At 48.9% G+C, this 139,224-nt stretch overlaps 6 protein-coding genes and 1 long non-coding RNA gene across 26 annotated transcripts in view; 3 read left to right on the forward strand and 4 right to left on the reverse strand.

Moving 5' to 3' along the window:
• Positions 1 to 14,704: 14,704 nt before the first annotated feature.
• On the reverse strand, positions 14,705 to 26,754 carry ABHD15 (abhydrolase domain containing 15). Its single transcript, XM_007520444.3, has 2 exons — positions 25,866 to 26,754; positions 14,705 to 22,018 (listed from the first exon to the last, which is right to left on the reverse strand). The coding sequence occupies exons 1-2, from the start codon at positions 26,750 to 26,752 to the stop codon at positions 21,493 to 21,495; spliced, it is 1,413 nt and encodes a 470-aa protein (XP_007520506.1). The 5' UTR covers positions 26,753 to 26,754; the 3' UTR covers positions 14,705 to 21,492.
• A 406-nt stretch (positions 26,755 to 27,160) lies between these two features.
• Positions 27,161 to 33,357, forward strand: TP53I13 (tumor protein p53 inducible protein 13). Of its 6 annotated transcripts, none has more exons than XM_060204064.1 (7): positions 27,161 to 27,648; positions 28,673 to 28,741; positions 28,980 to 29,024; positions 31,862 to 31,990; positions 32,123 to 32,317; positions 32,406 to 32,964; positions 33,047 to 33,357. In XM_060204064.1, exons 1-7 carry the CDS (start codon positions 27,571 to 27,573, stop codon positions 33,157 to 33,159), a joined length of 1,188 nt encoding a protein of 395 aa, XP_060060047.1. In that variant the 5' UTR covers positions 27,161 to 27,570; the 3' UTR covers positions 33,160 to 33,357. The 6 variants fall into 6 exon arrangements, with proteins under 6 accessions (XP_060060047.1, XP_060060049.1, XP_060060050.1 ...); XM_060204067.1 differs by having other exon boundaries at positions 27,180 to 27,637; XM_007520443.3 differs by lacking the exon at positions 27,161 to 27,648 and adding an exon at positions 28,346 to 28,540.
• A 1,536-nt stretch (positions 33,358 to 34,893) lies between these two features.
• GIT1 (GIT ArfGAP 1) lies at positions 34,894 to 59,147 on the reverse strand. 2 transcript variants are annotated; one of them, XM_060204075.1, is made up of 21 exons: positions 58,816 to 59,147; positions 45,574 to 45,707; positions 44,965 to 45,077; positions 44,745 to 44,850; positions 44,056 to 44,273; positions 43,876 to 43,970; positions 43,522 to 43,564; positions 40,201 to 40,227; positions 39,948 to 39,996; positions 39,443 to 39,515; positions 38,815 to 38,912; positions 38,335 to 38,446; positions 38,092 to 38,225; positions 37,802 to 37,954; positions 37,468 to 37,698; positions 37,330 to 37,383; positions 37,079 to 37,165; positions 36,901 to 36,974; positions 36,606 to 36,788; positions 36,443 to 36,506; positions 34,894 to 36,284 (listed from the first exon to the last, which is right to left on the reverse strand). In XM_060204075.1, exons 1-21 carry the CDS (start codon positions 58,865 to 58,867, stop codon positions 36,072 to 36,074), a joined length of 2,313 nt encoding a protein of 770 aa, XP_060060058.1. In that variant the 5' UTR covers positions 58,868 to 59,147; the 3' UTR covers positions 34,894 to 36,071. The 2 variants fall into 2 exon arrangements, with proteins under 2 accessions (XP_060060058.1, XP_060060057.1); XM_060204074.1 differs by lacking the exon at positions 40,201 to 40,227 and having other exon boundaries at positions 58,816 to 59,146.
• A 146-nt stretch (positions 59,148 to 59,293) lies between these two features.
• Positions 59,294 to 59,812, forward strand: LOC107522364 (uncharacterized). The gene is made up of 2 exons (XR_001601451.2): positions 59,294 to 59,588; positions 59,729 to 59,812. It is a non-coding gene; the product is annotated as an uncharacterized LOC107522364 (long non-coding RNA).
• Positions 59,813 to 62,612: 2,800 nt separating this feature from the next.
• On the forward strand, positions 62,613 to 104,759 carry ANKRD13B (ankyrin repeat domain 13B). 4 transcript variants are annotated; one of them, XM_007520440.2, is made up of 15 exons: positions 62,613 to 63,202; positions 96,958 to 97,093; positions 97,226 to 97,350; positions 97,428 to 97,473; positions 98,079 to 98,222; positions 98,320 to 98,509; positions 98,587 to 98,653; positions 100,317 to 100,398; positions 101,343 to 101,407; positions 101,625 to 101,755; positions 101,892 to 102,049; positions 102,171 to 102,323; positions 102,445 to 102,608; positions 102,708 to 102,784; positions 103,381 to 104,759. In XM_007520440.2, the coding sequence occupies exons 1-15, from the start codon at positions 62,663 to 62,665 to the stop codon at positions 103,619 to 103,621; spliced, it is 2,319 nt and encodes a 772-aa protein (XP_007520502.2). In that variant the 5' UTR covers positions 62,613 to 62,662; the 3' UTR covers positions 103,622 to 104,759. The 4 variants fall into 4 exon arrangements, 2 of the variants coding, with proteins under 2 accessions (XP_007520502.2, XP_060060056.1); XR_009553147.1 differs by having other exon boundaries at positions 62,640 to 63,202; positions 101,947 to 102,049; positions 103,381 to 103,426; XR_009553148.1 differs by having other exon boundaries at positions 62,640 to 63,202; positions 101,947 to 102,049; positions 103,341 to 103,386.
• On the reverse strand, positions 104,760 to 112,599 carry CORO6 (coronin 6). Of its 6 annotated transcripts, none has more exons than XM_060204077.1 (12): positions 112,393 to 112,599; positions 111,092 to 111,351; positions 109,207 to 109,329; positions 108,625 to 108,754; positions 108,348 to 108,529; positions 107,809 to 107,928; positions 107,106 to 107,408; positions 106,767 to 106,871; positions 106,540 to 106,685; positions 106,138 to 106,195; positions 105,815 to 106,045; positions 104,760 to 105,726 (listed from the first exon to the last, which is right to left on the reverse strand). In XM_060204077.1, the coding sequence occupies exons 2-12, from the start codon at positions 111,287 to 111,289 to the stop codon at positions 105,604 to 105,606; spliced, it is 1,719 nt and encodes a 572-aa protein (XP_060060060.1). In that variant the 5' UTR covers positions 111,290 to 111,351; positions 112,393 to 112,599; the 3' UTR covers positions 104,760 to 105,603. The 6 variants fall into 6 exon arrangements, with proteins under 6 accessions (XP_060060060.1, XP_060060059.1, XP_060060062.1 ...); XM_060204076.1 differs by having other exon boundaries at positions 104,760 to 105,729; positions 112,393 to 112,598; XM_060204079.1 differs by having other exon boundaries at positions 104,760 to 105,729; positions 107,289 to 107,408; positions 112,393 to 112,596.
• A 7,058-nt stretch (positions 112,600 to 119,657) lies between these two features.
• Positions 119,658 to 139,224, reverse strand: part of SSH2 (slingshot protein phosphatase 2) — a 186,401-nt gene continuing 166,834 nt past the window's right edge. For all 6 annotated transcript variants that reach the window (XM_060204071.1, XM_060204072.1, XM_060204068.1 and 3 more), the window contains 2 exons: positions 130,332 to 131,166; positions 119,658 to 126,489 (listed from right to left, as the gene is read on the reverse strand). In XM_060204071.1, the coding sequence (XP_060060054.1) occupies positions 124,450 to 126,489; positions 130,332 to 131,166 (2,875 nt within the window). In that variant the 3' untranslated portion in view covers positions 119,658 to 124,449. The remainder of the gene's footprint in view (positions 126,490 to 130,331; positions 131,167 to 139,224) is intronic.

Below are 139,224 nucleotides of genomic sequence, written 5' to 3' on the forward strand. Positions count from 1 at the left end.
GTACACAGTTCTTTTTTTTTTTTTTAAAGTTACCTTTATTTACTTATTGGATAGAGACAGCCAGAAACTGAGAAGGAAAGGGGTGATAGGGAGATGAGACAGAGAGACACTTGCAGCCCTGCTTCACCACTCGCGAAGCTTTTCCTCGGCAGGTGGCGACAGAGGCTTGAACCTCGCTCCTTGCGCCCTGTAACATTTGCTTAGCCAGGTGCACCACCGCCCGGGACCCAGATGTACACAGTTCTTAGGCCTTGTATTGAACTTCAAAAGATAGTTTCAGGTGTTGGGCGGTAGCGCAGCGGGTTAAGCGCACGTGGCGCAAAACACAAGAACCTGCATAAGGATCCCGATTGGAGACCCTGGCTCCCCACCTGCAGGGGAGTCCCTTCACAGGCAGTGAAGCAGGTCTGCAGATGTCTGTCTTCCTCTCTCCCTCTCTGTCTTCCCCTCCTCTCTCCATTTCTTTCTGTCCTGTCCAACAATGATGACATCAATAACAACAATAAAACATGGGCAACAAAAGGGAATTTTTTTTTAAAAAAGTAGTTTCATGTGGATTTATCTTCCCAGATTAAAAAAAAAATTACTCTATTTTAGCCCTCTATGGGGCAGACCTATTGTTTAAAGTTTAAAACACTTGTTAAAATGACTTTTTTTGTTTTTCAGACACTAAGGAAATTTCATAGACCTTATGTTTACTATAATAAAAAAATAGCTTTAAATGTCATCTTAATACCATTTTGGGCAAGGGAGATAGCTCGCTATATTAGAGCACCAACTCGCATGTCAGAAGCCACAGGTTCAATCCCCAGCACCACTTTTTTTTTCTGAAATTTTTTTAATCTTTATTTATTGGATAGAGACTGCCAGAAATAGAGAGGAAAGGGGGTGATAAAGAAGGCAAGAGACAGAGACACGTGCAGCCCTGCTTCACCACCCCCAAAGCTTTCCCCATGCAAGTGGTGACTGGGGGCTCGAACCCGGGTCCTTGTGCATTGCAACATGTGTGCTCAACCAGGTATGCAACTGCCCAGCCCCAGCTTTTCTTATTTATTTTATTTTATTTTTTGCCTCCAGGGTTATAGCTGCGGCTCAGTGCCTGCACTATGAATCCACTGCTCCTGGAGGCCATTTTTTTCCCATTTTGTTGCCCTTGTTATTGTTATTGTTGCCATTGCTGTTTTTGGATAGGACAGAAAGAAATTGAGAGAGGAGGGAAAGACAGGAGAGAGAAAGACACATGCAGACCTGCTTCTCCACTGGTGAAGCAACCCAACCCCCCTGCAGGTGGGGAGCCAGGGGCTCAAACCGAGATGTTTATGCCAGTCCTTGCGCTTCACACCATGTATGCTTAATCAGCTGCACTACCATCTGCCCCATCCGCCGCCCCCCACCACACATACCTCTTTATGACAGAGTTAAGTCGTGTTCTGATAATTTCTCCCTCCTCTCACATTGTCTCATAATTAAAATATGTATGATTTCCATTTCCTCTTTACTAAATATAAAATTGTCAAAAAGTGGAACTTTCAGCTTTCTTTTTAAAAATTTTTTAAAATATTTTATTTTCTCTTTTATTGTCCTTGTTTTTCATTATTGTTGTAGTTATTGATGTTGTCATTGTTAGATAGGACAGAGAGAAATGGAGAGAGGAGGGGGAGAGAAAGACAGACACCTGCAGTTCTGCTTCACCACCTGTGAAGCGACCCCTCTGCAGGTGGGGAACCAGAGGCTCGAACCGGGGTCCTTGCTGGTCGTTGCGCTTTGCACCACATGCACTTATCACACTGCACTACCACCCGACTCACTACATCATCATTCTTAGCAGCTGAGTAGCATTCCATTATATATATATATAATATATATATTATATATATAACAACTTTCTTAGCCACTCATCTGTTATTGGCACCTGAGTAAAAAGGCAAGATTTATCTGTTATTGGCACCTGAGTAAAAAGGCAAGAATTGTTTTTCCAGTTTTTTGTTTGATAATATATACATTTGTTTTTATTTAATAAGAGAGAGCGAGATTAAAGCACTTTTCAGCTTTGGTTTATGATAGTAACAAGGAATTGAACCTGGGACCTTGGAACCTAGGGCTTCTTTTTTTTTAATTGAAAAAAATTTAATTGTCTTTATTTATTGGATAGTCAGTCAAATCAAGAGGGAAGAGGGAGATAGATAAACAGAAAGACACCAGGAGTCGGGCTGTAGCGCAGTGGGTTAAGCGCAGGTGGCGCATGCACAAGGACCGGCATAAGGATCCCGGTTCGAACCCCGGCTCCCCACCTGCAGGGGAGTCGCTTCACAGGTGGTGAAGCAGGTCTGCAGGTGTCTATCTTTCTCTCCTCCTCTCTGTCTTTCCCTCCTCTCTCCATTTCTCTCTGTCCTATCCAACAACGACAACAACAATAATAGCTACAACAATAAAACAACAAGGGCAACAAAAGGGAATAAATAAATAAAATAAATATTAAAAAAAACAGAAAGACACCTACAGACCTGCTTCACCACTCGTGAAACTTTCTTCCTGTAGGTGGGACTGAGGGCTTGAACCCGGGTCCTTGTGCATTGTAATGTGTGCTGAACCAGGTTCTCCACCACCCACCCTGAGCCTAGGGCTTCTTAAACATCTTCATGAGTGGGGAAAATAGAACAATTGTTAGGCAAAAAGCCTTTCATGCTTGAAATTCCAAAGTCCCAGGTTCAGTCTCCCATACCTCATAAGCCAGAATTGATCAGTGCTCTGGTTAAAAAATAAATAAGAACTGGGGCTCAGGTGGTGGTGCAGCTGGTTGAGCACACACATTACAGTGCACAAGAACCTGGGTTGAAGCCGCTGGCCCCCACCTGCAAGGGGTAAGTCTGTCTTCCTATCTCCTTGCTTCTCAACTTTTTAAAAAATATTTTATTATTTATTTATTAGATGGAGACAGAAACTGAGGAGAGAGGGGAGAGAAAGATGGAAGGAGACAGAGACACCTGTAGCCCTGCTTCACCACTCGGGAAGCTTTACCCCTGCAGGTGGGGACCAGGGGCTTGAACCCCGGATCCGTGTGCACTGTAATGTATGCACTTGACCAGATACATCACTGCCTGGCCTCCCCTCTCAACTTATATATCTCCCACCCCACCCCCAAAATTTTTAAGTGTAAAATGAATAAAATTGTAGTTTTTTTAGAAAGTCTTTTTGTATAACCATTATGCTATATCCCCTGCCTGGTTTCCTTCCTGTTTACCGCCACAGTTGAGCTCTTCAAACCAGTTGGAGAATAGTATTACATCCCCACTTGAGAAGCTTTACAAGTGGTAAAGCAGGGATGCAGGTGTCTCTCTCTGTCTCTTTCCCTCTATCTCCTCCTTCCCTCTTGATTTCTGACTGTCTCTATGCACTAAATAAATAAAAATAATTTTATTTTAATTTAGGGAGTCGGGTGGTAGCGCAGCAGGTTAAGCACACGTGGCGCAAAGCACAAGGACCTGAGGAAAGATCCCAGTTCAAGCCCTGGGCTCCGCACCTGCAGGGGAGTCACTTCACAGGCGGTGAAGCAGGTCTTCGGGGGTCTATCTTTCTCTCCTCCTCTCTTTCTGTCTTCCCCTCCTCTCTCCATTTCTCTCTGTCCTATCCGACAACGACATCAATAGCTACAACAATAAAAAAGGGCAATAAAAGGGAAAATAAATTTAAAAATAAAATTTAAAAAAAAAGTTAAAGGGGCTGGGTGGTGACACACCTGGTTAAGTGTACGTCGCAGTGTGCAAGGACCCAGGTTCGAGACCCCAACCCCTACCTGCAGGGGGATAGCTTTCATGAGTGGTAAAGCAGTGCTGCACGTTCTTCTCTGTCTCTCTTCCTCTATCTCCCCTCCCTTCTTAATTCCTGGCTGTGTCTATCCAATAAATAAATAAAGATAACTATTTAAAATTTTTTTTAAAAGAATAGTGTCACCAATTATGTGCTGCTATCCTGTATCCTATGTCAACAACCCAAAGCAAGTGCCATTGTTTAAACACACCAAAGGCTCTTTACTTAGACTATAAAACCTATCCTGACTGTAAAATAAATTTAAACATAAGAATTTGCCAGAATAGGTGGGTGACTCCACAGTCCCCATTGCTGTAAGGGAGTGCTCTCATTACAGTTCAACCATGTCAGCTGTAGAAACAGGTTTTCTCACAAGTCGAACCTGAAATGGAATTGGAGTATTACACCAAAGTAAAAGACTCTGGGTTGGGTGGGTGGGTGGGGAGAATACAGGTCCATGAAAGATGATGAATGACATAATGGGGAAAAAAAAAAAAGAAACAGGTTTTCTGTATATGTCCTGGGGACAATTAGTGATTGACTTGAATTGCTACTATATTTTCAGACAATCTTTTTAAATTTTTTTAAATATTTATTCTCTTTTGTTGCCCTTGTTTTATTGTTGTAGCTATTATTGTTGTTGTCGTTGTTGGATAGGACAGAGAGAAATGGAGAGAGGAGGGGAAGACAGAGAGGAGGAGAGAAAGATACACACCTGCAGACCTGCTTCACCGCCTGTGAAGCGACTCCCCTGCAGGTGGGGAGCCTGGGGCTAGACCCGGGATTCTTACACCAGGCCTTGCGCTTTGCAACACGTGCGCTTAACCCGCTGTACCGCCCCACTCCCCCAATCTTTCTTAATGGATAGAGGGAATCAAGACGGCATATATGCAATAAATAAGTATAAAGAGTTCCATCTATGATGTGTATGACTCACACATGGAGTTGTGCACTCCAGCAGCTCCGAAGAATTCTTTCCCCTTTTGCTAATACTTTTAGTATTACGGAGTCGGAAGCAGGTATTGTTTAGTCTCAGCTCACTCAGTCATTGACTCGGAAGAGGTAGATCGTCTCGGAATAAAGAGTACCTATTTTGCTTATGGTCTATAGCCCTATTACTGCTAATTGTGACATCTCTAAAATTACTTACTTGGGGGTTAGCGCAGTAGCACAGCCGATTAAGTACAAGTGGCACGAAGGACAAGGACCAGCGTGAGGATCCTGGTTCCAGTCCCGGCCCCCCATCTGCAGGAGAGTAGCCTCACAGGCGGTGAAGCAGGTCTGCGGGTGTGTTTCTCTCCCCCTCTCTGTCTTCCCCTCCTCTTTCCATTTCTCTCTGTCCTATCCAACAACGACAACATCATCGACAACAATAAAACAAGGGCAACAAAAGGGAAAATAATTTTTTTAATTTCTGGTTTTCTTTTTTGTAATATCTATTCCCTTTTCTTGCGCTTGTTTTTTATTATTGTTGTTATAGATGTCGTTGTTGTTGGATAGGACAGAGAGAAATGCAGAGGAGGGGAAGCGGGGCGGGGGGGGGGGGAGATAGATACCTGCAGACCTGCTTCACCGCTTGTGAAGTGACTCCCCTACAGGTGGGGAGCCAGGGCTTGAACCAGATCCTAACGCCGGTCCTTGCGCTTTGCGCCACCCAACTTGCACTACTTCCCAACTCCCCCTCTGGTATTCATCTATAAGAAATGGTGGCCTGGGGGAGTCGGGCGGTAGCGCAGAGGGTTAAGTACACATAGCGTGAAGCGCAAGGAGCGGCATCAGGATCCCCGGTTCGAGCCCCCTGGTTTCCCCACCTGCAGGGGAGTCGCTTCACAGGCAGTGAAGCAGGTCTGCAGATATCTATCTTTCTCTCTCCCTCTCTGTCGTCCCCTCCTCTCTCCATTTCTTTCTGTCCTATCTAACAATGACGGCATCAATAACAACAATAATAATAACTAAACAATAAAACAACAAGGGCAACAAAAGGGAAAATAAATAAAATATATATATATATATATTTTCCTCCTCCAGGGTTATTGCTGGGCTCGGTGCCTGCACCATGAATCCACTGCTCCTGGAGGCCATTTTCCCCCACTTTTGTTGCCCTTGTTGTAGCTTCGTTGTGGCTATTCTTATTGCCCTTGTTGACACAATTAGTTGTTGGATAGGAGGGGAAGACAGAGAAGGGGAGAGAAAGACAGACACCTGCAGACCTGCTTCGCCGCCTGTGAAGTGACTCCCCTGCAGGTGGGGAGCCGGGGCCTCGAACCCAGATCCTACGCCTGTCTTTGGACTTTGTGCCACCTGCACTTAACCTGCTGCGCTACCACCCAACTCCCTCCATTTTAAATTTTATTAACATACCTTATGAAGGAAAAGCATTTTTTAATGGAGATACAGATAGTTTGGGATTGAGCAAGTTAATTTAAGACCTATTAACTGACGTGCTTATCAGAGAGAGAGTGTATGTGTGTGTGTTTAGACAATAGACAACTCAGCATCCAGCCTGTGAACCTCAAAGGTGCTGTTTGTCAAGGCTCTTCCCAGTTTGACAGTGGGAGTAGTTAGTGGAACTTTTTGGCCTTGGAAGAATTGGAGAAATGGTGGCCAGGTGGTGGTGCACTTGGTTATGCACACACATTACAGTGTGCACGGACCCAGCTTCAAGCCCTTGATCCCCACCTTCAGGGGGAAAAGCTTTACAAGTATGAGGCATTGCTGCAGATGTCTTTCTGCCTCTCTATATCTTCCCCTCCCTTCTCAATTTCTGCTTATATACAAAAATAAATAAATTAGAGAAACACACTTTACAACATACAAGGACCCAGATGCAAATCCCTGGTCCCTACCTGTGGGGCAGGGTCATTCATTATTGGTGGATCAGTGATGCAGATGTCTCTCTTTCCTCTCTGTCTCTCAACCTTTACAAAAAAAAAAAAAAAAAAGCAAGGCCAGGTGGGGGCACACCTGGTTGAGTGCACATGTTACAACGTGCAAGGATCCAGGTTCAAACCCCCTGTCCCTACCTGCAGGGGGAAAGCTTTGCAAGTGGTGAAGCAGTGTTGTGGGTGTCTCTCTGTTTCCTTCCCTCTCTGCCACTTCCCTCTCAGTTTCTGGCTGTCTCTATCCTATAAATAAGTAAAGATTAAAAAAAATTGAAGGGAGTTGGGCGGTAGCACAGCAGGTTAAGCGCAGGTGGTGCAAAGCACAAGGACTGGCATAAAGATCCTGGTTCGAGTCCCCAGCTCCCCACTTGCAGGGGAGTCGCTTCATAGGTGGTGAAGCAGGTCTGCAGGTGTCTATCTTTCTCTCCCCCTCTCTGTCTTCCCCTCCTCTCTCCATTTCTCTCTGTCCTATCCAACAACAATGACATCAATAACTACAACAATAATAACTACAACAATAAAACAACAAGAGCAACAAAAGGGAATAAATAAATATAAAAAACTAAAAAAATTAAAAATCAAGTAAGAATAAAGGAAAAATAATGGCTGCCAGGAATGGTGTTAGAATCATGCAAGCACTGACCTCCCCCCTTGACAAACTTGGTGGGGAAAAAAAATGGAGAATAGGTTCTAGTATGAAAGTAGATGCCAGGAGTTGGTGGTAGCACAGCAGGTTAAGTGTACATAGCGCCAAATGTAAGTACCTATGTGCCAAACATAAGGACCAATGTAGGATCCCTGTTTGAGCTCCAGCTCCCTACCTGCAAGGGGGATTGCTTCACAAACGGTGAAGCAGGTCTGCAGGTGTCTACATCTCTCCCCGACTCTGTCTTCCTCTCCTCTCTCGATTTCTCTCTGTCTTATCCAACAACAACAACAGCTATAACAACAATAATAATAAGGGCAACAAAAATGGGGACAATGGCCTCCAGGAGCAGTGGATTCATAGTCCAGGTACCAAGCCCCAGCAATAATCCTGGAGGCAAGAAGGAAGGAGGGAAGGTAGGAAGGAAGGAAGGAAGGAAGGGAGAAAGGAAGGAAGGAAGGAAAGAAGGAAGGAAGGAAGGAAGGAAGGAAGGAAGGAAGGAAAGAAGGAAATAAGGAAGGGAGAGAGAGGAAGAAAGAAAGAAAGAAAGAAAAGAAAAGAAAGAAAGAAAGAAAGAAAGAAAGAAAGAAAGAAAGAAAGAAAGAAAAGGAAGGAGAAAGGAGAAAGGAAGTAGATGCCACCTTACCAGAGAAGTCTTGGTCTTTGAGCTCTGGTTGAGGAATAACATAGACTTGGAAAATTAGATATACCTGCTTTTACAATCTCATTATATCCTAAGAGACCTCACAAGTTAAGACCTACACACAGTTAGAGACTTTTCTTATGAAACAACTCATAAAATAACTTTATCATGGTCCGGGAGGTGGCTCAGTGATAAAGCTGTGGACTCTCAAGCATGAGGTCCCCAGTTCAATACCTGGCAGCACATGTCCTAGAGTGATGTCTGGTTCTTTCTCTCTTCTCCTGTTTTTCTCATAAATAAATAAAATAATATGAAAACTGAGAAATTAAAAAAAAACTTTATCAAGGTGAGATGAGTCCTAGATGAAGTAGCCTAGAATCCACATTCCAAACTACTTCCTCAGTACTCTATCCAAGACAAATCCACTAATTGCCCAATGGAAAATATCTCTATATTAGTACCATTGATGATCAGGAAGTTTTGAGCTCTCTGGGAAATTATTAGCCCAGAGCAGGAGGCCTGGTTGTTGATTAAACAGAGCTGCCATTGGTTAGTATTAGAGGGCACAAGGGTAGCTCTACAAAAGTGAAGCAACATCCAGTGACGAGAGGATGTTCAGGGTGCCTATTAACTGCACAGGTAAGTACACAGAGGGCTTTGAAAACAAACAGCACATATTTGTTTCTGGAAATTTAGAAAATAATGGCATTCCAGTCTTGCAGAGAGACTAGAATGTGTTTGCTATCAGAGACAAACAAGTTGGAGTGAAAATTCTGTTCACACCACTAGTGATAAACACTAGGATAAGGTGTTGCCTTAATACACGGGAAGCCTGGAGGAGCTAGAGACATTTTTTTTTTTTTTTGGTGTGTTAGTGTATTCTACTTGTTTTAATTAAATTATACTTTTCCTTCAAACTTTTAGCTCTTCATGGACACTAATAAGTATTAGGTATGATTATCTCTAAAAACATCCTCAAGAGATGGCACAGTGGATAATGTTGGACTCTCAGGCATGAGGTCATGAGTTTGATCCCTGGTATCATATGTGCCAGAATGATGCTCTCATTCTTCGTCTCAGTTGGTCTTGGTCTCTCTCTATCCTTATCTTGAATAAATACTTTTAAATTTTTTCAGGGGCCAGAAGGTAGTGCAGTGGGTAAGTGCACATGGTGCAAAGCCTAAGGACCTGCGTAAGGATCCTGGTTTGAACCCCAGGCTCCCCATCTTCAGGGCGGGTTGATTCACAAGTGGTGAAGCAGGTCTACAGGTGTCTGTCTTTCTCTCCCCCTCTCTGTCTTCCCCTCCTCTCTTAATTTCACTCGGCCCTGTCCAACAACAACAATGGCAACAATAATAACAGCAACAAGGGGAGCAAAAATAGGAAAAATGACTCCTGGAGTAGTGGATTCATAGTGCAGGCACCGAGTCCCAGTGATAACCCTAGAGGCAAAAGAAAAAACAATTCTCAGGGCTAAAAAACTGCTCACCCAATAGGGTATGCACTTTGCCATACACAAAGCCCTGGGTTTGACCCTGTGCATCACACAGGAACATAATGCACCAGCCACAGATGGTGGAGTAGTTCTTTGGCATCTCTCTCTGTCCTCTTGCTGTCTGTTTTTCTGTTTCTCTGTTTCTCTCTCTATATATATATATATATATATGTGTGTGTGTGTGTGTGTGTGTGTGTGTGTGTGTGTGTGTATGTGTAATATTACTATTAAAATATGTAGTTGAAGGGGAAAAATGTTTACCTAGGGGGCCAGATGGTGGCACACCTGGTTAAGCACACATAGTAAATACTAAGTGCAAGGACCCACACAATGATCTGGATTTGAACCCTCGGCTCCCCATTCTGGTCATTAAAATTTTTTTTATAATTTTAAAAATATTTATTTATTTTCCCTTTTGTTGCCCAATGTTGTTTAACATTGTTGGGGTTATTATTGTTATTGATGTCATTGTTGTTGGATATGACAGAGAGAAATGGAGAGAGGAGGGGAAGACAGAGAGGGGAAGAGAAAGATAGACACCTGCAGACCTGCTTCACCGCCTGTGAAGCGACTCCCTTGCAGGTGGGGAGCTGGGAGCTCAAACCGGGATCCTTAAGACGGTCCTTGCACTTTGCGTCATGTGCGCTTAACCCACTGCACCACCACCCGACTCCCGGTCATTAAAATCTTTATGTCATCTCCCCAGCTTCTTGAATCTGGGTCAGGAGTACTGTATCCTGATTTTTAAAATTGTTTTATTTATAAAAAGGAAACATTAACAAAACCATAGGATAAGAGGGGTACAGCTTCACACAATTCCCACCACCAGAACTCTGTATCCCATGCCCTCCCCTGATAGCTTTCCTATTGTTTTTTAAAATTTTTTAAATATTTATTTATTTTTCCTTTTGTTGCCCTTTTTAAAAATTGTTGTTGTAGGTATTATTATTGTTGCGGTTGATGTTGTTGTTGGATAGGACAGAGAGAAATGGAGAGAAAAGGGGAAGTCTAAGAGGGGGAGAGAAAAATAGACACCTGAGGACCTGCTTCACTGCTTGTGAAGCGACTCCCCTGCAGGTGGGGAGCCAGGGACTCCAGATAGCTTTCCTATTCTTTAACCCTCTGGGAATATGAACCCAAGGTCATTCTGGGATACAGAAGGTAGAAGGTCTAGCTTCTGTAATTGCTTCCCTGATGAACATGGGCGTTGACAGGTCGATCCATACTCCCAGCCTGTCTCTCTCTTTCCCTAGTGGGGAAGGGCTCTGGGGAAGCAGAGCTCCAGAACACATTGGTCTGATGTTCAAGCCCATATACCAACCAGAAGTCTTTGCAACCCACTGACTTCACTAGCATTACTTCAGTTTACTGACTCTCTAATGAGAAGAGATCTCATATCTAATCTAGGCCACCCTAATTTCTCAACACATGTCCCCATTACAATGTGTGCGAAGTGTCAGTCTAGTTTGCATATCTCACTGGTGACATGGCCCTGACTGCACCCTGAGGCACCCAGTCCCATTTTGGGGTCACTGGACAGGGCACTCTCTAGACACATCTCAAGCCCCTTCCTCAAAGCAATCTTCTCTCTGCAAATTGTGATAGTGAGAATAAATTCTGCTACCATAATTTATAGCTAGACTATAGAATCACAGACACTTCTTACTGGCATTGTTAACCCAGTGTGCTAAAGTAACTAAATGCATCTACTTACTTGAGCAAGGAGAGAAATTCATGCTAAAGTTTATTTCTAAAAGAATATGCCTTGGCATTACTAAAGGTAATGCTGACTGACAGGATCTTGTGGTCTGTGTGGAAGGTGAGCACAGAGGAGCTTCTGTCGCTGGGGTGGTTTTGAGTTTAGATTGAAAACCAAGAAGATGCTCCCTCTGTCAAGACCTCTTTTCTTTATTTTTTTTAAAGAATTTATTTATTTATTAATGAGAAAGATAGGAGGAGAGAGAAAGAACCAGACATCACTCTGGTACATGTGCTGCTAGGGATTCAACTGGGGACCTCATGCTTGAGAATCTGATGCTTTATCCACTGCACCACCTCCCGGACCACAGTATTCAAAGACCTCTTTTCTAACACTATTCAAATCTTGGAAACGTTATCTTGACTCAAAACAGAAGTCAATCTTTTCAAAGTGAGGGTTTGTTATACATAGATAGACATATGTACATACAGATATACAGCCAAGTCACTCTGGAAAGTTTTTTTTTATAAATACAGTAACTACTATATATAGGAAATCAGCTATCATGAGCAGTGAAGCAGTGCTGCAGGTGTATTCTGATACAGTGGTAGGAAACAAGAGGACTCAGTCTCTGCTGCTGAGATAATGATTCCTTTAAGTCAATAGATGTGTTTTTCTTTTACCAAGAAACTGGGGCCGGGTTGTGGCATACCTGGTTGAATGCAAATGTTGCCATGCATAAGGACCCAGGTTCTAGCCCCCAATCCCCACCTGCAGGGGGGTCAGTTCACAAGTGGTGAAGCAGGTCTGCAGGTGTCTTTCTTTCTCTTCTCCTCTCTGTCTTCCTCTCCTCTCTTGATTTCTCCCTGTCCTATCCAACAACAATAGCAATATCTGCAATAACAAAATAACAACAATAATGACAAGAAGGGCAACAAAATGGTAAAAAATGGCCTCCAGGAGGAGTGGACTCGTAGTTGAGGCACTGAACCCCAGCAATAACTCTGGAAGCAAAATAAAAAATAAATTAAATTAAAATAAATAAAAAATAATGAAGAAACCAAAAGGGGAAACAAGCCAGTCTAAGTCCAAAACAAATGCTAAAGACCTGGTATCAGGTTCTTTGTTCTTTTTCCTTTCTCTTTCTTTCTTTTTTTTTGTGGGGAGAGCATTATTTTTTTATTGTTGTAGTTATTATTTTTTTAATTTTATTTCTTTATTTTCCCTTTTGTTGACCTCGTTGTCTTTTTATTGTTGTTATAGTTACTATTGTTGTTACTGATGTCATTGTTGCTGGATAGGACAGAAAGAAATGGAGAGAGGAGGGGAAGAGAGAGAGAGGGAGAGAAAGATAGACACCTGCAGACCTGCTTCACCGCCTGTGAAGCGACTACCCTGCAGGTGAGGAGCGGGGGACTGTTGTAGTTACTATTGTTATTGATGTCGTCATTGTTGGATAGGACAGAGAGAAATGGAGAAAGGAGAGGAAGACAGAGAGGGAGAAAGACAGACACCTACAGACCTGCTTCACCACTTGAGAAGCGACTCCCCTGCAGGTGAGGAGCCGGGGGCTGGAACAGGGATCCTTGTGCTTCCTGCCATGTGCGCTTAACCCGCTGCGCTACCACTGGACTCCCTGTATTTTGTTTCTTTCTTGCTTCCTCAAACTTGTGACTTGGCATTTTGTTCAAGAGCCATAGTCTCAGAATAGTCTGCCTGGGGTTTCCTACAGCTGGTTTCACATCATTTATATTGAACAAAGCACCGTCAGTTTGGGTGATCCTTTGTCATTAGGCTGAATAGGAACTACATTTTCTTTGCAAAAATGGACTTCCCAGCTCTAGTCATCAAAAAGAGATGGGGAGAAGCGAAAGAGGTTGCTTCTTGAAGTAGGAAATGAGCACATCTGGCACAGGGGGATGGAGGAGAAATACTTTGGGAGATTAACTCATTAGGATTGTGAGTCCAAAGCAATTAATGGAGCCTGGACTGTTGGTATGCTTCTAAATTCTGCTTCTAAGACTCCTTCTGTTTCATTGGTTTAATGCCCCCTGCTTAACACTGTATTCTATTTACATAACCACTGTTAACTAAGCACCGCCCTGCCTCCAGGGCATTGGTTCAATCCTCACTGTTTTGCACACTTTTTCCTTCTCCCCACCCCCTATCCTACGTACATCCTGTTCAGACCTGACTCTGGATAGATAAAGACAAGATTGTGATTAGAGATAGCTTAGATGATCTCACTCTCAGGCAGAAGTTGAAAAACAAGATCAGAAAAGAAAACACAAGTAGAACCTGAAATGGAATTGACATATTGCACCCAAGTAAAAGACTCTGGGGTGGGTGGGTGGGGAGAATACAGGTCCATGAAGGATGATAAATGATATAGTGGGGGTTGTATTGTTAAATGGGAAACTGGGGAATGTTATGCATGTACAAACTATTGTATTTACTGTTGAATGTAAAACATTAATTCCCCAATAAAGAAATAAATTTAAAAAAAAACTCTGGGGTGGGTGGGGAGAATACAGGTCCATGAAGGATGATGAATGACATAGTGGGGGTTGTATTGTTAAATGGGAATCTGGGGAATGTTATGCATGTACAAACTATTGTATTTACTGTTGAATGTAAAACATTAATTCCCCAATAAAGAAATTAAAAATAAAAAGAGATAGCTTAGATTGCGCTACATTCTACATGAATAAAGACTGAACTGCGTACCACTCAGCCATGAGTCTCTGGTCGCCTCTCTCTCCCGCCCGTGAAACTAGCCCAACACTGGACTCTGGTAAGTCAGCCACTATGAATAGAGCTTTAAGACTGCAGCTGATATGTGGATATTAACTACCCTTCCAACCCCCAATGCTTCTTTCCTATAAGAAAGGAAAAGAAAAACAAGTCTTATTTCTTTTTCTAATTTTTAAGATTTTATTTATTCATTAATGAGAAAGATAAGAGAAGAGAGAGTGAGAACAAACCAGATACCACTCTGGTACATGTGCTGCTGGGTATTAAACTTGGGGCCTCATGCTTGAGAGTCCTGAGCTTTATCCACTGCACCATTTCCTGGACCACATATTATTTTTTAGAATTTATTATCTGAAGAATTATCAATTTCTGGCTGTCTCTATTCAATAAATAAAGATAATAAGATTAAAATAAATAAGTAAAATAATAGTTTAAAAAGAGAGGGAGAGAGGTTAGAGGGAAGTGAGATGTTTCACTGGCCCCAGAAGTTATTATCTTAAATATCCAGAAGCCCGAACCCCGGCTCCCCACCTGCAGGGGAGTCGCTTCACAGGCGGTGAAGCAGGTCTGCAGGTGTCTATCTTTCTCTCCTCCTCTCTGTCTTCCCCTCCTCTCTCCATTTCTCTCTGTCCTATCCAACAACAATAATAACTACAACAATAAAACAACAAGGGCAACAAAAGGGAATAAATAAATTAAATAAATATTAAAAAAAAAAAAAAATATCCAGAAGCCCATGGAATCTGACCTAGAGAAACAATCCAAATTTTAGCCTCCCTTTTTCTTTGTCATCTACAGAGCCTTGGGTGGAATTTCCCAGATAGAGACAACAACTGGGAGATATATCACCGTGCCTAAGCTTCCCCCAGTGACACAGTGTTCCTGTGTGGTGCACTGGGGGCTCAGAACCTGGGCTGGGCCTTGGGCATGTGGCAAGGCAAGTGCCTTTCCAAATGAGTTTTCTCATTAGTTTCCCCTCTCAATTTCTTTCTTTTCTTTTTTTTTTTTTAATGCTTTCAGGGTTATCAGTTGGGCTTGGTGCCTGCACTATGAATCCATTGCTCCTGGTGGCCATCTTTTTTTTTTTTTTCATTGTTGTTATAACTGTTGTCATTACTGGATAGGACAGAGAAACTGAGAGAGGAAGACAGAAAGGGGGAGAGAAAGATAAAGGATATCTACAGACCTGCTTCACTGCTTGTGAAACGACGCCCCCTGCAGGCGGGGAGCTGGGGCGTCAAACCTGGGTCCCCCGGCTGGTCCCTGGCCTTCACACTATGTGCACTCAACTCAGTGCGCCACCACCCGGCCCCCTTTCCTCATCAATTATCTTCAGGGGTACTCTAAGACATGAGGTTCATTTATTCTTCATTACTATACTTTTGAAAGACACTCTTTTAAAAATATTTATTTTTTGAACAGAGAGAGAGAAATTGAGAGGAAAGAGGGGAGACAGGGAGAGAGGAAGAAAGGCACCTGCAGCACTGCTTCAACACTTGTGAAACTTTCTACCTACAGGTGGGGACGGGGACTTGAATATGGGTCCTTGTACACTGCAACATGTACAGTATCCTGGGTACACCACCACCTAGACCCCAAGACATAGAGTTTAAAAGACACTGGTCTGCTTTTGATTTTGTGGGCAGTTCTGCGTGATCCTGAAGGACCTTAACTAACTGAAATCCTCACTGTACCAGATACAGGGGAGGAGGCTGGTCAGATGTCAATAATGCTCCATCACCAAGCTTTATAATGAAGCCATTAGCCTGGCAGTGGAAGCTTTAGATTTCAGTTCCTTTTTGTTTTTCCTGTTCAGAAAAAGTAGAAAGAATGCCAGAGGAAAATATGTAGAGGTAAGAAGTGGGGGAAGAGAAAGATAATAAAATATATCTGATTTCAAGCTTTACTTAAAAAAAAATTATTAGAGAATCAGAATATCGCTGTGGCACATGTGATGCAAGGGATCAAACCTGGGACCTTATATTTGCCTTCCCTCTCCCCGCCCTCCCCCCCATCCTCCCAGAGTACTACTTAGCTCTGTGGTGGTGCTGGGGATTGAATCTGGGAACTTTGGTGCCTCAGACATTAAAGTCTTTTTGCATAACAATTATGCTATCTCCCCAGTCCAGACATTATTCTTTTAAGTTCAATGCTTTACCTACTACACCACTTCTCAGGCCACTCAAGATTTACTTTTTTTTCTTCACTTTTTATTAGTGATTTAATATTGATCCACAAAATTACAACAGGGGTATAATTTCACATCTTTCCCACAACTATAGTTCTGTATCCCTACTCCCCCTACTGCAAACTGTATTAGTTCTCCCAAGATCACAGACTATTATTTCTCTATTTATGTATCTATATATGTGTATTTGCCCATTTTTTTCTATGATCCTGCCTTTTTTTTTACTTTTAAAAAATTTTTTTAAAAATATTTATTTACTCCCTTTTGTTGCCCTTGTTTTTTATTGTTGTAGTTATTATTGTTGTTGTTATTGATGTTGTTTTTGGATAGGACAGAGAGAAATGGAGAGAGGAGGGGAAGACAGAGAGGGGGGAGAGAAAGACAGACACCTGCAGACCTGCTTCACCGCCTGTGAAGCGACTCCCCTGCAGGTGGGGAGCTGGGGGCTCAAACCGGGATCCTTATACCGGTTCTTATGCTTTGCGCCATGTGTGCTTAACCTGCTGCACTACCACCCAACCCCCCTTTTTTTACTTTTTAAGTCACACTATTTCTAAGTGTCCTTCCTTTCCCCTTACCCTCTTCTTTCTCCGGGTCCTGATGGAATTGGAGTTCAGATACCTCTGAACTCTGATCATCTTCCCCTAACATTTACCCCTCTGGCAGTAGGGACCAGAATTCTTCATGGGGTGCAGAAGGTGGGAGGTCTGACTTCTATAATTGCTTCTCCACTGGACATGGAGTTGGCAGATCAATCTATACTCCTAGCCTATTTCTATCTTTTCCTATTGAAGATTTACTTTTTTTTTTTTTTGCCTCCAGAGTTATCATCGTGGCTCAGTGCCTGCACTATGAATCCACTGCTCCTGGAGGCCATTTTTTCTATTTTGTTCCTGTTGTTGTTATTGTTGTTGGACAGGAAAGAAATCAAGAGAAAGGAAGACAGAGAGGGGGAGAGAAAGATACCTACAGACCTGCTTCACCACTTGTGAAGCAACCTCCCTGCAGGCGGGGAGCCAGGGGCTCAAACTGGGATCCTTGCGCTGGTCTTTGTGCCATGTGTGCTTAACCCAGTGCATTCCCATCCACCTCTGAAGATTTACATTTTAAAGATTTCATTTACATGGGCCAGGCAGTGGAGCACCCAGTTAAGTACACACATTACCATGAACGAGCATCTGGGTTGGAACCTCCTCTCCTCTCACAGGGGGGATGCTTCACAAGTGGTGAAGAAGGTCTGAAGAAGTCTTTTTTTAAAATATTTATTTATTCCCTTTTTGTTCCCCTTGTTGTTTTATTGTAGTTATTATTGTTGTCATTATTGATGTCATCATTGTTGGACAGGACAGAGAGAGAAATGGAGAGAGGAGGGGAAGACAGAGAGGAGGAGAGAAAGACAGACACCTAGAGACCTGCTTTACTACCTGTGAATCGACTCCCCTGCAGGTGGGGAGCTGGGGGCTCGAACTGGGATCCTTACGCCAGTCCTTGCGCTTTGCACCACCTGCACTCCCTTTTTAAAAATTTTTAAAATTTATTTATTAATGAGAGGGATAGGAGGAGAGAGAAAGAACCAGAAATCATTCTGGTACATGTGCTGCGGGGATTGAACTCAGGACCTCATGCTTGAGAGTCTAACAGTTTATCCATTGCACCACCTCCCAGAGCACCAGGTGTATTTTTTAATTTTGTTTATTTATTTTTACTAATAGGGACAGAGAAATCAAGATCAAAGGGGGAGATAGAGGGAGAAAGACTCACACACACACATCTGCAGCACTGCTTTATCACTTGTGAAACTTTTACCCTGTAGGTGGGGACTGGGGCCTTGAACCTGGGTCCTTGTGCATGGTAATAAGTGCACTTAATCAGGTGTGCCACCACCTGGCCCCTGTAGGTGTCTATCTTTCTCTCTCCTCCTCCTCCTCCTTTCTCAGTTTCTTTCTGTTCTATCCAATAAAATAGAAGAAAGAAAGAAAGAAAGAAAGAAAGAAAGAAAGAAAGAAAGAAAGAAAGAAAGGGGGAGGGAGGGAGGGAGGGAAGAAGGAAGGAAGGGGACAGTGGTCACCAGGAGCAGTGAATTTGTAGCGCCATAGTACTAGCACAGAGCCCCAGTGATAACCTTAGTGGTGGCAGCGGGGGGTGGGGTGGGTTGAGAGAGAGAAAAAATAGTGGCCAGGCAAGTGGCGCAGCTGGTTAAATGCACACATGATAGTGTGCAAGGACCTGGGTTCAAACCCCTGGTTCCTGGTTCCTACCTACAGGGGAAAAGCTTCACAAGTGGTGAAACAAGGATGCAGGTGTCTCTTTGTCTCTATCCAATAATAAAAATATTAAGAAGAGAGTAAAAGGATTTATTTATTTATTAATAAGAGAAAAAAAACCAAAGCCTTTCTCTGGTATATGCAGTACCAGGGATCAAACTTGGCGTCTCAGGCATGCAAGTCTGGCATCCTCACAGCCATGCCACCTTCCTAACCACAGTGAGTTTCTTCTCTTTTTATCTGAAAGAACTAGGTTGGGGAATACAGAAAATGGTATCTAGGAAGTGCATGGTTTGCATGCTTAAAGCCCTAGCTTTGATTCCCAGCACCACATGAGAGCAACAAAAGCAAAATAAATGGAACCCCACAGGTAGGGGAGCAGTGCTTTGGTCTCTCTTTCTAATAAAATAGTAATACTCATAGTTGGGGGCTAGGAGATCACTCACTCTGGAGAGCACACACATGCGCAAGGACCTGACCGTCATGTGGAAGCACCTCCATGGGGGACCCTCATAAGTACTGAGATGTCCCTCTTCTGTGTGCGTGTCTCCCCTCTGTCTCTCACCTCCTATCTAAAATAAAATAAAAATTGGGCCAGTGAGGTGGCTGAGCAGTGAGTGCGTGGATGAGTTCCCTGCTAACATATGAAGTGTCTGGGGCCAAGTATGTGGCTCACTGGTGGAGCACATGCCTTGCATGTATGAGACTTCAAGTGTCCTCTCTCTCCCATACAATTTAAAAGCAAAATTGTTTTGCTCAGCCAGAGAGATAACTCACCTTACCATGCATTTGACCCATGCTTGAGCCCCAGCACCACATGTGAGATGGTGTGACCCTGGGAGAAGTACTGGCACTGATGTGTCTCTCTCTGTCTGAATTAAAAAGTGGACTGGGGGGGGCTGGGTGGTGGCGCACAGACAGGCTTAAGGATCCCGGTTCAAGACCCCCACTCCCCACGTGCAGGGGGTTTGCTTCATGGGTGGTGAAGCAGGTCTGCAGGTGCCTATCTTTCTCTCCCCCTGTCTTCCCCTCCTCTCTCGATTTCTCTCTATCCTATCCAACAATGACAGCAATAACAACAATGATAAACAACAGGGCAACAAAAGGGAAAAAAAATGGCCTCCAGGAGCAGTGGATTCATAGTGCAGGCAACGAGCCCCAGCAATAACCCTATAGACAAAAAAAAAAAAAAAAAAAAAAGAAAGAAAAGAAAAGAAAAAGAAAAAAAAGAAAGGAAAAAGGGGGGAAAAAGTGAACTAGAAATGATGAAATTGTGCATGCACAGGTAACACACACACACACACACACATTGATTGTAAAGCCAGGATGGAACTTCCTGTCAAAACAGTTGTCTGTTTTTTCAATGACAAATTAAATAAAATCTCAGGGCAAAGCTCTTAGCAACACATGAAACCGGATGTTCTATTGCATTGCTTAATGGCCTAATCCAAACCAGGATTTGTAGATCAATCTGTACACTGTCTTATTTGACTTTGGCCTTCAGCACTATTTCTCATAAAACCAAACACCATTCAGTCACTGTGTGTCCAGATCCAGAAAGAAGCTTTTCTGCATCTCCATGGATACGATACCCTTTTGAATAAGTGAGCAGGAAAAGCATGACATGGAACACTCATAAGTCAATGAATCAGCTCTAGCCAACCTCCTGGGACTTTTGTTTTCTCTGGTTCTAAATGTCTCCCCTGGCTCCACAGAAGAAGAGATTGTAATAGTGTCAGAAAACAGGGCAACTAGCCAGAACATACCTAAGACACGAGGCTTAAGCTTATCACTACTTAGAGAAAGTGTATCTCTTAGGAGAAAAAACAGTTCCAGTTAGGGTTCTCTTGTGTAACTCCCTGAAATGATAATGTGCCTGAGTGGGATTCTTTATTTATTTTATATTACCAGAGCACTGCTCAAGCTCTGGATTATGGTGGTGCCTCAGGCATGAAAGACTTTTTGTGTAACTGTCACGCTATCTCCCAGCCTGAAAGGGATTCTCTAAACCACAACCTGGCAGGGAACCTTAGATCCTTACACGAGAAGACTTTCTTTTCCTAAAGTCATTCTTGGGATCTCTCCAGCAAGGCCTGAGGTTCTAGGCTAAAGTCCCAGTTCAACCCCATCCCTGAGACTTGCAGGGTGCGAGACCTCAGTCTCTAGACACAGGAATTCATGCTTGAGAGTCCAGTGCTTTATCTACTGGGCCACCTTCTGGACTTAGACACAGGAATTCATACTCTATACCTGACTACCCTCACTTCCTGCCTCTGCTGCCCTTTTCAGTCCTATGCAGCTCTGTGAACTGGCCTCCACAGTAGCCTGTCAAGTCAGCAAAGCAGAATGAGGGAAGTGGGACTGAGACACAAACATCCTGTCCTTACTACATCAAGTGGCTCCAGCTAGAGAATCAGTGTCAAAGAGCTGATGTGACTTATGTGGGACAGAGCTGCTCAGTGACATGCAAATATCCATCTTCCTTGGAGTTAATACTCGTGAGAGAGCATTTTCTCCTGAGTCCATGGAATTAAACGGTGCCATTCTTCGGCTGATGAAGTCAGTGAAGGAGGCAATGACTGAGACTGTCCACCACTGACCAAGATGAACAGGAAGGTGTTGGCAAAAACTGGGGCAGGGATTCTGCTCAGGAGAAAAAGAAAGTCTCTTTCCACAGAGCAGTTTAAGTTTAAATGTGTCTCAATCAGTGGCAAAGGTCTAGAGCTGCTTGCCTCTTTCAATTCTCACCGCCTTCTTTTTTTTTTTTTGGCCTCCAAGTTTAGCGCTGGGCCTCACTGCCTGCACTATGAATCCACTACTCCTGTGGCCTTTTTTTTTCTCTCTCTCTCTCTTTTTCTTCTTCTTCCTTTTTTTGATAATACAGAGAGAAACTAAGAGGGGAGGGGAAGAAAAAGAGGGAGAGAGAAAGACAGACACCTGCAGACCTTCTTCACTGCTTATGAAGCGACCCCCCTGCAGGTGGGGAGCCAGGGGCTTGAACCGGGATCCTTGCACATGTCCTTGTGCTGGCCCCTTCACTGCCTTTTCACGACTTGTCCACCTGATTCTGTTCTTCTTTGCAGGATGTGGGGAGAGAGATTCTTGGGCCAGGTCTCACCTTGTATAAGATCGCTTCCAACTAAACATCTCCTCAAAATTGGAAGAGGGAGAAACCTCCCGCTTATGCAGGGCTCCCCAGCGACGCCGGCCCCCTAGGAATGAGGCTCGGCGCCTGCTTAGCCCTTTCATTCTCTCTTCTGTTCGGAAGAACTCAGTCAAGGCCCGGTAGTACTCCAAGATGACCTCATGGCTCCAAGCTGGCAAGGACTCCTGGCGCAGGAAGCCACAATGGCCTCCGTGGCGACTGAGCAAGAGGAAGAAGTAAGGGTTGCTATGAAAGAGTTCAGTTGGCAGAAAGTGGTCTGGGGGTCCGCACACAGGGTCGTCAGCACTGCAAACACACAGCACTGGAACAGCTGCCTCATCCACATCCCGGAGGGGGTCATTGCGGTCCCAGTAGGTATCCCAGCTGATGGGGAAATTCTTGGTGTGGCAGAAGAGAGTTTCTTCAAACTCTCTCAGGGAGCGGCTCCTGAACAGTCTGCTGGTATCCACTGTGTCCTCCAGGGCTGTGATGTACCTGGGGACAAGAAATAGGATGGACCACAATGAAGGTCTGTCTCCCTCCTTGTGTGTGTCACAGTCCCTGTCAGGCCTGCCATTCATGGCATTGCCTATCCATCCCTGGGATGGCATTTAATTTTCAGGCTATCAGGTTACAGAGAGTCCTTTTGCTGACTGAAAAAACTACTTCAGCCTACTCAAGCAGCCCTCATCATCATAAACATTTTCCTTTGGTTGTTTTCTCTTTCTTTTCTTTCCTTTTTCTTTTAATTTTTTATTTATAAAAAGAAACATTGACAAAACCATAGGATAACTTTCCTTTCCTTTTTTTTGCTTGTTTGTTTTTTGTAATAGTAACAGAGACAGAAGGAGAAAGAGACTACAGCACTGAGGCTTCCTTTTTTTTTTTTTTATTGACACCAGGGTTATCACTGGAGCTCAGTGCCTGCACATGAATCCACTGCAACCATTTCTCTCTTTTAAAGATTTTATTTATTTATTAATAAGAAACAAAGGAGGAGAGAGAAAGAGCCAGACAACACTCTGGTACATGTGCTGCCAGGGATTGAACTCAGGACCTCATGGTTGACAGTCTGCTGCTTTATCCACTGCACCACCTCCTGGACCACATTTTTTCTTTATTTTTTAAAAATATTTTATTTATTTTAGTTTAATGGGAGAGATACAGAGAGGGACACAGCACTGCTCAACTCTGGCTTATGGTGATGCTAGGGACTCAGTCTGGGAGCTTGGAGCCTCAGGCTTGAAAGTTTTCTGCAGTGGCCCGGGAGGTGGCGCAGTGATAAAGCTTTGGACTCTTGAGCATGAGGTCCTGAGTTCGATCCCCAGCAGCACATGTGCCAGAGTGATGTCTGGTTCTTTCTCTCTCCTTCTATCTTTCTCATAAATAAATAAAATCTAAAAAAAAAAAAAAAAAAGAAAGTCTTCTGTATAGGGAGTCGGGCGGTAGCACAGTGAGTTAAGCGCAGGTGGCGCAAAGCACAAGGACCGGCCTAAGGATCCCGGTTTGAGCCCCACCTGCAAGGGAGTCGCTTCACAAGCAGTGAAGCATGTCTGCAGGTGTCTATCTTTTTCTTCCCTCTCTATCTCCCCTCCTCTCTCCACTTCTCTCTGTCCTACCCAACAATGATGACATCAATAACCAACAGTAATAACTACAACAACAACAACAAAAAAGCAAGGGCAAAAACAAAGGGAAAATGAATAAATAAATATTTTAAAAAATGAAAAAAAATACATATAAAAAAGAAAGTCTTCTGCATAACCATTATTCTGTTTCCCCAGCCCACTATTTTTTCCCTTTATTTGATAAGACAGAGAGAAACAGAGAGGGGAGGGGATTGTAGAGAGGTATTATAGAGACATCTGCAATACTTGCTTCACTTGTGAAACTTCCCTCCTGTAGAAGGGGAGTGGGGGCTTGAACCTTGGTCCTTACTAATGGTAACAGTGCACTTAGTCAGGTGTGCCACTGCCCAGTCCCCCGAAGATTTCTTGTGTTTCGTACTATGTGCACTTAACCCGGTGTGCCGCCACTCAGCTCCTCTGCCCCCTGAAGCTTCCTTCAATACAGTGAGGGCCAGACTCAAACCTATGTCATGGCATGTATTAGTTTTCTTAAAACCTAGTATGCTGTCAGATGATAATAAATGACAGCAGGGCAGGTTTTCTTTGAGGAAGTGATTCATTTACAAAGTGAGTTCCTAGACAGAAGCCTGAGAGGAACTGCTTTGAGGAAGAGGGACCCTTTGCTGATTCCACCTCTGTGGAGAGAGTCTTGGCACCTTGACATGGTGGCCAGAATGGGAAGTTCGGTTCTTTGAGTGGATCAATCCAGACTTAACTGAATTTGGATGTACACAAGCAAGTTACTCACCTCAAGTTTTCAATCCCAGTTTACTCTGGGTTAGTCAGTACCAAAAAGTTCACATTTCTTCTCTATTTCCCTCACCTTATCTTTGAGCCAGTGCCCAGGGTCAGTACTGTCATCAGGGATGGGAACTATGACAATTAAGCCATAAGAGAGCACCTTGTCCCTGCACTGTTCTGGCAGCTCTGAGTTGCCATGGCAGCACTTGGGCCTGCTGTTGAGCTCTGTGTTTGACCTTCTCAGAACAGGAGGCAAAACAGATTAGGGGGGTGGGGGTGGAGAGAGGGCTAGGGAATAGAAGCACATGATACACATATATAAGACCCTGGGCTCTATCCCTGACACTGCATATGATGGAGTGGTATGCTATCTACCCCCACCCTACTTTTACCATTTTAACCAGAGCACTGCTCAGTTCAGGCTTATGGTGGTGCTGGGGATTACTGATCTTGGGACCTAGAAGCCTCAGGCATGAAAGTCTTTTGCATGACTATTATGCTATCTTCCCAGCTCAAATTTTAAAAGTTAAGCTTTTTCTTTTAATATGGGCAAGGGTTAGTGAAAAGGCCAGTATAGTGCTGGACATAGTGAAACAGTACTGGATAGCACTGCTTCAGCACGTCCACAGGCCAGGCTGAAGCCCAGCAACTGCCACACTGAAGGAAGCTCCAATACTGTGGTCTCTCTGCCCTGGTCTAAAGGAAAAATAAGGAATAAGGGGTGGTGGTGGCACACCTTGCTGAGCACACGTTACAGTGCACAAGGACCCGAGTTCGAGCTCCCGTCCCCACCTGCAGGGGGAAAGCTTTGAGTGATGAATCAGGGCTGCAGGTGTCTCTCTCCCTGTCACTCCCTTCCCTCTCGATTTCTAGCTGTCTCTATCCAATAGATAAATAAAGATAATGATATTAATAATAATAAAAGAAAAACGAGGGAGTAAAGGAGGAGGAGAAGAAAAGGAATCACAGTTGCTGCCATTTATTCCACTTGCCAGGCACTTCACTTTTGCTATTTCACTTAATGCTTAACCACCTGGGGAAGTGGTTATTATTACCTCTTAATTAACTGAAGAGGGAAGTGAGCACTAAAGGGATTAGCTAACTTGCTAGAAATTTGGGATTTCAGTTCAAATAGGCCTGGCCCAAGGTCTTTCTGCCAGACTGTCTTTCACCTCATTCTGCCAAACCCTAGGAGAGCAACAGTGTACACTGAGGCCTACTGATTCTGTAAATGTCCCTCAGGCCTTCTCATCCAAGAAGTCTGACCTCTCACTCTAGTAGTGGACTGGGAGATCTAAACAAAATTATAAAGCTTGTATATTTGTACTTAGTTTTATTGCCAGGGTTTCACTGCTCTGGGTTGGCTTCTTTTTTTTTTTTCAGCTAGAGACAAGACTTCCTCCAGTACAGAGGGGGAGTTCAAACCTGGGTCACACACCTGACAATGCAGATGTCATCCAGATGGCTCCTTTGCCAGTCTTGCCTGAATATTGCATTAAGTATAGAACACATATCTAGGTACATAGAACATTTGTCAAATCTATAGAATTTTAATAATTTTTATGGGCTCAGAGGCTATAAGGAAACTTTCTGGACTGGTAATTAGCTGCAATGACTTCCAGAGCCTCTTCTGACCTGACATGCTGTGGTGCTAAGTGGCAAATGTCAGCCAGTACCTCTGCTGCTGGGTGTGGGGGCAGATGCTGCGGTGACTAGGGCGTGGTGGGGCTGGGCTGAGAACAAGGGGCCTAAGGGTCCCCGCTCCAAACTTAAAGAAGCTGACTGTGGGCCATGGCTTGTAAACCTGCCCCCCTTGTTCTGGCTAGAGTATTTGGACGATTTCAAAGAGTGTATGAGAACTTTGCCCAATTGTCCTGAACCTGCGCGATCCAACGCCAGGCAGAGCTGTTCCTCGGCGGGCCCGAGACCTCTTCCCCCCCCCCCCTCGAGGGTCTGCGGCCTCTGGGACCCACCTGCTGAGCGCGATCTTCTGGTGGAGCAGGAAGCCCCGCTCGTAGGGCCAGGGCAGGCCGGCTTCAAACCACTCGCGGCAGCGCAGCACCGGGGAGATGCAGGCGGCGCCGGTCACGTAGCTGGAGGAGCCGCACTCGCCCAGGTAGGACAGCAGCAGCGCCGAGCCCGAGCTCTCGCTCACCGCGAACAGAGGCGCTGCCGGGTGTCGGAAGCGGATGTAAGTGACAGCCTCCTTGAGGTCGGACGGGTCCCCGAAAGGCTGCAGGCGGGGGCTGGCCAGCGGGCAGCCGTGGTGGCCGCGGCGGTGGAAGATGACCGGGTAGTAGCCGCGTTCCAGGGCGAGCAGGCAGAGACCGAGTACGTTGCGGGTGAGGCGCCCCCACGCATTGGGGATCACCAGCAGCACCGCCGGGAGGCTCCCGGCGTTGGTGACCCGGCGACCCCGGGCGCAAGGTCCCACCACCCAGTCCAGGGCGATCAGCCCGTCGTCCGCCAGCTGCAGATACTCGCGGGCCAATTCTGGCCCGGGCCCCGCGGGCAGCACGAAGTGGCAGAGGGTCTGCAGGTGGGGCCCAGACAACCAGGAGCGCGGGCCGGGCTCCATCGCCGCCGAGCGCCGCAGGGCGCGCACCAGGCACCGCGCCAGCGCCGACGGCTTGCAGATGAGGCTGCACCCGCCGGGCAGCGACTCACGCCGGTCGCTGAACTCGTCCGCCCGAGTTCCGTTGTCCCCCGTCTCCTCCTTCTTTTCCTCATCCTCGTGGCCCCCGTCCCGCGCCCCGGGCGGGACCCCTGCTCCGACGGGGCGCCGCAGCCGCAGGGCGAGCAGGCTAGCTAGGGCGAGCGCGGCCAGGAGCAGGCCGAGGGCGGCGGCCCACGGAAGCATGGCGTAGCCGAGAGCCCCGGCGGGCGCGGGTGTCCCCTCGGTGAGCGCCCCGCTCTGCCCGCGCCTCTGCCGGCAGCTGGAGGCCGTCCAGGGCCCTCCCGCGCGGGGGGTGGGGGGCGCGCTCCGGATTGGCCGCGGCCCCGCAGAGGCAGCCAGTTCGGGCCCGGCTCCCCTCGCCCGCCCCTCGCTCCCACCCCCTTCCCCGGCCCTTTGTACAGAGATTGCGACAAGCCCGGAGCGGAGGGTGCAAGGAGCCGAGGCCGCCGAGAGGGAGCGAGGACATGCCAGCCAGCCGGAAGAGCGGGGAGGGCGGCGAGCCGAGGGGAGAGGTGTTGGTGGCAGGGGGACGGGGGCGCCTCTGAGACCGAGGTTGGGGGACCAGGCTGAGCATCAGCGCCCCCTGTCCCCGCCCCTCTGCCCTGCAGGGTGGGGGCCGCGGAGACCCCGCGCCACTGCGCCCTCCGGGGCGGCTCTGCAGAAGGAGCGGAAGGGAGAAGCGGAGGAACCGCAGCCTCTGCCGCGCCCCGGGCTCGTCCAGGCGCCGACCTCGGGCTTCCTCTCGCTCTACCTGGCGCCCGCAACTGCACAGTAACCCGGCGAGGCCGGGGTCCGGGGTCGGGCTCGGCTCAGCAGCCCGGTTCCGGCGGGGGCCCAGAGCATCCCGGGCGGCTCATTCCCGCGCAGCATCAGCGCGCTGACCCGGCCCGGGCGGAAGAAATCCCACCCTCCTCTCCACCAGGACTCCCCTGCGGGAAGCGCCCCGAGTCTCTGGGGATGAGCTGGGCAGAGGGCGCGCTCAGGGCTGCCTGATACCTGCGATGGGACCGCGGTCCCTTCGTCAATTCAGTAACCGGCAGCTACTCTGGGGACAGGGCAAACCCGTTTGTAAGTCAAAGGTCTGTCTCTGCTCTTGCTGCGTTTCAAAAAAGCACGTTCTGGCTCTACTTTGAGGCTGTGGGCGGGCTTCTCCACGCTCACCCTCCACCCACATCCCCGTCTTTCTTGAGAAGTCTGAGTCAGGTTGTGCAGAAGGGCGCGGGGTGCGGGGGGAGCTCACGGGCACCTTAGTCTCCCGGGGCACAGCCGGAGCGGAGCAGGGGCGGAGACCCAGGGCAAAGGCCCCCCGGGCTCCCGCCTCCCCGGGACTCCTGGGACCCGGCAGGGTGGAGACCTGAGACCCGCCCCCGGTCACGCCCAGGGTTCTGGTCCCATCTGCGAGAGCGGGATGGGTTGAAGCGAAGTTCCAGGACAGGGACCGCGTCCCCTCCCACAGCTTGGATCCCGCGATTCCGCGCAGCTTCTAGCAGCGGGTCACACTGCGGAATCTCGAAACGAGTTGGGCAGGGAGCCGCCGGGTCCACAGGGACCCTGCCCCACACCCTTCACGTCGCTCCGAGGTCCCACTCGGCCGCCGCAGTTGTACTCTGCAGGCCACCGAGACCCACTGGGACTCACGCCCGACCCAGGGAGGTGTTCCCGGCCCGCCACAGCTCGCAGTGCCTGGGCGGGGCCTGCAAACTAAACTTTTCCGGCTCTGGGCAGAGGACGCTTGCGCGCGCGGTGGGCGACCGGGGGCGGGGCGGGGGCGGGGCCGGAGGCGGTGGGCGGGGCCGGGGCGGCGCGCGCGAGCCCGGGGTCGACGTGGTCGCGCGGACGGCGCGGGGCAAGGGGCAGGGCGGGGCGGCGCGCGCTCCCCGGCGGGCCAGGAGGGCTGGGATGGCGCCTCCCCGGCCCCGGCTCCGGCTGCTTCTCCTGGCGGTCCTGGCGGGACTCCTCGCTCCGCCTGAGGTAAGGCGACCCGCTCCTGAGCTGCCGCCGCCCGGGATCGCAGAGCGCTCTGCCGAAAGTTGGTCCTGGGAGGAGAGGCGCGGGGCCTCGTCTCCACCGGCAGCCCGGCCCTTCTGCTTCTTGCACCCACAGGTGGCGACCGAGCCCCCGGAGGAGGCGGGAACCCATTGTCCCGAGGGCCCATGGCCTCTGCCCCCACAGGTGAGAAGGAGCCTGCCTGGGGCTGGTGGGGGAGAGCGGCGTGAACGTAGCCCAGCCCCGCGCCCCCTCGCTGCTCGCCTCCCATCACCCTCAGGCCCTTGCGGGCTCCTTCGCTCTCGGAAGCCGACGTCTCCATCCCACCCTGGCACCTTGGAGCCTGCTGTGCCCTCCTTCCCCAGCCCCTCCATGCCCAGAGGCCCGAACTGCTCAAAACTTTCTTCTTCCCCCATGTCTGTAGGTGTCACCAACAGTGACCTACTACACACCGATGAGTGCAGGGAAGGTAGGTGCCCTTGGAGTGAGCTCCCTGCGGCCTTTCCGTTCACCTGCTCCATTCTTTATCATCTTCCTCAGGAAGAGGCCAGATTCCTCCTTCTGCCTCCCAGACCCTAGCCTCCAGGGCCCTGGGCCGTAGGCCACCCTCCCCGAGCTGAGCTGTCAGGAATGCTGGCTGTGCCGGGAGAGGCTGCAGGGGGCAACTCTGACAGTAGGGAAAACAAACAAACAACAACAAAAAAACACTCCAAGTATGTCACTGTGGAGCGGGAGTCACTACTGACTTCTCTGAGCCCTCGTTTTCTGTAAGAGGAGGTGTTAGTGTCCCTAACCACTGGGACTAAACTCTGGCAGCATTTTGCAAAGTAGGAGATTGTGCTGTGTAAGGAGTGTGCCTGCCTCCTTGGCTAGCAGGCTCCAATCCGAACTGTGGGTTCATCTTCCTTCCCTTTTTTTGGGGAGGCGGGGAGGGGAGGAGAATTCATGTTTTACAGGTGTGTGTGTGTGTGTGTGTGTGTGTGTGTGTGTGTTTTCTCTACTGCCAGGACTTTGCTGGGGCTTGGTGCCTTTGGGATTCTACCACTCCTGGCAAACTCGTTTTTCTTTTTTCCAGATAGAGGGTGTGAGACAGAAAGACAGTCAGAGAGAGAAACCACAGCACTGGCCCACTGCTTGTGAAGTTTCCCCGTTGCATAGTGCTCTCGTGTGGTGATAGGGGCTTGAACCCCAGTGTGTCTGCATAAAGTGTGTGCTCTACAGGGCAGTCTGTGGCTTTAGTGCCCCTTTCCTTTTTCTTTTTCTTTTTTTTTTTTTTTGTGAGGACAATGACAATTCTTCCTCTTTTAAAAAAATGCTTAAATTTTTATTTATTGGATAGTGCAAGCCAGAAATCAAGAGGGGGGCGGAGATAGGGAGGGAGAGAGACAGAGAGACACCTGCAGCTCTGCTTCACCACTCGCAAAGCTTTCCCCCTGCAGGTGGGGACTGGGGGCTCAAACCTGGGGCCTTGCACATTGTCACATGTGCACTCAATTAGGTGAGCCGCTACCTGGGCCATTTCTCCTCCTCTTCCTTCTATTCCTCCACCTCTCCTTCCTCTTTTTTGCCTCCAGGACTATCACTGGGGCTCAGTGCCTACACTGAGTCCACTGCTCCTGGTGGCCTTTTTTTTTTTTAAGATAGGACAGAGATAAATTGGGGGGGGGCAGATAGAGAGGGAGAGAGAAAGACACCTGCAGCCCTGCTTCACCACTTGTGAAGCTTCCTCCCTGCAGGTGGGGAACCAGGGGCTTGAACCCGGGTCCTTGCATGGGTCCTTATGCTTTTTACTATGTGCACTTAACCTGTTGTGCCACTGCCTGGCTTCTCAGTACCCCCGTTTCTTTGATCCCTATAATAGCACCAGGCCAAGAGACCTCACGCCACCTATCTCATTTCTCTTCTCAAATAGCTTGGAACAATTCATTCAGTTGTTCAGAAAGTTTCGTGACTCCTTATTCTTAGCTTGTCATGGCTATATTTCCCTGCCTGACTTCAGGTCCTTCCTAGTTAAATAAGACTCTTCTGACCTCTCTAAACCTTTGTTTCTTTTCCAGTTGTGTCACCACACCTTTGAGTGTCAGGCTCCTTTCCACTGCTGTGTCTTGGCTCCTGCTTCTTCTGATCCTGACATTCTTTTTTTTTTTTTTTTTGTAATTTCTTCTTTTTAAAATTTATTTTTATTATTGGATAGAGACAGAGAGAATTTGAGAGGGGGGTGGGATAGGGAAGGAGAGAGACAGGTGCAGCCTTGCTTCACCACTCATGAAGCTTCCCCCTGCAGGCGGGGACCAGGGGCTTAAGCCTAGGCCCTTGCACATAGTATGTGCACTTAACCAGGTGTGCCACCACCTGGCCCCTGATCCTGCCTTCCTGTGCTCTTTCCCATACATCTTCAAAACTTAGTGCAGTACTCCACCCACTCCCTTTTTTTTTTTTTCTTTTTCTTACTGCTTTTTATAGAGAATGAGGCAGAAGGTGAGATGGCAAGACAGGCAGAAAGGGGAGACACTTGTGGTTCTGCTCCACTGCTTGTGAAGTGCCCAATGCAGGTGGAGACCCTTATGCAGGTGGGACTCAGGTTTTGTTTGTTTTGGACCCAGAATTTTAACCTCTGGTCACTGCACACAGTAACTTATATGCTGTACCCAGTGTACCACTGCCTGCCTCCTAACTGCTGCCTCCTAACTGCTGTCAGCCCAGATTCATCACTTTGTCCAAATTAATGGAATACTTATAACTTCCTTCTTATGTTGTATTACTTTGTTCTTTCACTAGTTCTGTCTCCCTGAATATTCTTTATATTCTCTGCAAGCAGAGCCCAGGAGTTCTCTTTTGGCATCTCCAACAGCACCTGGCACAGTGTTGAGCATCAGGTCAGCTCAATCAAAGGGTAATTAATAATTGACAAAGTATTTCCATCCTGGGATTGCATACCTGCTTCCTGCTGGCCCTGTATTTGAATGCTTTGGAGAGCTAGAATATAGATATGACCAGTAAAAAAGATTTGGTCTCCATCTGGAGGATGCTGACTGTCTAGACTAGGGTTTTGTTAGAGCTCTTGTTGCAAGTGTAGAGAAAGATGGCCTAGGGAGTGTGCTCTGAGCCTGGCACGTCTTGCAAGTTGTGAGCTTTGAGGGGTGGCACTTGGAGGAATGAAGGAACACTCAGAGGTGAGAGGAAGTACCCTGGTCTTTTTGTCCTTTCATTGTGGGAAACCTATAAGCTGGTCTCCAGAATGGGAGAACTTGGGATTCTCAGGGAGGGACGTGGACCTGACTCCGTGACTCTGTCTCTTTCCTCCAGACTGAGGATGTCAGCTTTTTCTACCACCCCTGTGTCCACCCCTGGCTGAAGCTCCAGCTGGCAATCCTGGCTGGTGTTTCTGTAGCCTATCCCTCTCTGACCCCTGACTCCAGTCTTACCCAGGATCGAGTAAGTAGTTGATGAGAAGCACTTGTGTTGCACCAGCAGAGGCTGCAGCCTCATGATCAGGGAGAGGAAAATTCAGGGTTTGCTCCTTGCTTGCTTCCCAGCTCCATCTCTAACAGCTATCTCCTTTTACAGCCCCTGATGCTGGCAGCATGGGGGGTGGCACTGGAGATGGCCTGGGTAGAACCATCCTGGGTTGCCCACTGGCTAAAGAGGAGGCGGAGGAAGCACAAGAAAAAGCCATGGTCCCGCTCTGACAGCCTCCCTGTGCCCTCTCCTTTGGCACCGACCCCGGGCAGAGGGAAGCTGTGCCAGAGAGGGTGTGTGCAGGTGAGGGGCCCAAGTGTCGGTGGTGATGGGCTCACTGGGTTATCTGGGGTGACTGAGAAGGGGTGACTGCTGGCTCCTCTCCCCTTAGGCGCCAGCCTTGGCCTTCACTTTGCGGAGCTGGCGGCCCCCAGGTGCTGAGGTGGCATCCACAGGGCCGGTGCAGTTTTTTCCTACTGGTGCCAAAAGGCGTGGGCTTCGGGCTGTCTTTAGTCTTCAGCCAACTCTCTCCTCAGCCCCAAGAGCCCCCTCTGCTTCCCCATGGAGCTTGGAAGCCAGGCAGCCCACATTGGGAGCCCAGGGTACCGGGGATAATGCCCCATCTATACCTACTGCTCCCTTACTGTCTGGTAAACTTAAAGGCAATGCCAGCTCCAAGACAGTGTCTCAGGTGTCCAAAGGGCAGGGCAGCCCAGGGGGCTGTACCTGTCCAGACCAGGCTTCCCCAGCCCCTCGGGCAGCTGTGCCTCCCCGGGCAGCCCGGGGCCCCACCCCACGCACAGAGGAGGCCGCCTGGGCTGCCATGGCCCTGACTTTCCTGTTGGTGCTGCTTACACTGGCCACACTCTGCACACGGCTGCACAGAAACTTTCGGCGCGGGGAGAGCATCTACTGGGGGCCCACAGCGGACAGCCAGGACACTGTGGCTGGTGAGGAGCTGCTCCCCCAACCCACCCCATCCCGCTCTCCCTCCCTGGCTTCCTGGCCCTTGACACTCCATCCTGCCCATAGCTGTGCTGAAGCGGAGACTGCTGATGCCCCCTCGCCGCCACAAGCGCTCCCGCGGGAGACCCCTCCTCCCACCCACCCCGGACAGCGGCCCTGAAGCAGACAGCTCCGACTGACAGAGAGCGAGCGCCTCCCCAGCCCTGCCAGTGGCAGGCCAGGCTCCTCCTCTGCCCGCCCCCGCCTGGAGGCCGCGACCTCTGCTGCCACGTGGGCCGCGCGCCGCCGCCCCCTGGTGGCCGGATGGAGCACTGCAACGGTGTTGGTCCTTAACGTGCCCAGCCCCCCTATATTTCTAATTAAATTATTTTAGTATATTCTGGGACTGAACTTGTGTATTTGCCACCCGGACACTCACTCCAACCTGGGACAGCCTTCTCAGGCCACCTAGGCATCACTTGAGCTGTGTGTGTGTGTGTGTGTTGGGGGGGGGTTGCAGGTACCTACTAGCCTGGCCTTAGACAAAGATTTTTAGGAGTGTGCCACACCCTCTCCTGTTGAAGTCTGTGGGATCCAGAGTGCAGGGTATAGTTCCTGGTTACTGAAGTATTAATATCTATTCCCTTTTGTTGCCCCCCCCCCCTTTTTACTGTTGTATTGTTATTGATGTCGCTGTTGGATAGGACAGAGAGAAATGGAGAGAGGAGGGGAAGACGTCTCGTCACCCAATCTGGTCCCCTACGCCTACACTGAACTTCTCTGTTCCAGTCTCTTGGAAACAGAGTTGGCAGTCAGCTGAGGTAAAGAACAAACATCTCATCACAGACCCCTGCAAGCGTCAACCCGGCTTTGACCTAGCACGTTATGATTGGGCCCTCCTCAATCGCTATCGAACAGGCCATGGCCGGTGCGCCGCTATGTTCCATCGCTGGGGAGCCAGAGACGACCCGAACTGCCCCTGCGGCTCCAGACAGACTATGACCCACATAGTCAATGACTGCCACCTCTCCAGATTCAAAGGTCTCGAAACTTTACATCAGGCTCAACCTGCCGCTGTTGACTGGCTACGGAAGAAGGGCAAATGCTAGAAGAAGGAGGGGAAGACGGGAGAGAAATACAGACACCTGCAGACCTGCTTCACCAATTGTGAAGTGACTCCCCTACAGGTGGGGTGCCAGGGGCTCGAACCAGGATCCTTAGGCCAGTCTTGCACCTGGCACCATGTATGCTTAACCCGCTGCGCCACCGCCTGACTCCATTTTTTTAAAAAAAGATTTTATTAATGAGAAAGATAGGAGAGAAAGAACCAGACATCACCCAGATGCATGTGCTGCTAGGGACTGAACTTGAGACCTCATGCTTGAGAGTCCAGTGCTTTATCCACTGTGCCATCTCCTGGCCCTTTTTTTTTTTTTTTTTTGGCCTCCAGGGTTTTTTGATGCACTCCGAATCCACTGTTCCTGGAAGCTACTTTTTCCCTTTTGCTGCACTTGTTATCTTTGTTATTATTATTGTTGTTACTGGTGTCATTGTTGGATAGGACAGAGAAATTGAGAGAGGAGGGAAGACAGGGGGAGAGGAAGATAAGACACCTACAGACCTGCTGCACCGCTTGTGAAGCGACTCCCCTGCAGGTGGGGAGCCGGGGTCTTAAACTGGGGTCCTTAACACCGTTCCTTGGTTCCTTGCGTCTTACATGTTTAACCCGCTGTGCTACCGCCCAGCACCCAGACCCCCCCCCCCTTTTTTAAATTCTTTTTATTTTTTAAAACCAGAGCACTGCTCAGCTCTGTCTTATGGTGGTGCAGGGGACTGAACCTGGGACTCTGAAGCCTCAGGCATGAGTCTCTTTGCGTAGCCATTATGGTATCTACCACACAGTTCCTCTAATTCCCTGAGCATCACAAACAGCACATGGTCACTTATTTATTTTTTGATACAAATGTACATGACACACGTTTTGGCAGTCAGCCCACCCACCACCACACAGGTAGAGCCTGGCCCCAGGCAGGTGGGATGGGGGGGGAAGAGCTTGAAGGCTCTGCCATCTGCCTCTCCAGCCTTCCCAGGCTGCAGCCCAGGTGCTACGTACCCAGTCACCACAGGTGCAGATGCTGGCCTCTCAGAGGTTATAGGAAGGGACTTCCATCTGAGTTGGGGACCCCGGGGAGCCAGCCCCAGGCTCAGGTGCTCAGTTCTCTGCCCCAGCCAGCACTTTCCCTCTCCGCAAGGGAGGGGAAGAAAAGATGGAGGGAGTGGTTTCTAAGTTCACAGAGAACGGGCATAGAGGAGGGTAGGCAGCAGGCTGGGCCCCAGCTGCTTGCCCCAGTTGTCCCTGGCCCCAGGAAAGGGGAGATGGTCCTGCTGCTCTGGACCCTCACCTCTCACAAAGCTCGAGATGAGCCAGGCCTCCAGAACGGCACTGCCGTCCCGCACACTCACACGCAGGCACGCAGGGACACTCAGCTACCACAATGTTAAAATTAAGAGGTGGACGAGAGGAGGGAGAGGAAAAATAAAGAAAAAAAAAAAAGATTTTCCAGTGTTTTGCTGCTGGGACCCCGGGAACACAGGCTGGGTGGGCCTGTGCGCTAGCTGGGGCCATTTGGCATTAGAGGAGAGCAGCAGAGGGGGCTGGTGGCTACAGGGCAGGACACCCAGAGGTTATGTACAAAGGAGAAGGATGCCCCCACTCAGCCCCCAACAGGGCTGAACTGGCTCATGGGGGTGGGATGCACGTAGGGGAACTGCCCACTCGGAGTGTCTCTGCCTGACCCTTTGCTAAGGGTGCCCCAAAGGGCGAGGGGCTGGGAGTGATGCCTTGTAGGCCCCTGCACACTATAGGAGGGGATGCTATGTACAGGGGAGGTGCGTGGAATGTGGGGGACAGGAGCTCCTGCCACCCCACCTCCCCATCCTTGGGAGCTGAAGGGGGAGGGGCAGGCATCCAGGCGCCTGGCTGCCAGGGGAAAGGGGCAGCACTAAGGGCACTTGTGCCAGCGGCTCTTTTGGGGTGGGGATTAGTGTCTGGAGTGGCCCAGCTCCCATAGCCAGTGAGGTCCCAGGGTGGGTGAGGGGACAGGGAGAGTGGTCACTGCTTCTTTTCTCGGGTGGTGATGGTGACCAGTTGCTTGGCAGCCTTGGCAATGTCATAGGCGCACTGGATCACCTGCTGAGTCAGCAGCTGGAAGTCCACAGGGGCGCCAGGCTCGGGAGGCACTGTCTTCCGGCATTCGCTCTGCAGCCTGTAGGCGCTGGCATTGAGCAGCCGCAGGGAGCTGCGCACAGGCTCCAGGGCTGGCCTCTGCGGGGAGGGAGGAGGGAGTTGGGCTTTGGACTTCAGACCATGAGCTGGGACCACAGCCTGGTATACCCAGGTCTCCACCCAGGTGGCAGGCAGGCTCTGCTCCACCTGCCCCACCCTGACGCCCTCAGGATCAGGCACCTCTCTGGCCTCTTTACCTTTGGGAAGAGAGAGGCCATCTCAGTTACAGCCAAATGGATCTTCTCTGAGCAGGGCACAAAGCTGTTGGGGAAGGGGAGAGGTCAAGGAAGGGGTCTCAGGGAGGGTTCGCCGTGATGCACACCTCCGAAGCTGCCAGGACCCTGTGCCCCACACCCGCACCTGTCATGCTTGAACTCCTGGGCAGCCCGTAACAGTTCCTGGATGTTCTTGGTGACCTGCTCCGTCTTCAAGATAACATCCTCTGTACTGGGGAGGCCAGGGTCCAGGTCTCCATCCAGGCTTTCCAATTCCGGGTGGAAATCTTCCTCCTTGCTCAGCTCGAGGAACCTCTTCCCGTCTAGTCTGAAGCCCGGGTTAGAAAGAGAGCCATTCTGACCATCAGGCCACCTGCTTACATCCTCACAGACCTGGGGGGGGGGGGGCCCACTCATCCTCCTTCCCCCAGGGTCCTCACCCAAGCAGCGGGTCCCCACTTTGCGTGTTCTCATAGTCGCTGTCAGCACCGCTGCCATGACGGGAGAGCTTGCTCTGCAGGGGAGGAGTGGTAGGTGAGGTGTGTGTTCATGAATCCACAGCCCTTCCCAACACCTCCCACTCACATCTCCCTTGGGCACTGAGGACGGGAGCATTACCGCGTGGCGGCTTCCTTCCTGGGAGCATGACAGCAGTGGGGAGGAGGGAGTGAAGGGCACAGCTGAGGCTGACACCCCCTTCCGGATCTGAAACCCAGGCAGGGCTGGAGTCAGTCAGTCTCGCCCCTCCCTGCCACCCATTTCCAGCTTTCTGGTCACTCTTCTGTCCAGCATCCAGAACAAAACCCGGTGCTCACTGGGGCTCAGAGGCTAGCTGCAGAAACGGACCCACCTCCCCAGGGCCTGCTTACCCGGTAAAGGCTAGCAGGAACATGTACTGAGTAGATGGCGTCATCCTCCAGCTCCTGAGTGAGCACAGTGATGTCATGGAGGCCCCAGGCAGCCTCAGCCCTGCCTCCTTACCACCCTGGGACCCACAGGCAACTCACAGCACTGTGGAAAGGCTGTAGCCGAGTGGTGAGCTCGTCACCAGGTGGGCCTCCAAAGGGCTTCAGGGCAGAGCCCGGTTCATACATAGAGAAGGCCTGCCGGTCCCTGCGGTGGGCACTCCCACTGGGCCCCATGGGTGTGTGTTCTGCCCGTTCGCTGGGGAGTGGAGTGGTGGGCACTGGCCCTGGTGGCTGCCGGATCTGCAAGTTCTCTGCCTGTAGTTTGTGGATCTGAGAATGCAGAGTGGGGTCAGGAACTGGGGGGAGGGGTCCAACTGGTGCCTCCCAGCTGTGGGAGACCGGCTCCTGTTCCCATCATGCCTGCAGCCCTCACCTCCCTTTGCAGCCTCCGGAGCTCATCACTCAAACTGCTGTTGACCTTCATGAGCTGCTGCACCTTTGCCTCGGAGGTAGCCAGCGCCTTCTTCAGCTCCAGGTACTCCTGTAGCGTCACGGCCCCATCGGACAGGTCTGAGGAGTCCATGCTCTGCAGAGCAACACACAAGCCGATCAGCTCTCAGGGCAGGGCACCAGCCCACCGGTCCCCAGGAGCCCCAGGCCGTGAGGTGAGAGCAGGGTTAGACGGGGGCCTGGGGCAGGGCCGGGAAGGGGGAGCGCTCAGACCCTGGCACGGTTGTTCCGAGCGGTGCCAGCACTCCGCAGGGGCTCTTGGTCGGTGTCTTCGTCTGAGGCCACACTGTCGTAGTCGTGCTGGTCGTCGAGGTCACTCTGGCTCCGCACCGACAACTCAAGGTTGTCTGAGGACACAAGCCAGTCACTCAGGGCCCAGTCACATGGCCCACCGCTCTTGCCAACCTCTTAAGGTAGCCAGGGGGAGAAGATGAGCCCCATGCAGACCCTACCCACCTGTGGGGCTGCTCAGGCTCTTGCCCTGCTGTCTTCGCTTGGCCTCGCTGAGAATGTCAATGATCAGGGTGGCAAACTCTCGGGCATTGAAGCGTGCCAGCTTCTGCCGCCCCTGCAAAGCACAAAGGACCCAGCTGGCATGAGAGGGCCTTTCTGGCATCTATCTCATTTAACCATGGCTAAACCATCCCAGCTCCAGTGCCCTGCCAGGGATAACAGAGATTCAGGGTGCCTGGGGGAGCCCTCAGGGAGAACACAGAACAGCCCCCCAGAGGCTGCTTACCAGGTGCTCAGAAGAATAACTTCTTTCCTATTACCAAATCCCAGTGCCAGCTGGGCCCCGAGAGGCCTTACGAGGGGTGGGGTGGGGCAGCCCAGGCTCCAGCCCAGAAGCAGTGGCCAAGCAAAGAAAAGGCCCAGAACTTCAACTCTAGGAGGGGACTATCCCCTCCCCGCCCCCCCCGCCGTCAGCCTCCTCACCTGGTTCCGCGTGGCCGAGTACTCGGGGTTCACAGGCAGGAAGGGCACAGCACTGCGCTCAGTCACCAGGGTGCTGTGGTTTTGGGTAGCCAGCCACACTGTGGGGGAGGGGCAGGGAGCGGCTCATCCACCGTGGCCACGAAAAGTGCTGAGCTCAGCTTTCCTAGTTCCTCCCCCCACACCCACTGAGTACTGATGTTCAAAACGGGTGGTCTTCACACAAAGCCAGGCTGGGTCAGAGAAGGCTGGGGACTGACAAAAAGAACAAGGACACTCCTCACCAGTTCCCACCCAGACTTTGGGCTTGAATCTGGCTGTGGCCAGGAAGAAGTGATGTAGGGGTGGAGCAGGCCTGGGGAGCCAGCCAAAGTGGGAGGCTGCCGCAGAGATGAGCCCAGCCTGGGGGTGGGGCAGGGGGACAGGCCAGCTGCCTCCAGCTCAGCACTCAGAGGGCTGGGGAAGCTGCCAGGCTGGCTCACAGCTGCCAGGGGCTTATCTGCAGGCTTGCCAAGCAGTGGCAGCCCTAGGTGTCCCTTCTCAGTCCTAGTAGATGGGCCTGAGAGCCGCACTCGGTCCTAGCCCTTCACTGGGCAGCAAAGTACCCTTGTCCCATTGCCCCTGGCCTCACCCGCATCATTTTCTCTTCGATCTACTTCATCATACACATCCATGGCCAGTTCCTCAAAAAGCCGATTACTAAGCTGGAGGCAGAGAGAAGAGACAAGTCAGGCCAGATTAACTAGCCCTACATACCACCAAGGCCAGCTCACCAAGATGTCATAGAAACAAGAAATGGTTTGTGTCCCTCAGAACTAGAAACTGGGGTAAGAGTCTGTTCACTGAGTTCCAAGTGGGAGAGGACAGAAGAAAGATGAGACCAGACCAGCAAGTTCCCTCACAGGTCAGGTGTGGAGGTAGGTAGGATCTTAAAGAGTTTCTGGAGGGGAGGTCCAAGGTCAAAGACACAGGGCAGGAGATGGAGAGAAGAGATTGGGGGAGGCCTGAGTGAAGAGCAGATCAGACTTAGAAAAGGGGATGTGGTGATGTCAGAGGACGGGGCTGCTACTGGAATGTGGAAGCGTCTGGTCAGAGGTGGGAGCGATCCAAGTGTCAGGCCTTGTCTTAGCACTCACCGCCTGCAGTTTCTTCTTGGCAGCTTTGGCCAATTCAGACAGGTCCAGGCTGTGAGCAAAGGAGGCAGATGGGACCGAGGGGAGCAGAGGGCAGGGGAAAGGCCAGTCATGAGAGGAGGCCAGGTCCCTGGCGGTGACCTCCCAAACATGCAGGGATCCCAGGGAGATGACGCCCCAGATGCTACACACCAAGCACCTCCCAGCCCCACCCGGCCTCCAGAGCCCACTCCTGCTCCTAGCAGGCACCATATACCTCTGTGACATGCACTTTTGCCGAGATCTAACTCCAGAGGAAGGCAGCAGAGGGAAGAACAGGACAGAGGCAGCAGTTACCCAACAGCACACACCTTCCCAAGTCAAGCTCAAACCCATCTCTGTGTACACACCATGGTCCAAGTGTGCAAAAGTGAGCTCACTCCCCTTCTCCACCATCACCCCCCTCAGCCGACTGCCTCTCTCAGTGACTCACTCACCCAGCACCAACCTCAGCTCCTGGAGGTCACCTCTCTCACCCATAAGTCCTGACTAGGCTTCCATAGTTTCTGCCATTGCTCCTGTCTAGGCTTTTGTGACAGATGCTATTTCCATACATATTTATGTATTTATTTCATGAAAGAACAGAGCACCACTCCATTATCTGTGGTGTCAGGGACTGAACCTGGTGCCTCACACATACATGAAATTTACTGTTTCTTGCACTAAAATCCCTTTCCCACCCAGTAGCCAGGCTAATCTTTTTGCTACATCTGTCTGCATCATCCTGGGTCTTTAAAGTACTTCCATAATAACAGGTATGTTTGAGATACTGTAACAAAAGAGCTCTCTGCTTTGCCGTGTGCACAGCCCAGCACCCACTGCATTGGAGGAAGCTTGGTGTTGTGGTCTCTTTCTGTCTAAAAAACAAACAAACAAATAAAAAAACTAAAACTAAACTAAATGCTTTGCGTGCATAGTCTTACTGAGCTCTCTTTTTAATTTTTATTTATTAAATTTTTTTTATTATCTTTATTTATGTATTAGATAGAGACAGCCAGAAATTGAGAGGGAAGGGGGTGATAGACAGGGAGAGAGACACCTGCAACACTGCTTCACCACTCGTGAAGCTTCTCCCCTGCAGGTGGGGACCGGGGGCTTGTACCTGGGTCCTTGCAGACTATAACATGTGCGCTTAACCAGGTGCGCCACCACCCGGCCCTTCTTTTTAAATTAACTTATAACTTATTTATTTTCCCTTGTTTTTCATTGTTGTTATATTATTGTAGTTGTTATTGATGTCGTTGTTGGATAGGACAGAGAGAAATGGAGAGAGGAGGGGAAGACAGAGAGGGGGAGAGAAAGATAGACACCTGCACACCTGCTTCACCGCCTGTGAAACGACTCCCCTACAGGTGGGGAGCTGGGGGCTCGAAATGCGATCCTTATTTAGGTCCTTTTGCTTTGTGCCACCCGTGCTTAACCTGCTGCACTACCACCCAACTCCCACTGAGCTCTCTTTAAAAAATTCATTTAATTATATCAAATGAGCTAGAGAGAGAGAGATGGAGAAAGAAAGAGAAGGCAGAACCTCATTCTGATGTATGGGATGCCAGACCAGGAGTACAGTGTGTGCAAGTCTTGTACTCTGTCACCTGAGCTATTTCCCCAGCTACTTAAATCAGCCCAGAAACATATATATGGACATCTTCACTCTCAGGTGAGGTGACCAAGGTTCAGCGGTAAAGTGGGACCTATCTAAAGCCACAGTCAGGAAGTGGTGAAACACTCTACACGGCCATGCCTGGGGTTTCTCTGCCTCCAGGATGGCTGGTGCTCTTACTGGGGCTCCAGGACTCTGACACTCTCCCCTGCCAAGACTCTAGTTTTCTTCCACCAAGTCCCTGTCTCTCACAGTGCTCCAGCTGTGCAGGCTGCCTGAGTTTCTGGCAAAATACTTAAAAAAAATTTTTGTTTTATTTATTTTCCCTTTTGTTGCCCTGTTGTTTTTTTATAGTAGTTGTTATTGATGTCGTCATTGTTGGATAGGACAGAGAGAAATGGAGAGAGGAGGGGAAGACAGAGAGGGGGAAAGAGAGACACCTACAGACCTGCTTCAACGCTTGTGAAGCGACTACCCTGCAAGAGGGGATCCGGGAGCTTGAACCAGGATCCTTACACCGGTCCTTGTGCTTGATGCCACATGCGCTTAACCCGCTGTGCTACCGCCCGACCCCCCTGGAAAAATACTTCTTTCTTTCCATTTTTTTCCCTTCCTACCAGAGCATTGCACAGCTCTGGCTTATAGTGGTGTGGGGGATCAAACCTGGGAACTTGGGAGCCTCAGGCATGAGGACCTTTTTGCGTAACCATTAATGCTATCTCCCCCACCCTAGATAATTTTTCCCTTTATATTTGTTTGTTTACTTACTATGGACAGAGATAGGGAGAAATTGAGAGGGAAGAAGGAGAGACAGAGACCTGCAGCACTGTTTCACTACTCATGAAGTTTTTTCCCGACATGTGGAGGCCTCGGCTTGAACCCAGGTCCTTGTGTACTGTTAACATGCACGCTCCACTAAGTGTGCTGCCTCCTGGTGCCCTGGCAAAGTATTTCTAACAATCCATGCCTTTTTGCCTGTCCTGCTGAACTTCTCATATTGGGCTACGGCTATCTGGTGAGTCTGCCTCCTTCTCTGGACTGTCAGCTCTTAAGGGAAGGAGTTACATGTAAGTTACCTCTGTCCCTGTGCCAAGATCAGCAGCTGGCACTGGCAATGCCCCATTAACGTTTCATTAAGCTCATGCCCACATGTGTTTTAACACATACACACCACACAAGCCAGGCAGTCAGATCAGAGAAGGAAGGAATAGTCTTGGAGTCTCAGAACAGAGGGTGTTTTGAGTTCAGTGACCTGAGAAGCCCAGACCTTACCACCCCAATTTGCCTTTGCAGGCATCTGGGGAGAAAGGGAGTTCCCTCTCCCTAGATCCAGACCAGCAGGCACAGTTCTGCAGGAAGATGTGGTCTTCATAGGTAGCCACCAGATGGCACTAGCACCCATCCATTGAGCTGGATGTGTGGCTGGGGATTTCCCTCAGAACCTGGGCACCCAGGCAGAGGGCTTCTCACTTGGTCTGATCACAGGCAGAATGGCCTGTGACCTCTTTCCCCCACCTTCTAAGAACACCACAGAGACCTGGTCAGTGATGCCAAACTGAAATCTCTGGAGCCCACTATCTCTTCACTGAAGAGCAGGGCTTATCTATGTGAGCTTTTTACAGTGAGATAAGCATCACCAGGTTCATAATTCAGCAATTCTCTGCTCTTAGGGGATGTTCCTTATATTCAGGATCCAAGTACTTGACAGGCAAGGGGCTCAGGTTGTGCTGGTCGTGTGCTTTACCTCCGTGGGGCCTCCGCCATTAAGGAGTAAGGACTGGAGTGCGAAATGCTTATCTCCAGTTCCTTGGGGGTGGGAGGTTGGGGTTCCAGACCCCTAAAGCCTGGGGAGTGGGAGGGCGAGGGCGAGGGCTCTGGGAGCCAGGCACCGCATGACACCCAGCAGCCTCTGGGAAGGAGCATCAGGTGGGTACTCACCTGTCAGCCATCTGGGGGATGATGTAATGCCCATTCTTGTGATCTGAACAAAAATAAAAATGCCAAGTCACTGGTGCTGGGTGGCCTTGGCATCTGGGAACCCACCTCACTGCTAGGAGGAAGGCTTGCACCCAGAAGTGTCAGAAGAGGGAACAGGGAGGTTCAACCCTAAGAGCCCTGGCCGGAAGTTATGCCCCCCACCCTGCTCCCTACCCCGATGTGCTGCAGCCTTGAGCCTGCAGCAATTTCACAGGAGCCAGTTGCCTAGCAACACTGTTCCCCAGCCGGCTGTGTCACCATGGCACCTGCTGCTGGGGTGTGTCTGGGTCCCACTGCCTGCCTCACTCTGCTCACCTGGCTTGCGTCCACAGAGATAGAAGGCCAACCGGTCAGTGAGCTCATACTGGCACTCGACTAGCCTTTCTGCCAGCTCGTGGTGCCCCGCCTGCCTGTAGAGAGGGTGCATGGCTCAGCTCAGCAGCAGCAGCCCATTCCCGCCAACTGCCTGAGCCTCGCCCTGAAGCAGGCCCTCACCTGGCATAGTCAATGGGTGTGCGGCCATTAACATCAGGGGAGCCAGGGTCAGCCCCGTACACTACAAGGAGCTCGGCCTGCAGTGTCTGCCCGGCCTTGGCAGCCACGTGCAGAGGTGTGGTGCCCTTCTCTGGATGGAAGAAGTTGGCCTGGGCGCCCAGCGACAGCAGGCGCAGACATGTCTCCAGGTTGCCTGTCCGCACGCTTGAGTGCAGTTGCTGCAAGGAGCAGAGTATGCGACAAATACGCGTGTGCACAAGGCTCCCCCCCTTGAGCTGTACCAAGTCCAGGCAAATCTTCAGACTCTTACCAGCTCCGAGGGGCCTGTGGAAACTGGGTTGTCAGAGAGGGCAGAGGGCTTCCCACTAGGAGTCGATGCCGGTAACAGCTGCCCTGTTATCATCTACCATGCGCTGCGCGTTCTATTTGGAACTGTTATCTACAAGGCAGGTCTACCCCCTTCTTTCCCTTTGTACAGATGAGGAAACAGAGCTACCCCATGTCTCCCCAGCTTTTGGAAGCTAGAGTTCATCCACGTGTGCCTACTTGGGAGTTGAGTGGTGTGACCTCACGCAGCCCAACCAAGCCATCTTGCCCTCCACTGTGCCCACTCTCTTCGCCGGCCTCGCCTGGCTGACTTGGGGTGAGAAGAGGAGAGGCCCACCCGTTCACTGTGGGGGCCCTCAAACCTTGCTGAGGTCTTTGGAGGTGACACCATCATCATCTCTGCAGGGGAGCTTGTGCACAAATGCCAGCATCTGGTACTTGGCCCTGATGAACTCTGATTTGATGGGACTGTTTGGGACATACAGGAGGAAAGTGGGAACAGAGCAGGAGAGGCTAGTCACCGGACTACCTCCCAGACCCAAGTCCCAGACCTTACAGCTCCTGCCCACCACCCCAACTCACTGGACTTTGTCTTGGGGGTTGGCTTTGCGCCGACCGCTCTGCACTTGCGCGGGGTCCAGCAGGGAGTGCTCCCAGATGGAGTTGGCCCCGTTGCTGGCGAGTGTGTGCACCATCTGCAGGAAAGAAATGCCAAGTGAGACTGCCCACTGTGTGCTGGGCACTGGGGAAAACACTGCCCAGCAACTCGCTGCAACTGGCACGTCTACAAACAGCACCAAGGGATCTACTGCGTGGCTGGCACTGCCACCTCCGTCCAGGTAGGCCAGTTTAGCACTTGGTTGTGGGGAACATAACCAAGGCTCAAGAGAGAGAAAGTGACTTGCTCAGCGTTACAGAGACAGGTCAGGAAGTGGCCAGGCTAGAAGAGAGTTCAGGTCTGTATGGCTACTGACCTGCCTCTCCCCTCTGAATGGGCCAGTGGATGGGTGGAAAAAGTCAGGGTGAGGTTCTTTCCTGGGTGGCTGCTGTCCCCTGCAAGCTGCAGAATCCAGGCAGGTGCGTGTGAGCGTGCGTGCGTGCGTGCATGCGTGTGTGTTGGGCGGGGGGCAAGACCCTGTGCTCAGTACACTACTCTGCCAGCAAGGGAGAACCAGTGGCCCAGCCCCATACCTGCAGCAACGTGGGAGGCCAGGCGCTATGGCGAAGGTGCTTCACAATGGATATGTGGCGTCCCAGGCTCCGGTGAACACTGCAGCACTCGTCACACACCAGCACACCCCTGCTGATGGAGGCCCAGCCAGGGTCTGCAGGGCGGGGACAAGGGTGAGCCAGTCAGAGGAAGGGCTTCCTGAACAGCTCTTCCCACCCGAGGCTTAACACAGATCTTCCTGATAAACCCATTTTTAAAAAAATATATTTATTTATTATTGGATAGAGACCAAGAGAATTTGAGAAGAGTGGGGGAGATAGAGAGGAAGAGGAAAACAGAGATACTCCTGCAGCCCTGCCTCACCACTTGTGAGGCTATAGGCAGGAAACCAGGGGCTTGAACCTGGGACCCTGTGCACTGCAACGTGTGCACTTAACCAGGTGCGCCACTGCCTGGCCCCCCAATAAACCCATCTGAAGCTGCCAGGTAGATAGCTCAACTGGTTCAGCAAAGAACTCTTGTGGTGAAACTACCTAGTAATACGAAATAAAAAAGGACCTAGTGGGGGTTGTATCGTTATGTGGAAAACTGGGAAATGTTATATATGTACAAACTACTGTATTTACTGTTGACTGTAAAACAGTAATTCCCCAATAAAGATATTTTTTAAAAGTTTTTTAAAAAAAATACGTGGGGCTGGGTGGCAGCATGCTGGTTGAGCACACATGTTATCGTGTGCAAGGACCCAGGTTCAAGCCCCCAGACCCCACTTGAAGGGGGAAAGCTTCACAAGTGGTGAAGCAGAGCTGCAGGTGTCTCTCTGTCTTTCTCACTTTCTTCTTCTTTTTAGAAATATTTATTTATTCCCTTTTGTTGTCCTTATTTTGTTATTGTAGCTATTATTGTTATTATTGATGTCATCGTTGTTGGATAGGACAGAGAGAAATGGAGAGAGGAGGGGAAGAGAGAAAGGGGAAGAGAAAGATAGACACCTGCAGACCTGGTTCACTGCTTGTGAAGTGACTCCCCTGCAGGTGGGGAGCCGGGGGTTTGAACCGGGATCCTTATGCCGGTCCTTGCACTTTGTGCCACGTGCACTTAACCCACTGTGCTACTGCCCGACTCCCCCTCTCTCACTTTCTATCGCCACCTTCCTCTCAACTTATGGCTATCTCTATCAAATAAAGATAATAATAATAATAATAATAACAATAATAAATGTGCATCCTGAGGGGTGGCACAGTATATAAAGTGCTAGACCTTCAAACCTGAGGTGCTGAGTTTGATTCCTGGCATCTCAGGTGACAGACTGATGCTCTGCTTCTCAGCCTTCCTTCCCGTTAGTACATAAAGTATTTCTTAATGCACTTAATGTACCTTGCCAAACTCCAGGGTATTCAGAGCATTTATGTTAGCCTACAGCTGGGCAAGATCATCTAACATAAAACCAATTTTATAATAAAAGTGTTGAATGCCTTGTGAAACGTATTAACTACTTTCTGAACATGAAAAACAGAATGCTGCAAGTCAAAATTTAAAGCATGGTTCTTTCTACTTGGTGCATTCTGCATCCATACCATTCATTTTGACACCAAGTGAAAAAAAAATGTAAAAATCGTTCTCAATACACACATATCCATTCACTCAGTCCCTGAAAAGGCAGGGAGCTGGGACCTTCGGCTGCCAGTTACTGAATAAAAAACTAAACTACAGCGGGAGGGCTTGCCCCAAAGGCTTGCAGCCAGCCGCTGATAAAAGCCATGCCCTTTCCTGCACATCTTTGCCACAGTCTTTCCCCAGGGACAGGAGTGCTGCCTCTGCCCTTTCCCAGGAAGGCAGGAATCCACCAGGGGGTGCAATATCCCCAGCCCCTCCCACTGTCCCCTGGGTCAGCACCACCTGTCTGACCTATGGCCCCTTCTGAGGCCTCCTGCATTTGTCCTGGCAGACCACAGGCCTCTTCTTGGTCAGTGGGGTGGGTGGCTGCAGAAAGTAAAAAAATTGGGCTGGGGAGACAGCATAATGGTTATGCAAAAGACTTTCATGCCTGAGTCTCCAAAGTCCTAGGTTCAATCCCCAGCCCTACCATAAACCAGAGCTGAACAGTGCTCTGGTAGCTCTATATTTCTGTGTCTCCTTCATTAAAAATAAATAAATACGGAGTCAGGTGGTAGTGCAGCGGGTTAAGTGCACGCGGCACAAAGTTAAAGGACCAGCGTGAGGATTCCGGTTCGAGCCCCCAGCTCCCCACCTGCAGGGGAGTCACTTCACAAGCGGTGAAGCAGGTCTGCAGGTGTCTTTCTCTCCCCCTCTCTGTCTTCCCCTCCTCTCTCCATTTCTCTGTTCTATCCAGTAACGATGACATTAATAACAACAACAATAAAAAACAAGGGCAACAAAAGGGAAAATAAATAAATATAAATTTAAAACATTTTAAATATTTATTTATTCCCTTTTGTTGCCCTTGTTTTTTATTGTTGTTATTAATGTCATTGTTACTGGCTAGAACAGAGAGAAATGGAGGGAGGAGGGGAAGACAGAGAGGGGGAGAGAAAGATAGACACCTGCAGACCTGCTTCACCGCTTGTGAAGTGACTCCCCTGCAGGTGGGGAGCCAGGGGCTCAAACCGGGATCCTTACACCGGTTCTTGTGCTTCGTGCCACGTGCACTTAACCCACTGCGCTACCGCCCAACTCCCATATGGTGTCTTTTATAACTTTTGGGTTATAGAGAAGTGTTGGCCTTCCCTATTTTAATGATGAGGAAACAATGGCTCAGGGAGGTTCAAAGGCTTGTTCAAGGTCATACAGCTAATGACTGGGGTCACTAAGATGCAGACCTAGGCACTCGAATGCCAGAGAGCAGCACGCTGTGTCCATGCCCACCACTGTCCCACCTCCCCTGCCCAGAACGGGACAGCCCTTAGGAAATGCTGAGAGCCCTGGAGGCCACTCTCCACTTCTTGGGCAGTAGTGGATTTTGGAAACAGGAGTGGGGGGGCTGACAGGGTGGGAGCTCCAGGGGTCCTTCTCAAGGGCAAGGGAGATGCCACCCATCCCAGTCCCCCTGGGAGAGGGGGAGGGGAAACTGCATACAACGCAGGCTGTGGAAAGGTCATGGGGGAGAAAGCAGCCATTGTGTGCCGCTCAGAGTGGGGGCAGGGCGCCGCTCCTAGGACACTGTGCTCTGTCCAGGCCCCCGCCCCAGCTCAGGAAGCTCTGTTCTGGGGGGTGGGGGTTGCTGGCTCTGTGCCTGCTTTGTAGTCCCCTGGGGATATCAGGAGTGTAGTGTGTGTCTCCCCACCCCCCCAGGTTTGGGATGAGAGCCTCTTCCAACCAGAAGGCACTTCTCTGACTGTCCCCCTAAGGACTGTCATCAATGTGCCCTAGAGAATTGTGATGAGACTGAGTCAGGCCCAGCCTGAGCTCTGCCCACTGAGAATGTCCCCTCTGCTGTGTAGAGACAGGAAATGAAAGAGGGGCTCAGTGAGTTGATTCTGGGTTTCTTTAGATACTACCCACAGGGTAGCAGAGGGATGTGCATACACCTTCCAGGGAAGGGATTCTAAGGACCCATTAACTGTGCCAAGAGGATGAGCTTGAGGGCACACTTTTGTGTTGACTTTATCCAAAGAGGTGCCCCCAAACATGGCAAGTTCCCTCCCCCACTCCCAAACACCAGTGGGTCAGGGGTCTGCCCGCCAGCTACCTCCAACAGCCTTGGCAGGAAGCTGGAAATGACGCAGCCTAAATTCCTCTTGTTGAAATGGTGGGGTTTCCTGTAAGCAGGGAGCCGCCCAGGACAGGATCATAAATGGGCTGACGCTGAGGTCTCCACCCCAGGTCTGTGACCCTGCTGGGGAGGCCAGGTTTGGAAAGAATGACCAGATATCCAGAGCCAGACCAGACAGGGGTGAGGCCCTGGACATGGCAGTAACCAGAAGACCAGGACCTGGGAAACATGGTCCAGGTTCTTTGCTCGGCACTCTCCCTGCCTGGAGCAGAAGTTCTCCCACTTTTCCACTGTGACCTAAAACAAGATGGGTAGCAAGTATGGACCGACCAGTCAACGCCCATGTTCAGCGAGGAAGCAATTTACAGAAGCCAGACCTTCTACCTTCTGCAACCCTCAATGACCCTGGGTCCATGCTCCCAGAGGGATAGAGAATGGGAAAGCTATCGGGGGAGGGGGTGGGATATGGAGATTGGGTGGTGGGAATTGTGTGGAGTTGTACCCCTCCTACCCTATGGTTTTGTTAATTAATCCTTTCTTAAATAAAAAAAAAAAAACAAAAAACAAGATGGGTAGCAGGGAACACTGTCCTGGTCTGGGACACAATGGTACCGGCTCAGGTCTGGGTGACAGAGATGAGGAGCCCCACCCTAAACCCATAACCTACTCACCTACTCCTTCTGCCTGAGGGGCCTCAGGCATCCCCCAGCAGGCATCCCTAAAGCCCCACCTAAGCCAGGTCCTAAAAAGAAGAACCAGGAGGGCTGAGGAGATAGCATAATGGTTATGCAAAGAGACTTTCATGCCTGGGGCTCTGAAGTCCCAAGTTCAATCCCCAGCACCACCATATAAGTCCAAGTTGAGCAGAGCTCTGATCTCAGTCTGTCTCTCTCTATTTAAAATAAATAAAATATTTTTAAAAGACTTAGGGAGTCGGGAGGTAGCGCAGTGGGTTAAGTGCATGTGGTGCAAAGCGCAAGGACCGGCATAAGAATCCCTGTTTGAGCCCCCGGCTCCCCACCTGCAGGGGAGTCACTTCAAGGCAGTGAAGCAGGTCTGTAGGTGTCTATCTTTCTCTCCCCCTCTTCTCTCTATTTCTCTCTGTCCTATCCAACAACGATGATATCAACAACAATAACTAAAACAACAAGGGCAACAAAAGGGGAAAAAAAAAATATATATGGACCAGGAAGGGTTTCCAAAAGTCAAATTGCTATTGTGACATACTATGAAGGAATTCTTGCCCCCCCAAACCTCCCCTCCCCAAAAAGTTCCCTGGATCAAGCATGGTGCAAAAGAGACAGGGAACACAAGGGTTAAGGGATGTGGTGACCTCAGATTCCTGTTAACCCTACCCCTGGGCTTCTGCCTCTTATCAGGACCAGGTCTGGTATGTGAGGGCAAGTGTCATGAGAAGTCTTGGGATATTAACTAATGCCAACCCCATGAAGACTCTCACTAGGTAAATTCATGTCACCACCCAAAGTTATTAGTAGCCTCCAGTATTAGTAAGTCTGCTACAAAAGCCAGCTTCTCTTGATTTAAGGTCCAGATCCATACTGGACATCAGGGAGAAATCCACCATCTTGAAAGAGTAATTCATGGGGTTAAAGATCAGAATGGTAGTCAACTGGGGGCATGGATGAGGGGCAGAGACATAAAAAAAGCACCCTAGAGTGCTTTTGTTAGAAGTGGAGGATTACTACAGGTATATATACACATTTAAGACTCACCAGGCTAGGGGTCAGGTGGTGGCATACAAGGTAGAGCACACACACACCATATGCCTGAGGACCCGGGTTCTAGCCCTCACCCCCACCCCCATTAAGGGGTGGTAGTTTCATGAATGCTGCAGGTGTTTTTCTTTCTCTCCTCACTATCTCTCTTGACCAAAGAGAAAGAAGTAAATTAAAACCAAGCAAAACAGAAAGATGACCGCTGTGAGCAGCAGGCACCGAGCGCCCGTGATAAAGACTCACCAGGCAGACAGTAAGCTGTGGGCCTTTTGCTGTATGTGATGCATACAGTATTCCCGCTAACGCACTAGGAAGACACAATAGGATACCCATGCTCAAAACTAGATAGCACTGAATCCTATAATGGTGGTGCAAAGGACAAAGTGTTGGACTCTCAAGCATGAGGTCCCAAGCAGGTGGATATCTGATTCTTTCTCTTTCTCTCTCTCTCTCCTTTTATCCCTCTCATTAATAAATAAATAAAATGTTTGGGGGGCAGGTGGTGGTGCACCTGGTCAAGTTCATGCACTAGAGTGCACAAGGACCTGGGTTCAAGGCCCTGGTTCCCACCTGCAAGGGGAAAGCTTCATGAGTGGTGTCTGCAGGTGTCTCTGTCTCCCCCTCCCCTCTCAATTTCTCTCTGTTTCTATCCAATAATAAATAAATAAATTAAATAAATAACAAACTTCGGGGCAGGGTAGATAGTATAATGGTCAACAGTGCTCTGGTAAAAAATAAATAAATGGGGGGTCGGGCGGTGGTGCAGTGGGTTAAGCGCATGTGGTGCAAAGTGCAGGGACCGGCGTAAGGATCCCGGTTCGAGCCCCCGGCTCCCCACCTGCAGGGGAGTCGCTTCAGAGGCGGTGAAGCAGGTCTGCAGGTGTCTATCTTTCTCTCCCCCTCTCTGTCTTGCCCTCCTCTCTCCATTTCTCTCTGTCCTATTCAACAACGAATTGCGTCAACAAGGGCAATAATAATAACCACAACAAAGCTACAACAAGGGCAACAAAAGGGGGGGGGGAAAGGCCTCCAGGAGCGGTGGATTCATGGTGCAGGCACCGAGCCCAGCAATAACCCTGGAGGAGGAAAATAAATAAATGAGGGGGCCAGGTGGTGGTGGTGCATCTGGTTAAGTGCACACACGACAGTGCACTAGGACCTGGGTTCAAGCCCCTGGTCCCCACCTGCAGGAGAGAAGCTTCACAAGTGGTGAAGCAGGGCTGCAGGTGTCTCTCTACCTCTCTATCTCCCCTCCCTCTCTCAATTTCTCTCTGTTTCTATCCAATAATAAATAAAAATAAAAGTAAATAAACCCTCTCATGTTGCGAAGTGCAAGGACCGGCATAAAGATCCTGGTTTGAGCCCCCGGCTCCCCACCTGCAGAGGAGTCGCTTCACAGGCGGTGAAGCAGGTCTGCAGGTGTCTTATCTTTCTCTCCCCCTCTCTGTCTTCCCCTCCTCTCGCCATTTCTCTCTGTCCTATCCAACAACAACAACAATAATAACTACTACAACAATAAAAAACAACTTAGGCAACAAAAGAGAAAATAAATAAATATTAAAACAAAAAAACCCTCTCATGCTTGAGGTTCAATCCCCGGCACCACTATAAGCCAGTGGTAAAAAAAAAAAAAGTGCTCTGGTAAAAAGAAGTTTCACATTGATTCATATATACCAGTGATAATTTTTCTGTTGTCCTACTACCAGGGTTGTCACTGGAGTTTGGTGCCTGTACAACTCTATCACTCCCAGTTGTCATTTTTCTTTCTTTCTCTTTAAATTTATTTTTATTTATTAATGAGAAAGGAGGAGAGAGAGAAAGAACCAGACATCACTCTGGTACATGTGCTGCCGGGGGTTGAACTTGGCACCTCATGCTTGAGAGTCCAATGCTTTACCACTGCGCCACTTCCTGGACCAGGTCATTTTTCTTTTTAAAAAATTATTTGGGGGAGTCGGGCAGTAGCGCAATGGGTTAAGCGCATGTGGCGCCAAGCGAAAAGACTGGCGAAAGGATCCCGGTTCGAGCCCCGGCTCTCCACCTGCAGGGGAGTTGTTTCACAGGCGGTGAAGCAGGTCTGCAGGTGTCTATCTTTCTTTCCCCCTCTCTGTCTTCTCCCTCTCTCTTCATTTCTCTCTGTCCTATCCAACAACAGCGACATCTATAACAACAATAAAAAACAACAAGGGCAACAAAAGGGAATTAAAAAATTATTTGGGAGTCAGGCGGTGGCGCAGTGGGTTAAGCGCATGTGGTGCTAAGCGCACAGACCAGCATAAGGAACCTGGTTCGAGCCCCAGCTCCCCACCTGCAGGGGAGTCGCTTCTCAAGCAGTGAAGCAGGTCTGCAGGTGTCTATCTTTCTCTCCTGCTCTCTGTCTTCTCCATCTCTCTCCATTTCTCTCTGTCCTATCCAACAACAACGACATCAATAACAACAACAATAATAACCACAACAATAAAACAAGGGCAACAGAAAGAAGAAAATAAATAAATATTTTTTAAAAATTATTTATTTATGTATTAGAGACAGCCAGAAATCGAGAGGAAAGGGGGTGAGAGAGAGGGAGAAAGAAAGGTGGGGGTAGATAGCGTAATGGTTATGCAAAGAGACTCTCATTCCTGAGACTCCGAAGTTCCAGGTTAAATCCCCACACCACCATAAACCAGAGCTGAACAGTGCTCTGGTTATAACGGAGAGGGAGAGGGAGAGGGGGGGAAGAGAGAGAGAGAGAGAGACAGAGAGAGAGGGACAGAGAGAGACAGACAGAAAGATGATAGACACCTGCAACACTGCTTCAACACCCACAAAGCTTTCCCCCTGCAGGTGGGACTGGGGGCCTGAACTCAGGTCCTGTGCACTCAACCAAGTGTGCCACCACCTGGTCCCCTGTTGTCATTTTTCTTTCCTTTGTCTTTGGATGGTGAGAGACAGCAATATAGAGAGGGTTTGGGAGAAGATAGCATAATGGTTATGCAAACAGACTTTCATGCCTAAGGCCTTGGGGTACCAGTCCAATTCTCTGTATCTATCACCATAAGCCAGAGTTAAGCAGTGCTCTGATAAGAAGGAAAAGAAAGAAAGAAAGAAAGAAAGAAAGAAAGAAAGAAAGAAAGGTAGATAGATATAGAGAGGGGAGAGGGAGACAGGAGAGACAGCTGCAGCACTGCTTCCACTGCTCGTGAAGCTTCCTTCCTTCAGGTGGGGACTGGAGGCTTGAACCAGGGTCTATCCACATGGTAATGCATGTCTACCAGGTATGTTAGGATCTGGTCTCTACTGATGATAAAACTTAACTGAGAGTTGGACGGTAGCGCAGTGGGTTAAGTGCAGGCGGCACAAAGCCCAAGAACCTGCGGAAGGATCCCAGTTCAAGCCCCCGGCTCCCCACCTGCAGGGGAGTCGCTTCACAGGCGGTGAAGCAGGTCTGCAGGTGTCTATCTTTCTCTCCCCTTCTCTGTCTCCGCACCTCTTTCCATTTCTCTCTGTCCTGTCTAACAATAATGACATTAACAACTACAACAACAATAAAAAAACAAGGGCAACCAAAAAGGGAAAATAAATAAATATATTAAAAACTTAACATATAAACTAGGCACTGTAACTAATACTATCATAACAATATACTGTGATAAAAGTTATGTGAATGTCATCTGTTTAAATATATACGTTTTAAAAAAGTTTTCTTAAAGTATTTATTCCCTTTTGCTGTCCTTGTTTTATTGTAGTTATTACTGTTGTCATCATTGTTGGATAGGACTGAGAGGAATGAAGAGAGGAGGGGAAGACAGAGGGGGAGAGAAAGATGGACACCTGCAGACCTGCTTCACCCCTTGTAAAGTGAGTCCCCTACAGGTGGGAAGCCGGGGGCTTGAATCGGGATCCTTCCATTGGTCCTTGCAATTTGCGCCACTTGCACTTAACGTGCTGCGCTACAGCCAGGCTCCCTAAATACGTCATTTTTAACCAGAGCACTGCTCAATTCTGGTTTATGGAATGGGGTAGATAAAATTATGGTTATGCAAAGAGACTCTCATGCCTGAGGCTCTAAAGTCTCAGGTTCAGTCCCCCACACCACCTAAGCCAGAGCTGATCAGTGCTCTGGTAAAATAACAACAGCAGCAGCAGCAGCAGCAGCAGCAGCAATAAAACAAAAAAATTCTGGTTTATGGTGGTACTGAGGAATGAACCTGAGATCTCAGTGCTTCAGGCGTTGTACTAATAATGGTGCTATCTCCTTCTTCCCCAAAGAAAATATCTTACTGTATGTATGGTTTCCAGGCCCTGGTAATGGTACGTAACTGAAACTACAGAAGGAAACTTTGAATAAGGGAGGATACTACTATTATACCTCAAAAAAAGGAGAAGAAAAATCCACCATTCACCTCACCCTACAATCTACATCCTGAAGAGACAAATGACCTGAGGTTGTCCTGGAACATATCCCTAGGTGATGACCCGCTTTGCTCACCCAAGGCACCATCACTCTGGTGCTGGGGGCTACCACAGGGAAAGGCTGAGTTGGAGGTCTATGGGTGAGAAGTAGGCCCTTGAAAGATCTGGACCACAACAAGAAAACAAATGACCCCATCCAAAAACAGGGAGAGGATATGAACAAAATATTCACTACAGAAGAGATCTGAAAGACCAACAAACATGAAAAAATGCTCCAAGTCATTGATTGTCTGAGAAATGCAAATAAAGACAATGAGATGCTACTTCATTCCGTGGTGCTGGTGGTGCGTGGGGGGGTGGTGGAGGGTGGGGGAGTTCTAAACACACCCATCTAAAAAGATCTATGTACACCTATGTTCATAGCAGCACAATTTATAATAGACAAAACCTAGAAGAAACCCAGGTGTCCAACAACAGATGAGTGGCTGAGTAAGTTGTGGTATATGTACCCAATGGAATACAACTCAGCTATTAAAAGCGGTGATTTTGCTGTTTTCAGCCCATCTTGGATGGAGCTTGAAGGAATCATATTAAACGAGATAAGTCCAAAAGAGAAGGATGAAGATGGGATGATCTCACTCACAGGCAGAAGTTGAAAAACAAAGTCAGTAGAGAAAACACTAAGCAGAACTTGGACTGGAGCTGGTGTATCACACCAAAGTAAAAGATTCTGGGGTGGGGGTGGGGTTCAGGTCCTGGAACACAGTGGCAGAGGAGGACCTAGTGGGGGTTGTACTGTTATGTGGAAAACTGGGAAATGTTATGCATGTACAAACTGTCGACTGTAAAACATTAATCCCCCAATAAGGAAATTAAAAAAAAAAGAAAGAAAGATCTGGACCAGGCAACTCAGGCAGGGCTGGGACTGGGTGGGTGGGAAGGTGCATGGAGGAGAGGCTCCCTGGCCCCTCCTCCTCTCTTGGACTCCCAGGTCACATAGGGACACAGATGGGAACCTATAAGGTGACACCAGCTACCATTGCGGCTAAGTCACGTTCATGCACCTCTTGATATAGTCACATCTGTCACCTGTGTGCCTAGGCTTGGGGGTAGAGGGAAGACAGGGGCCCCTTTGGGGTGAAGCTGCATGTCATCTTTTGCCTCAAGACTACCAACCATCACAAAACAAACACCACACTCCCACTTCTTGGGTCAGGACTGCAGAGTTTCATCACACTGAGAAGCCTATGACATTAAGAGGGTAGGTCTGGGCTTGGGTTCCCTCATGTCTGTCTTTGTGGCTTGTCCTTATATAGCATCCAGACTGAAAATGCCACTCCAGGTGTCAAAATGTGTGCTCTGGGGCAGCAGCAAGTAACCAGCTGGGGTCCTGACAAGCATCCAATCACTTGGCAAGTAACTGCTATGTGCCAGACACCATGTAAAGGCTGGAACAGGCTGATGAGGAAGTCCCTGCCAGCAGCCTGACCACCTTAATACCCTCCTCTTCTCACCACCTTCCCAATCTGCAGTCTGGATTCCAGGGGAAAGGAGCTACCTGGGCACCAGTAGCCCTGGGGATGGAAGCTTCAACCTGTCAGAGATATACCACTCCTGCCCATTACATTTGCCCACTGGACACACAGAGGCTTACGGCTCAGGGTTTGATGTAATGGAGAAAGGACAACTGCTGATGCTGCCCTATACCCCCCACCCCATCCAGAATTAGGATCACAGACCACAGATGGAAGGCCTGCAAAAACCATTCTAACTCCCACTTCTTTGTCTCACATTTGAGAAAAAAAAAAAAAAAAAAAACTCAGAGAAAAAGTCTTGCTGTGGGTTATGGAGTATGTTGTAAACAAAGATAGCACTAAAAGCCATACACACTCCTGCCAGGGTACCTACCAAGCACTCCCAACCTAACCCTACTCATTCTCTCCACACCTCTCACCCTTGTGATCTGCCCATCCAGCAGAGGCACAAGGCAGCCTGGGACAAACATACAGAAAGGAAGCTCTTCTCTTCGCTCTTCTATCCCCAGGGTTGCCTGAGTGAGGCTGGGGAAAGGGGACTAAGAGTTTCTAGCTAACTAGAGGTAAGTACATATGCTTTAAAACAGCTCCTTCAGGGCCCTTCAGAATGTGCTAGGTCTTGAGGTACTAGCCTGGGTAACTGTGCCTCTTATAGCCACAGTTCCCAAACATTCTAGTTTGGAATCATTGGAATCACCATGATCTCAACCTGTTGGGGGTCCTGGGTCTGCCCTAGGGGTGACCAGAAGTTATGGAGGCACAAAAACAGCACCCACAAACACACCAGTTTCCCTGGAGTTCACAGAACCCCTGAACCTGACCAGGGCTAAACCCAGGGAGATGAGTACTTGGGGCCAGGGCTTCCTTTCCCCAAGCCAGCTGCTGAGTCCTGTCCCTGGCTGCGTCCTCACACACCAGGAGACAGCAGCCTCTGGGTCAGTGATCCTCACTTCCTCAGCAGGTCAGGGGCATTTCACACCAGCCAGGACCTGGCTTAGCTGGGAAGAAGGGAAACACCACGGGAAAGACAGCCAGGAAGTCAGCGGCATCCCAGGAATCCGGGCTGCCCTCGTACCCATTTCTGAATGGCTTAGAGGGCAGGCAGTGTCGTGTCTGTAGTGTTCTGTAGTGTCCAGGTTAAGGCCATGTCAAGCCCACCTTCCCAGAAGGACCTTGCTACAGCTCAGGGAAAGCTGAGTCCAGTTGCTCCCAGTCACCAGGCGGCCTGAGGCTGTCCCTGGGGAAGATGCCCAGGCTTGGACTGGTCCTAACACCAGGCCCGGCCGGCGAGGAGCCCCAGCCCCAGCCCCAGGGAGCAGGGGCCGGGCCCGGGGGGGAAGGACACAGCACCCGAGCCCCCACCCCACCCCCCGGCCATCTGCCCAGCTCTCTGCCCCTTGCCCTCAGTCACCCCGGCGGGCGCGGCGCGCAGACCACGCGAGCAGCAGGTGCAAGACGCGGGGGTGGCACCAACATGACACAAAACCGCACTCTCCCAAACCCCGCGGGCTCGGCCACGGCCCTCCTGCCACCCCAGGCTGGCGCTTCCGTTTGGATACTGAGGCGGGAGGGAGGGAGGGAGCGAGCCGCCCGCCTCCCCACACTGAGGGGTGGGAGCGGCGCCGGGAATGTCCTTCCTCGTCCGTCCACGGACGCGAGGGAGCGGGGCCCCCGGGCCGGCCCTCCGGCCAAGGACGCGGCTCCGCAGTGGCCCGGGCGGGGGCCGAGGCCCGAGGCCCGAGGCCGCAGCCCCCAGCCCCGCCCCGCCCTCCGGCCCCGCACGGCGCTCCCGCCAGGCCCGGCGCCCGCCCGGCGGTGTCCTCGCTGCGCGGTCCCGCCCCCGGCCCGGCCCGGCCCGCTTACCCGGGGCGCTGCAGTCCGCACACACCTCCGCTCGCGGCCCCTTCCGGGACATCCTCAGCGGCGACGCGGCCGCAGCCCTCTGGGCCAGCGTGGGGGGCGCGGGCGGCGGGCCCGGGCGGCGGCGGCCCCTGCTGCCCGGCCCGGTTCCGGCAAGGCCCCGGCCCGGCTCCGCGCGCCCGGCCAACCGTCCACCCCCGGGGCTGGCCCGGAACCCGCCGTGCCCGCCTGGCCGCTCGCCCTCGGGCGCCCTCCGCCCCGCGCCGCCCCGCGCCGCCCCGCCGCCGCTCGCCGCTCGTTCTCCCCGCCCCCTGCGCGGCTCCCGGCCGCTCCTGCAGGAAGCGGCGCAGGCCCGGCCCACCGGGGGAGGGGCAGCCCGCGCCCCCGCCCCGCCGCCCGCGCCCCCGCCCCGCCGCCGGGCCCTGCCGGCCGCGCCTCCCGGAGAAAGGAAGCCGGGAGCCGGGAAGCCAGGGGGCGGGGGCGCTTAAAGGGGCCGCGCGCGGCTGCGGGCCGGGCCGTGTCGCATGCCCGCCGTCCTGGCTCCGCCCCGCGCTCCCTGGCCCCCAGGCCGGGTGAGTCACCCCCACGGTCCCACCGCTCTCACTCTGGTGCTGGGGGGTGGTCGGGGCGGGGGCCTAGAGGTAGTGCTTCCTGGGGCTCTGGGTAGGGGTTAAGAGGCTGGAGAGGCCCTTCTCGTCGAGGAGCTGCATCCGCTTCTCTCTGGTTGGGGTGATCTGTGTGTCCTGGCCCTCCACGTGCCCAGATCTGTTGTCCAGGTGAGTGTGTGTGTGGTCACGCCCTTGCTGACTGTGCACACCGCCAACAATATGGATGCCCTGGTGCCTGAGAGGTCATGCTTGTATCCCCCTACTTCCAAGCTAAAATAAGTCCGTTTCTCTTCCTGGCTTCTATCCAGGGTGAAGAATTCGGGCTCTGGGTGGTTTGTTAAGACCTCCCGAAGAGTGACCGCTGTGCCCGTGTTCAGTAATATCCAACTGCATCTGTCTCGTGTACACCCACAGTTGTTTCTGGGCCACCAGAGGGGTTTGTGATCAAGGCGTGTGCATACAGGAAACAGGAGCCTTGTCTGGTGACGGGCTTTCTTCCTGGACTTCACAGAAGGACCTGGGGGGCAGAGAACAGAGGCGCAGGCCGCACGTGGGTGCACCCCTGCACTGAGCATGCTCTCCCCATGCACGTGTCCCTTGCGTGCACCCAGCCCCCATCCTGCAGCAGCAAAAGGCAGAGCATTCTGTTGGGGAGGGGGCAAGAGAAGCTCATGATCAGGCCTGGGGTCCAGGGCAGTGTGCATATAATTAAAAGAGGGGAGCAGGGGGCAGGCAGCTCTCCCATTCAGTAACAAAGGAGAGGGGGACATCCTTAGGCAGGGGTGCAGGAGCTGTTCCCAGCGGTGCCAGAGCAGCAGTGACTTGTGGGTGGGCAGGCTGCTTCCCTGGGGGAGACAAGTAATGCACATGAGTCATACCACCCGAAATACATGCAAGGCTGCCTCCATCGTCTTTTGCTGCAGCCCAGATTGACAAGTTTGTTTAAAATTGTGGTCCGTGGGGGTTTATTTATAATCTCACTTTAAAAAAACAAATTCTTCCAGACTTCCCCTCCCCTACAGTAAGCTGCTCACCTGACAGGGGAGGGGGGTAAATGGTGGAGTGGTAAGTATATTGGGAAAGGAAGAGACCCCACTGCACCCGAGCAGTACCTGGCATAGAGCCTAGTATGCCTACGAGTGGTGGCCACCGGTTCATCCCCAATCAACACTCAGCTATGGAATTTCATTTACTAAATGTCGAGGCGGCTGCTGGCAGCCCTATCACTTGGCTGTCTTTGTTTCTCTGCTGTGTGGGCCTGTCTTGAGCACGTGGCAGCTGGAACGTGCAGGCCTGGGGGGACAGAGACCTGGGAAGAGCCACCAGACAGAGAGCTGGCTGCCCAGCGGCTAGGCACCCCAATCCAGCTTGAGCTCTCCTTTCTTAGAGCTCCAATGATTTGCAAGAGATTCAACCCGTTCCTCCCTTCCCCCAGCTCCATCTCCTGGTTGGTTTGAGGATTAACTGGAAGTGGCCCAGTTCTACTCACCAAACTTTGCTCCTAAAGCACCCCCCCACACACTTTAAACTCAAACTAGGGGCCTGGGGCTAGGGATAACAGCATCCAGGATTTCCCTCTGTCATCATCCCAGGAGACAGGTTGGTAAAACAACACCAGTCACACTCAAGGTTCTAAAAAGAATTTAATAAAGAAATATACAGGCGCTCTCCCACTCACTCCAAGCTGTCCCTCCCCTGCTCCAGCCCCCTTTACAACTCTGGCTGCAGTCATGACGCTCTGCTGACCCCTTGTGGTAGAGGTGGGCAGTGGTCCCTGACTACAGTCGATGCCAGCTGGCTCCTCCCAGGCTGGAGAAAGGGGTGAGGCAGTCCACTCCATCCTTTCCTGCCTGGGCCTGGCACTGCAGGGTGTGGAGGAGGAAGAAGAAGAGAAGACCACACAAAGAAACCTGAGGGAGGTGGGGAGAGTTTGCAAGCTTTTGCTAACACCTCCTACACAAATACTTGAGTTGTTCTGAGTAGGGTTGCTGCATCTTATTCTAAGGTCTCTCTGGTCCTGCTACCTGTCTCAACCTGGTTGGGGAAGGGACACACAGCTTGCATGGCAGTTACTATCTGTAGGTCACTCCAGGAGGGGTAAGTTCCAGTATCTTGTTTTAGGTCTGAGAAGCCAGAAAATTAAGCAATTTGCTTATGGTCAGACATCTAACATTCTGGTCCCTTCACCCTCCAGAGATTGAACCAAGCTTCTAGTTCTTCTACTCCTTGCACAGGAGGCTAGAGGTCAATTCATTTTTTTTTAATCTTTTAATTTATTTATTGGATAGCAGCAGCCAGAAATCAAAAGGGAAGGGGGTGATAGGAAGGGAGAGAGAGAGAGATACCTGCAGCCCTGCTTCACCACTCGCAAATCCTCCCCCTTGCAGGTGGGGGACGGGGGCTCCAACCCGGTTCCTTACGTAGGTAACGTGCGCTCAACCAGGGGCGCCACCACCTGGCCCCTCAATTTCACTTTTATCACAACCTCTGCGGGACCCTTCTAGAAAGACCTCTTTGCCCTGAGGCTACTCAGAAATCAGTCTCTGGACTCAGTCACTTCCTCTCCAGTGTGTGGAGGGAGTGTGGCCACCTGCTGCTTTCTTTTTCTACTCTGGTCCTCAATGAGTACAGTGAATGGGGCAAAGGGGTGGTGATGGGGGGGTTGTCCTCCCAGCCTTAGTGGGGTATGCTTCTTCTTTAATTTCAATTGTGTCAAATGGAGTTCAACTTTACAAGAGGGTAAAGAAGGCTCCTACATAGCATTCTAGCTGCCAGCCCCCATTATGCTCCAAACACCCTTGGTATTAGCACCCCACATCTTTCTCAGGCGCCACCCCCTACCATCCACTTCTCTAGAAATCTGGAACCCTTCTCAGGTTCCATTAGGATCCTGAACGCAATACTGAAGGCCACACCACCCCATACCCATTACTGTTTGCACAAGGCCTGTAGTCCTCTCTCTTCCCCTCACAAGGCAAAATGTCATCTGGTGTCAGAACACTGTCACCTTTGCTGCCAGACCTGACTTGCTCCTCACGCTTTCACAGAAGGTGTGGGTGTGGGTGTGGGTGGGGGCAGGGGAGGACCCACTCAGGCCACCCACCACCCCCGCTTCCACCTGGCGGACTACAAGCCCCATGATGCCGCAGGGCCAAGCTCGAGCCGGCTCTGCCCCGAGCACCCGCGCCCCCTCCCCCGCACCCCCGCACCCCTCGCTGGCCGCTTGGACTGTGGGCCGGGCTATGCGGCCGCGGGGAGCAGGGGCTGCCGGCGCGCGTCCCTGCCGCGGCGGCGGCGTCCCCGGGGCCCGCACCCCGTGTGCGCCCGCTCCCTCTGCCGAGCGGCGTCTTTGTGTGCGGGGGTGTGGGAGGTGCCGCGCGAGTCCGCGCCGCGCCGCGCCGAGCCGCCGAGAGCCCGCTCCCTCCCCGGGAGGGTGGGGGCCTCTCCGCGCCGCCCGCCGCCGACGCCTCGCGAGGACGCCCGCGGCCCGCGCCGCCCGCACCACGCCGGGCGCGCCACCCCCGCCCGCCGGCGCCGCTCGCACATGCCCGAGCCGCAGCCCCGCGAGCAGGCAGCGCCGGCCCCCAGCCCCGCGGCCCCGGGCCCCGGCTCCGGCGCCGTCCCTCCTCCCGGGCCGGGCGCCGCGGCCCCGGCATGAGGAGCGGGCGATGATCCCCGCCAACGCCTCCGCCAGGAAGGGGCCCGAGGGCAAGTACCCGCTGCACTACCTCGTGTGGCACAACCGCCACCGCGAGCTGGAGAAGGAGGTCCGCGCCGGCCAGGTAGGAGCGCCGGCCGTCGGGGCGCCGCGGGGACACCGCGCTCGGCCGCCCGGCGTGGGGAGGGGGCGCGGCGCGGGCCGGCCCGCCTTCATGGCGAGTTAGCAGCGCTTCTTTGTTCGCCGTGGCGGCTTTTGTGTTTTTGGAGCGGGAGAGGGTGATGGGGGGACCCCCGCACGTGCTCCGGACCCTTCCAGGTTGGGGCTGGAGACTCTGCGCCCCCCTCCCCCCGGCCCCTTCGCGGGGCCGTCGGGTGCGGGAGGGGCTGTCTGTGCCCCATGTGCTGGGAGAGCCCGCCCCGCTCAGCACGGCGGCGGCACCCCCGGCTGGGCGTGTGGAGGTGGGCAAGGCCTGGAGCGGGTCACAGAATGGACTGAGACACTCCCAGGGCACCCCAGCCCCACCCTGTGTCCACTGCCCTCGTGGCGAGCGCTGACTCGGTGTGCACAGTCTGGGCAGAGTTCCCGGATCCCTTAGACCCCAACACTGGCCAGGGAATGCGGGGTGGAGAGCGAGCCACCCTTTTAGGGAAGGGCCCTATCCAGTGCTGAAAGGCTCTCGCCTGGGGGGGGGGGGCTGGGGCCTGACTTGTGGGTGCTAGGGAAGCAGGGACCAATAAGACCAGGTGGGGCAGCCAAGTTGGGCTGGACTGTGGCCTCCGAGAGGACAGGCTAATGGGTGGGGTCTTCTGGTCCTTCAGGACTAAGGCAGGTACAGTCCCGACTCTGCCCGCTCCTGGTGTTGACTGCTTGCTTACTCTCCAGGTAGGAAGGCAGGAATCAAAGCTGGGTCCAGTCTACCCTGATATGCCCTAATTTGAGGCCTCCAGTCATTAACCTGGGGTGAAAGCCTGGAATCATGGGTGGGAGTGGCCCTCTTTGGGAATATGTCCTTTGAGGGCCACTTCTTGAGTCATGGGAAGCCCCCAAGGGAATTGTGAGGTGGGAAGGAGGAGACATCACCAGTCTCTGAAGGCCGCCACTGAGCCCTCTGGCTAGCACTGTACCCAGCTCTGCACAACAGTCCCAGAAAATATTGGGGTAACCTGAACCTCCAAACTCCATGTTGGTGTGGTGTGCACTCCTTTCTGTCTCTGTTTACACCAGGTTGTTCCAAGTTGCTTTTCTGAACAAATGGTTTGCAGCTTTAGAGGGCTGGCCCAGGAAGCCGGCTCAGAGTGGTGCTAGCTCCCAGGGTATAAAGAGGAAGGGGCCAAGCATAAAGTTACTGCTCTCAAGGGAACCCCTTTCTGGTCATTGTGAACAGGGAAGCACAGTGTGATGTGCAGGGAGCTAAGGTACAGATAGTCCGGTCTCTTCTGGCTGTTGTTTCCTTCTTTCAGCTCTGGGAAGCAAAAGACAAGCCCCTGGCTGAGGTTACAATTGGAGGGATTTAAGTCTGCTCTGAGAGGGACTTCCCAAAGGGATGGTGGTGGGCTGTTAGGTAAAAAGCTAGCAGTAGATCTCCTGAATACTTCAGTCCCAAGATGGGCCTGAGGGATCTTTTTTGTGCAGAGACTGGAGAGGGGAAAATGCCCTAGAATGAAAGACCCTTTCACCCTGTCTCTTCCTTAGTCCTCAGGTCAGCAGCCATCTTGCTGGGTGAGGCTGGTATGGGGAGCATAGGAACCTGTTGCAAAAGGGCTGGTTTAGGATTACTGAATGTGCTCCTCTTCCCCTGGTTCATGCTGCCATAGAGACCAGGCTCCAGGTTCACCCTCTCACCACCTCCCCAGTCCCTTCCCAGGTGAATTACCCTCTCCTTAAAATGGACACCATTCAGGCCAGGGGGAATAAAGGGCACTGACTAAGGTTAACCCTTGTCCACCTGCCATGGAGCAGGACCTGTCCCTTTCTGTCACTGGCGGGAATCTGGGGGGGGGGGGCAATAAGGTCAATACCAACCATTCTGGGCAGAAGAGACCCTTGGCTGTATTCAGCTCCAGGACTGATTTGGAGTGACACTCGGTCCAGAGTGACCCCCAAAGTCCTCACTGCATCAAGTTGTCCCCCCTTCCTCATGCCCAGTCTAGCTGTTTGCTGCAGAGGTTGGGTTTTGTGGATAGCTGGCTGACAGATCCCCCATGCACCCCAGGCATCCCAGTTCTGGGAGTAGAGGTGTTCCTGATCTCCAGTCCTTTGGCTGGCATCAACTGTCACAGAAAATGGCCAGGTTTTCCTCAAGTACACAGTGGCTGGGTTTCCCTGGCCTTTACTTGGCATGGCCGTCTCCTCTACACTCCAAGAAAGCCCCACAGAGGTCGTCCCGTGGGCAGGCTAGGCGGTGCCAGTTGCCCGATGAGGGGGCTGGCACATCAGGCTTCATGTGGGCTCACAGCAGCAGCCAGCAGCTCTCGCGTGTGTGTTCTCTCTCTCTCTCTGGAAGCCAGGTATGGTAGAAAGCTACAGGAGGTGCTTAGTGGGCCCTTTGGGGTGAAGGGAAGGCTCTTCAGTCACCCCCACACTGGCATCCTGCAGTTTGATGGTTTGCCAGGTGTCCTGGCAGACACTTGCTCTGCCAGGTTGGGAGGGGCTTATGGGCCAGTGGATGTGCCAGTTCCCCCTTGGCCAGCATATCCTAAGGTGAACACAGTCAGCTGGGCCTGGCTCTGCCCCTGGCATCACGGTGTCTGGCATTCCCAGAGGTGTGGGGTGGGAGGCTGTCCTCCAGAAAAATTTTCTTTCTTCCTGGGACTGCCTACCCCCATATTCCTCCCCCCTACTTTCCCCTGTTCACCCTTCTGATCCACAGGCAGGTGAGACGGGGTTGTAGGGTTGCCACGTGCTCAGACTGAGGCTGCCCCACCCAGGGTTCCAGTCATATCTAGGATTTCCCAGAGCACCTATGACACACACCCTGGGACAGTCTCGTGTATGCTGTTGCCACAGCTGTTGAGTTGGGAGGGTTAGAAGAAGCCACAAATCCCAAAAGCCAAAAATCAGTGTGCTTTGGGATGAGGGGGAGGGTCAGTTTATAGTATATAGGGTCAGGATGGAGGGTCAGACGTCAGATATTGGCTTTGCCTGTCTGCCAGGCCCAGCACCCCTGAGAGCTGAGGCATACCTGCCCCAGACCCCACCTGCCCAAGTTCTGTTTGAGTGTGAGGGCTGAGAGGCAGTGACCGCACCAGACTCTATCACAGAGCCAGAGCAGGGAAAGGAGAGCTGGTTCCGACCCCTTCCCCCTACCCAACACCTATGTTTAATCTATAGGTTCCTTGTGGCCGTGTAAGGTTTTACTTGCCAGAGGATCTGCCTGTGCTAACCAAATTTGGAAATGACCCTCCTCGGGCCTTTTGGGTGGGAGGCACGTGCCAGTAACCACATGTCAGCAGGGACATGTGTGCTCCCTATGAGTAGATGCCAGCATAGCTGGAGGGCAGCTGACCACACAAGGCTTGTGCACACATGTACACAGGGACCATGAGTGTGGAGGTAGAGGTGGTGAGTGTGTCTTCATGACACCCACACACGTGTGAGCACAGGTGTGCAGGGAGCCCCACATCCTAAGCTCCAAAGACCCCAGTTTTGACTCTTGCTGCAGCCTGTTGAGATCAGGAGTTTCTGGTTCTCTTTGGGGAGAGGGCTGGGTGTTGGGTTTCATTCAAAACCTTTTCATTCCAGTGATTAAACAGAGACTGGCCTTTGCAGAGGAAACAAATGGATTTTCCTGCCTGGATCCAGGGCAGGATGCCACTTCCACCACATTTTGGACAACTATGTGTGTGTAAAGCTTCTTTGGGGCTTACTCAGTTGCATGTAGGGTTCACACTGTTGGGAGAGCGCCTGAGCAGTGGGGTAAGGAGGCCACCCTGCCCAGCAGGCAGTGCCAGCCTGGAGCTGAGGCACCTGAGGGGGCAGGCAGCAGGAGCCCTGGGGCCAGGCAGGGTGCCCAGCCAGCTCCTGGGGCCTTGTTAGCGGCACCAGCAGTATCTGGGACAGGCTGGTGGGAGACATGGCTCTGCTTGCAGCTCCACGGGAAGGTCCTCTTACACGCCCAGCCACCTTGGGGGCTGTGAGTGCTCCCTCACTCTCAATCCAGGACTCAGGACCCTACCCTGGTTGAAAGCTCAAGAGACAGGCCTAGCCCAACTCACGAAAGGCAGTCCCCTTCTTACTGGGGAGTCGTGTGTGTTCATGTGTGCATGCAAGTGGGGGAGGGGGTGCTTACATCTCAGAGTGCTGAGGTCCACAGGGACTGGGTACACTTTTTTTTTTTTTTTTTGTCAACACCAGAGCTTCACTGCTCTGGGTGGTGATAGGAAGAGAGACAGAGGGAGAGAGAGGAAGACATCACGGAACTGAAGCTTCCCCCAGTGCCGTATCTGGGCTGGAACCCAAGTGGGATTGAGCAGATGAACTATTCAGCTGAGCTATCTTGTTAGCCCCACCTCTTTTATTATTTATTATTTTATTTTTGGCATCTGGTATATTTGAAAAATGAAGAAATGTCAGTACAAGCGGCCAGGCGGTGGCACACCTGGTTAAGTTCACACATTACCATGCTCAAGGACCTGGGTTTGAGTCTGTGCTCCCTGTGTACAGGGTAGAAGTGAGTACAGCAGGTGTCACTTTGTCTCTCTACCTTTATTTCTCTCTGTTCTATCAAATAAAAAAGAAAAGAAAAAAGTCACCAGAAATAGTTGATTTGGGAGTCGGATGGTAGCGCAGTGGGTTAAGCGTAGGTGGCGCAGACCGCAAGGACGGCACAAGGATCCCGGTTCGAGCCCCCGGCTCCCCACCTGCAGGGGAGTCACTTCACAGTCTGTCTTTCTCTCCCCCTCTTCTCTCCATTTCTCTCTGTCCTATCTAACAACGACATCAACAACAACAATAATAATAACTACAACAACAATGAAAAATAACAAGGGCAACAAAAGGGAAAATAAAAAAAAAAGGAAATAGTTGATTTGTCCTGCAGGCACAAAGCCCCACTGATAACTCTCATGACAATAAAAAAAATGCCAGTACAGGGTTATGAATAATTATTGTAAACTCTCCTTTCTTCTTCTCTTTTTTTTTTTTTTAATTTTATTTATAAAAAGGAAATACTGACAAAAACCATAGGATAAGAGGGATACGAAGAACTATACACCACCAAGCTAGAGGATCTGGAAGGATAAGAGGGATACAACTCCACACAATTCCTACCACCAGAACTTTGTATCTCATCTCCTCCCCTGATAGCTTTCCTATTCTTCATCCCTCTGGGAGCATGGACCCAGGGTCATTATGGGATGCTGAAGGTGGAAGGTCTGGCTTCTGTAATTGCTTCCCCGCTGAAGATGGATGTTGGCAAGTTAATCCATACTCCCAGTCTGCCTCTCTCTTTCCCTAGTGGGGCGGGGTTCTGGGGAAGCAGGGCTCCAGGACACTTTGGTGGGGTTGTCTGCCCAGGGAAGTCCATGTTAGCATCTGGAACCTGGTGGCTGAAAAAAGAGTTAACATACAGAGCCAAAAAAATTGTTGACTGGGAGTCTGGCGGTAGCGCAGCGGGTTAAGCACAGGTGGCTCAAAGCACAAGCACTGGCGTAAGGATCCCGGTTTGAGCCCCCGGCTCCCCACCTGCAGGGGAGTCGCTTCACAGGCAGTGAAGCAGGTCTACAGGTATCTATCTTTCTCTCTCCCTCTCTGTCTTCCCTTTATCTCTCTATTTCTCTCTGTCCTATCCAACAATGATGACATCAATAACAAAAATAATAACTACAACAATAAAAAAAACCAAGGACAACAAAAGGGAAAGTAAATAAATATTAAAAAATTAAAAAAAACAAATATTTTTAAAAAATTGTTGACTAATCATGAACATAAAGGCTGGAAAAGTTCAAATGAGGAACAGGGGGTCTCTGTTTTGTAGATAGTTATTAGGCTTATTTTAGTTCTATTCCAAAGAGCCCATGGCTATACTAGATTTTTTCCCCCCTTGAGCCTGACATCTGATATGCAGGTGGATCCAGGTTATTGTCTGGGGGAGATGATATCATGGCTGGAAAAAGGACCAGAAAGCTGGATCAGGGAAGAGAATAGCTCCCAAATATGGGAAGGGTGTATAAATATTGTTGAGTGTAAGCCCCATTAATTGATCTGATCTGGGGCCCATATTCAGCTTAAAAGCCTTTGTGACCTCTGCATCCCTGTAGGTCTGAGCTCACATTCTGTGGTCATGAGTAGGAACATTCCAAGCTGCCCCAATTTCAGGACCCATCTTCCTCTCTTCTTTTCTTTCTTCTTTTTTTTTTTTTGCTTCCAGGGTTATCGCTGAGACTCAGTACATGCACTATGAAGCCACTGCTCCTGGAGGCTATTGTTGTTATTGCTGTTGTTGGACAGGACAGAGAAAAATCAGGAGAGAAGGGAAGACAGAGAGGGGGAGAGAGACACCTGCAGACCTGCCTCACTGCTCGTGAAGTGACCCCCCTGCAGGTGGGAATCAGGGGGCTCTAACCAGGATCCTTACACCGGTCCTTGTGCCCGGACCTCCTTTCTTCCTTTCTAATTGCCACCAGGGTTATCAGTGGGGCTCCATGCTGCACAACAAATGCACTGTTGTTTTCGCCGGGCTGGCTTCACGGGCGGGTAACAGACGACCCGGGACTCATGGCTGGGTTGTACGCAATATCTCTTTATTCATGCAGGATGCAGCGCAATCTATACCAAGCTAAGCTAAACTAAACTCTACACTACAAACAATCTTGTCCTTATAAATATACTAGCCCAGTAGGGTGGGAATAGGATGCGACGCAGAGAGGGTGGAGAGAAAAGTGACTGGTGAAAATCAGGGTATGACAAGGAGAGGGGGCGGAGCAGGCAAGAATTCTACCACTAAACCACCAATGCCCTGGAGGGAAGGTGGTGCTTGTTAACAGAGGCTACGTAAATAGCATGAAGTGGTTATGTAAATAGAATAGTGTTAAGCAGGGGGGATTAAACTAATGAAACAGAAGGGGTTTTTAGAAGCATACCAACAATTCCCCCTTTCTTTTTAACTAATGGCCATAGTATCAGGATTGTGGGGTGAACTGAAACCTATATGGTACAGGCGTTTTCAAAAAAACTGCCATAAGACATGGAAAACAAAATAGGCGAGCAGCAATAACCAGTGTGATGCCAAGGGGAACGTTTCTTGCCTCAAAGGGCAAGGCCTAGCAGGCGAAAGGGCATTTCTTGCCTCTGGGAGCGCTTCATGCCTCTGGGGGCATCTCTTGCCTCAAAGGGCGTTTCCTGCCTCTATGGGCATAACCTAATAAGGAGGGAGAGTTTTCTGCCTCTGGGGAAGAGCCTGCAGGCGAGGGGACACGGTCTATAGAGTCTCAAGGCAATAGGCTGAAGTTAGTCTTTGAGAAACACAGCAGTGTGTACCAGTAAGTCCAAAGGAGGTGTCAGTCCAAAGTAGCTGACCACAGAAGAAAATGCCAAGGGATGAAACACCGCATGTCTGTCTCAATGGGGAATGTCGGCCACCAGAATTCTGCTTTTCTGTAGAGAGTCATCTTTGGAGTCTGTGAATCTGTTTCTTCAGGTTGTGCCAGGTCACATCATTGGTTTCCGGGGGTGTGTTGTAGTCATTCCATCTTGTGGGCGATGTCAGAGAACAGGGGTCCAAATGGAATTCCGGGAATTCCATTTGAGTAGATGTTTTTTCATGTGAAGACTTGACAGCTGAAATTCACTTACTTGTCAAACAAAACTTGTAGCAGATTAGAAGTTTACTATAATTGATAACTCCATTATAATTGGAAGTCCTTTCTAGTATGATTTTAAGATTGTTTAAACAGTTTAAACTCAATAAAATGTGGAAAGGTAAACAGAAGAACCACGGTAGAAGCCTCAGGCATGAGAATAATTAACATAATCATTCCACTATCTGCCCCACCCATAACTCATACCATTTCAGGATTAAACGTTTCAGATTTATGCCAAGACGTAAAAAAGAAATCAAAGGAGGGAAAAAACAATTTTTTGGATTGTTTCTGGATGTCTCTAGAAATCATGGCTGCGTCCAGCATTTTTTTTTTTTAAGTCAATGTCAAACAAAAATTCAGTTATTCAAATCACTCTCTTACGAAACAGATCTCACCATGTAGCATCAAGAGTCCCCGGAGGGTGTCCTAGTCCAAAAAGCTCTTCAAAATTCCATTTAGGGTGCTTCTGACTGTTCCTGCTGTATAGTTTCAGGCATCTACTTTTTTTTCCTTAGTTTTTTTTTTAAATATTTTATTTTTATTTATTTATTCCCTTTTGTTGCCCTTGTTGTTTTATTGTTGTAGTTATTATTGTTGTTGTCGTTGTTGGATAGGACAGAGAGAAATGGAGAGAGGAGGGGAAGACAGAGAGGAGGAGAGAAAGATAGACACCTGCAGACCTGCTTCACCGCCTGTGAAGCGACTCCCCTGCAGGTGGGGAGCCGGGGTTCGAACCGGGATCCTTATGCCGGTCCTTGTGCTTTGCGCCACCTGTGCTTAACCCGCTGTGCTACAGCCCGACTCCCCAGGCATCTACTTTTAAAAGCGTCTTCCCATCGAAGAAAGAATCCAATCAGGAGAGTAGAACTAACCACGTGTCTCCATTCTTGGGGACTGCCAGGGTACTGGAGAACGCTCCTCAAATTAGAGTAGTCCTTCTCCATGGGAAACATGCGAGAAGTCTAGAAAGTCCCAGTGGAAATCCCCATACATATCCCAAGGTCTATGATCACGGTCATAAAGAACCAAATTGTGGCCTGGAGCAAAACGTAGTCCTTTTCCTCAGGAAACATGGGAGAGGGAATCCAGAAAGTCCAAGGAGAAATCTCAGTGCATCTCCCAAGCTCTATGATTAGGGTCACAAGAAACCAAAGTTCCCAGTCAGGGAACCGAAGTGTGGCCCAGAGCAAAATGTTCCAGAGACAGAGTAACTGTCTCATGATGAAATAGTAGAGACTTTGGCAAACCTCTTCATAAGTAGAAAGGCAACCCATGGCGGATGGGTAGCCAAGTTTACTTATCTGGGCAATGGGCAGGTTAGGTCCCATGTTGGTGCTGGTCCCTGTTTCAGGGCTTATATCAGTCCCTTGTTCGGGCGCCATATGTTGTTTTCGCCGGGCTGGCTTCAAGGGCCGGTAACAGACGACCAGGGACTCATGGCTGAGCTGTACGCAGTATCTCTTTATTCATGCAGGACGCAGCACAATCTATACCAAGCTAAGCTAAACTAAACTAAAGTACCCTAAAACTCACAATGCTATCTTTATATATACTTGCCAAGTAGGGTGGAAACAGGATGTGACATAGAGAGGGTGGAGAGAAAAGTGACTGGTGAAAATCAGAGTGTGACAAGGAGAGGGGGCGGGGCAAAAACATATCATGAACCAGTGGGGATTGAACCAATGCCCTGCAGTGGTTATGTAAATAGAATACAGTGTTAAGCAGGGTGTATTAAACCAATGAAACAGAAGGGGTTTTTAGAAGCATACCAACAATGCACCACTCCTGGAGGCAATCATTTTCCTCTTTATTTATTTGTAATTATTTTTATAGAGACAGAGAAGTTATGAAGGAAGGGGAGATAGGAAGAGAAAGAGAGATGCCTGTAGCACTGCTTCACTGCTCATAACACTTCCTCCCTGCAGGTGAGGACTAGGAGATTGAACCCAGGTCCTTGTGCATGATACACCCAACCAGGTGCACTACTTGACCCCATAAATGTTTTGTTTTCTAGCTGTTGCTAGAAGGCTTACGGTGAAGAACAGCTGTTTCCTCTCGGCTTCACCCAACTGCACCTCATTCCCCAGATGTGACCACCACTACTTGCCTATATAACAACAGCATAATTGTATCACTATTTCTTGGTTTGTCACTTGTACACTATTGCCTCCCCTCCCCCATGCCCTTAAATATTGTCCATCACTCCTGCATTGTTTAACAAATATTAAGCAGGGCCAGGAGATAGATTGCTGGCTATATTACACACTTTACCAGGAATCAGACCCTGGGTTCAAGCCCTGGCACCACATGCAATATCCCAACACTGGGGGGAGACTCCATAGATGGTGGAGCAGTGCGACAATCTCTCCTTTTCTCTGTCTTCTTCTTCATTGTGTTAGTTATAAAAAGGAAACATTGACAAAACCACAGGATAAGAGGGATACAATTTCACACAGTTCCCACCGTACGAACTCCGCATGTCACCCCCGCCCCTGACAGCTTTCCTACTCTTTATCCCTCTGGGAGTATGGACCCAGGGTCATTATGGGATGCAGAAGGTGGACGGTCTGGCTTCTGTAATTGCTTCCTCATTGAACATGGGTGTTGACAGTTCGATCCATACTCCCAGCCTGCCTCTCTCTTTCCCTAGTGGAACAGGGCTCTGGGGAAGCAGGGCTCTAGGACACATTGTCCAGGGAAGTCTGGTTGGCATCATGGTAACATCTGGAACCTGGTGGCTAAAAAGAGAGTTAACATATAAAGCCAAACAAGTTGTTGACTAATCATGAAACTAAAGGCTGGAATAATGCAGATGAAGGGTTGGGGGGTCCTCCATTTTGTAGATAGCTAGTAGACCTATGTTATCTATTCCAAAGGGCCTGTGACTATACTAGTTTTTATTGCTGTTGTTGTTTGTTTGGTTTCTTTTTTTCCCTTGAGCCTGAAATCTGATATGCAGGTGGATACAAGTTATTGTCTGGGGAGATGATGTCATGGCTGGAAAAAGGACCAGAAAGCTAAATCAGGGGGGAAAAGTAGCTCCCAAATATGGGGAAGGTGTATAAATATTGTTGAGTGTAAACCCCATTGATTTGATCTGATCTGGGGCCCATATGCAGCTTAAGAGCCTATGTGACCTCTGAATCCCTGTAGATCTGAGCTTACATTCTGTGGTCATGAGCAGGAACATTCCAAGCTGCCCCAATTTCAGGAACCATCTTCCTCAGGTGGAACATAGAGTATGTTGTTCATTCTCCCTTCGGAGGATGGAACATTCTCTACCATTGTTGGTCCACATTGAGGGCAAGGTCCTGTGGGGGCCCACAAAAGAGTCAGTTTTGTTGTTCCTGATAGAGATGACTGGTAACAGTGGAGAGAGGGATCTAGGCCTGTCATGTCTGTTGGGGAATCTCAGGACTTCTCAATTAGGGCCTCAGCTGATGGGGTTTCTCTCCGTCTTCTAACCTGAAATAAAAGGAATAAAAAAGTTGGCTCAAAAGCATGAATACATTCTCTCTCTCTCTCCCTCTCTCTCCCTCCAGGGTTATCTCTGGGGCTCAGCGCCAGCACTACGAATCCACTGCTCCTGGTGGCCATTTTTTTCCCATTTTATTGGATAGGACACAGAGAAATGGAGAGAGGAGGAGAAGACAGAGAGGAAAAGAGAAAGAGAGACACCTGCAGACCTGCTTCACCGCCTGTGAAGTGACTCCCTGCAGGTGGGGAGCCGGTGCTGTAACCAGGATCCTTATGCCGGTCCTTGTGTTTTGCACCAAGTGCGCTTAACCCACTGCGCTACCACCCGACTCCCAAAAGAAACTTTAAAAAAAAATTGCCACCAGGGTTATTGCTGGGGCTTCATGCCAGCACTACGAATCCACTGCTCCCAGTGGCCATTCCCCCCCCCAATTTTTAAAAAATATTCCCTTTTGTTGCTCTTGTTTTATTGTTGTAGTTATTATTGTTGTTGTTCTTGGTGTCATCTTTGTTGGATAGCACAGAGAGAAATGGAGAGAGGAGGGGAAGACAGAGAGGGGGAGAGAAAGACAGACACCTGCAGACCTGCTTCACCACCTGTGAAGCGACTCCCCTGCAGATGGGGAGCCGGGGGCTCAAACCGGGATCCGTGCACTTTGTGCCACCTGCGTTTAACGCACTGAGCTACCGCCCGACTCCCCCCCCCCCCAATTTTTATTAGATAAAATAGAGAGAAATTGGACAGGGGTAGGTAGTATAATGTTTATGCAAAAAGAATCTCATGGGTGGCTGGGCAGTGCAGTGAGTTACGCGCACATGTCGTAAAGCGCAAAGACCCGCTTAAGGATCTTGGTTCAAGCCCCCAGCTCCCCACCTGCAGGGGGTCACTTTACAAGCAGTGAAGCAGGTCTGCAGGTGTCTGTCTTTCTCTCCTCCTCTGTGTTCCACTCCTCTCTCGATTTCTCTTTGTCCTAGCCTATACAGCAACGACAGCAATAACAACAATAATAATAACAACAATGAAAACAAGGGCAACCAAAAGGGAAAAAAAATAGCCTCCAGGAGCAGTGAATTCATGGTGCAGGCACTGAGCCCCAGCGAAAACCCTGGAGGGGAAAAAAAAAAAGAATCTCATGCCGAGGCTCCAAAGTTGAGCAGTGTGAAAAAAAAAAACCAAAAAAAACGACTTTCTGGGTACTTAATGGTCATGAACCAAGACTTTTATGCCTGAGGCTCCAGTGTCCCAGGTTCAGTTCCACCACACCATCTTGAGGCAGAGTTGAGTAATATTTTGGTTTAAAAAGAAAAAATAAATAACAGCACTAAGGCTTCCTTCAATGTACTGAGTCATCCACCTCCTGGCCCCTGTCTCTGCCTCTCAACTTCTTCTTTTTTTTTTTTTAATAATTTATTTCTTTATGGGGGAATTAATGTTTTACATTCAACAGTAAATACGATAGTTTGTACATGCATAACATTCCCCAGTTTCCCATTTAACAATACAACCCCCACTATGTCATTTATCATCCTTCATGGACCTGTATTCTCCCTACCCACCCACCCCAGAGTCTTTTACTTGGGTGCAATACGCCAAGTCCATTTCAGGTTCTACTTGTGTTTTCTTTTCTGATCTTGTTTTTCAAATTCTGCCTGAGAGTGAGATCATCCCATATTCATCCTTCTGTTTCTGACTTATTTCACTCAACATGATTTTTTCAAGGTCCATCCAAGATCGGCTGAAAATGGTGAAGTCACCATTTTTTACAGCTGAGTAGTATTCCATTGTGTATATATACCACAACTTGCTCAGCCACTCATCTGTTGTTGGACACCTGGGTTGCTTCCAGGTTTTGGCTATTACAAATTGTGCTGCCAAGAACATATGTGTACACAGATCTTTTTGGATGGATGTGTTGGGTTCCTTAGGATATATCCCCAGGAGAGGAATTGCAGGATCATAGGGTAGGTCCATGTCTAGCTTTCTGAGAGTTCTCCAGACTGTTCTCCACAGAAGTAGGACCAATTGACATTCCCACCAGCAGTGCAGGAGGGTTCCTTTGACCCCACACCCTCTCCAGCATTTGCTGTTGTTACCTTTTCTGATGTATGACATTCTCTTAGGAGTGAAGTGATATCTCATTGTTGTCTTGATTTGCATTTCTCTGACAATCAGAGACTTGGAGCATTTTTTCATGTGTTTCTCGGCCTTTTGGATCTCTTCTGTGGTGAATATTCTGTCCAAGTCCTCCCCCCATTTTTGGATGGGGGTTTTTGTTGTCTTGTTGAGTCTGGCAAGCTCTTTATATATGTTGGTTATTAAACTCTTATCTGATGTATGACATGTAAAGATCTTCTCCCATTCTGTGAGGGGTCTCTTGGTTTGGGTAGTGGTTTCTTTTGCTGTGCAGAAGCTTTTTAATTTGATGTAGTCCCATAGGTTTATACTTGCCTTAGTCTTCTTTGTAATTGGATTCGTTTCATTGAAAATGTCTTTAAAATTTATGTGGAAAAGAGTTCTGCCAATATTTTCCTCTAAGTATTTGATAGTTTGTGGTCTAACATCCAAGTCCTTGATCCACTTGGAATTTACTTTTGTATTTGGTGAAATACAGTGATTTAGTTTCATTCTTCTGCATGTTTCAACCCATTGTTTCCAACACCATTTGTTAAAGAGACTCTGCTTTCCCCATTGAATAGTCTGGGCACCTTTGTCAAAGATTAGATGTCCATAGGTGTGGGGCCTCATTTCTGTGCTCTCAATTCTATTCCACTGGTCAGTGTGTCTATTCGTGTTCCAGTGCCAAGCAGTTTTGATGACAATGGCCCTATAATACCGTTTGAGATCTGGGAGTGTGATGCCTCCAGTTCTGTTCTTTTTTCTCAAGATTGTTTTGGCAATTCTAGGTCTTTTCTGGTTCCAGATAAACATTTGTAGCATTTTTTCTATTCTCCTAAAAAATGTGCTTGGGATCTTGATGGGGATAGCATTAAATTTGTAGATGGCTCTGGGTAATATATTCATTTTGATGATGTTAATTCTTCCAACCCATGAACATGGAATATCTTTCCACTTCTTTGTGTCTTTTTCAGTTTCTTTGAGTAGTGACTCATAATTTTCAGTATACAAGTCTTTCACTTCCTTGGTTAGGTTTACTCCTAGATATTTTATTGTTTTTGTTGCTATAGTAAAAGGAATTGATTTCTGGATTTCAATTTCTTCTAACTTAGTGTTTGCATAGAGGAATGCTACTGACTTTTGAATGTTAATTTATAGCCTGACACCTTACTGTATTGTCTGATGATATCCAAAAGCTTCTTGCTAGATTCCTTAGGTTTTTCCATGTATACTATCATGTCATCTGCAAATAAGGAGAGTTTGACTTCTTCTCTTCCAATCTGTATCCCTTTAATTCCTTGCTCCTGCCTGATTGCTATGGCAAGAACTTCCAACACTATGTTGAATAGTAATGGTGATAGTGGGCATCCCTGTCTAGTACCTGATCTGAGTGGAAATGCTTCCAGTTTTTCACCATTGAGTATAATGTTGGCTGTAGGTTTGCTATATATAGACTCCACTATCTTGAGGAATTTTCCATCTATTCCCGTTTTTTGTAGTGTTTTGATCATAAAGGGATGTTGTATTTTGTCAAAGGCTTTCTCTGCATCTATTGATATGACCATGTGGTTTTTGGTCTTGCTTTTGTTGATGTGGTGGATCACATTGATTGATTTACGTATATTAAACCAACCTTGCATGCCTGGGATAAACCCCACTTGGTCATGATGAACAATCTTTTTGATATACTGCTGTATCTGGTTGGCTAGAATTTTGTTCAATATTTTCGCATCTATGTTCATCAGAGATATTGGTCTGTAGTTTTCTTTTTTGGTTGTGTCCCTGTCTGCTTTTGGTATCAGAGTGATGTTGGCTTCATAGAAGCTGGCAGGAAGTATTCCAGTGTCTTCAATCTTCTGGAAGACTTTTAAAAGTAGAGGTATTAGTTCTTCTTTGAAGGTTTTGTAGAATTCATTTGTAAAACCATCTGGTCCAGGACTTTTATTTTTGGGGAGATTTTTATAACTGTCTCAATTTCATTAGCTGTGATGAGCCTGTTCATGTTATCTACTTCCTCTTTACTTAGTTTTGGAAGTTGGTAGGTATCTAGGAAATCGTCCATTTCTTCCAGGTTCTCTAGCTTGGTGGCATATAGTTGTTCATAGAAGCCTCGTATGATATGTTGCATTTCTGTGGTGTCTGTTGTGATATCTCCTCTTTCATTTAGTATCCGATTTATTTGGGTCTTCTCTCTTTTTTGTTTTGTGAGTCTGGCTAAAGGTTTGTCAATTTTGTTCACTCTTTCGAAGAACCAACATTTACTTTCATCAATCTTTTGTATGGTTTTCTTATTCTCAATGTTATTTATTTCTGCCCTAACTTTAGTAATTTCTGTCCTTCTCGTTGCTTTAGGGTTCCTTTGTTGTTCTTCCTCTAGGTCTTTAAGATGTGCAATCAGGCTGTTTATTTGTGCTTTTTCTTGTTTCCTAATGTGTGCTTGTATAGCTATGAACTTCCCTCTTAGGACTGCTTTAGCTGTGTCCCAAATATTTTGATAGCTTGTGTCTTCATTTTCATTGAACTCTCGAAACATTTGGATTTCTTCCTTGATTTCCTCTTTGACCCAGAAGTTGTTAAGAAGTGTACTGTTGATCTTTCACATTTTGGCACTGTTACTAATCTTTTGTTGATTGTTAAGTGTTAGTTTAATTCCACTGTGGTCTGAGAAGATGCTTGGGATGATTTCAGTGCTCTTGAATTGGCTGATGCTGTCTTTGTGGCCTAACATATGGTCTATCCTTGAGAATGACCCATGTGGATTTGAGTAAAATGTGTATTCCAGTTTCTTGGGATGAATGACTCTGCAAATGTCCAATAGTTCTAGTTTATCTATCTCTTCATTTAGCTCCCTTATGTCTTTATTGATTTTCTGCCTGGATGATCTGTCAAGTTGAGAGAGTGGGGTGTTGAAGTCCCCTACTATGATTGTGTTACTGTTAATATATTGCTGTAGCTCTTTCAATAGAAGTTTGATGTATTTAGATGGCTTCTCATTGTGTGCATAGATGTTAATAATTGTTACGTCCTCTTGATTGACTGATCCTCTGAGCATTAAGTAGTGCCCACCCCTATCTTTTTAAATTTTATTTATTTTAAAGTCTATTGTGTCAGATATGAGAATAGCTGTTCCTGCCCTTTTTTGTGGGCCATTCGCTTGTATGATAGTTTTCCATCCTTTCACTTTAAGTCTGTGTTTGTCTTGTTGAGTTAAGTGGGTTTCCTGTAGACAGCATATTGTTGGGTTGTGTTTTCTGATCCGTCTTCCTACTCTGTGTCTTTTAATAGGTGAATTCAGGCCATTGACATTTATTGATATCAAAGATTGAAGATATTTTAACGCCATTCTTGTAGAGTATTAGAGTGTTTTGATATATGTCCTATTTGTGGTGGTCTGGTTGTTTATAGGAGACCTTTCAGAACTTCTTTCAGGGTAGGCTTGGTGATGGTTGATTCCTTCAACTGTTGCTTGTCTGAGAAGGTTTTGATGCCTCCATCTAGTCTGAATGACAGTCTAGCAGGATATAGTATTCTTGGCTGAAAGCCTTTCTCATTGAGCACTCGATAGATATCTTGCCATTCTCTTCTGTCCTGTTTGTATGGAGAAGTCTGCTGCTAATCTTATGGGTTTTCCTTTGTAGGTGACTCTTTGTTTTTCTCTTGCAGCCTTCAGGATCCTTTTTTTATCTTTTTTCCTTTCCATTCTAAGTATGATATGCAGGCACCGAGCCCCAGCGATAACCCTGGAGGGGGGAAAAAAAAAGAATCTCATGCCGAGGCTCCAAAGTTGAGCAATGTGAAAAAAATAAAACAAACAAACAAAAAAAACCCGACTTTCTGGGTACTTAGTGGTCATGAACCAAGACTTTTATGCCTGAGGCTCCAGTGTCCCAGGTTCAGTTCCACCACACCATCTTGAGCCAGAGTTGAGTAATATTTTGGTTTAAAAAGAAAAAATAAATAACAGCACTAAGGCTTCCTTCAATGTACTGAGTCATCCACCTCCTGGCCCCTGTCTCTGCCTCTCAACTTCTATCAAAAACAAAAACACAGTGGTCCAGGAGGTGGTGCAGTGGATAAAGCATTTGATTATCACGCATCAGGTCCTGAGTTCAGTCCCCAGCAGCACATGTACCAGAATGATGTCTGGTTCTTTCTCTCTCTCCTCCTTTCTCATTAATAAATGAAAAATATTAAAAAAAGAAAGAAAAAACATACAAGTTTTTTTTTTTTATAAAAAAAAAAACACAAAAGGGAAGGAAAAAAAAAGACTACTGGGAACGGTGGAGCTGAGCAGTACAGACAGTGAGCCCCAGTAAAATACCTGGTAGCAAAAAAAGTAACAACTTTTTTTGGGGTATATAGAAGTTTATATCTTCAGATGTTTTCTTCTGCATTTCCCCCATATCTGAAAGAGCATTTCTATTTGCTATGATTTATTAGCTAAATTTTGGTGTATAGGGATGATTTTTTAAAGTTTAAAAAAATATTTATTTATTCCTTTTTGCTGCCCTTGTTGTTTTATTGTTGTAGTGGGATGATGTTACCGTTAGCTTACGTGGAGTTATTTTGGGCTGCTCCCGGACCCAAATAGTCATTTACCAAATAGGAATGCAGGGTTATCGCTGGGGCTCGATGCGTGTGTTACTAACCCATTGCTCCTGGTGGCCATTTTTTCCATGTTGTTGGATAGGACAGAGAGAAATTGAGAGGGCGGAGGAAGACAGACACCTGCAGACCTGCTTCACCACTTAGAAAGCTACCCTTCTGCTGGTAGGGAGCCAGGGGACTCAAACTGGGATCCTTGTGCTTTGTACTATGTGCACTTAACCAGATATGCCACCACTTGGCTCCCAAACCTATATTTTTTGCATTGGCTTGTTCCTTGGCCAGTTAAGCATTAAATAGCACATTCTTCTTATTATTATTTATTATTATTTTTTTTTGCTTCCAGGGTTACTGCTGGGGCTCAGTGCCTGCACTGCTACTGAAGGCTATCTTTTTCCTTTTGTTGACCCCCCTTTTTATCGTTGTTGTTGGATAGGACAGAGAGAAATGGAGAGAGGAGCGGAAGACAGAGAGGGGGAGAGAGGGAGTCGGGCAGTAGTACAGCAGGCTAAGCGCACATGGTGCAAAGCGCAAGGACCGGTCTAAGGATGCCATTCGAGCCCCCGGCTCCCCACCTGCAGGGGAGTTGCTTTACAGGCGGGGAAGCAGGTCTGCAGGTCTATCTTTCTCTCCCCCTCTCTGTCTTCCCCTCCTTTCTCTATTTCTCTCTGTCCTATCCAACAACGATGCCATCAACAATAATAACTACAACAATAAAAAAATAAGGGCAACAAAAGGGAATAAAATATTTTTTAAAAATCAAAAAAAGAAAATATTTTATTTATTTATGAGAAAGATAGGAGGAGAGAGAGAAAGAACCAGACATTACTCTGGTACATTACTCTGTGCTGCCAGGGATTGAACTCAACAACCTCATGCTTTGAGAATACAATCCTTTATTCACTGTGTCACCTCCTGGACCACCCTCTGTATTTTTCCCTTCTCTCTCAGTTTATCTGTCTACATCAGAAAAAAAAAAAGGGGGGTGGGATGTTTGCCAGGAGTGGTGGATTTGACTTAGGAATCGAGCCCCAGTAATAGTCCTGTTGGTAATAAAAACAAAAGGAGAAGGAGAAGAAAAAGGGATGTAGCCTGATAGGTGACGAGTGGATAAAATGTTGGGCCTCTCAAGCATGAGGTCCAGTTCAGTCCCCAGCCACTCATGTGCCAGAGTAATGCTCTGGCTCTTTCTCCTCCATTTCTCATTAAATAAATGAAGAAAATGACATCCATCCAAAGAGGTCTATATGTACACCTGTGTTCATAGCAACATAACTTATAATAGCTCCAATTTGGAAACAACCCAAGTGTCTAATGACAGATGAGTGGCTGAGAAAGTTGTGGTGTATACACACAGCAGAATACTACTTGGCTGTTAAATATGATGAAGTCATCTCCTTTGCCTCATTTTGGATGGAGCTTGAAGGAACTATGTTAAGTAAGATAAGCCAAAAAGAGAAAAAATGGATACTAGATGATCTCACACATAGCCAGAACTTAAGAAACAAGGACAGAAAAGGAAATCAGTAAGTAAAACTTGGACTGGGTTGGGTATATTGCACCCAAGTGAAGGGCTCTGGGGAGGAAGGGCAGGGAGGAGACTGGGTTTGTGGTGGGAGCGGGGCTTTGGAGCCCTGGTGCGTGATGGCACAAAAGTGTTTTGCAGACACCTGTCATGGGAGGTGAGAAATGTTACTGCACTGTAAACCATTACCCCCCCCCCAATAAAATGAAAAAAATAAGAGGGGATGTTTACTGATGCAGGAATGCTATTATGATTGGGCGGCAAAACTGGCCTACTTATTATAGGACTCTCAGACCTAGAGATCTTTGCTGCCTCTCATTTCTCTGAGGAAAAGTCTGCCAGTCTTTTGCTACAGGTAGGATGAGACGTGACACCACGTGTGCAGTCTACATGATAGTGGATAAAAACCTGCGTCAGGGGCGTTGGGAGGTAGCAGCGGGTTAAGCACGTGGCGCAAAGCACAAAGACTGGAGTAGGATCCTGGTTCGAGCCCCTGGCTCCCCACCTGCAGGGGAGTCGCTTCACAGGCGGTGAAGCAGGTCTGCAGGTGTCTGTCTTTCTCTCCCCCTCTCTGTCTTCCCCTCCTCTCTTCATATCTCTGTCCTATCCAACAATGACAACAACAATGAAAAACAACAAGGGCAACAAAAGAGAAGAAATAAATATTTTCAAAAAAAAACCTGAGTCAGAGAAGGGACTGGACTTTTACTGTTCACTTGTTTCCATGTCCTGTACCCTCTCACTTAGACCAGTCTTTCAGTCCAGATCATCTTGGGATCAGTTTCTACAAAGAATAAGCTCTGTGTAGGCACCTGGCAGTAGCACACGCTATAGAGCACATGTGCTACTGTGCACAAGGACCGAGGTTCAAGCCTCTGGTTCCCACCTACAGGGAAGAAACTTCACAAATGGTGAAGTAGCGATGCAGATGTCTCTGTCTTTGTCCCTCTCCTCTCAATTTCTCTCTGTCCTATTTGAAAAAGCTGTTAAGAGTGGATTCGTTGTGCAGGTACCAAGTTCTATCGATGGATAACTCTGGTGGCAAAAACAAACCAAAACAAACCCTATGCATCCTGTAGTGGGTACAGGGACATCTTCCAACTTCACAAGGTTGGGGACGAGACCAAGCACTGATCTTACCAGCTATCATCTCTGCTGTCCCTACTGCATACAAGTTCTGCACCTTTCAAGGGCCCTGGGGCGTGTGACCTGGCTTGCTATTTGTTGGTTTTCCTTCTGAGTACCTGGGTTTTCTTTCCCTCTGTCCCCCTAAGTCAGCTGTGATCGCCCACTTGGTGTCCTTTTTTTAAAAAAAAATTATTTATTTCCTTTTGTTGCCCTTATTGTTTAATTGTTGTAGTTATTATTGTTGTTGTTATTGATGTCGTTGTTGGATAGGACAGAGAGAAATGGAGAGAGGAGGGGAAGACAGAGAGGGGGAGAGAAAGACAGACACCTGCAGACCTGCTTCACCGCCTGTGAAGCGACTCCCCTGCAGGTGGGGACCACTTGGTGTTCTAAGGGTGTGTTGAAATTCCTCATCTGCCAACAGCTCTCCTCTTTATTCTTTCGAGTTTAAATATTTTGTTGGCATTCTTACACTTACAGATTCAGCATCTGGGCACACTTCATTCTTTTGTATTGATCTCAGTTTCCACCTGGCATCATTGTCCTTTCACCCGAGTAATTCCCTGTAACTTTTTTTTTTCTTTTGCATGTCTTCTGGTGATAAAGTCTCTTAGTTTGTTCACAAAAGTTTTTGTTTCCACTTTGTTTTTATTTTTATTTTTTTATGTATTTACTTAATTATTTTCCCTTTTGTTGCCCTTGTTGTTTTTCATTGTTGTTGTAATAAAGTTTTTTTTTTTTAAATTTAAGAAAGGATTAATTAACAAAACCATAGGGTAGGAGGGGTACAACTCCACACAATTCCCACCGCCCAATCTCCATATCCCACCCTGATAGCTTTCCCATTCTCTATCCCTCTGGGAGCATGGACCCAGGGTCATTGAGGGTTGCAGAAGGTAGAAGGTCTGGCTTCTGTAATTGCTTCCCCGCTGAACATGGGCGTTGACTGGTCGGTCCATACTCCCAGAAAGTTTTTTTTTTTTTTCCCCTCAGTGAATCACCCGCTTTTGGGAAGGAGAAGTTTCGAACCTGAAAACTCTGTCTGTCTCAAGAGTACACAGTCAGGGCCACTACTCTAGCCCGACGATGTGCTTTTTAAATGTTTTAAAAATATTTTTTATATTTATTTATTTATTCCCTTCTGTTGCCCTTTTTTTATTGTTGTAGTTATTATTGATGTCATCATTGTTGGATAGGACAGAGAGAAATGGAGAGAGGAGGGGAAGACAGAGGGGGAGAGAAAGATAGAGACGCCTGCAGACCTGCTTCACCACCTGTGAAGTGACTTCCCTGCAGGTGGGGAGCCGGGGGCTCGAACCAGGATCCTTACGCCGGTCCTTGTGCTTTGTGCCACCTGCCACCTGTGCTTAACCTGCTGTGCTACCGCCCGATTGCCCACTTTGTTTTTTTAACTGACTGTCGGAAAGGAACTCAGGGTCTCTGAACAGCCTCCTGGGCCCAATTCCACCGCCCCCTTTTCAATTTATTTATTTATTTAGATAACCTTATTGCCACCAGGGTTATTTCTAGGGCTTGGTGCCTGCATGACAAATCACCTCTCCTAGTGGCCACCCCCCCCCCTTTCTTTTCTGAGTAGAGACAGAAAAATTGAGAGGGAGAAAGACACCTGCACAACTGCTCCACTGACTGTGAAGCTTCTCTCCTGCAGGTGGGAATCCAGCTGGTAATTGTGGGTGCACCACCACCTGGTTCCTTCCTCATTATTTTTATTTAGATTCAGAGAGTGTGGAGAGACACTACAGAATTAGTTTCACCATCTGTGGAGCTCCCTGGGTACCCAGGCTCTGGTACATGGTGAGGCACACGTTCTGCTGAGTGAGCTGTTTTCTGCCCTCAGTCCTGTTTTCTTGGATCACCACTGGGGCTTCACTGCTCCAGGATGACTTCTTCAGGTAGAAAGTAAGAGATAGAATGAAAGATGTCGAGAAAACTAAAAGCCTGGTAGTGGCCAGTATTTCACACATGGTAAAGCATTACACTATCCAAGCAAGCTATTTTGCCAGCCCCCTGCTCTTCATTTAAATTACTTATTTATTTTTATTTTATTTTATTTATTTATTAATGAGAGGGATAGTGAGAAAGAAAGAATGAACCAGACATCACTCTGGCATGTGTGCTGCTGGGGACTGAACTTGGAACCTCATACTTGAGTGTCCAACACTTTATCCACTGTGCCACCTCCCAGGCCACGCATTTAAAATATTTTAATTTTTAAATTTTATTTTATTTATTTATTACTGGATAGAGACAGAGAAATTTAGAGGAGAGGGAAAGAGACAGAGACACCTATTCCAGTGCACGTGGGGACCAGGGGCTTGAGCCCCAGTCCTGCCACCACCTGGCCTCTTAATCATTTAGATTTTTAAAAAATATTTTATTTTATTTTTTGCCTCCAGGGTTATTGCTGGGGCTCTGTACCTGCACTACAAATTCATTGCTCCTGGAGGCCGTTTTCCTATTTTGCTGCCCTTGTTGTTGTTCTTTTATTTTATTTTGAACCAGGATACTGCTCCACTCTGGCTTATAGTGGTGCTGAGAACTGAACTTGGACCTTTGGTACCTCAGGCATGAAAGTCTTTTTGCATACTATTATACTGTCTCCCCAGTACCCCCACCCCTTCACTTTTGAAGGATATTCTCACTATATATAGAATTCTAGGTAGTAGTTCTTTTTTAAATATTTATTTATTCCCTTTTGTTGCCCTTGTTGTTTTATTGTTGTAGTTATTATTGTTGTTGTGATTAATGTCATTGTTGTTGGACAGGACAGAGAGAAATGGAGAGAGGAGGGGAAGACAGAGGGGGAGAGAAAGACACCTAGGGAGTTGGGCGGTAGCGCAGTGGGTTAGGCGCAGGTGGCGCAAAGCGCAGGGACCAGCGTAAGGACCCCGATTTGAGCCCCCGGCTCCCCACCTGCAGGGGAGTCGCTTCACAGGCGGTGAAGCAGGTCTGCAGGTGTCTATCTTTCTCTCCCCCTCTCTATTTTCCCCTCCTCTCCATTTTCTCTGTCCTATCCAACAGTGAAGGCATCAATAACAACAACAATAACTACAACAATAAAACAAAAGGGAATAAATAAATATTTAAAAAGAAATAAAAAAAAAGAAAGATAGACACTTGAAAACACCTGCTTCACCACCTTTGCACCAAGTACGCTTAACCTACTGCGCTACCGCCTGACTCTCTCTTATAATATCTTGCTGCGATTTGTTGAGCTTCTTAGTTCTGTGGATGTTATCATGTGTGCTCATTTACAAAAAACTTACCACAAAGTGGGTGGGTTCAAACAACAAAAATGTATTCTTTCACAATTTGGGGATAAAGTCAAAACTCAGTAGGGCCCCACTTCCTGTAAAGTCAGCCTTACCTTACCTTACCTCTTACTACCTTACGTTGTTCTTCTGTTTGTTTATTTCTTTTATTAGAAGCTGTTCTTGATCATTTTTACATTTTATACATCTGGGGGTGGGGTGGCATGGGCAAAGTTCACTGGGAGTGGTGGATTGTGCAGGAACGAGGCCTGAGGAAAGCCCATGGCAAGCACATTTACTTAATGTGAGATATAGAGAAAGAATTCCACATGAGAAAGAAGACACGTGAGAGAAGCCACAGTACTTCTCTGGTGCATGCACTGCCAGGATTTGAACCAGAAGCCAGAGGCATACAAGCCCGGTCCTCTGAGCTATTTTCCTTGGCTGTTCACTGTGGATACTTCTATTGTTATGGTCTTCACGTTCACTAATATATATATATATATATATATATATATATATATATATATATATTTTTTTTTTTTTTAAATTATCTTTATTTATTGGATAGAGACAGCCAGAAATCAAGAGGGGGAGGGTGATAGGGAGAGAAACAGAGAGACACCTGCCTCCCAGCTTCACCACTCGTAAAGCTTTCCCCCTGCAAGTGGGGACTGGGGGCTCGAACTTGGGTCCTTGCACATTCTAATACATACTCTCTCTCAACCAGGTGCGCCACCACCCGGCCCATATATGTGATATTTTTAATGTTTTGCTTATTTTTATTTATTTACTTTAGATAGAGGCAGAGAGAATTTGAGAGGGACAGGGGGAGAGAGAGGCAAAGAGAAAGAGAGGCACCTGCCTGCTTCACTGCTTATGAAGCTTCCCCTGCAGGTGGGGACCGGGGCTTAAACCAGGACCCTCGTGCACTGTAACAGGCGTGTGCTACCAGATGCACCACCACTCAGATCCTTCTAATTATTTTTATTTTTTTATCCTCCTCAATCCTTAGGGCTTCACTGATATAAGCTAATCTTTTTTTTTTTTTTCTCCAGATAGAGACAGAGACAAAGAACAGACAGAAAGACCACTGCACCAAAGCTTCCTTCCTCAAGGTGGAGGCCAGACTTGAACCTTGTTGGAGCATATGGCAAAGCAGCACACTGTCCAAGTGAGCTATTTTGTCAGCCCGTGATAATTTTATTTGTTTATTTATTATTTTGTTGTAACCAGGGTTGTTGCTAGGGTTCAGGGCTGGTACTACAAATCCACTGTACCTCGTGGCCATTTTTTTTCTCTTTGTTTTCTTTTTCCTTTTTGTTTTTATTTGATGGGGCAAAGAGAAATTGAGATGGGAGGAAGAGATAGAGAGGGAGAAAGAAAGACACTTGCAAACCTGTTTCAGCACTCATGAAGCATCTCCCCTGCAGATGGGGGTTGGGGGCTCAAACCCCTTCACTCTCTCTCGTGTTGTTTTGTTTTGATAGAGACAGAGAAATTGAGAGGAAAGGGGGTGAGGAGGGGGAGAGAGAGGAAGAGAGAGGCAGAAGAGAGACACCTGCAGCACTGCTTCACCACTGTAGGTGGGAACTGGGCTTGTCCCTGGGTCCTTGTGCACCAAGTGGTGTGTGCAGCATCGTCCAGCTCCAGGGCCTCACTAATTACTAACTTCTGTCATGTCGTGGTTTGGGAGGTGTGCGGTGGGTAGAATGCCCGACTTGCAAACACAAGGTCTGTAGTTTGATCCCCAACATAACACAGGGCAGAGCAATGCTCTCACCAGAGAGCATAGCTCTCATCAATAAGTAAATAATAAAAATTTAAGGAATTTTGTAGTGCTTAATCTGCAGTTAGTTTTATCCAGCGAGATTTTCGTTTCAGATGCCGTACTTGATATTTCCCATTTCTTTCCCATGAACATTATGTTCGTGCTTTTCTTTAAACTCCTGAGCATATTGAGCCAGCTGTCATCTTTATTATGCACGAATATCTTTCGGCTAAATTAATATTCCTCAGATTATGGGTCACATATCCTACTTCTCTGCATGTCTAGTTAGTGTGTGTGTGTGTGTTTATGTGTGTGCCTGGATCCTCATGCATTCGTGACTTGACTGCACTAGACCACTTTTGATTCAAATAGTAGACACACTTGCCGAGAGAGGAGAAACACCACAGCCCTGAAGCTTCCTCTGGTATGATGGTACCTTCAAGGTGTTGCTGGGCCTCAAACCGGGTCCATGCACATAATAAAGCACTCATCCTACCTGGGGAACTGTCTCTCTGGCCCTTAGCAGGTTACTTTCCCCCCTCTCTTTTATTAGATAGGACAGACAGAAATTGAGGGGGGGAAGGGAAGAAGAGAGGAAAGAAAGACACTTGCAGACCTGCTTCGTCTCTCTTAAAGATTTTATTTATTTATTAATGAGAAAGATAAGAGAGAAAGAACCAGACATCACTCTGTTACATGTGCTGCTGGGGATTGAACTCAGGACCTGATGCTTGAGAGTCCAATGCTTTACCAACTGTGCCACCTCCCAGACCACCTGCTTAATCTCTTGTCAAGTTACTTTAAAAAACTTTTATTTTAAATTACCACCAGGATTATTGTTGGAGATCAGTGCTTCCACTCCCAGTGACCATTTTTTCCCTTTATTTTTCCTCTTTTTTAAATTTTTTTATTCTTTCTTTTTTGCCTCCAGGGTTATCATTGGGGCTGGGTGCTGGCACTATGAATCTACTGCTCTTGGAGGACAATTTTCCCCTATTTTTTTGGATAGGACAGAGAGAAATTGAGAGGGGAGGGGAAGATAGAGAGGAAGAGAGCAAAAGAGATACCTGCAGACCTGCTTCACTGCTGTGAAGCAACCCCCCTGCAGGTGGGGAGCGGGACTTGAACCTGGGTCCTGTGCTTAGTACTATGTGCACTTAATCAGGTGTACCACAGCCTGGCCCTCCTCTTTTTATTTAATAGGATAGAAAGAAATTGAGAGGGAAGGGATAGGTCTAAAGGGAGAAAGAGAGATACTTGCAGCACTGCTCCACCATTGGTGAAACTTCCTGCAGATGGGACTAGGGGGTTGAACCTGCATCAGAGGCTTGAACCTGGATCCTTGTGAATGATAGAATATGTGCTCAACCAGGTGTGATACCACCCAACCTCTCAGGTTACTTCTAACTGGATGCTGGGTATTGTAAATGTTCTGATGTTAAGCCTCTGGATTTTTTTTTCCTTTGTGAAGATAGGCTTCACTGTTGTTGCTATTATTTGTAATATGGAGCCAGAGGTCAAACTCAGGGTCTCATATATGTTCTCTGATGCTGAATCTCCTACCTGGAACAATTAAAAAATGTTTTGTTTGTGGGAATGGGGCATCATACATATATAATTTCATTGCTCTCTGACATTTTCATTCTTTTCATTTCTGAGTAAGGGAGAGACCATGGTGGGCAGCACTTCACTACCTGTGGAGCTTCCCCCAGTCAGTTGTGGTACTCCCACATGATGCTAGGGCTCAAGCCTGGGCCTCTGGCATACTAAGATGTGGGCTGTCCTGTGTAAAAAATTTCCCAGCCCCATTAAACTTTAAATTAAAAATAATTAATGAGAGAGCAAGATAGAAAGTAATATGCTGGGCTAGCGTGGGGGTGCCTCTTCTTGGGCGCGTACTCTCTGGGTTGGAGAGAACACGACTGGAGCTAGCCTGGGCTGCTACTCACTTAGCGACGCGAGAGAGATGACCCAGGAACAGAGCTGGTGGCAAGGCTATTCAATTCTCTGTTGATCAGAGAGCCAAGGCTTTTAAGAGTCGGACCCGGAAGTGGCAAGTTGGAAAAGGAAATGGCTTAACATGGTTTGGAAAGGGGCGGAGAAAGGCAAAAAGTGCTGGGAAAGGTAGGAACTTCCTTAGCAACTGTTGCGAGGATTTTAACTGGTAGGATTAATAATAATATCCTGCAGGCAGGGAGGGTCTTGAGGGTAGAAAGAAAATAGATCAAAGGAATGGAATGGGTGGGGATATTTCAGGCAAAACAGTGATTATGTAGATAATAAGGGAGCAGGCCATAGTATCAGGAATGCAGGGTGCTTTGTGAGGCAGGGAGTCTGATAAGATGAGGCAAACCTTGGGGGGTTGTGTCCTTCCTTGCTTAACCTCTCAGTAGAGAGAGAGAGACTGACAGGATGGATGTCCCCTCAAGTCAAGCCCTGCCAAGCTCAACCACATCCTCACAATTTCCCTACAGTAGTAACCATTACTCCACCACCCATGAATTGCTAACTCAATTTTGCCTTAGTTACTCTCATGTGATGCCAAGAACCTCACACATGCACGACAGGTGCTTTGCTGCTGAACCACCTCCCTGGCCCAGACTTCTAGAGTGTGAGGCTTTGTTCTGGCAGACTAAATTAAGTTACTTACAAATCAGTAAGATCTTTTCTAGCTTGCTTTTAATCTTCAATAGATTGGGTTATGTGAGCCTTTCCTCTAGGGATAGTTTAGCACCACTGAAGGCATAATTCTGCTCAGAACTCTAGCAAACACCCAGGTTGATCACAGTGAGCTTGAATGTCTCCCTCCCCTGGGTGAACGCTGAGAATTTATTAGCTTGTTGACCCTTTTCTGCCTGGTATTGTTGAGTTTTACTATATATATGTGATATTTAGTGTTTAACACAGACTCAAAGGGACCCTGTGGATATTTTTGGAGTGTTTATTGATTGATTGATTGATTTATAGATTTATTTATGTATTCCCTTTTGTTGCCCTTGTTTTATTGTTGTAGTTGTTGTTATTGGACAGGACAGAGAGAAATGGAGAGAGGAGGGGAAGACAGAGAGGGGGAGAGAAAGACAGACATGTGCAGACCTGCTTCACCACCTGTGAAGTGACTCCACTGCAGGTGGGGAGCTGGGGCCTTGAACCGGGATCCTTGTGCCGGTCCTTGCGCTTTGTGCCACCTGCACTTAACCCACTGCGCTACCACCCGACTCCCATTTTTGGAGTGTTTTTTTTTTGTTTGTTTATCTTAAATAGAGCTCTCTACTTTCTGAAACTCTTCTGGCAACCTCTAGCTATCTTAGCCATCCCCTACCCCCATTTCTGTTTGTCTCCTCTGCTCCTCAGTGACACCACCATGTTCTATGGGCTCCCTTCTAGAAATACCACCTAGAAAGTCCTCCAGGTAGAAGTCCAGGCAGAAACAAGACCCCCCCTTTTTTTTTTTTTTTTACTTCAACAGTCCTAGTCTTGACTACTTGTTGCCTAATGTCTGAAAGCTATTATTTCATGTACCTATACAGGTGTTTTTTAAAATTTTATCATTAATGTACAAAATTACTTGTTCCCACCACCAGAGTTCTGAATCCCCAATCCCTCCATTGTAAGCTACAGCAGTTCTCCTAAGGTTGCAGACATGGGTTAACTATCATCTCTACAACTGTCTGTCTACATTTGTACATAATTGCCTCCTTTTCCTTTTTTTTTTTTTTTTAGTATTTTTATTTATTTATTTATTTTCTTTTGTTGCTATTGTTGTCTTTTTATTGTTGCTGTAGTTATTATTGTTGTTGTTATTGATGTCGTCGTTGTTGGATAGGACAGAGAGAAATGGAGAGGGGGGAGAGAGAAAGACAGACACCTGCAGACCTGCTTCACCGCCTGTGAAGTGACTCCCCTGCAGGTGGGGAGCCGGGGCTCGAACCGGGATCTTTATGCCGGCCCTTGCGCTTTGCGCTACGTGCACTTAACCCGCTGTGCTACTGCCTGACTCCCAATTGCCCACTTTTTCTTCCAGGTCCCATCTTCTCTTCCTTTCCAAGCCACACATAACCCTATTACTACATCCAGATGCCCCCCCTCCCCTTCCCCTCCTCCTTTCTCTTCCTCCTCCTCCTCCTCTTCTTCTCCTTCTCCTTCTTCTCCTTCTTCTCCTCCTTTTCCTCCTCCTTCTTTTCTCTCTCTCCCCAGATCCTGATGGAGCTAGAGTTCAGAGCCCTCTTATCCTCTTTATCCTATCACTTTTCCCCCCACTGGGAGTATGGATCCAAGTTGTTTTTGGGTGCAGAAGGTGGAAGGTCTGGCTTCTGTAATTGCTTCTCTGCTAGACATGGGCGTTGGCAGGTCAATCCATACCCCAGCCTGTTTCTACCTTTCCCTGGTGGGGTAGGGCTCTGGAGAGGCGAGGTTCCAGGACACATTGGTGAGGTCGTCTGCCCAGAGAAGTCAGGATGGAATCATAACAGTGTCTGCAACTTGGTGTCTGGAAGGTGGCAGGTGGCAGGATATAGAGTGAGACAAAATGGTTAATGAACAGGAGCCAAAAAGTAGGAACAGAACAGAAGAGATTAGGGACTTTAGGGTGGAAGGAAGCTAGGAAGTCCATTTTAGACATGTTTCTAGGGGCCTATGACTATGGTAGTTTCTGCTTGAATTTGATAGCTAACATGAAGTTGGATAAAATATTATCTGAGAAAATGATGTCAGAGTAGAGAAAAAGTCTAGAATGTTGGAATTAGGGGAGTTGGGCGGTAGCACAGCAGGTTAAGCGCAGGTGGCGCAAAGCACAGGGACCAGCGTAAGGACCCCGGTTTGAGCCCCCGGCTCCCCACCTGCAGGGGAGTCGCTTCACAGGCGGTGAAGCAGGTCTGCAGGTGTCTATCTTTCTCTCCCTCTCTGTCTTCCCTCCTCTCTCCATTTCTCTCTGTCCCATCCAACAACAACAACATCAATAATAACAACAAAAAATAACTACAACAGTAAAACAACAAGGGCAACAAAAGGGAATAAAGAAATATTTAAAAAAAAAAGAAAGTTGGATTAAGGCAAAGAGTAACTTCCATTCTTGAAAGAATGTTATGAATAAAATTTAACTATTTACCTCCATCCACCTGACTCAGGATATATATATATGTATATTACAGGAGCTTGTGTAGCCTCTGAGTCCCTACTGGTCTGAGCTCGCAGCTCATGGTCACAGCTGGGAACAGTAAGGGCGGCACTCATTTCAGGACCAGTCTTCCTCGAGTGGCAGGGCAGGGTGCCTCAGCTTCCCTTCAGAGACTGGGCAGTTCCTACCATCGCTGCTCTATGGTGAGGGCAGAGTCCTGGGAGGGCCCACGGGGCTTAAGATTATGTTCCTGATGGGAGTGACCAGTAGTTACACCAGGGGTTTTCCTTTCTTTTCTCATTTTTTAAGAGTATTTTATTATTTATTTATTCCCTTTTGTTGTCCTTGTTTTATTGTTGTGGTTATTGTTGTTATTGATGTCATTGTTGTTGGATAGGGCAGAGAGAAATGGAGAGAGGAGGGGAAGACAGAGAGGGGGAGAGAAAGAGAGACACCTGCAGACCTGCTTCACCGCCTGTGAAGTGACTCCCTGCAGGTGGGGATCTTTTTTTTTTTTTTTTTAAAGATTTTATATATTCATGAGAGAGAGAGAGAGAGAACCAGACATGACTCTGGTACATGTGCTGCCAGGAAGTGAACTCGGGACATCATGCTTGAAAGTCCAAAGCCTTATCCACTGCACCACCTCCCAGACCACACACCAGGGGTTTTCCATTGCACTTTTGTACCTACAGATTTCACCACTACTGGCAGACTTCCTTTTCCTCTTTCTTTTTTTAGATAGAGGGAGAGGCAGAGAGAAAGAGGGACACCATAGCACTGCTCCACAGCTCATAAAGCTTCCCCTATGCGTAGTGTTCCCATGCAAGTAGCCAGGGGCTCAAACCCGGGTTCCCATACATGGTAAAGTGTATGGTCTACAGCAGGGCGAGCTAGCTCTTGGCCCCTCTTTCATAAATATGTAATTTGTTTTTATGTTCTGCTACAAGGGTTATCACTGAGGCTCTGTGCCACTTCAATGAGCCATGTTTCCTTTATTTATTTATTTTTTAAATTAGAAATAGGGTGAGAAGGGAAAGGGAGTGTATGAAAGACGTCTGCACTACTCCACTACTCGTGAAGCCTCCCCCGTGTAGGTCGAAACTGAGGGCTCAAGCCAGGCCCTCATACTTGATACCTTGTTGTGCCACTGCCCAGCCTCTTTTCCATGTATCTTAAAGCAGTAGATTTCTTTGTTTATGGTGGGACTGCATCCACTTTTCTCATCATGTTTGGAGTAAAAGCCTCTCAGTGGCATTTTAATCAAGTTTTGGGAACACGATTTCCCAGTTGGGATCAAGAAAGAAAACTATGTGGTCCGGGAGGTGGCCCAGTGGATAAAGCATTGGACTTTCAAGTATGAGGTCCTGAGTTCAATTCCTGGCAACACATGTACCAGAGTGATGTCTCGCTCTTTCTCTCTCCTCCTATGTTTCTCATTAATAAATAAATAAAATCTTTAAAAAAAGTATTTAGATGTGTGTGGTCAGCTCTCCATATTTAAGTAGAAATCCTAATGTCCTAAAATATATTTAAGTATTTGTTTGACAAATATCCACCATCACTCAACAATTAAAATCGTGCTGTCCACAAAATACCAATAGAGCTTATACAAAAGGCTCATGACAGAACAGGGGCTTAAAGTTGTGCTATGCACATTCTTATATTTACTTTTTTTTTAATTCTATAAAAATATTATCTTTATTAGATAAAGACAGCCAGAAATTGAGAGGGCAGGCGGAGATAGGGAGAGAGAAAGAGAAGGGGGCTGGGCAGTAGTACACTGGGTTAAGCACACATAGTATGATATGCAAGGACCCACACAGGGATCCTGGTTCGAGCTCCTGGCTTCTGCACCTGCAGAAGGGTCACTTCACAAGTGGTGAAGCAGGTCTGCAGGTGTCTATCTTTCTGTCTTCCCTCACCTTTCTTTTTCTTTCTTTTTTTTTTTTTTAGTATTTACTTTCCCTTTTGCTGGTCTTGTTATTTATCGTTGTTGTTGTTACTGCTGTCATTTTTGTTGGGTAGGACAGAGAGAAATGGAGAGAGAAAGGGAAGACAGAGAGGGGGAGAGAAAGATAGACACCTGCAGACCTGCTTCACTGCCTGTGAAGCGACTCCCCTGCAGATGGGGAGCCAGGGGCTCGAACCGGGATCCTCATCGCCAGTCCTTGTGCTTTGTGCCACCTGCGTTTAACCCACTGCGCTACGCCCGACTCCCATTCCCTCACCTTTCAATTTCTCTCTGTCCTATCCAATAAAATTGAAAATATGGCCTCTAGGAGTAGTGGATTCATAGTGCCAGCACTGAGCCCCAACGATAACCTTGAAGGCAAAAGAGGGGGAGGGGAAGGGAGGAGAGAGAGAGAGAGACCTGCAGATCTGCTTCACCACTCACTAAGCTTTCCTCCTGCAGGTGGGGTGTGGGGCCTTGAACTCTGGTCCTTATACATTGTAATGTGCACTCAAACAAGGTGCATGACCACCCAGCTCCCTATTTATTCTATTCAATGCATTACTGAGCCATTTGCTAGACCTCACTCACCAATAATGTGAGTGATCTAACTGATGGCCCTTCCTGAAAGTCTTTTTGGACACCTAGGACGGCCCTATCTTGGGTGTCCTCCTTGTCCAACAACCTCTCCAGATCACCCTTCAGCCCCAGACTTACTCTTTTAAAGTTATATATACTACTAATAAGTTATTATTATTATTATTATTATTATTATTGGATAGAAACAGAACTTGAGAGGGGAGAGAAAAGTGATACCTGCAACTTGAACCTCGTTTTTGTATATTGTGACATGTATGCTGTAGTGGGTATGCCACAGCCCGCAGGGCCTCCTCCCTATCAGGGGACTTAAGTGAGCAGGAGAGATGCCCCTCCCTTTCTCAGCTTCTCCCTGCCCGTGCGACAAGCCCCGGTCCAGTTCCTCTGTATCTTCTCCAGTGCCGCATGAGGTGGGCGGGATAGGGCAGCCAAGTGTTTGCTGCCTGCCTGGAGGCCTCTGGCTTCAGATTGACCACCTCAGAAGTGACTGGGCTATGTCTTTACCTCCTCCTCCAGGCGGACATCGAGCAGCTGGATCCTCGTGGCCGGACTCCCCTGCACCTGGCCACCACACTGGGACACCTCGAATGTGCCCGAGTGCTCCTGGCACATGGTGCAGATGTGGGCAGGGAGAATCGCAGCGGCTGGACAGGTGGGCACCCCTGCTCACTTGGCTCCATGGCTAGGCTCTCCCCAGCATCACGCACCTCCCTCTAGTTGGCTGATGGAAGCCCCACGCAGGGTCCTGCCCTCTAACCTTGCCGTCCCATCCCTATGCCCCCAGTGCTTCAGGAGGCTGTAAGTACCCGGGACCTGGAGCTGGTGCAGCTGGTGCTACGGTACCGGGACTACCAGCGGGTGGTGAAGCGGCTGGCAGGCATCCCGGTGCTGCTGGAGAAGCTGCGGAAGGTGAGGGCCAGCCTTTGAGCCCCCCCTCTGGAGCCCTCTTTCCAGCACAGGCTTAGCTGCTCTCTTCTTCCTCTTAGGCGCAGGACTTCTACGTGGAGATGAAATGGGAGTTCACTAGCTGGGGTAAGAGGGGCTGACCCGCAGCCTCTCCAGGCACTCTGCCATCTCAAGCTTCTGCACCCACTGTTCCCCTGCCTGGAATCGTCTCCCACTGCCTCTTCCCACGGTGCCTTTTCATCTTTTAGTTCTTAGCTCAGTGCCAACACCTCCCTGCCAGACACTGTCTCAATTCCTTTATTATGATGTCTGTCTCTTTCTGTAATGACTTGTCTATTACCCATCAGTCCTTGCTAGAAGAGAAGCCCCATGAAGGCAGGGTCCTGCTCTTGTTTAAGGTTGTATTCCCAGTGACAGAAACACTGTTTGGCATACACAGTATCAACAGATATTTGTTGGATGAAAGACCCAGTGGGTCAGTTCACAAATGGTAGATGCCAGGGATGACTTGGTGGTGCCTAAGAGATGCTTGTCCCCCCCTGAAGTTGCCCAGCTCTGAGAGATTGGTGTGTGTGTGTGTGTGTGTGTGTGTGTGTGTGTGTGTGTGTGTGTCAGGGAGGTTGGGGGCTGTGGCTGATGCTCCCTGTCACATCATAGACTCTAATCCCCTTGCCCTGAGGTTGCACAGCCCAGACGAAACAAAGACACCTCTGATTGTCTCTCCCACCTAGTGCCTCTGGTGTCCAAGATCTGCCCTAGCGACACCTACAAAGTGTGGAAGAGTGGGCAGAACCTCCGGGTAGACACCACACTGCTGGGCTTTGACCACATGACGTGGCAGCGAGGGAACCGCAGCTTTGTCTTCAGAGGCCAAGGTCAGGCAGGTGGGGCCAGGCACGGGGTGCGGAGGCTGGGAGGCAGCCCCACGCCTCCCCCACCCCAACCCCTGTGCTGCCCTGTTGCCGACAACAGACACAAGTGCTGTGGTCATGGAGATTGACCACGACCGCCGGGTGGTGTACACAGAGACCCTAGCGCTGGCGGGGCAGGACCGTGAGCTGCTGCTGGCTGCCGCCCAGCCCACCGAGGAGCAGGTGCTCAGTCGGCTCACAGCACCCGTGGTCACCACACAACTCGACACCAAGAACATCTCCTTCGAGAGGTGAGTGGGAATGGCCTTGGCAGCCTGGAGCTTGCCCGGCAGAGGACCCCCTCACCTGGACCACCCTGCTTCCACAGGAACAAGACCGGCATCCTGGGCTGGCGCAGTGAGAAGACAGAGATGGTGAATGGGTATGAAGCCAAGGTGAGGGCATAGCTCCCAGGCACAGACCAGGTCACAGGCCTTCCTATGCGGACATGGTTTCCCGACCACCTTCCTCAGCCTTGGAGGTGCAGAGCAAGGCTGCACTAGATGAAGCGGCAGCTGAGGAGAATGGCCAGACTTCATTGAGCACTTTTTTTGTCATCACCAGAGCTTCACTGCTCCAGGCTGACTTTTAAAGATAAAGAGATAGTGAGGAAGAGGCAGAGAGAGAAAGAGCACATGAAAGAAATCACAGCACTGAAGATTCCTTTAGTTGTGAGTGGGCTGGACTTGATTGTGGGCCTCACACATGGCAATGCAGTGACCAGGTGAGCTATTTTGCCAGCCCCTGAGCATTTACTACACATGCTCAAGGCACTTTGCTCACACTTAACACATATGTGTATATACTCACACAGGCATATGTGTATATACACACACATACATACACATCTGTGTATATATCACACACTCCTTTAATTTAAATGTAATGGAATCACTTTTCCAGGAAGGTGCTATTATTATTCCCCTTTCACAGAGATTTATTGAACCTTTTCATAATACCCTCTTTGGTCTTCAGTGCCAGCACTACAAATCTACCACTCCCAGCAGCTACTTTCTCCTTTTTTTTTTTTTACCTCTTTCATTTTATTTGATAGGCTAGAGAGAAATTCAGAGGGACAGGGGAGATACAGAGGGAGATAGACACCTGTGGAGACCTGTTCCACCACTTGTGAAGCGCCCCCTGCAGGTGGAGAGTGGGGGCTTGAATCCACAGTACTGTGTGCTAATAGATTACACCACTGCCCAGCCCCCCTCCAAAGCAGCCTTGCTGTTTTTTTTTTTTTTTAATTTTTTGTATCATCTTTTTATTTATTTATTGGATAGAGACAGTCAGAAATCGAGAGGGAAGGGGGAGGTAGAGAGGGAGAGAGAGACAGAGAGACACCTGCAGCCCTGCTTTCATTGCTGTCAAAGCTTTTTCCCTGCAGGTGGAGACTGGGGTCTCGAATCTGGGTCCTTGAGCACTGTAACATGTGTTCTCAACCAGCTGTGCCACCACCCGGCCCCCAAAGCGGTCTTTACCCTTCAGAAGTCCGTGCTGGTCTCTCTGGGACCCCACACTGCCCATGGAGGACTCTTGTCCTCTAGTGAGGAATGAAGGAATAACAGAGACCGCAAGGATCTGGATTGCTGTATCCTCCTGGAAACCTGCCCTGCTTTGTAGGCTGGGTTGAGGCTTCTGTTTTTCATCTCCAAGTCCTCTGCTCTCCCCACCAGTGCATGTATCACATTACGTCACAGCTGTCCATTTTCTTATCTCTCTATACAGTCCATGAACCTAAACAGGGTAGGGATCAGGCATGGATGGTTCACTGGTAGAATTCTCGCCTGCCAGGGTAGGGATCACACCAGCCGGTGCTTGTTCACTGCTGTATCCCTGAAACCCTCCCCAGAGCCTGGAACATAAAGGCAGGTCATAGAATCTTTTGTTCAGTGTATAAGAGAATGAATGAATGACTTCATACATTTATTTTTCCAGAATTCTAGAGATTAGAACAAACAACTCCCCTTACCCAGCCTTCCTTACAAGGAATGTTTTTGTAGGGATGGGGGTAGGGGAGCACAGCTGTCTTAGAGCCTGTTCCTCATCTGTCCCTAGGTATATGGGGCATCCAACGTGGAACTCATCACCCGCACGCGGACAGAGCATCTTTCTGAACAGCACAAGGGCAAGGTCAAAGGTAATGAAGCAGACGTGGATGGGGGAGGGACCAGCCCCACCAGAGTGCTTCCATCAGCATTCCTTCTGGCAACCTAGAAAAAGCCAGGAATGCTTATTCAGGCAAACAGATTTCAAGTCAAACGCCAGGTCCTAATGGCTGGTCATGGCTACCTAGAGTAGCACTAAGAAGATTTTAAAGTAGCGTTTGGGCTCAGTGGAGAAGCCGAGACTTTATAGTACTAATATCTGCAGTGGATTTGGGGGAGGAGAGAAATGTTAGGTACGCTGTTTATTGGCCGTTCTAGTCTAGGGAGACATCCCATGACCAGATATACCTGCTGTCTGTGCCAGCTGACCCCACACCTGACTCTGGGTATCAATCAGTCTGTCTGACATGGAAAGATAGAATTACTACTCCACAGGAAAGCAAGATGCAATCATTAATATGGAAATGATTGAAGAAAAAAATCTCCACATACATGTGTATACCCCAAACTGATGACCAAAATAGGTATTTTTTAAAAAAATATTTGTTACTGAGTAGAGACAGAAATTGAGAGGAGGGGGAGATAGACAAGGAGAGACACCAATAACTGCAGCCCTACTTCACCACTCATGAAGCTTTCCCATGCAGGTGGGGACCAGGGGCTTGAACCCGGGTCCTTGTGCACTGTTGTGTGTGCACTTAACCAGGTGCACCACTGCCTGGCCCCCAAAGTAGGTATTTTTTAAATCCAGTATCATCATCAACCTGGAGAGTGATGCTTCTAGAGTTTTCTCCTGAACCCCAGGCCTGCTTTATTCCAGCTGTGCTTGTAGTGGCCCTGACCACTGCCCTTGTGAGTCCTCAGTCACCTCCAAAGGAAGGTGCCTGGGTATGTCAGGAGCCAGCCTCCTCCCTAGGTCTTGAGTACTGTCATCTTTGAGGCCTCGGTGTCCTCTGAGAGGCCATATTTCTCGTAGGCTGTAAGACACCTCTACAGTCCTTCCTGGGAATCGCTGAGCAGCACGGGGGCCCCCAGAATGGGGTGAGTGTGTGTCAGCGGGGGTACCCCTGGAGAGGTGTGGATATGCCTCAGGAGGAGGCTTGGTATGGCTTGTGTGGACCCCACCCCCTTTTAAAAAGCCCCCGGCCATGTCAGCTCTGCAGTGATGGGAGGACCACTGGGGCCCATGATACCAAAATGGCTGACCTGGTGTCAGGGACCAAGAAGGACTCATGGGTCCCCTCCCCTTGTGGTGCAGACCCTGATCACTCAGACTCTGAGCCAAGCCAACCCCACTGCCATCACTGCAGAAGAGTACTTCAACCCCAACTTTGAGCTTGGCAACCGGGACATGGGGCGCCCCATGGAATTAACCACCAAGACACAGAAGTGAGATCCCTTGTTGGTGCTGGTGGTAGGGTGGGGCGTGGCGGGCAGGGCAGGTTTGCACAGGGGCTCCAGAAGGTGTTGGGAGGTCATGGCTTCTGCAGTGTTCCTCACACTTTGGGATCTGGGGGGGTGGCAGGTTCAAGGCCAAGCTGTGGCTGTGTGAGGAGCACCCCCTGTCCCTGTGTGAGCAGGTGGCCCCCATCATTGACCTCATGGCAGTCAGCAATGCTCTCTTCGCCAAGCTCCGGGATTTCATTACCCTGCGCCTGCCTCCTGGTTTTCCCGTCAAGATTGGTGAGGCCCCTCATCCCCACTGCCCTTTAGTCCTTGTTGGGCACTTACCGTTAGCTGAGGCAAAGGGGAATTTAGAGCATGAGGGGTGGGTGGTGGCACCTGACAGTTTCCTGATCCTCAGAAATCCCGATCTTCCACATCCTCAATGCCCGAATCACCTTTGGGAACCTTAATGGCTGTGACGAGCCGGTGCCGTCTGTGCGAGGCAGCCCCAGCAGTGAGACCCCCTCCCCAGGCAGCGACTCTTCCAGCGTCAGCAGCTCCAGTTCATCAAGTGAGACCCTTTTGCCTTCTGTACTTCCCCTCCCCAGCAGAGCACCTGCCTGCCTTCTCCCAGGATGCAGGCCAGAGGGCTGGGCCTGGCCTGTGCTCTGACCCCAGCCCTGTGCCCACAGCCTCCTGCCGTGGCTGTGAGATCTCTCCCACTTTGTTTGAGGCCCCACGTGGCTACAGCGTGCTGGGCGGCCAGCGGGAGGTGGCACCCCGCGATGAGGATGATGACCTGCTGCAGTTTGCCATCCAGCAGAGCCTGCTAGAGGCAGGCAGTGAGTATGATCAGGTGCGTCCCGAGGCCTCACGGGTGGGGGACTGCGCTGCTGATGGTGGAGCTGACTGGCCCACAACACCTTGTGCCCCCCTGGCGTTCTGGTCATACCAGGTCACCATCTGGGAGGCTTTAACCAACAGCAAGCCAGGCACTCACCCCATGTCCTACGAGAGCCGCCGGCAGGACAGGTCAGTGCCAGCCAGTCCTGAGAGCCCCCCCCACCAGCATGCAATCCAGAGCACCCTGGCATCCTTTCAAGTTGGGTGGGGGCACCCATGCTGAGGGGCCTTCTTGGTCCAGAGAAACCGTGGCATCTCTGTGTATTTTTAAAATGTCATTTGATAGAAACAGAGAAATCGAGAGGAAAGGGGAATATAGAGAGGGAGAAAGACATCTGCAGCCCAGCTTGCAAAGCTTCCCCCGCAGATGGGGCTTGAGCCTGGGTCCTTGTGCATGGTAATGTGTGCGCCCAAGCAGGTGCACACCACCTGGCCCGGGACCCTCCGTGTGTCCAGACAACGTCTGTCCCCACCCTTGTCCCCACCCTCTGCCGGCTCTGCAGCGGATGGGCGGTGGTCAGGGAGCGGCATCCCTCCAGCCCTCACTGTAGACGCTCACGGAGAGGCGGCCAAGCTCTAGACGATGCACGGGGAGGAGGGAGGCCGGCGCCAAGGGCTGGCACGGGCAGCCGCAGCCTCCACCTCGGGGGCCGCCACGCTGTCTCCTGGCCCCGCTTATGGGCAGGTGCGTCTGGGAGCCCTCGACGTATCTTCCCCGCCCCCAGGAGCGCCCCGCCCACGCCGCGGCGCCCGCCCGCTTCCCCAGCGTCGCTGGCGTCAAGGACGCCGGTCCCCAGCCGGCGGCCAAGCCCCGGCGCGGGCGGTCACGTGTTCCGGAGCTACGACGAGCAGCTGCGTCTGGCCATGGAGCTGTCGGCGCAGGAGCAGGAGGAGCGGCGGCGGCGCGCGCGCCTGGAGGAGGAGGAGCTGCAGCGCATCCTGCGGCTCTCGCTGACCGAGCAGTAGCGCCCCCTGCCGGCGCCCTGGGCCACGCCACCCGCGACCCACCCCGAGGCGAGGTCAGCCCCTGCCGGTTTGCCCTCCGAACTGCAGCTGGAGACTGGAGCCGCCGCCTCAGGGGCCTGGTGGAGCACAGAGCGCCAGAGGGGGAGCGGTTTGGCACGGGGTACCTTTCCGGGCCAGGGCCCTGGAGGCAGCTGGCACGGCCGTGTCCCCCAGCTTTGCTGTACCCTAACCCCCAGCCTCCTCCCCGGGGCTCAGATCTGTCCAAGGGCAGAGCCCGGTGGTCCTGAGGGGAGACGGACGGGGTCGTTAGAGGAGCAGTGTCCCCACTCCTTGCTCCTCCTGGCCGGCCCTCCTCCGCTCAGCGACCCCACTCCAGGACACTGCCCGTGAAAGCCTTTGCATCTCCGCTCTTCACCCCGGGAGGCAGTTGAGCTCCCCACGTGCTGTGTTGCTGCTTTGTCCTGGACACAAACCAGCACGTCTAGGGCCCAGCCTCTCCCCCACCCCGGCATTTCAGCGTCAAGTGCACTTAGCGGGGTGCCCGGCTCCCCCAGCCCCCACACCCCTCCCGGGTCTCAGGGTGGTCCCAGCTTCTCCTTGGGCGGTCAGAGATAGGACTCCTCATCCTAAGGCAGGTGTTTGCGATTAGGGCGCCCAAGGTGCCCCTCCTCCGGCCTGGGAATGGCCTGGCTCTCTCATGGTTTTTGGCAACGGGGGCAGATTGGACTGGGGGCAACTAGACCTACACTAGACTGGGCACAAAGGGGTCCCCCAGGGCCCTGGCAACACCACCCACCCCTCCCCACCAGCTGCTGCTAGCCCTCCGTGGTTGTGCGTCCCACTTGCCCTCAACTGAGGGGCTGACTGTAAAACCCTTCATCCAATGGTGCTAACCCCCGGCTCTCTCCTGCCCTATGCCCTCCCCCCCAGAAGCACAGACCCTGCCAGGGGCAGGGGCCCACTGCACACCCTTGTCCAGGTTCTCAGCTTGGTCTTCCCGCCTCTGCCAGGAAGGCTTAAAAGGAATGCACAAGTGATAGAAGAAAGGAACACAGAAAAACTTCCTCTCATCCCCTTCCCTGATGCCAGGGGCACCAGACTAATTCTGAGGCACAAATAAAAGAGGCTTCAAACCTGAGGCTTTTCCTACCTGGCTTTACTGGGGAAGAAAGCCCAGCTGCGGGTGGGGTGTTTCTTCTGCACCGCAGTGGGGGAGGGCTCTGAGGTAAAAGGTTGCCTGGTGGGGCCCCAGCCAAGGGTGGTGGTTGTCAGGGGACCCCGAGCTTCAGGGTCTCACCCCTGTGCTGGAGGTACAGACTGAGCACTTGGTAAACATTTCATTCAGTAAGGTCTTATTTTCCTTCTAGTTGCAAGGCCACAGTAGGGAACTGGGGGTGGTGTGTGGGTGCAAACCTGTTGGTTCACACTAGTTATTACGTTCTCCAGCTGGGGTGTTGCAAGAAAGGTGCCCTTTCCCCTGCGGATGGAAAGAAGGAAGAGACCTCTGGATACAGCCCGTGGAGCCTGCTCTATAGCTAATAGCTTGTGTTTCTCAAATGTGAGGTGCCACCCATCTGGGGCTGGATCAAGTGAACTATATGGATGGAGAAGTGCTGTGCTTTCCCCCCAGCCACTCTGGAAGAGACCCTTCAAATTGCCACCCCTTTGAGGTTAAGTTCAGAGCCCTCTGTTATCCCTCCCAGTCCCCTAAAGTCCCCAAGAGGTGCACTAACACTGTGCAGCACCTTGGCTGAGTCTGTCACCCTGGCTCCCCCAAGGCCACCTCCTGCTTAAGTCCTGAGCAGAAGAGGCCCTTGGCCAGGTGGGCACTAGGCCAGGTCGGGTCTGAGTGAAGTTACTTCCCAGTTCAGTTCCAGCCACAGCCCAGAGAGGTGGGGTCAGAACTTCAAACCGAGGCTGGGCAGAGTCCTGGAGCCCCACCCTGCTTTGCCCTCCAGGAGCCGAGCTCTGGGAGCCAGTGGCTAATCTGTGTCGTCCACCAGCTCGCACAGCATGTTCTCCAGCGCTGTGATGCGCTGCTCCTGGGCCTGCACCTGCTCGCGAAGGGCCTTGATCTCCTCCAGCAGTGTCTCCAGCGTGTGCTGCTGCTAGGGTGGAGGACAGAAGAGGTGGTATCAGGCAGTGGAGCAGCAAGAGGGTAGGAAGACTGTGCCTGGGTGGAGCGGGCCATACCGACACGGGGGCGTCGCTGGCCGACTGGCTGCGATGGGGCCCGGAAGGCGGGCGCACGTCCAGAATGTTGCGCTTGGTGACTCTGAGCTCACGGTGCTTGGGGGGCACGTAGCCGTCTTTCAGCGAGATGAGCACAGGCTCAGCATCCTGGCCGGAGAGCCATTCTTCTGCCTCTAGGGCCGGCTCAGGACCTGGCGTGTCTGGGTACAGGTCGTCCTGGAACAGGTCTGACTGCGGGGGTGAGGGGACAGGTGAGGAGCGTCAGCAGACTGCCAGGCTCCCTCCTGCCTGGGAAATCCTCTCCAAACCTCCCTGCCCCTCACCTTGCGGGGCACAGTCATGATGATGGGTTCACATTTTCTTTCGTGCAACTTGTAGAACCTAGAAGGGGATGGGGTTCAGCACTTTTACAGGCTCCCACCCCCTTAACTTTTGTCCAGGATGGGTCAGAAGCCGACTCTTACTGTGCCTACTACGCATTGCGCCACGCATGATCCAGTTGGCAAAATGACTCTAATGGGGAGTGTTTATCATTTCACAGAGGGCACTGAGCTGGTGAGAATGCCAAGCTAGTTCATGGCGGGCTTGACACTGAAAACAAACCAGTGCCAGGCCTCCCAAACCCACTCTCGCAAAGATAGGTTGCCCTCTTAAAGGAGGTCTTTCCCCCTTTACAAGCAGGGACAGAAAGAAGCAGGCAAAGGCCCTGGGTGAGAGCTGCTGACCGGGCGATCTCACACTTGCTGACATCCAAGCCCCGCTTGGGCATGAAACCCATGCCCCTCTGTGGCTCCTTGCTGCTGAACGTGTTCAGGTAGTGCACGAAGGGCGGCTCGTCTGTGATCTCAAAGTACCGAATGCTGCTGTCGCCCTGTAAAGCCAATGGGTTGAGACGCGTCAGGGTAGGTTCTGCCACATCTCCCACCTCCACTTCCCTCCCAGACACGAGCACCTTGCCGCACAGGTAGACGATGCTGGAGTCGGGATCATAGAAGGGCAGCAGAACCCCATTGCTTGTGTCCATCTCCTGCAGTGCCACTGGCTCCTCGAAGTTGTTCTGCCGGAGCACAGGAGGCGTGACCAGCCCTGCCCAGCCCTGCCCTGCCCTGCTCTGCCCTGCCCGTGCCACTTCAGGACCACCTGAAGCTCCGGTGCGCTTCTTTGTCATCGCAAACCCCACACTTTGCCAAGGCAGCTTGGGGGCACAGAGCCCCAGGCCCTGCCCCCCACGCGTACACCCCCAGTGGCCGCATGCAGTCACCGCAAACCACCCCCAGGGACTCGGCATCACCAGGTGGGGGCGCCAGCACGGCTCCTTCAGGCGACGCAGCACAGCTGGGCAGGGGTGGGTGTGGGCACGGTGGGCCGCTGGCCCCCAGCCCTCCCCAGGCGGGCATGCCTGCGGGTGGGGCGCGGGCCCTCTCCCGTGATGCCAGCCCCCCGGGCACACACCCCCAGCGTCCAGCTGCGTTACCGGGTCCCACAGGCCCAGCTCTCGCTGGCTCATGCGGGTGAAGCCCGTGGTGAAGATGTGACCCTGGCGCGTGAAGACAGCCCTCATGGGCCTCATCCCCTCGTGGGCCGCAAACCTCTCCTGGGGGCGGGGACGGAAGACAGGGACAGGCGTCACCTGCTGGCCCGTCCCGGGGAACCCCGTGGGCCAGGCCACTAGCTCTCAGAGTTGGGTGGGAGGGAGGTAGACAAAAAGGGTCCTAAGTACTCAGCTTCCTGGGGGCCCCCGGCTGGTCCCAGGCCTGGAGAGCTTCCGGGCGCGGAGAGAGCGGGAGGCGCGCGTCTCCCGGCAGATACCGAGCCCTTCAGCTGGCTCCGAGGCTGAGTCCTACACTGGGGCGTGTGTCGGCTCCCCGGGGTCGCAGCGAGGCTCTTCCCAGACGGGAGCTCCCCGCTCCGCTTCAGCCCCCCTGGGCCCCGGAGGCCGCTGCGGCCGAGCCAGCCCAGGAGCGAGCGCGTGCGCCCGGCGCGGCCTGGCCTACCGGGTCCCAGAGCGCGAGTTGCCGCTCGCTCATCCTGCTGAAGCCGGTGCTCAGTAGCTTCCCGTCTGCGGTGAAGACGGCCCGCAGCGGGCGGGCGCCCTCGTGAGGCCGGGCTCGCTCCTGCTCGCGGGGTTAGTGGGTTAGAGCGCCCGCCCGCCCCGCCGCGCTCCACGCAGACATGCACGTGCGCCCGCTGTCCCCGGCGTCCCCGTGCGGGCAGGAGCCGCACGAGCCACCACGCCCAGGCCCGGGCAGGTGGTCCTGGGTGCAGCGGAGGAGAGGAGTCTGGGAGCTCAGGCTTCATGCAAGTCCTGGAGGGATGACAGTTTGCACTTCGGGCCCTCATCAATCACAAGTGAAGGGGCGCTCTGAGCTTGAAATGAAGCAAGGGGCAAAGAGGAGCGGACCAGAAAAATGCGGGCGGGTGGTGGCTCCCTTGGGGAAGAAATTTGTGGCTGGAGATAGTGGAGGGGCAAGGATGAGGGAGTCTCTGGGATTGGGGTCGGGGAGGTGAGAGTCGGGTTCAGGCAGGCACTCACCGCCACCACCTGGCCTTTGCGGGGGTCGATAATGCGCAGGGTCTTGTCTTTGCAGGTGGTGGCGAGCAGGCTGCCATTGCTGTTCCAGCACACGCTGTGGATGACGTCGGGGTGCATGTCGTCCAGACTCAGGAGCACCTCCCCAGTGCCCACGTTCCAGATGATGATCATATTGTCACCACCTGCCCAGAGTGGCCAGGTGCTGTCACCGGGTTCTTGCCTTTGCTCCCACCCACCGCCCCGTCTGTGGTAGGAAGCCCTTTCTAGACTCCCAGACCTGCGCTGAGCAGGACATTCCGGGCAGTGGGGTGCCAGGAGAGGATGCCCACTCGCTTGGAGTGACCCTCTAGTGTGATGATGGCTTCCGTAATGTTTCGCACTGGGGTATAGTCTGGTATCTGCCACACCTGGAGACAAGAAAAAGGCACAGGGTGGGTGGGTTGAGGATCCTGTTCTGTTGTGTCACTGCCCCCTCCCAAGCCCCCACCCTCTGGATTCTCTTGAGTGGTAAGGATTAAATGCTGGACAAGATGTGATGGTGCCTATCAGGTTCAGAAGCAGCTGAGAGCTGGTTTGGGGGGCATTTCCAGCCCTCCAGAGACCTTCCCATTCACCCCAGTGGGGAGACTTCAGATCTCAGCCCTCCTGCTCTTCAGGCCCCAAGCTGACCATGGCTATTATTAGTCTTAAGCAGTGCATCCTGGGAGGGGGCGGGTATGTAGCTAAAAACAGCCTGGGTGCAGTGAAGGGCCTGGCCCTGGGACCCAGCACCTCCCTTGGCACCTTCCCTAGCACAGGTAAGGCAGTCTCCTGGCCCTCCCCTGCCCAACTTGCCCGGCAGCAGTTGCCTGGCTCCTACCATGATGGTGGTATCGTCTGAGGCACTGGCGATGACATTGTCATTGTGGGGGCACCAGTCAATATCCAGCACAGGGGCAGTGTGTCCAGTGACCAGTGGGTAGTTTTTATCCACTCGTCCTGTCTGGAGGGAAGGAAGATGTGAGGGCCACTCTCCTGTGTGCTTTATTTTTTTCTTGGTGGGGAGGGAATGGACCTGTTTTCTCTTTATAGACCCCTCCAACCCCATCCAGCTGACTGCCTGTACTTCATTGATTGAAGGCAGACAGAACTGAACTGAAGTCGCTCAATAGTGGGAAATCAGACACAGAAGAGATGCCTTAGCCAAGAGCACATAGTGAGATACTGGCAGGCCAGGATTTGAACTCTCAGTCCAGTGCACTTTCAGAAACACCTACTTGGAAGAGACTTTTTTTTTTTGCTTCCAGGGTTATCACTGGGGTGCAGTGCCAGAACTACTGATCCACCACTCCTGGTGACCATTTTTCCCACTTTATCGGTTAAGCCAGAGAGAAACTGAGAATGGGGGAGGGGAGAGATAGAGAAGGAGAGAGAAAGACAGACACCTGCAGACCTGCTTCACTTGTGAAGCATCCCCCTGCAGGTGGGGAGTTGGGGGCTGGAACCTGGATCCTTGCACTTAGTACTCTGTGTGCTTAACCAGGTGTGCCATCGCCTGGCCCCCGAAGAGGCTGTTGTTGGGTTTGTTCCCTCAGCTGGAATGTGTGTGGGAGTTCTTGGTGGGAGAGGCTGAGGTGATGTACAGTGCAGTGCAGCGCCCAGTGGTCTTTTTCTATACCCCGAAGCATATCTTGCCATGGGGCAGGCAGCCAGCCAGAACTCTTGCTGCCTGCTGTCCCCCAGTCGGGGCCTATTTTTGGTCATCATAGGCTATTTGTGGGGGCTCTGAGGTCTTTGTAGGGGTTGGCGTAGGTCCAGGCCAGGCATAGGGGAGTGGGGTGGCCTCCTGGCATTGGAATAGTACTGGAGAGGTGGCAGCTCCCGCTGAAATCTGAGCCCTGGGGATAGTGTCCTTGCATGGTGTCTGCATTGTCCAGGAGTGAGTCATTGGCTATTGTCAGGTCTCTTTCTGACCCTGCCACCTGTGCCCCCACCCCACCCCCACACACACAAGGTGTAGGGGCCAGAATCCAGGTCAAGGTCATGCTTTGGGGTTGTCCATCTGGGGGTAGAGATGGTAGTGGGCAGGAGGCTACTCAGTAAAGGTGTCAGGCACTGTCTGGCTGGTACCCCCAGTGTCCTGTCACCCTGCTCTATGCTCTGTTTTATTTGTTTCAGACAGAGACAGAGAGGCATGGTCAAAGAAACTCCAGCAACAAAGCTTCCTTCAATGTAGTGGGGGCAAGACTCGAACCTGGGTCATGCACCTGACAAAGCAGTGCACTATCCAAGTGAGCTATTTTGCTGGCCCCTTTGCTCTTATTCTGATTTGACTTCACTGCAAGAACCAGAGTGGGGAGATAGGAATAGCCTGTTCCTGTCCTCTGTGTGCTCCTCTGGGGTGTGATTTAGCCACATGGTCACCCTGATTTGGGGAAGATGGATCCCCCATCTAAAGCCTGTGCAGCATCAGAGGAGACAAAACTGAATCTGTCCAGGCCTTGGCTCCACTGCTTCCCAACTATCACTACCGCCTGAGGAGGATGCTGCAGAGAAGGGTGGAAGGCCATTGTGGTGCTGCTGCTCAGGAAGGAGAAGGGAGATTGTCTCCCAGATGCTTGGGGGACTGGAAGCTACCAGTCCATTAATTGCCCTCCTGGCTGAAGAAGGAGCCAGGTGAAGACACACACACTGTGGCCTGGAGTCCCAAAGCCCCAGCCCATGTCCTCCCACCCTTTTCTTCCTAGCCCCCCACCATCCCTCACCTTGGCCAGAGGCAGGACCATGAAGGCACCCCCACCTCCAGACTCCACAATAATGGCCAGGAACTTGGGGTTGACGGCACAGAAGGAGCTGTCCCACGTGACCTTGGACACTCGGATGTCCTCGTAGGCCTGGTCTGCCTTTGCGGCCTGCCCAAACACATGGCGAAACTTGCTCTGCCGGACCACCCGCCGGCTCATGGCTGGGGCCAACTACGAAGAGTTCAGTGTCCTGAGTAGCCTTTGGTCCGTAGTCCTGTGAACTGTGAGAGGGAGTGGAGGGGATGGTGAGGGACAGCGGTGATTTGGCTAGGAATCAGGTGTAAATCCATACAGCGCCCTAGAAGCAGGGAACATTCTTCAGGGTGACAAAGTATAGTGAAGCTCTGTACCACCTATAAAGGGCTACTTAGTGTGAAGGGCTGTAGAATTTGGGCCTGCTGTATTCTTACAGACCCCAGTTAGGGTGACAGAGGAGCCTGGGAGTTGAAGCGGCCTGGGGAGGGGTCTCAGTGCCAACTGTCCTCCTGCTGCCAACCTTGGAGGAGCACCTCTTCCAGGAAGTGGGTTCCCAGCAGCTCCCTCATCCAGAACCAGAGGCTTTGGACCTCGGTCAGCTGGGGGGTAGCACTGCAGACCCTCAACTTGCTAACTTCTCCACCTCTGGTATAGTTCAGGATGGGGGGCTGTCTTTTTCTAAACACCTGCCCAGGAGAAGTTCCTTCTGTCAGCTAGCCTGAGTCCTTCCCCCTACTGCTGCCATCAGCTATGTGCCCTGCTGTAGGGGGACTCAGGAAGGCAGATCTCTCCTTTCTCCACCCCTGTCTGCACCGGCTTCCCCAACACGCCTGTCCACTCCATGGTCCGCTTCTCCTGCGGGTCCACTCTCCTGGGAGGTGTGTGTGTGGGGTCCTTGGCACCCCTGTCTCTAACCCTCCGAGCAGCCCCCTACCCCCATCAAATCTGTGGAGCGGGGAGGGTGAGGTGCGGCTTCTGCCCTGTGCCTTCCGAGGATAAGCCCGGAGTTCGTCCAAGGAGCGGCGGCTCCTGCCCCTCCCCGGCCCGGGCATCCCGGTGCCCTTCAGGCGGTGCTGCGGCCCCAGGCCTCAGGCCTCCCCGCACCCCGCGGGCCTCCCGCCTGTGCCCCGCGCTTCTGCGGGAGGTGCGGACGCTGCGGGCGGGCCGCTGTCAGACAGACACCGACGCCAAGTCCGCACCGGCCGGGAGCGAGCTGGGTGCGCAGACCGGCCCCTGCAGAGCCCGCGCCCGCCCCGGGGTGCCGGCGTGGAGTGGGTGGGGGGTACCTGGTCCTGAGCCGGCCCGGGGGGCGCTCGCGCGGCGATTCCTCCGCAGAGGGGCTGGGGGTGCCCTGGGGGCCGAGAGGCGTCAGGGCGCGGGTGCTGCCTGTCCAGGTGCACTGTGCCCGCAGCCCCGAATTGCCGCGCTCCCCGCCTCGCCCCGCCCGCCCGCAGCTCCCCGCCGGCCGCTGCGGCCCAGCTGCCGCCGCCACCAGCCCGGGGGCGGGGCTTCGCGCGGGGGGCGGGGCGGGGCGGCAGCGGCGGGAAAGTGGGTCCCGTTGGACCTGCGGGAGCGCGGCGGGAGGGCGCGGCCGGCGTCGGGGCTGGAGCTGTGCGTGCGCGCCCCACCCGGCGGGCCTAGGTGGGAGGGGGCTGGGGTTCTCGGGCCTCGTCTGGGCGCTGAGACCGGACACTGGCGCCGTGTCCCTGCCGCAGTGGCGCTCCCGGCCGCGCCCGCAGGTCCAGGCCTCTGCCGCGAGTGCACCCGACCCGGGGGCTGTGAGTGACAGACCGTCACTGCGGCTCATCGTGATAGCGACCCGTGAGGACCTGCAGCCTGGAGACCACGGCCTGGACTGAACCCAGTACCCTGTGCACCCGCTGCAAGGGAAGCGGCTAGCCTAGCTTTGGGGACCTATTTTAGATTCCCAGTCCAGTTCCTATAGTTGTTGTTTGATAGACACCACACAACACGGATGTTTCTTTCCTTCAATGCAGTATGGGCGGGGCTCAAACCTGCACAGTGCACCTGGCAAGTCAGCGCACTATCCAAGTGATCCAAGTGATCCAAGCCCTAACTACTAAAGTTCCTGAGGCTTTGTTTGAATTGATATTCAGCTATGTCTTAGAGACCAACCCTCCCTCTCACGCCCCAGGATTCCCAGTTTTGAGTGTTGACCAGGGTTAAGGAAGAGATAACAAGAAACCGGATTGAAGAATGAGTGTCTGGCGTCAGCAAAATAGTCCACTCGGCTGGCGCGTGGCTGAGCCACTTACACTGACGCAGGTTAGAGCCTGGCCTCCATCGCATTGAAGGAAGACTTAGCTCTGTGGTCTCGGTCTCTGTCTCTCTCTCTCTCTGCCTCTGTCTGAAAAAAAATCAAACAGGAGCTGAGATTATCTACCCAAGTGGTCTGGCATCTGGGCACATGCTTTTCAGCACCTTGAATTTCTGCTTCTCCTTGAAAGACTTTAGCTCACAAGTGCTGAAACGGAGAGTTCACCTTTGTGGCAGAGAGGAAAAACTCGTCTACACAAACCACCCACTGCCTGGGCTTCTTCCTTTGGATCATAAGGCCCTGGAGGGCTGTGTGGTGTCCCTTATTACTTCCACTGCTTTAGGCACACCAGCAAATCAACAGAACACAATTTCCCGTGGGCAGAAATCAGCACTGAGGGTAAGAGACTAGGAAGGATGGTGGAAACCTTCAAAAAACATTCATCTCTACAGTTTTTGTTTTTCTCACGAAGAATCCAGGTATTATGCGTCTTGGGGAAATAAAGAAACTAAAGACTGCTCCAAAGGGCTAAGGATATAGCATAAAAGTTATGCAGCAACTTTCATACCTGAGGTTCAAAGGCCCTTGGTTCAACCCCCAGCACCACCATAGGCCAGAACTAAGTAGTGCTCTGCTCCCTCTCTCTGTATCTCTCATTAAAATAAGTAAATACATAAATAAAAATAAAGATCTTAAAATAAATTGCTTTGGTAACAATTCATGGTATTGGAGGGCCATGAGAGTAGTTTCTTTCTTTCTTTTTTTTTTGATATTTATTCCTTTTTGTTGCCCTTGTTTATAGTTGTTTTTGCTGTCATTGTTGTTAGATAGGCCAGAGAGAAATGGAGAGAGGAGGGGAATACAGAGAGGGGGGAGAGAAAGACACCTGCTTCAATTATGAAGCGACTCCCCTCCAGGTGGCTCGAACCAGGATCTTTACGCTGGTCCTTGTGCTTTGCACCACCTGGGCTTAACCAGCTGCCCTACCGCCCTACTCCCGATAGTCTCCTTTTTATCTAAAGATTTCAGGCACATAGATTCTCTGGCAAGAGGTTCTGAGTTCAGCCCCCAGAATCTCATGTGCCAGAGTGATACTTTTGTTCTCTCCCATCACCTATAAATAAATCCTTTAAAAAAATTTCAGGTACATAATTAGTCAAAGTTCTGATTCATTTGCTCCTTAACAACAATGGCTTACATTGTTCTAAGGGTTTCATACATTTTGATTTCATTCTGTTAACAGCCTTTGATGTAGATATTGTTATTACACCTATTTTAGAGATGTGGAGATTGAGACACAAAGAGGGGTAAGTAACTCACTCACCACTCAGTAGTTGATGGAGCTGAGATTATCTAGCCAAGTGGTCTGGCATCTATATGGGCACATGCTTTTCAGCACCTTGCATTTCTGCTTCTCCTTGAAAGACAGTGCCACTTTAGCTCACAAGTGCTGAAACGGAGAGTTCTCCTTTGTGGTAGAGAGCAAAAGGTACTTGATCTAATTAGAAAACTGGGGTGCTAGCCTTGGCTCAATCATTCTATTTTTACTCTCTGTAAAACAACGAGGGCTGTGTCAGGTTCTTTCCAACTCTGAGTCACTTGTTGGCAGAGAAGAGATCTGACTTGTGGTCTCTTCCCTGGAATGGAATCTTCTATTTCATTTTATTTTTTTTCTCCTCTTAAAAAACTTAATGGAGAGAGTCCAGCAGTAGCACAGCGAGTTAAGCGCAGGTGGCGCAAAGCGCAAGGACCAGCGTAAAGATCCTGGTTTGAGCCGCCGGCAGGGGGGTCGCTTCACAAATGGTGAAGCAGGTGTCTTTCTCTCCCCCTCTCTGTCTTCCCCTCCTCTCTCTATTTCTCTCTGTCCTATCTAACAATGAAGACATCAATAATAACAGTAATAATTACAACAACAATTAAAAAAGGGCAACAAAAAGGAAAAAAATCTTAATGGAGGGAGTCGGGGGGTAGCACAGTGGGTAAAGTACACATGGCGCGAAGTGCAAGGACCAGTGTAAAGATCCCCGTTCGAGCCCCCGACTCCCCACCTGCAGGGGAGTCACTTCACAGGCGGTGAAGAAGGTCTGCAGGTGTCTATCTTTCTCTCCCCCTCTGTCTTCCTCTCCTCTCTCCATTTCTCTCTGTCCTATTCAACAACAACATCAATAATAACTACAATAATAAAACAACAAGGGCAACAAAAAGGAATAAATAAATAATTAAAAAAAATCTTAATGTAGGGAATTGGGCGGTAATGCAGGGGGTTAAGTGCAGGTGGTGCAAAGTGCAAGGATCAGCAGAAAGATCCCGGTTTGAGCCCCCGGCTCCCCACCTGCAGGGGTGTTGCTTCACAAGTGGTGAAGCAGGTCTGCAGGTGTCTATCTTTCTCTCCCCCTCTCTATCTTCCCCTCTTCTCTCATTTTTCTTTGTCCTATCCAGCAATAATGACATCAATGACAACAACAATAATAACTACAGGGACAACAAAAGGGAATAAATATTTTTAAAAAACTTAATGGGACTGCATGGTTGGGCACACACATTACTATTTGCAAGGACCAGGATTCAACCCCCCAGCACCCACCTGGAGGGGGAAGCTTCAAGAGTGGTGAAGCACCAACTTCTGTTTCCACCAGCGGTGATGTATACAGCTTCCCTTCCCTCTCCACTTTCTCCAACACTTGCTTCTTGTCATTTGAATAATAGCCATCCTTTGAGTCTGAGGTGATATCTGATTGGTGCTTTAATTTCTTTTTCCATAATAGTAAAAGGTGATAAAAGTTCAAATGCCTGTTAGTCATCTGCATGCCTTCTCTGGAGAACTGTTTATACAAAGCCTCTGTCCATTTTTTAAATTAGGTTGCTTGATTTTGTTGTTGTTGCTGAGCTTTATGATTTTGCTTTGAATGTTAGATACTAACCTCCTGTCATCTGGATAATGGGACACTTTCATACAATTGTATGGACTCCTTCCATACAATAAAATACGCTTTTATAGTTAAAAAAAAAAAAAGGGAGTCGGGTGGTAACGCGGTGGGTTAAGTGCAGGTGGCGCAAAGCACAAGGACCAGCGTAAAGATCCCGGTTCGAGCCCCTGGCTCCCCACCTGCAGGGAGGTCGCTTCACAAGCGGTGAAGCAGGTCTGCAGGTGTCTTTCTCTCCCCCTCTCTGTCTTCCCCATCTCTCTACATTTCTCTCTGTCCTATCCAACATCGAAGACATCAATAACAACAACAATAATAACTACAACAATAAAAAACAAGGACAAAAAAAGGGAATAATATTTAAAAAAAAGAGTGAAGTAATGCTGCAGCTGTCTTTCTCCCTCTCTGCCTTCCTCTCCACTCTTTCAATTCCTCTCTGTTCTATCAAAATAAAAATAAGGGGGGGGGGCACTGCAGGGAGACCTGCATTCATTTTGCAGGCACTGAGTCCCAGCAATAGCTCTGGTGACAATTAAAAATGTATGTATATATAACGGCACATATATATCCAGACACTGCTCTGCACTGGCTTATACAGGTGCCAGGGATTGACCCGGTAGCCTCAGGCAACCAAACTCTGTACTGTCTGAATTATCTCCCTAATCTTTCTTTTCCTTTAAAGAAAACTGAAGCTTAGGGGTGGACAGTGGTATACCTGGTTAAGCGCACATAGTACTAAGTGCAAGGATCTGGGTTCGAGCCCCGGCTCCCCTATCTGTAGGAGGGATGCTTCACAAATGGCCAAGTAGGTGTGCAGGTGTCTTTGTCTTTCTCTCTCCTTCTCTATCTCTCCCTCCTCTCTCAAGTTCTCTCTGTCCTATCCAATTAAAAAAATGGCCACCAGGAAAAGTGGATTCATAGTGCTGGCACTAAGCCCCAGCGATAACCCTGAAGGGAAAAAAAGAAAAGCTAGGAACTCTACTCTAGAGGAAAGGGTCTGGGACTAGGAAACAGGCCAGAAGTTCTCCCTCCATCATCTCTCCAGTCCTATCATCTGGGAAAGATGGTATCTATCAGCTAGGCAAAAGAGCAGGTATTGCTTGGTTTTTTTAAAAATATTTATTTATTCCCTTTTGTTGCCCTTGTTGTTATATTGTTGTAGTTATTATTGTCGTTGTTGTTGTTGGATAGGACAGAAAGAAATGGAGAGAGAGGGGAAGACAGAGAGGGGGAGAGAAAGACAGACACCTGCAGACCTGCTTCACCGCCTGTGAAGCGACTCCCCTGCAGGTGGGGAGCCGGGGGCTCGAACCAGGATTCTTTTTTTTTTTTTTTTCCCTCCAGGGTTATTGCTGGGCTCGGTGCTTGCACCATGAATCCACCGCTCCTGGAGGCCATTTTTCCCCCTTTTGTTGCCCTTGTTGTTGTAGCCTCGTTGTGGTTATTATTATTGCCATTGTTGATGCTATTCGTTGTTGGATGGGACAGAGAGAAATGGAGAGAGGAGGGGAAGACAGAGACGGGGGGAGAAAGATAGACACCTGCAGAACTGCTTCACTGCCTGTGAAGCAACTCCCCTGCAGGTGGGGAGCCGGGGGCTCGAACCGGGATCCTTATGCCGGTCCCTGCGCTTTGCGCCACATGCGCTTAACCCACTGCGCCACCGCCCGACCCCCACGTACCAGGATTATTACGCCGGTCCTTGCTCTTTGCACCAAGTGTGCTTAACCCGCTGCGCTACTGCCCAACTCCCAAAATGTCTATTTTTTAAAAAAGCCATTTTTATTAAGAATTTGGAAGGCATGGTTCATATCTTCAGAGTGAAAATAGTAGAGTTAAAAATTGTAGAAAAATACCTATGTGGCATGACTGCTGGTGGGATTGGGGTGCATTGGCTCCCCCAAGGCTTCAGAGAGTGAAATGTTTTATGAAAAGACTTTGCCTTCTCCATCATGCACTCTGGCTCCAGCCAGAGACCAGTGGTGTGCCCCTATTGGATATGTTACTCAGGATGAAGAACTGGCTTAAAATTTTTTCTTTCTTTCTCTCTTTTTTTTTTTTTTGCCTCCAGGGTTATTGCTGGGGCTCGGTGCCTGCACCACGAATCCACTGCTCCTGGAGGCCATTTTTTCCCTGTTGCCCTTTTTCTCATTATTGTTGTTGTTATTGCTGTTGTTGTTGTTGGATAGGACAGAGAGAAATGGAGAGAAGAGGGGAATACAAAGAGGGGGTGAGAAAGAGAGACACCTGCAGACCTGCTTCACCACTTGTGAAGTGACTCCCCTGCAGGTGGGGAGCCAGGGATCGAACGGGGATCCTTATGCGCTTGGTGCCATGTACGCTTAACCCACTGCACTACCATCTGACCCCCCCTCCCCTTTTTTATTGTGTGAGGAAGACAGGCCAGGGCACTGATACTCATACTTGTTTCTGTCTTTCTTGTATAAGATACTGGGGACTGAACCTGGGGCCTCATGCACAGAAGCATGTGCTCTACTGCTGAGCTACCCTGTGGCCGCAGAACTTAAGTTCAAGAACTTAAGTTCAAGAACTTAAGTTCAAGGCAGTGTTTCCTCTGGAAGTTTTAGCTAATTGTTTCTGCTAGCAAGTTGGAACTTGGAAACTAAACTTTTCCTAGATAGCACTATTGCTGTGTATGTAAATGGCATCATAAAGTATCTCATGATGCGTGATGGGTCTGTGGAGTGGGGGAAGGAGAGAGAGAAGTGGGGACCACCCTGTTTTAGTGAATAGCCCTGTGCCCTCCCCCACCTCCCTTTATCACTGATGTCACATTTCTCTTCTGATGGGAGAGGGTTAGCATTTCTGTTTCTTTGGGAAGTCATATCCCATTTCTAGAAGGAAACCCGTTAGTGAGCTGAGGTGTCTTGTGCTGAAAGATTGTGAGGTCTCTCTTACTAGTATCCTGAGAGGACACCCCCCCCCCCAGAAGTGTAGTCTCTGCGGGGGCAGGTCATGACAGCTGTCCCTGAGCAGTCACTTTGCACCACAGATGGCAGAGGGACATTCATCCTTTTGCTTATTCATTCTCCTAACATTTAGTTGGTGGCTTTGGCAAGAGCCTTATTGACCAGGCAAGCTCCCAGCTTGGTCACTTGATTGGAGTCACAGTGTCTGAAATAATTTTTGGTGATCCTATTTCCCATTCAGTCTTTACTGTGTGGGAGGTAGAAAATGAAATGCATTTTGCAGAGCTCATCTCTGTGTTGAGGCATGGTGATGAGGAGCAGCCATGAGAACTGTTCAGTGTTTTTATCAGCACTGTTCCCTTCCAACCCCTCTCCACTTTCTCCGTCCCCCCCTCGTGACACTTGATCAAGCACACGTGTTTCATCTTCAAAATAAAAATTTATTTAATCTGTAACAAGAACATTGAATCTGCACATTTGCGCACAAGTTCACATTTAAAAACAGCGGAGCACATCAGTAATAAAAAAATCTATGATACAAGTGGAACATCCCAACCACCAGGAAGATTAAGGAAGGAGATGAGACCACTCTTTATAATCTGCTTCAAATGCCTCAAAAAGGTCCCAGAGATTCCAGGGAGCACCTGCTTTATTTAATAAAATGGGGGCATAAAAGTTTGGGGTGGCCTGGGGCAAAGGTAACAGTCAGTGAGAGAGTCTCTTGGACTTGTTTCCCATACTTAGACAAGTTCTACAAAATAAGGTTAAAAAAAAAAAGAATATAGGAAAGAAAAGGCACCATAAGCTATGCCAAACAAACCAAAATTCAGTAAAATATAGAAACCAAACAATTTCCTATAGGATTCTTGCTTGGGAGACATTTCCGGGCCAGTTCCCGTTTTCAGTTTGGGTCATCAGCTTGAGTGAAGCCCTGGCTATTGGATCTGCATATGTCTACAGGATGTTGCCATCAGTGCCAACTGCAGTGCAGATACTGATGGCAACACTAGTCATATACCCCTTTGGGGCATCTAGATGATGTGGGATGATTCCAGTTTGGAAATTCTATCCTAGATCTCTGGGGCACTAAGAAAATGAGGCTGGTTCTCTCTTCATAGCAGGATACCCCAGGTACCCTCCACTTCCAGGCTGGAAAAGCACCTTGCAGTAGCTCTCCAGAGTATCAAAGGACCCCAGTCCTGGTAAAGGGCTAGGATTGTGCAGCTTCCTGCTATGGTGGTAGGCTTCTCCAAAAAGTTGAGGCAGCAAACACATTTATGCATAAGACATGCCTTGATATTTTAGTTGGGAAAGGAAAATGAAGCCCAAGATGCTTGTAAGTTGGCTTGGTGTTGGGAGTTAATGTTTCATCTCATCTACCATCAAAAAAAAAAATTAAAACACTACTCATTCACCACTACAACCAGCACAACAAGACACACCGTCACTGAGGGAATGACAATTATTTCCATAGTGCTGGATGGGAGTCAGATGCAAGTCAGCTCCAGGTTATACCCACTTACCCGTGAGGGCTGACCACTAAGGCCGTGCTCTGTATAAGGGCTCACAGGTGCCTCCTGGGTCTCACTGGGTGCCTAGAGGAGACCGAGTGGTGTCAAAGTGATGCACATTTTAATACAATGTAAACAAAGTATCCACAAATAGTTGTTAAAAAAAAGCCAAACGGCTCTATTTAGAAAATTGTAAATGCCCTTGAGAATCACCCTTTTTGCATAATGTTCTCTTTCTTGAGAGGAAAAACAAAAAAGAGAAACAACTCCCACCAAACATCTTTACCAAAAATGCTTAGATCACTTCAGAACTGAAATCCTGAGCTGGAAACAGGTAAAGATTTCTGTGAGGGTTACCCAATAACCTCTGCCTGGGGCTCTTTTTGCCAAGAGAGGACCTCACAGCCTAGACTGTAATCTTCAAGCTATCCTTGGAGTTCTTGGTAGTTCTCAAAATGAGAAAGAGGGAATACCAGCTGGGATAAAGGTACAAAATCAAGAAAATGTGAAGAGCCTGTAGAGGCCAAGATGCTAGCTAGGAATGATCCCTAACATTCAGAATCTGAAAGGCAACCAAAACGAGGAGAGATGACTGTTACTACAGCACTACACACTCACTATAGTACACATTACTCTTAAGTGTTTCTAAAATCAAGAAAGGGTTGGGGTTTCCCTCCTGTCTACTGACCAGGTAACCATCAGATTAAAACTGAAAACCTGTGTGCTCCTGGGTTTTTCACCCCATGCACCGACGTATAACTCTTTACATACACACATACACACACGCACACTCCAGAATAATTGAGAATCAAACCATTACCATAGTTTCAATAGAAAGATCAAGAGAGGCACTGAGCAAACGGTCCAGGCTTTTTCTACTCATCTCTGTCAATCTACCAGACCTGCTGTTTTGAGTCTAGGTTTTACATAAACAGAAAAAGGAGACAGGCCACCCCAGGTTATCAAAAAGTCTGAAGAGAAGAATGTCTGAATAGTCCTTGAGAGCTCATTCTGCATGTCCCTTGGACATCACTCAGCTAAGTAAATAACACAAGAATGCCCACTCGTGGGAGTTTGAGCGGGCTGGCAAAGCCCCGTGGTATGGCTGGATTAGAGATTCTGCATAGAGGATGTATATTTAGGCAGGTATATTGAGCGGTAAAAAATGCAATTACAAAAAAGAGAAGGCTGAGCGAGACTATTTCTCCTACTCTTTAAAAACTTTTTTTTTCTTCACAGCATTAGAGGGTTTCTTCCCCATCCTTGTTGTGACTAAATGCATCGAGAGTGAGCATTCAACAGCAACAGGGAAGACAGTGAAATACTGGTGATTCTGCTTGTACTTTGAAGCATGAGGGATGCTAGCATCTCAAGTGGTTGACAGGAGACACCACTCTCCTAGTCTCCATGCAGATCTTCCTCCCCCACCCCACCACAATCTCCTGGTGAGAGAAACGCTCAGCAAGGCTGGCAGCTGAGAGGATGAGCTCTGTAAATTCCTAGCCCTATGCTGCAAGCCTCCTCACAATGGTAGAGACCACCCACTTACCAAAAACACTAGAGCACATTCAATATTCAGTGGATCATAACATCTGGACATTTACGGAATCTAGGGATAGCACACAGAATTACTACATCCTAAAGACACTTTTAGCAGGTTTCTGTCCAACCAGCCTTCTGGCAACGATGTCAGACCCAACCTTGGCTTCCATGTCACAAGGTGAATCCACACCTCCTCTTGAGTATCTGTGGTTGGCCACAGTCCACATTCTTGCTCTCCTTGGGGCCACCCATTCACCTCTCCCCACCAAACGATGGCCTCTGACATCACCTTGAGAGTGTGCGTCTCTCTCTTTTTTTCTTTCAGTGTTGTCCTGAGCCAAAATCCTACCTCAAATCTCTCAGCAATGTGGGTATCAACCAACGCAAACAGGAAGCAAATCTGCAAACCTCTCCAGTTGTGATGAGTTGCAGAGGATGCTTCAATCCAGGCTAACTGTGTTTTCTATAAGAAACTGGAAGAGGCTTTTTTTTATGGCAGGTGCTTCTGCTTGAAGGATCTCTGCAGTAGCAGCAAGGCAACAGCATCCTAAATGCAGTCATTCTGGGTGCCTGCCAAGGCCTCCCCGCAACCTCCACTAGGAGTTTCCACCCAGGGTCCAGGGCAGCAATAACACCCCACCCCCTGGGCTATGGTTCAGGGATTTCAGTCTCACAGAGAAATCAACTTTGTCAAACTGATCTTATTGGGAGTCTTGAGGGGTTTCTCTGAGGAGGAAGTTACTAATACATAATTTGGCAGGAGCTGGTGATTAGAACAATTAAACCACCATGAACAAACTGCAGATGCCCACTGACATCCATCAGTTTTATTTCTGTGGTGCCTGCGTGTTTTCCAGTTGTAGCTTAACACCTTCTTAAAAAGAATGAATCAAAATACCCTACAACATTAACAAAACAATGTTAAAAAACAACATTATGTACATAAATACTGTGTATAAACTAGAGAAATGACAAATTTTCCAGAAAAGGAAAGGCAAAAGCAAAGTGTGTCAAGTGTTAACAGTGGTATTATCGAAAAGAAGACTTTGCATTGGATGGAAGTTACGTACAGGTAATGTAACAATTCAAATATCCTCTATACAATAGCAAATAGGCAGCATTGGGAGAAACGCCATGAGGAAAGAAAACAAAATGGACAAACAAACAAACAAACAAACACGGCCATTAAACTCAGAAGGCCTACAGAATTGTTCAAGTACTGGGAGGGCTGAACCTCTCTTTGTACTCATTTTATGAGGACACGCTTTCAGTTGCTGTTTTCCGAACCTGAACCCACTGCGTTTCAGTTGGGAGGCTGCTACTGAGCGCACTTCCCCACTAGTGTTGAGCCCACAGACCAGGGAGCTAGATGCTGGGTAATAGTTGCTCCCCTCCTGACCTCACTCCTCTGACACTTTCCTCTATAGAGGACTTCTTGGGTTTTACTTGGAGTTCACTTTTAACTAAAAATCATTTACTTGGGGGGGGGGGGGCATTTGATACATCTATGAAGTCAGTCATTACCATGTCTTTCTGCAATAACATACTCTGGCATCCCAGAAGTGGTTTTATTTAGAAAATCCTTCTTAAAGCAAAGCAGAACCTGCTCATTTCTGGAACATAACCAGGCTGGGTCTGGGGCCAAGGGTTCAGTGTACTCTGCTCAAGGGTGAGTGTCTAACTGCTTTTTAGCCCAACCAATGCATCAGGTCTGAAAACCAAACCATCATCACACAGGCCTGGGGAACATTTCCAGTTTCCAGTTTTACTACTACCCTGCCCATCTGCTTTCTTTCTCAGTCAGGCAAACTTGCCTGTTCTCAGAGGGTAAAATGAGCAGGTGGCAGTTGATTGAAAAACAGCGATTTGCCTTTACAAAGGTGTTCTTTGAAAATGAGTATTTTTTTGAGGTTTGAATTTTCTAAAAACAAATGATCAAATGGTCTTGTCATCCAAATCAGTCTCCCCCGCTTCATACACACACACACACACACACACACACACACACGTATACAGAAAAAAAAAAAAACACTGCATGCGCCAGGAACAGTAAAATGACAAATATTATAAAATTAACCAATAAAGTGCATGTTCCTTACATATTACACCTGCCCCTTTTACAAATATTTCTTCTAGAAAATCACGTGTAGGCTCAGAATCACATGGTATTATAGAAGGGGTTGGTTGTCCGTTTTTTATCATTTGCCTTTTTCAGTCTCCGAAGGGGGTGAGTTCTGCCATGCTGCTGACGCGGGGCCACAGCCAGCACTGGGGGCGAGTCTGCCAACTGTAGTCCCTGGGTCTGTAGCAGTGGAAGGCCTCCTTCAGAACTAGTCAATTCAGGTCCTGCCTTGGGGGGCAAACACTGCTCACTGTACCCAAATTCTTTGGCATACTGTACAAGGGGCCTCTCCACTGGCTTGCTCTGTGCAATACACTCTGTTGTTCTGAGCTGCTCTACAAAATACTTGGTGGGCTCTGGGTTTTCTGGGGGATTCTGGGCCTCTACAGTGTGCATGCCTGAGTCTGTTCTGATGAAAGGCTGAAGCAGTTTGAGATTAGGGGAGTCCAAGAAGACAGGTTCCTGCTCTGGTAAACAGTCTTTACAGAGGTCCAAGTAACCTAATTTGGCGAGGGAAGCTGACCGCCTCATTTGGGAAGGTTTGGTGGACCCTGCATGGCAAACCACTCGGGACTCGATTTCTTTAGCACGCTCTTTCACCACACTGGGGCTGTGGCTGAGGCCCTTTATATTGTCACTACTGGAGCCATGTGGGAGTCGACAGGCTACTGGTGATGGGTCTAGTTGTTCTTCTAAGTCCCCAATATTGTCACCAAGTTTGCTTTTTAAACTTAGGTCTTCACTACTTAACTGGAACCCCTTGTATGGCATTTCATTGCCACTGGAGAGGGCGACCTCCTGACTGTTCCCACAACTATCCTGTTCTGCTGAGGACTCCATATCTGTGGTGCTGCTTTGTTCTGTGAGGCCTTCCAGGTGGACAACAGTCTGGGGATGCAGGTAATCCAAACTGGTAGATGGAACATGGGTTGTCTGACTGAAGAAAGGTGTCATGGTCTCCAGAGTGGCAGAATGGCTGCCCCAGCATTCAGGGCTGCTCACGGAGGAGGTCAGGTTGGAGGACCTGCTGTGCTCAGGAGATGAAGAATGAGGCAGAGGTAGCACTTGGGGGTGCAGAGAAACCGGGTCAGGGCCCAGAGTTCTGTTCAGATTTTCATCCAGTGCACAGAGGACAGCAATGGTCTTCTCCACTTTCACTTTCCTCAGCACTTGCTCCCCACTCTTTCCAGTGCCGGCTGCTTCACCCCCTGTCCCTGGGTGATCAGGTGATGTAACTGTGTCGGTATATTCGATGATTTCTATCTTCTTGGGAAGGGAAAGAGGGACTGCCCATGTGTCAGAGCCCTGGCAGGAAACTGCAATCCTCTGCTCCTTTAGGACTCCATCTGACTTTGTTCTAGTATCTGACTGTGTATACTCCTGAGGAGCTGGCAAGGGGTGAAATTCCTGCAGCTCGGGTCCTGAGACAATGGGGTTTTGCTCAGCCTCAGCCCCATAACATTTCCCCTTGCCTCTGTTCATTTCTGACTCCCTGGGGACAAGTGAATGTTCTGGGGTGGTTTCATCACTCTTCCCTTTTGGTACTAGGTCTGTCAGCAAAGAATCATTCTTAGAATTCTTACGCGCAGACAACGAGGTGCACGCAGAGGCAGTACCATGGTGCTCTTGCTCCTGCCGCAAGCGCTCCTCAAACTCCAAGGTGGCTCGCTTCACAGACCCAGGGAACCACTTGACACTTGGGTGCACCCCTGGGCCCCAGAGCTCTTGTTCCCCTTCAGCTGGTTCCTCTTCTTCCAAGTCTGTGGTGGAGAAGTGTGTGGTGAGGCAGCCTTCTGGGTCCCACTTTCCTGACTCTTTGGCAAGTTCATACTGGGCTGTGCATAAACTCTCATTCTGCTCCAGATTTCCAGTGGTCTGGGCCCACTCAAGGGGCTGCTCGTGGGCAGTATTCTTCTTTGGTGTATGGCATGGGTTGGCTAGGATGTCTCCTTTCAGTTGACTCTGTCCAACTCCCTGACTTATGGATTCAATCTCAGTGATGATTTCTTTGACTGAAATAGCATTTTCTGAGTGGGACTGCATAAAGATGTCTGGACTGACCAGTTCTGAGATTGCCTAAGAAAACAGTGAGATGGTTATGGCAAACTTGTAATTTAAACGAAAACGCCAGATTCTTGCACGTAGTAATCTTTGGACCCAGGAGAACCTATCTAGCTATGAGGATACAAATCATGAAGTGCCTAATACCATCCTCTGCCTGGGACTGGGCTGTAAACATCTGTTTCGCTGTACAAGAAGAAAATGGGTTAATCAAAGAAAGATACAAATAGCTTATACACTGTATCATCATCTACTAAACTACCTGTACTATTTGTTGCCTCAACAAGATTCTAAATCAGTATCTTACTCTTAAAATCAAGAGGAAAAAGTCGGTGGTTGGGCGGTAGCGCAGTGGGTTAAGCACATGTGGCACAAAGCATAAAGGATCCTGGTTTGAACTCCCGGTTCCCCACTTGCAGGGGTGTCACTTCACAAGCGGTGAAGGAAGTCTGCAGGTGTCTTTCTCTTCCCTTATCTGTCTTCCCCTCCTCTCTCCATTTCTCTCTGTCAATGATGACAGCAATAACAACTACAACAAGGGCAACAAGAGGGAAAATAAATATAATTTAAAAATTTAAAAAAGGGGAAAAAGTCTCAGTTGTTCATATATAATTCTTATTTTCCTAAGACCATGAGGCTTCAGGATTTTGGCCATTTTGGATAATGACTTATCAGCTTCCACTTTGAGCCTGATTTACAGGGGAGGAGTTTCTCTGAAGGGCTGCGTCCATCTTATACCCAGTGTAGGGCAAGCTAGATGAGGCTATCACCTGCTATCTGATTTGGAGGCTTTCTTTCTCCTCTGTCTTACCAGTTTTCATCCACATTCTCCCCCTGCTTTTCCTTGCAACAACATTCCAGTATCTGAGGATACTGTACGTGCTGTTCAAATGATTCCTAAGTTTCACACAGCTCCTTCTGGAGAAAGTCTGCTTGCTTTCTGCAGTTATATGCCTGAGAAAACTTAAACACTGTGACTTTTTTGAGATTTTACTTAATAACTGTGACTTGGGAGCTGGGTGGTGGTACACCTGGTTGAGCACATATGTTACAATGGGCAAGGACCAGGCCCCCACTTGCAGGAGGAAGCTTCACAAGTGGTGACGCAGTGCTACAAATGTCTCTCTCTCCTTAACTCTCCTTTTCCTTTTGTTTTCTGTCTCTAATAAATAATAACATATATTTAAAAAATACTGTGACTCTGACATTTTACTGTTCTCTCAGTTATAAATTCCAGGATGGATTCAGAATAAGGCCAAACAGAACTGGCCAAATGCAAAATTAAATCTACTGTTAAGAAAGAAGAAGAGGAGGAGGAGAAATGGCCTCTGGGTACCTCTTAAATAATGTATGTCATTATGACCATCACATTTCATTGATATTTTTATAAGTTTTGGTGTTTCTCTCAAAAGGGAGTTGGACTCAGTACAAAATAACTGGTGGGGGGGTAGATAGGAAAGAGACTCTCATGCCTAAGGCTCCAAGGTCCAGAGTTCAATTCCCTGCACCGCCATAAGCCAGAGCTGAGCAATACTCAGGTTAAAAAAAAAAAAAAAGAAAGTAACAGGTAGGGAGTCAGGCGGTAGTGCAGTGGATTAAGTGCAGGTGGCAAAGCTCAAGGACCAGTGTAAAGATCCTGGTTCGAGCCCCTGACTCCCCACCTGCAGGGGAGTCACTTCACAAGGGGTGAAGCAGATGTGTAGGTGTCTGTCTTTCTCTCCTCCTCTCTGTCTTTCCCTTCTCTCTCCATCTCTATCCTATCCAACAATGACAACAATAATAACTACAACAATAAAAAAAAACAATAAGGGCAACAAAATGGCATAAATAAATAAATAAATAAATAAATAAATAAAGTAACAGGCAAACTTGCCAAGACTGGGAGAGAAGCCACAGTGGGCCAATGTGTGCACAGGCTAGGGAAGGACTGACTGCTCCTATGACCAAGGACTTTGCAGAAAAGCAATTTTATTTGAGCTCCTATATTAATTGGTTCAAAAGGATAACTAAAGCGTGCTGATCTCATACTAGAAATAAAACAGAGGCAAGTTCTTTTGGGAGGGAAGAGAGAGGCAGAAGCAATGGCTGTCTTAGGATAGCTGAGAGAACAGAAGGTTAATGTTCAGGTAGTAAAATAAATATAAGCAGATAGATGGGAGGTGATGTCAAGAACCTAGTAAGCATCACTGAAATCATTAAGTGAAGTTTGTTATGTTAAATGTTGAGCTGGGTGTGCCTGGTTAAGCATACATGCTACAATGCTTAAAGAACTGGGTTCCGGCCCCTGGTCTTCTCTGCCTGAAGCTGTGAAGCTTGATGACTGACTAAACAGTGCTGCAGGCATCCCTCTCTCTCTATCTCTCCCTTCCCTTTCAATTGCTCTGTCTATATCCAATAAGTAATAAATAAGTAAAAATAAAGTAAATATGTTACCATTTACTTTTCAGCTACTGTATTCTATTAAGATGCTCTTTTTAAATGCTCAAAATCTTTGACTGTCAGAGAAATGCAAATAAAGACGAGATACCACTTCACTCCTGTGACAATGTCATACATCAGAAAAGGTAACAGTAGCAAATGCTGGAGAGGTTGTGGGGTCAAAGGAACCCTCCTGCACTGCTGGTGGGAATGTAAATTGGTCCAGCCTCTGTGGAGAGCAGTCTGGAGAACTCTCAGAAGGCTAGAAATGGACCTACCCTATGACCCTGCAATTCCTCTCCTGGGGATATATCCTAAGGAACCCAACACACCCATCCAAAAAGATCTGTATACACATATGTTCTTGGCAGCACAATTTGTAATAGCCAAAACCTGGAAGCAACCCAGGTGTCCAACAACAGATGAGTGGCTGAGCAAGTTGTGGTCTATATACACAATGGAATACTACTCAGCTATTAAAAATGGTGACTTCACCATTTTCAGCCGATCTTGGATGGAGCTTGAAAAAAATCATGCTAAGTGAAATAATTCAGAAACAGAAGGATGAATTGGGATGATCTCATTCTCAGGCAGAAGTTGAAAACAAGATCAGAAGAGAAAACACAAGTAGAACCTGAACTGGAATTGGCGTATTGCACCAAAGTAAAAGACTCTGGGGTGGGTGTGGGGGAGAGTACAGGTCCAAAGAGGATGACAGAGGACCTAGTGGGGGTTGTATTGTTATATGGAAAACTGAGAAATGTTATACATGTACAAACTATTGTATTTATTGTCAAATGTAAAACATTAATTCCCCAATAAAGAAATTTAAAAAAAGATGCATTTCAATTTCACAAGGATCAGAATGTGAATAAACATAAGTCCTCACACTAAAGACATGCAGTAATTTTTACCCTGGTCTAAGGTGGCTTCTTAGTTCTCATATGTTACTGAGAAGAGTCTTGGAATTCTGTCTGTCCTCAAATTACTCCTTCCAAACAATCCTTTGAATCTTGAATACCACATGGACTAATAAGAGGTATAATTCAGAAACATTATGAAAGCAGAACTCAGCCTGGGAGTTAGTCACCACCCCAGCTATTTACACATCTCTAGTCTTTGAATTCTTTGACCACTTTTTGACTTGCAGAGGGCCAGGGAGGGGAATGCTCCTTGTTCAGCTAATCCTCATCACCATAACTCTCTCTTTCTCTCTCAATTGCTTCCAGTGACATCAAAAGCCTAGAAAGGTAAATACCTCAAGTGACAACTGAATTAAAAAACATTTAAGCCCTCAAGTTTTCAAAGTTTAAAAGACTGTCTCCCTCATGCAACCTTCCTCAATGTTTAGCAACACCAAATATAAAATGCACAGGCAGAATCCCAAATATTTTGTCTTTGAAAAGAACTTCATCAGGTGAACTAGAAATGAATTTTACCTTTGACTGTTCTTCATCTATTGAGGATTCTTCAGATATATGAGGAGTATTACTCAAAGAGCTGCTTCTCTGGTCATCAGCTGTCACTTCAGAAGGGGTTACTTCTACTACTGACAATCGACAGCTGTCACTCCGTCCTCCACCCAGTTCCTCCATCCTTGAGTGGGAAAAAGATCGGGATCGGGTTTCTTGGGAAAGCTCTACAAATTTCTCTAGAGCACTAAAAAAATCAATACGATCTGTACTGAAATCTGAGACTTCAGCCTGGCAAGTGGACTGGGGGCTTGGCGACTCAGGATCAGGGGACATGGGGAGGTCTTTCAGGCGAGATGTCAATTCTTCCATAGGCAATAAGTGTACGTTCATGTCTGCTTTCAATGCATCTGTCTCCAAATCTTCTACTGTTAATTCTGGGAACTTGTTGGCCATTTCGGAGGCCTGTCCAGGTTGGATTAAGGCTTTGGATACATGGCAGTTATCGAGAGGAAATTTTGATGCATTCAGACAACACCCTGATGAGCAACCATTGATGTCATTTAGGTTTAGTTCATCTTCAATCTGTTCAGCATCAAATTCCCTTGATGTAAACTCCAAGCAGATCATTCTTTCTTTGGTACACAGGCCTTTCTGATTTTCATCTTGTGGGACAACATGTTCCACAAAGACAGGAGGTATGGGTGGGTGACTCTCCATGGTCTTTACCTCAGTAATCTGGTCTGCTGAGGTGGTGATCTCCTTCTTATTGAGGTCAAGCCCTGGTTTGCAGATGGGTTCGTGGTGGTCTGAGAGGTCACTATCTGAATGAGATCTCCAGAGCTTGTTGTGCCGTTGTTTGCTGTGGAGGACATACACAGGAAATGCCTTATGTGGGTATTTGAAATCAACTCCCTCCCAGGATACCTCCAAGATAAATTTACATTTTCCCCCTAAAGATTAGTTATTTGCTGGATGAATACGGGATGATCTCACTCTCAGGCAGAAGTTGAAAAATAAGATCAGAAGAGAAAACACAAGTAGAACCTGAACTGGAGTTGGTGTATTGCACCAAAGTAAAAGACTCTGGGGTGTGTGTGTGTGGGGGAGAGTACAGGTCCAAAGAGGATGACAGAGGACCTAGTGGGGGTTGTATTGTTATATGGAAAACTGAGAAATGTTATGCATGTACAAACTATTGTATTTACTGTCAAATGTAAACCATTAATTCTCTAATAAAGAAATAAAAAAAATTAGTTATTTACTGACATAAAGGAGAGAACCAGTGCCTCACTCTGAAATAAGTGGTACCAGGTATTGAACAGGACTTCATGCCTGTGAATGTGATGCTTTATTCACTGTACTACCTTCTAGGCCATAATAAAGTTAAACTTTAACCTATAAGCTGTTTTGTTAATAACCAACAGAACCAGGCAATAACCATTTGAAGAGATGTCTGATTAAACTAGCAAAAAATGGGAGCTAAAAAGATTGCTGACAGTTTTGATCATGATAGTATGACTAAGTAAGTTTTTTATACACTGCTGGCAGTGATGTGAATTACAGAATTAAAATTTAAATCTGGTAATAGTATTTATTTTTGTTATTAGGTTATCTCTGGGGCTCAATGTATACATACATGATTCCACCACTGTTTCTGGTGGCCATTTTTCTTTTCTTTTTAATTAATTAATTAACTTGATATATAGAAATTGAGAGGGGAAGGGGAGATAGATAGGGAGAAAGACAGAGAGACACCTGCAGCACCACTTCCCCTTGCAGGTGGGGACTGGGGTTTTGAACCTGGGTCCTTGAGCACTGTAATGTGTGTGCTTAACCAGGTGTGTCACTACGTAGTTCCTCTTTCCCTCCCTCCCTCCCTTCCTTCCTACCTTCCTGGATGGGGGACAGAGAGGTAAAGTGAAGGGGAAATACCTGGAGCACAGCTTCATCACTGTGAAACCTTCCGCTGCAGGTGGGGGACTGGGGTGTATATCTGCGTTCCTGAGTGCATGGCAATGTGTGTGCTCTACCAGGTGTGTCACTACCTTAACTCTGGTAACAACTTTAAATTTTTATCTTGTAAATTAACAATTTTTGAATTTTTATTAGGGAGAGGCTCAATAATTTTTCTTGGTGTGATGCTGGGAGAAAGACCAGAGAACTTTTCTTGGGAAGAGGCTGAAAGGTCCAGGCACCATAGCAGGTGCTAAAGTGGTGCTATGAGCTTCTCCTTCTGTCTCTAAAATAAGAATAATGAAAAGTTGGCCTTGGAGTGGTACAACTGCATGTGTGCGGCCCTGGCACTGTAAAAAAAAAGAATTCTCAGAGAACTACTTATAAGTATGCAAAGACATACATATAGACGTTTGCTATAAAACTGCAATAGTAAAAAAATTAGATTAAAAGGGAATTAATTTAAATTATATTTCACCTATCTATATGTTATAAGACAATAACAATTAGGTATCTTAGTGGAATAATGTGAAAGATATACTACTAAAATTTAAAAATCATGTTGAATATATTTGGAACAGCCACTGTCCATGTTAGAATAAACATGGGAAAACATCTGGAAGAACATCACACCAAATTGCTAATGAGAGTGAAAGAGCCCACTGCACTGAAGCTTCCTTTAATGCCGTGGGTGCCAAGTGTGAACGTAGGTCATACATGTGGCAAAGCAGCGGACTATCAGCAGTGCTGATTTACTTTTTTTAAATTTTGTTTTATTTTTGCCCCCAGGATTATTGCAGGGGCTCGATGCCTACACTATGAATCCACTACTCCTGGAGGCCATTTTTCCATTTTGTTGTTGTTGTTATTATTATTATTGCTGTTGTTGGATAGGGCAGAGAGAAATCAGAAGAGGGGAAGACAGAGGGAGAGAGAAAGACAGATACATGTAGACCTGCTTCACCGCTTGTAAAGTGACCCTCCTGTAGGTGGGGAGCCAGGGCTTCAAACCTGAATCCTTAAGCTGGTCCTTGAGCTTCACACCATGTACGCTTAAACCACTGCGCTACTGCCCAGCCCCCTACTTTTTATTTTTTTTTTCAGTGTTTCTTTAAAGGAAGGCAGAAATACTTTCAGAGAAAACTTGACTCTTTTTTTCCTCTCTCTCTCTCTCCCTCTCACCACTCTTTTCCCCTTCCTCTTCCTTTTTCTTTCTTTCTTCTCCCAGAGCACTGTTCAGCTCTGGTTTATAGTGGTGTGGGGGATTGAACCTGGGACACTGGAGCTTCAGGCATGAGAGCATAACCCTTATTACGTTACCTCCCCCACCCTAGAAGGCTTAACTTCTATATTCTATATCTGTATGTTTTGAATTTTAAAATGAGCATGTTTAATTTTGAAATGAGCATGTTTAATTAACATCAGTAACCAGGAAAAGAAATGTGAAGTAAAACAATATCCATATAATGCAAGGAAGGATGGGGGAGACAGCAAAATGTATATACAAACATGCCTGAGGCTCCAAGGTCCCAGGTTCAATGCCCTGCCCCACCATAAGTCAGAACTGTAAAGTTCTCTGGTAAAATAAAATAAATTTAAAAAATACAAAGAAAAGGGGCCCTAGTCAGGGAGTCTTGGGATTCCTACACAGACATGATGAGTCTAGACCTCTAGCAGACCCCTCTCTCCACTGTCACTGGTCATCTCCATCAGGAACAACATAATGGCCCCCTTTGTGGGCCCCTATAGGACTTTGCCCCCAATGTGGATCAACGATGATAGGGACTGTTCTATTCTCCAAAGGGAGGTTGGACAACATACTCCACCTACTACCTGAGGAAGATGGGTCCTGAAATTAGTGCAGCTGGAATGTTCCTAGCTGTGACTACAGAATGTGAGCTCAGACCTACAGGGATGCAGAGGTTAGGCTCCTGTGCTGAATATGGGCCCCAGATCAAACCAGTGGGGTTTACAGTTAATAATACTTATGCAGTTTTCCCATATTTGGGTGCTATTCTCTGCCCTGATCCAGCTCTCTAGTCCTTTTTCCAACTATGACACCATCTCCCCAGACAATAACCTGGGTCCACATGCATATTAGATGTCAGGCTCAGGCAAAAACTAGTATAGTCATGGGCCCTTTGGAATATACCTAAAATGGACCTACTAGCTTTTTCAAAATGGAGACCCCCACATCTTTTGCAATATTATAGGCTCATGATTAGTCAATAATTTGTTATGCATTATACTTTAACCTTTTAAATATTTTTTTAAAAATATCTTTATTTATTTATTGGATAGAGACAGCCAGAAATTGAGAGAAGGATGGGAGATAGACAGGGAGAGAACAGAGACACTTGCAGCATTGCTTCACCACTTGCAAAGCTTTCCCCCTACAGGGGCTCAAACCCAGGTCCTTGTGCACTGTAATATATGTGCTCAATCAGGTGCGCCACCACCCAGTCCCATCTTAACCCTTTTTAAGACATCAGGTTCCAGATGCTAGCATGATGCTAACCTGATTTTCCTGGGCAGACCATGTGTCCTGGAGCCCTGCCTCCCCAGATCCCTGCCCTACTAGGGAAAGAGAGAGACTGGGAGTATGGATCGACCTGCCAATACCCATGTTCAGCAGAGAAGCAATTACAGAAGCCAGATCTTCCACCTTCTGCACCCCACAATGATCCTGGGTCCATACTCGCAGAGGGATAAAAAATAGGGAAGCTATGAAGGGAGGAGATTGGATATAGAGCTCTGGGGGTGGGCACTGTATGGAAATGTACCCCTCTTATCCTATAGTCTTGTCAATATTTCCATTTTATAAATAAAAATTTAAAAAATACAAAGAAAAATGCTTTACTAGAAACCACTATAAATCCTCATAATGAGGTAAAGAGTTGATGCAGGTATTAATCATTTATGTGCAAGTGTGAGAGGGTGGCAATTGTTCTTGAATTACAGAGCAAAGATGAGGCTAGCAGATCTCAAGGAAAAGGGCTGGTGACAGAAGGGAAGAGGATGAGCCTAAGTATAGTCCCCTCAGAGGACCCTGAATAAAACCATCAGGCTAAGGTAACAGCTGGGAAAAGCAGGTGAGTCAGAGTCAACAAACTAGCTCACTTAGATAGGGTGCTGCTTTGCTATATGCCAGACCCTGGCCCAAGCCCAATCGCCATCACATTGAAGGAAACTTCAGTGCTGTGGTCTCCTAACCCTGAAAAGGTTAGCTTGGCCGCAATTAGAAAAAACCAAAACAAAACAGGTGGGCCAAAGAAAGACCACAGACCACACATCACCACCACCACCACCACACTATATCCATATTCATTTATGGAGAGAAGGCCTGATGTGGGGATGAGATTTCATTTCAAAACAACCACATATTCTAAAAAGGAAACAGTTCCCAAAGCACAAGCGAAAAAGAGTTAAGTAGCCCTGTAGCTGGTCAAGATCATTTGCCAGGGACGAAGTCACTAAATGTAGTGTTTGGGGGTGTGGTTTCCATGACTTAACGAGCTGATGGAAGTTGCCTAACTGTCGGGTGGAATGGAAACAGCCCAAAACAACATACTCTGGGCTCAAGGCCATGCCTGCCTTTGCTGCCTGGGAATCTCTGCCGAGTCATGCGCCTGCACTAATGTGAACCCCTATTTTGTTCTCAACTCTGCACCTGCTCTCAGCTCCCTCTGCCTGTCTGCTGCCTGGGTGGGGCTCTTTCTGACTCAGATTTGAAGGGTGCTTTTCCCTGTAGGAAGCAGGTCAATCTGTTTATAAAAACAAGCTGTAGTCAATTAGCTGGGTGTAGTGTGCGGTTTTCACCCTTTCCAAACTGCATGAACTCCAGTCACCCCTAGGAGGAGACAATCTATCATATATCCCAATGAGTGAGTAGCTGTGAGGCGAGGCAAGCAGACTGCTGGAAGAGATGGGCCCTAGATCGAACACTGGGGCCAATGCACTTTCCTTATGTTTCTTCTATTATACTCAGATGTTCTGCTGTTTCCTGACTTAAATATGCCGGAGCCCTCCAACTTCTATCCCTCCCTTTATTGTAAGGCTCTTCAAACTTGCATCAATTCCTCTCAAGTCACAAGGCAGGAGAATCTCTGTAATGCAAGTGACTGGGAAGACATCTCTGGCAGTAGTTATTCTCACTCTTCTCAGAAAATAAAAGAACAGCTTATCTTACCAGCCAACATACAAATGGGATACTTTAATGATATCAGGAACTCTCCAAAGGGTGATTTTAAAATGCTGCCTGCACAAATACTAGTGTCATAGGCCCCATGGAGCATACCTAAAATAAGACTCCCCAGCTCCTTCCCACCCAAAGACCCCTAAATTCATCAGCTCTATTCCTACCTTTGGGTTCCTATTTATTATTTTTTTGGGTTCCTATTTATTAAACAACCTTCCATGCTTTATATCTTACCCCCTTTTAGTCAATTAGATGCAAATGCTACTATGATTCCAACCTGACTTCCCTGAGTAGATGACCTCGCCAATGTGTCTTACAGTCTCACCTCCCCAGAGCCCTACCCCACTAGGGAAAGACAGAAACAGGCTGGTGGGTAAGGATTGACCTGCCAATGCCCACATGTCCAGTGGAGAAGCAATTACAGAAGTCAGACCTTCCATCTTCTGCATCCCAAAAAGAATCTTGGTCCACACTCCCAGAGGGATAAAGAACAGGGAAGCTTCCAATGAAAGGGATGGGACACATAACTCTGGTGGTGGGAACTGTGTGGAATTATACTCCTGTTACCTTACAATCTTGTAAAGAACTACTAGATCACTAATAAAAAAAAAAAAAGCTGCCTGCAAAACACTAGACAACAGGAGGGAATGAAAGATTATAGTCATGCTACAGGCATAAATACTGCACATTCAGAGGAAGTAGATGACATTTTAGCTATGCTGCCCAGCAGGGATTTCCTTCACTCCCTGGGGGTGACAGCCATCAGAAAATACTGCGTCAAGATTCTGGAATTAAACTTATACTAGGGGCCAGGTGGTGGTGTACCTGTTTGAGCACGCACATTACCGTGCACAAGGACCCAAGTTCAAGACCCCAGTCCCAGCCTACACGGGGGAGCAGTGCTTCAGGTCTCTCTCTTCCTTTTTATGTTTCCTCCCTGCTCAATTTCTCTGTCCTGTGAAATTAAAATCAATATTAAAAAATTAAAAATATTAAAATATAAATAAATAAACTGACAGCAATTTGTAAAGGTGAAAGAAAAACCTGAATCCAAAGATAGATCTAGAGGGAACAAGAAAAAGAAAGAAACACCACCACCAACAACAAATAATTCTTCCATCTTTAAAAGTTTTTTTGTGGAGAGACAACAAAGGACTTAGAAGTCTGAGGTCCTGAGTTCAGTTCCCGGCATCCCATGACAGAGTGATGTTCTGGTTCTCTCACTCTCACTATCTTGTGTTAATAAATACATCTTTTTGAAAGAGCTCCCTGATATAGTCAAGATGTTTGCTGCTATGGCCTTGGAAACGCTGCTGTTCCAAGTGCCACTCTGATCCAGGGGCAACTGCTATCCTGAGTGTTGTACTTACCATTCCGTTTCCTGTCTTCTAGTGTTGTTACATGTTTTTTGTTTAGTACAACTGCTTAGTTTTCTATGTTTTGAACTTCATATAAATAAAATTATTCAATTACAACTGTTTTTTTTGCTTAATATTATGTTTTAAAGATTCACCAATATGCACAGCTGTATAATGACTATGCCACAATTTATTTATTCATTCTGTTGATATATAGCTTTGGTTATTACAATTATTACAAACAAAACTGCCATGGAGGCCCTTTTATGCCCCTGTGTTTCTCCTTTTTTTTTCTCTCTTCTTTCCCAGGGCACTCTGGCTTATGGTGGTGAAGGGTACTCAATCTGGGACTTAGAAGCCCCAGGTATGATAGTATCTTTGCACAACCATTATGCTGTCTACCTCCATGAGTTTCTCTATGTGTGAGATTTGACTTTTCCTAAATAAAAGCTTAAAAATTCCTCAAAAAAATTGCCATGAATGGTCTTGTGCCTATACACACTTTGGTTTCTAAAAGATGTTTGTTATACATAGGACTGAAATGGTGGGTTACAGGGCATGTGTGCATCATCATCATATAATGTACAACACGATAAAATAATGAGCTGTCCTTCCTTCCTTCCTTCCTTCCTTCCTTCCTTCCTTCCTCCCTCCCTCCCTCCCTCCCTCCCTTCCTTCTTTCCTTCGCACACTGCTCAGCTCAGTGGGTTCAGGGCACTGAACCTTGGACTTTGGGGTCTTAGGCATGTTGCATAAATATTATGCTATCTTCCTGTTGTTATTATCATTGTTATTATTACCAGAGCACTGCTCAGTTCTGGCTTATGGTGGTGCCAATGATTGAACTGGGGACATCTGGTGCCTCAGGCAAAAAAGCTGCTGTACTGCTCTGATGCAATCTCTCTGGCCCCTCAAGAACTGATTTTCAATGAAGCTTTTTTTCCAAACCAGTGCATTCTAATGTTCTAACACTGGCAGGAAAAGATAAGACAGTAGTTGATAATCTATCAATTTAAACTGTTTTATTTGATTAAAAAATTTATTTATTAATGAGAGAGAGTGAGAGAGAGAGAGAAGGAGAGAACCAGAGCATAACTCTGGCATATGTGATCCTACAGATTGAACTCAGGATCTCATACTTGAGAGTCTAACTTTATCCACTGCACCACCTCCTGGGTCACTAAACTGTTATGTCTAAATTCAATGGGATACCCTCACCCCCATCCAAAGAAACAGCTAAAGAAAACACATTATCAAAACGAACTTCAGAGCTGGTTTGTGGAGTAGATGATGCAATCATGCCTCAGGTATTTTGCCCCTTTGAGTGTCCTCTGACCTGAATTGCAATCCATAAAAACACAGAGACACACAAGAGATGACTGGGTCACTGATAAGAATTTGGCCTTTT

This window comes from Erinaceus europaeus, chromosome 12, assembly GCF_950295315.1.
Source record: "Erinaceus europaeus chromosome 12, mEriEur2.1, whole genome shotgun sequence".
NCBI lineage: Eukaryota > Metazoa > Chordata > Mammalia > Eulipotyphla > Erinaceidae > Erinaceus > Erinaceus europaeus.

Excerpts from the sequence above, each read along its gene's own strand:
- ABHD15 (XM_007520444.3), bottom strand. The coding sequence starts at position 26,752 with ATGCTTCCGTGGGCCGCCGCCCTCGGCCTGCTCCTGGCCGCGCTCGCC. Across the intron at positions 22,019-25,865 it reads CAGAAGATCGCGCTCAGCAG|GTACATCACAGCCCTGGAGG; the intron begins GTGGGTCCCAGA and ends TCTTGTCCCCAG.
- CORO6 (XM_060204076.1), bottom strand. The coding sequence starts at position 111,289 with ATGAGCCGGCGGGTGGTCCGGCAGAGCAAGTTTCGCCATGTGTTTGGG. Across the intron at positions 107,409-107,808 it reads AACTCGCGCTCTGGGACCCG|GAGAGGTTTGCGGCCCACGA; the intron begins GTAGGCCAGGCC and ends CCCCGCCCCCAG. Across the intron at positions 106,872-107,105 it reads CGTGCTGGCGCCCCCACCTG|AACAACTTCGAGGAGCCAGT; the intron begins GTGATGCCGAGT and ends GTGCTCCGGCAG.
- TP53I13 (XM_060204064.1), top strand. The coding sequence starts at position 27,571 with ATGGGACCGCGGTCCCTTCGTCAATTCAGTAACCGGCAGCTACTCTGG. Across the intron at positions 28,742-28,979 it reads CATGGCCTCTGCCCCCACAG|GTGTCACCAACAGTGACCTA; the intron begins GTGAGAAGGAGC and ends CCATGTCTGTAG. Across the intron at positions 29,025-31,861 it reads CACCGATGAGTGCAGGGAAG|ACTGAGGATGTCAGCTTTTT; the intron begins GTAGGTGCCCTT and ends TCTTTCCTCCAG.
- ANKRD13B (XM_060204073.1), top strand. The coding sequence starts at position 62,663 with ATGCGGCCGCGGGGAGCAGGGGCTGCCGGCGCGCGTCCCTGCCGCGGC. Across the intron at positions 100,399-101,342 it reads GCACAAGGGCAAGGTCAAAG|GCTGTAAGACACCTCTACAG; the intron begins GTAATGAAGCAG and ends TATTTCTCGTAG. Across the intron at positions 102,609-102,707 it reads CAGGCAGTGAGTATGATCAG|GTCACCATCTGGGAGGCTTT; the intron begins GTGCGTCCCGAG and ends TGGTCATACCAG.
- GIT1 (XM_060204075.1), bottom strand. The coding sequence starts at position 58,867 with ATGTCCCGGAAGGGGCCGCGAGCGGAGGTGTGTGCGGACTGCAGCGCC. Across the intron at positions 43,565-43,875 it reads TCTCTGTGGACGCAAGCCAG|ATCACAAGAATGGGCATTAC; the intron begins GTGAGCAGAGTG and ends ATTTTTGTTCAG. Across the intron at positions 36,789-36,900 it reads AGTGGGGACCCGCTGCTTGG|ACTAGACGGGAAGAGGTTCC; the intron begins GTGAGGACCCTG and ends CCCGGGCTTCAG.